General features: G+C 42.4%; 8 protein-coding genes across 13 annotated transcripts; 4 read left to right on the plus strand and 4 right to left on the minus strand.

Moving 5' to 3' along the window:
- The first annotated feature begins 15,809 nt into the window (after nucleotides 1-15,809).
- On the plus strand, nucleotides 15,810-22,601 carry LOC129837393 (mucin-2). Of its 2 annotated transcripts, none has more exons than XM_055903527.1 (8): nucleotides 15,810-15,958; nucleotides 17,259-17,455; nucleotides 17,980-18,047; nucleotides 18,160-18,302; nucleotides 18,448-19,469; nucleotides 19,634-19,759; nucleotides 21,221-21,292; nucleotides 21,655-22,601. In XM_055903527.1, the coding sequence occupies exons 1-7, from the start codon at nucleotides 15,907-15,909 to the stop codon at nucleotides 21,278-21,280; spliced, it is 1,668 nt and encodes a 555-aa protein (XP_055759502.1). In that variant the 5' UTR covers nucleotides 15,810-15,906; the 3' UTR covers nucleotides 21,281-21,292; nucleotides 21,655-22,601. The 2 variants fall into 2 exon arrangements, with proteins under 2 accessions (XP_055759502.1, XP_055759501.1); XM_055903526.1 differs by having other exon boundaries at nucleotides 21,221-21,287.
- A 3,047-nt stretch (nucleotides 22,602-25,648) lies between these two features.
- On the minus strand, nucleotides 25,649-30,101 carry LOC129837394 (nucleoside diphosphate-linked moiety X motif 17-like). Of its 2 annotated transcripts, none has more exons than XM_055903529.1 (8): nucleotides 29,542-30,101; nucleotides 27,810-27,913; nucleotides 27,445-27,628; nucleotides 27,327-27,352; nucleotides 27,063-27,155; nucleotides 26,772-26,870; nucleotides 26,532-26,668; nucleotides 25,649-26,342 (listed from the first exon to the last, which is right to left on the minus strand). In XM_055903529.1, exons 1-8 carry the CDS (start codon nucleotides 29,558-29,560, stop codon nucleotides 26,171-26,173), a joined length of 834 nt encoding a protein of 277 aa, XP_055759504.1. In that variant the 5' UTR covers nucleotides 29,561-30,101; the 3' UTR covers nucleotides 25,649-26,170. The 2 variants fall into 2 exon arrangements, with proteins under 2 accessions (XP_055759504.1, XP_055759503.1); XM_055903528.1 differs by having other exon boundaries at nucleotides 27,810-27,923; nucleotides 29,542-30,099.
- Nucleotides 30,102-36,467: 6,366 nt separating this feature from the next.
- On the minus strand, nucleotides 36,468-40,037 carry si:dkey-7j14.6 (uncharacterized protein LOC556585 homolog). Its single transcript, XM_055903336.1, has 7 exons — nucleotides 39,783-40,037; nucleotides 39,019-39,260; nucleotides 38,686-38,787; nucleotides 38,274-38,330; nucleotides 37,866-38,051; nucleotides 37,247-37,384; nucleotides 36,468-36,810 (listed from the first exon to the last, which is right to left on the minus strand). Exons 2-7 carry the CDS (start codon nucleotides 39,217-39,219, stop codon nucleotides 36,688-36,690), a joined length of 807 nt encoding a protein of 268 aa, XP_055759311.1. The 5' UTR covers nucleotides 39,220-39,260; nucleotides 39,783-40,037; the 3' UTR covers nucleotides 36,468-36,687.
- A 14,357-nt stretch (nucleotides 40,038-54,394) lies between these two features.
- LOC129837360 (disintegrin and metalloproteinase domain-containing protein 15-like) lies at nucleotides 54,395-85,057 on the minus strand. 4 transcript variants are annotated; one of them, XM_055903463.1, is made up of 24 exons: nucleotides 84,278-85,057; nucleotides 82,724-82,827; nucleotides 76,892-76,968; nucleotides 76,564-76,642; nucleotides 76,356-76,432; nucleotides 75,209-75,425; nucleotides 75,002-75,067; nucleotides 74,779-74,850; nucleotides 73,419-73,588; nucleotides 73,179-73,263; nucleotides 72,909-73,057; nucleotides 72,506-72,683; nucleotides 71,801-71,893; nucleotides 71,239-71,434; nucleotides 70,712-70,820; nucleotides 70,359-70,554; nucleotides 70,123-70,200; nucleotides 69,884-69,995; nucleotides 69,534-69,693; nucleotides 68,349-68,463; nucleotides 62,819-62,884; nucleotides 60,347-60,415; nucleotides 58,440-58,597; nucleotides 54,395-58,281 (listed from the first exon to the last, which is right to left on the minus strand). In XM_055903463.1, exons 1-24 carry the CDS (start codon nucleotides 84,510-84,512, stop codon nucleotides 58,215-58,217), a joined length of 2,928 nt encoding a protein of 975 aa, XP_055759438.1. In that variant the 5' UTR covers nucleotides 84,513-85,057; the 3' UTR covers nucleotides 54,395-58,214. The 4 variants fall into 4 exon arrangements, with proteins under 4 accessions (XP_055759438.1, XP_055759439.1, XP_055759440.1 ...); XM_055903464.1 differs by lacking the exon at nucleotides 62,819-62,884; XM_055903465.1 differs by lacking the exons at nucleotides 60,347-60,415; nucleotides 62,819-62,884.
- A 471-nt stretch (nucleotides 85,058-85,528) lies between these two features.
- On the minus strand, nucleotides 85,529-94,473 carry dcst1 (DC-STAMP domain containing 1). Its single transcript, XM_055903075.1, has 15 exons — nucleotides 94,403-94,473; nucleotides 94,174-94,302; nucleotides 93,907-94,046; nucleotides 93,356-93,527; nucleotides 93,094-93,237; nucleotides 92,874-92,995; nucleotides 92,477-92,631; nucleotides 91,990-92,109; nucleotides 91,535-91,544; nucleotides 90,859-90,954; nucleotides 90,526-90,652; nucleotides 90,326-90,442; nucleotides 89,796-89,938; nucleotides 86,354-86,464; nucleotides 85,529-85,836 (listed from the first exon to the last, which is right to left on the minus strand). Exons 1-15 carry the CDS (start codon nucleotides 94,443-94,445, stop codon nucleotides 85,597-85,599), a joined length of 1,869 nt encoding a protein of 622 aa, XP_055759050.1. The 5' UTR covers nucleotides 94,446-94,473; the 3' UTR covers nucleotides 85,529-85,596.
- Nucleotides 94,474-95,225: 752 nt separating this feature from the next.
- Nucleotides 95,226-117,486, plus strand: dcst2 (DC-STAMP domain containing 2; the record flags this gene model as incomplete). The annotated part of the gene is made up of 15 exons (XM_055903076.1): nucleotides 95,226-95,505; nucleotides 97,236-97,406; nucleotides 97,644-97,745; nucleotides 97,881-98,075; nucleotides 102,336-102,401; nucleotides 102,583-102,796; nucleotides 103,128-103,285; nucleotides 103,536-103,700; nucleotides 104,413-104,580; nucleotides 109,421-109,521; nucleotides 115,439-115,569; nucleotides 115,788-115,915; nucleotides 116,447-116,540; nucleotides 116,824-117,054; nucleotides 117,171-117,486. Coding segments are annotated over 15 exons (2,520 nt in total), but the record flags the coding sequence as incomplete, so codon positions are not given.
- Nucleotides 117,487-122,590: 5,104 nt separating this feature from the next.
- trim33l (tripartite motif containing 33, like) lies at nucleotides 122,591-135,032 on the plus strand. Its single transcript, XM_055903418.1, is given in 16 exon segments — nucleotides 122,591-122,729; nucleotides 122,843-123,032; nucleotides 123,883-123,998; nucleotides 124,131-124,266; nucleotides 124,634-124,754; nucleotides 124,998-125,114; nucleotides 128,038-128,152; nucleotides 128,266-128,412; nucleotides 130,539-130,650; nucleotides 131,537-133,137; nucleotides 133,274-133,473; nucleotides 133,606-133,708; nucleotides 134,141-134,209; nucleotides 134,380-134,514; nucleotides 134,659-134,908; nucleotides 134,911-135,032. Coding segments are annotated over 15 exon segments (3,453 nt in total). The 5' UTR covers nucleotides 122,591-122,729; the 3' UTR covers nucleotides 134,952-135,032.
- A 1,805-nt stretch (nucleotides 135,033-136,837) lies between these two features.
- Nucleotides 136,838-139,090, plus strand: zgc:171704 (Ras-related and estrogen-regulated growth inhibitor-like protein). The gene is made up of 4 exons (XM_055904183.1): nucleotides 136,838-137,026; nucleotides 137,307-137,360; nucleotides 137,457-137,533; nucleotides 137,651-139,090. The coding sequence occupies exons 1-4, from the start codon at nucleotides 136,912-136,914 to the stop codon at nucleotides 138,065-138,067; spliced, it is 663 nt and encodes a 220-aa protein (XP_055760158.1). The 5' UTR covers nucleotides 136,838-136,911; the 3' UTR covers nucleotides 138,068-139,090.
- The last annotated feature ends 5,089 nt before the right edge of the window (nucleotides 139,091-144,179 follow it).

Below are 144,179 nucleotides of genomic sequence, written 5' to 3' on the forward strand. Positions count from 1 at the left end.
GCCTGCAAGGTATTATAAGCTGTCATATGTGGCTTGTGAACACATGAGTCATTTAACTGAACATGCACAATGGAAATGTTGTGGTTTACTGTAATACAATAGATTTTTTGGGTGGCCTTGTATTAAGAGCAAACCAAATGGAACATTATTAGAGGTTTTACATTGGAAGAATGTTCAGCTAAATCAAAAACACTGCTTCCAGTCAGATACGTACAACACAATCTTTGGGTTTTGTATACATGGGTACCATGAGAACTGTACCATGACGGGCATACCTGGAATTTCCTGTAAGAAACTGAGGGGGGAGCTAAAGCCAGTTACAGTTGCCTCTGATGCAGTGTAGCGAGAGACTTGCGCTTCGAACACACCGACTGCGTGTTTGCGTTTCGATACACCAGAAGTACATTCATTTCCAATGGAACGCTGCATTTGCCTTGCAGCATTGCGTTGCAGAGGCAGTGGCAGTGCGTTCTGTGTGGTGCATACGTTCGATTTATCGAACGTATGCATCAAATTGTATGAGTGGACTTGACAGAAAGTAGCAAAATATGAATGTAGATTTTTTTGTTGTTGCACACATTCAGTAAAAAATTGGGATTACATAAAAACAGTTTGATTGCATAATTTCTTTACATTTTTTATTTATTTGCCAAGTATATTATTTATTCGACACACGGTAATTTGACCAAATTATCAGGGGTACAGTAGTATCCACCATTTCCATTACTATTTATCTAGCATTCACACTCTTTCAAACATGAACATTTGGTAAAGTTATTAGGGGTAGTAACTAGCATAATTTATTTGACTATTTCTTTCACACACACCTCATTGGCTAGGTTAGCAAGCTAGGTTAGCTAGCTAGCTAACGCTAACTAGCCACATCTAGCACAAGCTCACTACTAAACTGACCTGGCAATCCTACTATCGTGGACACTTGTCTCCAAGCAGCATTTTTTGTGTTTATGTCCCTGTAGCTGTCAGCAGTTGTGTCAAAAAGACACGGTTTTGAGGATACTGCGAAAATGATTCTCTCCTCCATGTGTCCAACCGCATGCGACCATTTGCAAAAGGTACCTGCATCAGTATAGTTGCCTAGTTGCGCAAAATGTTATGCAGCAGTGATGCAATGACGCAGCAGTGATGCAATGACGCAGCCGGTGTGTTCGAAGCGTTTTGGAGTTAGCTAATAAAGCCATATCCCATAAAGGCTGTGTATAGAGAGGTACATGTAAGACAAAAGGCACCAGCCAATAGCCTTAAGAATAGCCTTATCTTCGCACCAGATGTCTTCCAAGATTACACACTGCACAGATTCCTTCATTACTTCCTCCTCATTTGTCAACTTCAGGGCTATAACGTTGGGAGGGTAGCCGAACACCTGCATGGTCTGTGTGGTTAATCATGTGTTAAGCTATGCTGCATTCCTATGTTGAATTTATGGATTATGATTAGAGGTCTGGCCGATTAATTTGTGCCGATTTCAAGTTTTCATAATAATCGGTAATCTGCCTTTTGGATGCCGATTATGGCCGATTACATTGAAATCCACGAGTGCAGCATCAAAGGGACCTTGTGGCTGCAAGGAGCCAAGGTAAATTGCTAGCTAGCATTAAACTTATCTTATAAAAAAACAATTAATCTTCACATAATCACTAGCTAACTACACATGGTTGATGATATTACTAGGTTAACTAGCTTGTTCTGCGTTGCAGATAATCAATGTGGTGCCTGTTAATTTATCATCGAATCACAGCCTACTTCAACTTTGTCAAATGGGTGATGACTTATCAAAAGCGCATTCGCGAAAAAAGCACAATCGTTGCAATAATGTATCTAACCATAAACATCAATGCCTTTCATAAAATCAATACACAAGTATATATTTTTAAACCTACATATGTAGTTAAAAGAAATTAATGTTAGCAGGCAATATTAACTAGGGAAATTGTGTCACTTCTCTTGCGTTCAGTGCAAGCAGAGTCAGGGTATATGCAGCAGTTTCGGCCGGCTGGCTCATTGCAAACTGTTGAAAGGCCATTGATTACTAACAAAGACCGTAATTCATTTGCCAGATTTTTACATAATTATGACATAACATTGAAGGTTGTGCAATGTAATAGTAATATTTAGACTTATAAATACGGAACGGTTCCGTATTTCACTGAAAGAATAAACGTTTTGTTTTCGAAATTATAGTTTCTGGATTTTACCATATTAATGACCAAAGGCTCGTATTTCTGTGTGTTTATTATGTTATAATTAAGTATAGGATTTGATACTTGTTAGAGCAGTCTGACTGAGCAGTGGTAGACAGCAGCATGCTCGTAAGCATTCATTCAAACACCATCTCTTAGCAATGCTTGCAGCACAACGCTGTTTATTTTTTATTTATTTCACCTTTATTTAACCAGGTAGGCAAATTGAGAACACGTTCTCATTTACAATTGCGACCTGGCCAAGATAAAGCAAAGCAGTTCGACACATACAACAACACATAGTTACACATGGAGTAAAAACAAACATATAGTCAATAATACAGTGAAAAAAAATAAGTCTATATACAATGTGAGCAAGTGAGGTGAGATAAGGGAGGTGAAGGCAAACAGATATATGTATAAATAAATAAAAATATAAAAAGGCCATGGAGGCGAAGTGAGTACAACACAGCAAGTAAAATAAAAACAAAAAAAAACACTGGAATGGTTGGTTTGCATTGGAAGAAAGTGCAAAGTAGAGACAGAAATAATGGGGTGCAAAGGAGCAAAATAAATTAATAAATAAATACAGTAGGTAAAGAGGTAGTTGTTTGGGCTAAATTGTAGATGGGTTATGTACAGGTGCAGTAATCTATGAGCTGCTCTGACAGCTGGTGCTTAAAGCTAGTGAGGGAGATAGGTGTTTCCAGTTTCAGAGATTTTTGTAGTTCGTTCCAGTCATTGGCAGCAGAGAACTGGAAGGAGAGGCGTCCAAAGGAAGAATTGGTTTTGGGGGTGACTAGAGAGATATGACTTCAAGCATATCAACTCCCGAGATTAGGCTGGCAATACTAAAGTGCCTATAAGAACATCCAATAGTCAAAGGTATATGAAATACAAATGGTATAAAGAGAAACAGTCCTATAATTCCTATAATAACTACAACCTAAAACTTCTTAACTGTGAATATTGAAGACTCATGTTAAAAGGAACCACCAGCTTTCATATGTTCTCATGTTCTGAGCAAGGAACTTAAACGTTAGCTTTTTTACATGGCACATATTGCACTTTTACTTTCTTCTCCAACACTGTGTTTTTGTATTATTTAAATCAAATTGAACATTTCATTATTTATTTGAGACTAAATTGATTTTATTTATGTATTATATTAAGTTAAAATAAGTGTTCATTGTTCATTCAGTATTGTTGTAATTATCATTTATTACAAATATTTATAGAAACGTCGGCCGATTAATCGCTATCGGCTTTTTTTGGTCCTCCAATAATCGGTATCGGCGTTGAAAAATCATAATCGGTCGACTTCTAATTATGATTGTAATGTTCATAATTCATGATTGACAGGTAATCAATCATATGTTCAAACATTTGGCACCAGTAGTTAGGGGTAGCCTAGATTACAGGTTATAAACTCTCAAGTCCAGATCCTAATAATTACAAACAATTGATTCCCATTCAAAATCCTATTTTCCATAACCCTTAACCCTACCCTTAACCTCAAACCCTAATTGTAACCATAACCCTAAACCTATCCCCTAAGACTAAAATAGCCTTTTTCCTTGTGGGGACAGGCAAAATGTCCCAACTTCTGGTCCCCACAAGGATAATAAAACCAAAAACACTCACACCAGTAGTGGTCGGTGCAGTTTAGGATTAGAGAGGACTGTCATTACTATTCCATTCACACAGCTCAATGTAACATTGATAGGTTTAGGCTACTACATGATACAAAGATGTGCCCTATACCCATCGTTGCTACAACCTAGACTACAAATGAACGTTTATAACGTAGGTGTACAGGCTGAGAGACAAATTGGAGTACTCAAGGTGAAAGACAGTGACACATTCAATACCACCTGGAACAATCTTGGCTGTATCTAGCTGATCTGGGGTTTAATCATTAGTCCAAACAGTTTCTATTTGACAAATTCAGGTAGGTCCATCCCCGTTTCGTTCCGTTTAAGAAACGTTTGGCAACAGAAATCGGTGGAATGAATACACCCCTGTTCACCCGCAGACATGGTTCACTTTCATAGCAGCGCCATACAGCATCATCACTTTGCTCATTGAATAAATCCTTCTCGCATCTACACGGTCTCCTCCTCTCTCCTTTTCCATTCACTTGTGGACTTCAGTGCACAACACAACATCGGTCTGTGACCGACGTCTGTGTCCAGGCCAAAAAAAACTCTACAAGCCAAACCGTCATACCATAATTGCTAACGCTAACCCCTACACAGCCTACATCGTTGTCACCATATCAGTTAACGTCATAGTCAACATAGCTACTAGAACTAACACGTTAGTAAACCCACAATCCAATCCATGTGTACAATCACAGAGTCCAGTGAACAGCAAGCAGTTTAGCAGTTACACCGACAGGCTCGGTGGCAATAAATTAATAAAACCAAAAGCTTACCTTGACTAGGATAGCCTTAGCTAGCTAGCTAACATAAAAATAGCATTCCTCTCTGTTTGAGTCAGGTTGTTGAGTATGCTAAATTAGCTGCATTAAGCTAGCTAGCTAAGTAAGTGAAAGGTATACAAACTAGATTAATTCTCTGATCCTTTGATTGGATAGACAACATGTCAGTTCATGCTGCAAGAGATTTGATAGGTTGGAGAACGTCCTCTGGAAGTCATTATAATTACTGTGTAAGTCTATGAATGTGGGTGAGAACCATGAGCCTAAGGCTTAAATTGAAGTCCATGTACCCAGAGGAGGACAGAAACTATGTGTCCTCCGGCTACACCATGGGGCTAACCTAGAGGGTACTGTTAAGGCTACTGTAGAACTTAATTGCAAAACACTGTTTTAATCAGTTATTTGGTGACATGTGAATATATTTAGTATAGTTTTATCATCTAAAAAGGATAACTTTTTTAAATGTTTCACTATTTGTATTTTTCTGAAATTCACTGAGTAGGATGGTTCTCCCCTTCCTCCTCTGAGTAGCCTTCACTGAGACACACACAAAGGCAGGTAGAGGGAAGGGTTACTGTACTTACAGCTGTTTAACTACACCTGCTTGTTTGCATTGATTGAGGTGAGCTAAATACATTCAATTATCTACATTCTTTTGAGATGTTGCTGTTAGCTAATAACCATTTCTTACATAGGACGCCGCTACAGTAACGGGTCGATAGCGACAGTTTTTTAATTGTCTGAAAGGTTAAGTGTCTGAAAGGGGTATAAGTTAGCCAGATAGCCAGCCGTAGATGTTAATGTAACAATGTTCACCTTGCAATGTAATTACATGGTAACGGCCCATATAACGATAACTATCATGCAAATATACTAATCGTTACCGGTAGTTACGGTGAAATGTTTATTACAAATAGCTAGACAACTAACGTTAAAGTTAATAGATAGCCATGTCAGTGAGATATGTGATGTCCAAGCCAAGGTCATGAGCATTGACATTAGCTTGCAACTGAATATGAAGGCAGCCAAGCTGTGCTATCTTGCAGTGTTGTTATTGCTGGAATTACAGCATAATTGATATTTTACCAATACAATTAAACACTCAGTGTCGACAGACGGCAAATCCCAATCGCCTTCCCAGCAGTACAGCTCAGAGGTTGCAATCTGCGAGGGGGCAGCCATCTTGAAATAATTGAACGACCTTTCACTCGAAAGTGATACCTCTCGTTGCTAATGACAACGTTTACATTTCTTGTCTCGACTCCGTACTCCAAGAACGTTCTGTCTAGACGTTTTTGAAACTAGCCGCCCCGGCCCATTGATAGAGTCCTTTGATATCAAAATCATGTATGATTAACAATATTATGTCTATTACAATAGAACTTTGAACAACATTTGCCATTAGAAATAGAATTCAACGTATGTGCTTTCCCTATGTTTTTGTGGTGCAATATTTATCCGAATGTTGTAAATATTCTATAAACAGTGGTCAAATTGGTCCAACAAACTGTGGTCAACTCTCCAGACTGTCTTTTCCAAATAGGACTTCCAGGACTTTGACCTGGAAAATGCTTCCAGTGTATATGTCAGAATAGATTTAGCAGATGTTCTGAATAAGAATAGTGTGTTTTTTCTTCTAAACCAATACATGGCTTTTTAATATGTGTTTGAGGAATATTAATGCTGGAATTTTTCACTTTAGCAGTTAAAGAGGAATTTGTACTTTTGACATCCGTGGAAAATGAAAGAAACTAATGCAATGGATAATTCATATCTCTATGTGTTCTTAAGAGTGGTAGTGTAACAATAACTTTGAACTCAACCTATCTATTGATAAAGCAGAATATAAATATGAATGAAACTACTGTATAATTTATTTCAAATGCTTCTGTTTTACTTTCTTTCACTCACTAAAGATTAACGCCAACAGGTCTACCTACAATGTAAGCATTGATAGAAGGAGAAGACAGGGAAGAATGATCCACCTAAAAGCAATGTTTTAACCCACCCGACAGAGCTCTTAAACATGGAAATAATCCTGTGTCTGTTTTGCAACAAACAGCTCAGCTGCGCAAAGAGCCCATGCCAGAGAGACATGCACAAGCCATGACATCATCAAACCGAGCAGGAGAAAAGGAGTACCCTCATTCCTATCAGGAGGGGGCAGGAGCCAAAGATCACCATTCCTTCCTTCCTTACAATGGTGTATGGGAACTATAAACTAATAACACAGAATATGAATACTGTATAGATAATACATTAATTATTACCACTTTCAAATAGCTTAAGGTCAAACACCATTTATATTTGGGTAAGAGCGTCTGCTAAAATGATGTAAATCTGTGGGTTTGTGTTGCAACATCACAGAGATGAAAGATGCTCCATCATTTAATTAAGTTATAGAACGCACCGAACTTGTGAGACATTTTGAAATACTAGGAGGCAGAGCATTTGGAGAAAAATGCTTACCATCAAATGGAGCTGTGCTGTTGTACTTGCTGAGCATTATGTGAAACAAACAGGATGTACTATTTATGTTGAAGACGAAAAAGATTCCATCTGTGACCCATTTGTATAGCTGACTATTATCACAAAAATCTCATCAGCATATGACTAGAGAAATTAGTTCACTGCATAAATGAAACTTGTATTTGTCTTTAATGTAATTTACATTTGGCTATTATTTCAACAAGACAAATGGTTTTTAATCACAAAGCTTGTAAAATGACTACACAATCCGACAGCATAAATTCCTTATTCTAAAAGCAAAAATCCTTAAATCATTGACTCAAATAAGTAGATCAGAAAACATACGCGAGAAAGCACAGGAGCATTTTGACAAACTGATGACCCTGAATGAATAAGCACTTTTTTTTATGTTTTTGTAGAAAATTCAATTCACATGTAAGGTCTTACAAGGGCAGCTTTAGCCTACTTATTTTTTAGCTGCGGCTGTAGGAAGGGTCTCACGACCAGCTCCAAACTTCAAACTGTCATACTGCACCTCAGTCAGACCCTGAATGACAAGGAAACACTATCATCATCATCATTACAAATAGTAATAATAGAAAATGTAGTAATAGTATAATCTCAAAAAAATAATACTTATAATAGTATAATACACAAACATTTATAAAAAAGTTATTTTACCTGTGCTCCGTCCTGGTTGTGCTCATAGGGTTGAAATCTTTTCTTTCCTTTGGAAATATTATGATACAATATGTTAAAGATACTATTGATAGCCTATATATTATACTGCTGCTATAGATGTAGTAAAGTTATCAATCATGAATAACTAATCAAATACAAATAGTACTTACGATGGTCGTGTCTCAGTCTGCAGACATACAAGGTGATGATCATCACCACAATAGAAAGAAGGATACACATGCCACCCAAAGAGATGGCCAGAAACATTCCCTGTCTGGACCGCTCCATTCCTAAAAATGCACAATTTGTTTTGACACATAAGAGTTCTACATCCGTTTAAACTTGTGCAGAAAGACATTCTAAACAAATGCAACTCAGAGCACTGTGGCGATCTCTCTCACCCATCCTGCTGACTGTCTTGTTCATCTTCACCCCACTGGTACTCTCCATAACACAGGTCATCTCTTCACCTTCAGCCCAGGTATGGCCAGGTACAGAGATCTGGACTCTGACACTGGCTGGCTTCTCTGACAGAACCTCAGGTAAACGTTCTGAGGACTGAACCTTCCCCTCCACCTCCCAGTACACCCTGGCCTGACTGGGATCCAGTCCAGACACCAGGCACAGGAGTGGGACTGAGGATAAGGAGGCCTCCTGCAAGTCCACGGGCACCAGGACCTCCAGAGTAGTGTCAGAGGTGATAGGGTCTGAAAGACAGAGGACATTACATGACATGGCATAACTACCAAATGTATACCTCCCAGGACTAGAAAATATGAACGCTAATATAAACCATTGAGAAGCATCTGATCTTACCAGAAACTTCCAGCACACTCCCATTGGCCATGTTCAGCATGGCACTGTTAAGCAGGGCACAGTAGAAGATGCCCACATGTCCTGTTGACATTGATGATGTTCAGGAGGCAGGCTGTGTTGGTGTGGACACTGTAGGTTTTTCGAGGCCAGAGTATGAGCTTTCTCATAGGTCCCACTTGCACCCATACGATATAAGAGAATTCCCCTCCCATTTCACTGTTGTCACAGTAAAATGTCACATTGGTACCCTCTGCCACTGTTAGTGACCCTGGGTACTGGTATACCACTGCTCCTGCTGTGGGAGAGCATACACATAGTGTCACGACTTCAACCGAGGCAGGCTCTCCTTCCCGTTCGGGTGGCGCTCGGCGGTTGTCGTCACCGGCCTACTAGCTGCCACTGACTCTTTTTCCTCCCACTCCTTATGTGTTTATTTGTATCACCTGTGTTCAGTTAATTGTTAATTAGTGTGGCTTTATTAGTCAGCCAGCCCGTACGCTTCTTTGTGCGGGATTGTTTCATTGTGGCTTTTGGATTTCGGGAGTGGATGTTATTATTGTGGACTGGGGTTGTTTATCGTGTCGTTGGACCGTTGTGTGTGACACCCAGTACGTCCGTGTTGGACATTGTGTTTGCAAGTTGAGTCTTAAAAGAATCAACATATTGAAGCTCTGCTGTTCCTGCGTCTGACTTCGCACCTCCCGACACTCAGAGCGTTACAGAATCCCGCACCAAAAAATGGAGTCAGCAGGAGCAGCAGCCAACCCTCTCCCATCGATGGAGGAACGGGTTCTCCACCACACCACCGTCCTCCATCGGATCGGATCAGCCATGGACCAGATGATGGAGAGAATGGAGCGATGGGAGAGGAGTGGGCTCCTCTCTCCACCTTCGGCTCCCCTTCCTCAGGACTCTCCATCCCCCGGCTCCAGCGCGCTCCGTCTTACGCTCCCGAGGGATTATGATGGAGCGGTGGCAGGGTGCCACCGGTTCTTACTCCAGCTGGAGCTATACTTGGCCACTGTTCGCCCCACTCCCTCGGGAGCGGAGAGGGTGAGTGTCCTCGTCTCCTGCCTAACGGGTCGTGCTCTGGAGTGGGCCAACGCAGTCTGGAATGGCCCGGACTCAGCGAAGGAGCACTACCCGGAGTTTACCCGGAGTTTTCGTGCCGTGTTTGACCACCCCCCAAAGGGCCGAGCGGCGGGTGAGAGACTATTTCATCTCAGGCAGGAGAAGAGGAGCGCACAGGATTTCGCGCTGGAGTTCCGGACCTTGGCCGCGGGATCAGGGTGGAACGACAGGGCCCTTATTGACCACTACCGGTGTAGTCTCCGGGAGGACGTCCGCAGGGAGCTAGCGTGTCGGGACATCACTCTGTCTTTGGATGAGCTTATCGACATGTCCATCCGACTGGACAATCTGCTGGCTGCCCGCGGGCATTCGGAGAGGGTCCTGTGCGTTCCACCACCCAGCGCCCCGGCTCCCATCCCGATGGAGTTGGGAGGGGCCGCGCCTAGGGGTATCGGAGGAGGAGGCCTCCCCTGCACCAGCTGTGGTCGGAGAGGACACACGGCCGATCGGTGCTGGGGGGGTCTGTCTGGGAGTCGAGATGTCAGGCGGAACGCTTCTCGATCACCCCAGGTGAGTTAGCACCAGACTCACTCAGAACCCCCTGTCGGTCACATGTTTGTCTCAATTTTTTTCCTTGATTTTTTCCCCTCTTCCCAGCATAGGGCACTAGTCGATTCAGGTGCAGCTGGGAACTTTATGGATCGCGGACTCGCCCGAGAGTTGGGCGTTCCGCTTGTGCCGATAGATTCTCCCTTTCCCGTGCACTCCCTAGATAGCCGGCCATTAGGGTCAGGGGTGGTCAGGGAGGCCACAGTTCCCCTGGACATGGTGACGCAGGGGAATCATAGGGAACGTATCAGTCTCTTTATTATTGATTTGCCTGCGTTTCCAGTGGTGCTGGGTATTCCCTGGTTGGCCCGGCACAATCCCAGTATTTCGTGGAGACAGGGGGTTCTCCAGGGGTGGTCAGAGGAGTGTTCTGGAAGGTGTCTGGGAGTTTCCATTGGTGCCACGTTGGTGGAGAGTCCAGACCAGGGTTCCACGGTGCGCATTCCCCCCGAGGATGCCGATTTGGCAATCGCTTTCTGTAAAAAGAAAGCGACGAAATTACCACCACGTCGACCGGGTAGGGATTGTGCGATAGATCTCCAGGTTAACGCTGCGCTTCCCAAGAGTCACGTGTACCCTTTGTCCCAAGAGGAGACGTTGGCTATGGAGACATATGTCGCGGAGTCTCTGGGACAGGGGTACATTCGGCCCTCCATCTCACCCGTCTCCTCGAGTTTCTTTTTTGTGAAGAAGAAGGAGGGAGGTTTGCGTCCGTGTATTGATTATAGAGGTCTAAATGACATCACAGTGGGGTTTAGTTACCCACTACCTCTCATCGCTTCGGCGTTGGAATCATTTCACGGAGCGCAGTTCTTTACAAAACTGGACCTCAGGAGCGCGTACAGTCTGGTGCGTATTCGGAAAGGAGACGAGTGGAAAACCGCATTTAGTACCACATCGGGCCACTATGAGTACTGCGTCATGCCGTATGGGTTAAAGAATGCTCCAGCTGTTTTCCAATCCTTTGTACACGACATTCTAAGGGGGTAGTTGTGTATATCGATGACATTCTGATCTACTCAACTACTCAAGCCGCGCATGTATCTCTGGTGCGCAAAGTGCTTGGCAGACTGCTGGAGCATGACCTATACGTCAAGGCTGAGAAGTGTGTGTTCTCCAAACAAGCCGTCTCCTTCTTGGGTTATCGCATTTCCACCTCAGGGGTGGTGGTGGAGAGTGACCGCATAAAGGCCGTGCGTAATTGGCCGACTCCAACCACGGTGAAAGAGGTGCAGCGGTTTTTGGGTTTTGCCAACTACTACCGGAGATTTATCCGGGGTTTTGGTCAGGTAGCGGCTCCCATTACCTCACTGCTAAAGGGGGGCCCGGTGCGGTTGCGGTGGTCAGCGGCGGCGGACGGAGCTTTCAACAGGTTGAAGGCTCTGTTCACGGATGCTCCCGTGTTGGCGCATCCGGATCCCTCTTTAGCATTCATAGTGGAGGTGGACGCGTCCGAGGCTGGGGTGGGTGCCGTGCTATCACAGCGCTCGTGTACGCCACCAAAACTCCGCCCCTGCGCTTTCTTCTCTAGTAAGCTCAGTGCAGCGGAGCGTAACTATGATGTGGGGGATCGGGAGTTGTTAGCGGTGGTCAGGGCTCTGAAGGTGTGGAGACACTGGCTTGAGGGGGCTAAGCACCCTTTTCTCATCTGGACCGACCACCAGAATCTGGAGTATATTCGGGCAGCTCGGAGACTGAACCCGCGTCAGGCAAGGTGGGCCATGTTTTTCACCCGGTTTAGGTTCACGTTGTCCTACAGACCCGGTTCCCAAAACGTAAAGGCTGACGCACTGTCTCGCCTTTACGACACGGAGGATAGGACCACCGAGCCCACTCCCATCATCCCCGCCTCGAGGCTGATAGCGCCAGTGGTATGGAAGGTGGACTCGGACATCGAGCGGGCGTTACGGGCGGAACCCGCGCCTCCTCAGTGCCCGGCGGGCCGTAAGTACGTACCGCTTGGTGTTCGGGACCGACTGATTCGGTGGGCTCATGTCCTACCCTCCTCGGGTCACCCTGGGGTGACGAGGACCGTGGGGAGCCTTCGGGGAAGGTATTGGTGGCCTACCTTAGCTCGGGACGTTAGGGTTTATGTCTCCTCCTGTTCGGTATGCGCTCAGAGTAAGGCTCCTAGGCACCTTCCTAGAGGGAAGTTGCAACCCCTCCCCGTTCCACAACGGCCATGGTCTCATCTGTCCATGGACTTCCTGACCGATCTTCCCCCCTCTCAGGGAAACACTACGGTTCTGGTAATTGTGGATTGGTTTTCTAAGTCCTGCCGTCTCCTCCCTGCCCGGTATCCCTACTGCCCTACAGACTGCGGAGGCCTTATTCACTCACGTCTTCCGGCACTACGGGGTGCCGGAGGACATCGTTTCTGATCGGGGCCCCCAGTTCACGTCCCGAGTATGGAGGGCGTTCATGGAGCGTCTGGGGGTCACGGTCAGCTTGACTTCCGGTTTTCACCCCGAGAGTAATGTGCAGGTGGAGAGAGTGAACCAGGAGGTGGGTAGGTTTCTGCGGTCCTATTGCCAGGACCGGCCAGGGGAGTGGGCGAGATACATTCCCTGGGACGAGATGGCCCAGAACTCACTACGCCACTCCTCTACTAATGTGTCCCCCTTTCAGTGTGTGTTGGGGTACCAGCCGGTCCTGGCACCATGGCATCTGAGCCAGACCGAGGCTCCTGCGGTGGAGGAGTGGGTACAGCGCTCCAAAGAGACCTGGAGGGCCGTCCAGGAGTCCCTTCAACAAGCCACTAGGAGGCAGAAGAGGAGCGCTGACCGCCACCGCAGTGAGGCTCCCGTGTTTGTACCGGGGGAGAGGGTCTGGCTCTCGACCCGAAACCTACCCCTCCGCTTGCCCTGCCGGAAGCTGAGGCCGCAGTGTGTAGGGCCCTTCAAAGTCCTGAGGAGAATAAACGAGGTGTGTTATCGATTAAAACTCCCTTCCTATTATCGTATTAACCCCTCGTTTCATGTGTCTCTCCTCAGGCCGGTGGTAGCTGGTCCCCTGCAGGACGGTGAGGTGCCGGAGGTCCCTCCCCCCCCTCTGGACATCGAGGGGTCCCCGGCGTACACGATACGGGCCATTCTGGACTCGAGACGCCGGGTGAGGGGCCTGCAGTACCTCGTGGACTGGGAGGGGTACGGTCCGGAGGAGAGGTGCTGGGTACTGGTGGAGGACATTTTGGATCCATCTATGTTAAGGGATTTCCATCGCCTCCATCCGGATCGCCCCGCGCCTCGTCCTCCGGGTCGACCTCGAGGCCGGTGTCGGCGCGCTGCGGGAGCCGCGCGTCAGAGGGGGGGTACTGTCACGACTTCAACCGAGGCAGGCTCTCCTTCCCGTTCGGGTGGCGCTCGGCGGTCGTTGTCACCGGCCTACTAGCTGCCACTGACTCTTTTTCCTCCCCCTCCTTATGTGTTTATTTGTATCACCTGTGTTCAGTTAATTGTTAATTAGTGTGGCTTTATTAGTCAGCCAGCCCGTACGCTTCTTTGTGCGGGATTGTTTCATTGTGGCTTTTGGATTTCGGGAGTGGATGTTATTATTGTGGACTGGGGTTGTTTATCGTGTCGTTGGACCGTTGTGTGTGACACCCAGTACGTCCGTGTTGGACATTGTGTTTGCAAGTTGAGTATTAAAAGACTCAACATATTGAAGCTCTGCTGTTCCTGCGTCTGACTTCGCACCTCCCGACACTCAGAGCATTACACATAGTTAAAAGTCTGACTATAGGGACTAAATCATCTGCAACTTGATATTTAATGTACAGTCATATACAAAAATAGTAGATGTTGTGCATTTCAATAATCTTACCAACAATCAAGTGTGCAAGGAGAAATGTCACCTGCATCCAACTTGAACACATCTTTAGGCTGAGGTGTTGTCACTCAGTAATAATGATGGAGTTGTAGCACACATATCAAGTGCCAAACTGCCGAGATTGCCAAAGAGTGCGGAATATCTATGTACTGGAATAGGTCACCAACTCACACCACTCCTCCATCATTGCAGAAGAGAGCAGCACTGACCCAAGTCATCACATGGCTTAAAATGTGCTTCAAAGTGATGCATGAACAATGTCATTGTTCTACAGTCTGGAGTATCATAAAAACACACACACTTATCTTGTTTCGAAATCAATGGAAATTCCTTCACACAAGTGAAAACACATGTGATATATTACCCCATATTTCTGTTTATCAATTCAGGTTTACTTTCAAAGCCTCAGGATTGAATGCTGCATTACACTTTTTACATCAATGTTGTTGTGAAATAGGGTGTCAGAACAACGTGAGTGGTGAATGTACCAAGAAGTACAAAGAAGGTTAATCCATTTGGCAGTGTTTGTATTATAATTCACCTCCCTGTCCTCAATTTTGCGATACCCTGACATCTACAGTACACCAAACTGCAGCCTACATGTCTCCCACTACGTCACATATTGTTCCTTGATCTTTATATCTGTCAGGTCTATAGGAGAGAGTTTGCGCGCAAACGAGAGAGAGAGAGAGAGAGAGAGCGAGAGAGAGAGTTTGTAGAATGGGGTGTGATTGAGGATAGGGAGAAAGAGAGATGTGTCACAATGTGTCTTTGATTACTGTTATCAGGGAGAAAAAGTATCATTATTGCAGGTAAGTAACAATCGTGCACTTGTAGGAAAGCTTAACTAGCTAGTTTACTTTGCGTAGTTGCTTCAAATGCATTTCGCTTGTGTTTCTGGTCAAATAAAATAGTAAGTAGGCTAATCGCTGCATGTCCTTAATTCAGATACCGCAAAGTCATACCGCAGTTTTCCGAGTAGAAGACAAGGTCCCACATACGGATAAGGGAAGTTGTGAATGATGTGCACAATCTTCCTTACGAAAAAATATTGGAGTCAGACTACAGTATAACTGCAGTTAGAGTGCAGTATAACGGTAGTATGCTGCAAATAACTGCAGTACACTGCAGGTATTCTGCAATATCTGCGTCCAAAATACCACAGTCGACTGCAGTCACTGCACTGTTACTGTAGTTTCAAAACGAACATATATATATTTTTTGCCGTTTTTTCAATAGCCATTTCTATGAATGATACACACCCATTTATTCTGGAAAGATATACATGATTTTAGTACAATTTTTAGCACAAGACGAATCCTATCGTTAATATAAATCAAAAGGTGGATTATGTTTTTGTTGTTATTTTAGTCTTTGCACACATCATGTCGACCTCATTGGCTTTCAGTCCTTGCCATTGCTCCATTTATAAATTTGAGAGTAGTTTCCCTCAGTTTACTAAATAGTGGCTGGGTCAGGCTCTTGATTTTGCCTCGTGCCTTTTTGTGCCTTGCTTTTCTCAAAGGTAGTCTGACAACAAATCCTTCTGGCCGCGGGGTGGCGTCAAACACCACGAATGTCTATATTTGCGTTCTCTTCCAGCGCGCGCACTCTAGGTTCCGCCCCGCGCCATACACCTGTCCTACCTGCACACTTATATGGATGATAAAATAACCGTTTCTTTCAGACATAAATCGTTTCTCATCAAGTAAGCAACCGGCTAATTCCCAACGTCCACTGGGTATATTTGGCTTTTATTTTAAAAACTTTAGTCTACCAGTTTGATACATCATGGAGAAAAGACCAATCAAATTTGGAATTATTCTTACTTTGGCTGTTTCAGGTATGACAGAAAACGTCTATCTATCTATCGATCTATCTATCTACTCTTCCATGCATCTTCATTTATGGATTATACTAAAATATGTAGACTATAACACATTTACACATTACATTTCTTTAGAGACTTCTGTTGTAGGGCAGTGATTCTCAACAAGGGGTACTAGGACCCCTGGGGGTACTAGGCCTATCCACAGAGGGTACTTGAGAAGACTCATGAGACCATAGGCCTACTGGTAAAATGCACATGAGGGGGTACTTCAGGGCTACTCAGGGCAGAGCAAAATTATGTTGGTGAAACAGTAACCCAAAAAGGTTGGGAACCACTGTTGCATGGGAAGCATTGTTGTACTGTAACCTACACTTCTTAGACGTGGGAGTCAGATTGGGGTTTAATTGTTAATGTGGCAATCAACAGGACCGAAAACATATGCTAAACAGGTCTGAAAAAATTATGGCATCTCATGCATTACCTGAAGCCTGCTTTTATTCAGGCTATGATTGTAAACTGAGAATGGTGTCGCATCCCTCCATTAGAGTTCCAGACACTAGTAGAATCTATGCCAAGGTGCATTGAAACTGTCCTGGCTCGTGGTGGCCCAAAACCCTATTAAGACACTTTATGTTGGTTTTTCCTTTATTTTGTCAGTTACCTGTATCTAAGTAAATCATACTTTGAGGTTTACGGAGAGTAAAACCTTATCAGCACACAACCAGAATACCACTTTTTCATGATTCTCTTGTCCCCGGCTGCTCAGGAGCCTTTTTGATGACATTTTTCCCTATTATTTTTTTTAAAACTTTAAATTGCTTCCTCAGGTGCCTCAAGTGATATCAATATACTGGAGTTAAAACCCACATTGAGAATATTTTTAAATCTTAGCCAAACATCTATCATAATTTGTCATAATCTGTCATAATGTATAAAGTGTCTTCAGGGTTATGCAGTAGCAGAATAGTATTATGGATTTATAATCAACCCCACTCAATCAAATATTGGGATAAGACAAAACAACTTCTTTCCCACGCTGAGAAAACACATTTGCAAACTTTGTTTTGGATTAAATTAGTCTAAATAATGCATTGTTGCAGTGATTGGGGTCACAGATGGTGACCCCCCCTTTCAACTCAAAGTGTCTGTTTACAGATAATAATTTCCACAGTACAAGGCATCCTTTATTGGCTGTAATTTGCACTTCAATCAGTCAGTCACTAAGGGTAATGGCAGTAATTTATTACATGGCTGTGTAACAGTATTTCTGCTAATTTCTGAATTTCGGCTTGTTTTCCATTCACCGTTACAGCACTCCTTTTCTTTGATGATGTTGTGCCTGCTTCCCATTTACGGAGGGCAACACCCAGCAGCAATGACAAGACCACCCCAGCTACGCTGTCCGCCTACTACATATGCGTCAGAATCACCAACCGGATTTACACTGAGTCACTCAATAATCAAAGCTCTAAGGAGTACAAACAGCTGAGGAAACAGGTGGAGCAGATGGTAAGAGTGTGTTCTTTTACTGCTCAAGTCAGTCCATAGAGCTTTAACTCATCACTCAGTCTATACCCACAAAATAACTATTTGTCCTGGAGATACTTCATGTTTGCCAACAAAATGGAAATGCTCCATGGCATTTCCATTGTTTTGGTCAAGTTCCATTGACATCTTTACTGCATTTATACCAAGCAACCATTGCGAGTGTACCCATGAGTTTACCAGTCAAATTGCCAGAGTTAGATGTTCCCAAGGCTGTTCTATTCACTATTTTCTTTGTCACCAACATCATCAGCTCTCCAACACCTAGCAGTGAGCACTATTTTAACAGTCAACAACAAAATGAGCCATCACTACTAGCTCACACTCCAGTTGACCCACTCCACTTCACCATAGACAGTGATACTATAGACACCTCCCTTACAACCTGTTACTCAATATTCAAACAAGTAAAGGTGTGAAGACATGCCTTGTAGGCCTGTAGGATAATATTAAAGTGCTCCTCTGATTGCTGTGTCTTTCTTTTTCAGGTGGATGACGTCCACAGCCCTTTGCCAGAGTCTGACAAATATATGGGTGTATTTGATATAATCTTCAGGTGAGCTCTAATGTTGAATTTGAAATTCTGCCATTGAAAAAAAATTGCATTCTTAAGGACATTGACAATTATACGTTAGAATTATTTTTGACTACTGGTCTCACTCTTGCAGTAATGGATCCGTCATTGCAAACTCGACAGTAATGTTTGGGACTACATTCATGATCACTCCAGCTTTGGTTAAAAGTCTATTTTCCACTCATATCCAATCAAATAAATCCAAAACCCTTGACCTGGACCTCACCTATACTGAAGGTAAAGAAGATGGCAACCTTCTCTACTTCTGCTGTGTAGCAGCCTGATTCATTTGTATGTTAAAAAAACTGTATTGTAAATAGCTTAAGAAACTGTTATTAAGTAAAATAAAGCAGGAATCACAAATATGTTCTTTATTCCTTAGGTCAACTTCCAATAAAAGCCACACTACCTCTTGTAGCACGTACCACAGCAACCGCAGCTGCCTTAGTTAGTACCCTCACAAACACCACCACTAGTCATGACAAAAACAATACATTTAGCAACATAACCACCCCTAGTACTGAAGACCATAACAGTACAATTAGCAACATAACCACCCATATTCCTGGAGACCATAACAATACAATTAGCAACATAACCACCCCTAGTCCTGGAGACCATAACACTACAATTAGCAACATAACCACCCCTAGTCCTGGAGACCATAACACTACAATTAGCAACATAACCACCCCTAGTCCTGGAGACCATAACACTACAATTAGCAACATAACCACCCCTAGTCCTGGAGACCATAACACTACAATTAGCAACATAACCACCCGTATTCCTGGAGACCATAACATTACAATTAGCAACATAACCACCCCTAGTCCTGGAGACCATAACACTACAATTAGCAACATAACCACCCGTATTCCTGGAGACCATAACATTACAATTAGCAACATAACCACCCCTAGTCCTGGAGACCATAACACTACAATTAGCAACATAACCACCCGTATTCCTGGAGACCATAACACTACAACTAGCAACATAACCACCCCTTCTCCTGGAGACCATAACATTACAATTAGCAACATAACCACCCCTAGTCCTGGAGACCATAACACTACAATTAGCAACATAACCACCCGTATTCCTGGAGACCATAACACTACAACTAGCAACATAACCACCCCTGCTCCTAGAGACCATAACATAACAATTAGCAACACAGCTAACCCTATTACCCCTAAAAATCCTTCCCAGACCATTAGCACGACTGTCTTTCGTAAAACCTTTGCCCCTACTGAGAGAGCAACAAGCAGGTATAAGACCACAGAGCATGCTGCAGCTGTAGTTGCTGGGGCCGGAGAGGAAGTCCCAGGATGGGGGATCGCTCTATTGGTACTGGCTGCCCTGATCTTGTTAATCCTCCTTATTCTCCTAATACTTCTGGTGAGTACAAAAACAAACAGACACACAGATGCACATTGTTTCTCCCTGAATGCATTGTTGACCTCCATTTTCTCAGAAACAGCCACAACCCTGCTCTAACAGTTACAGTATGTCATGCTAAGGAGGCCATTTTACTATGATTCTTGTCTTTTCTTGACCTTCAGCTAGTGTGGTTGTGCTGTAGGCAGAGATATGGAAGCTTCAGCCCATATAGCCAGATCAACCACGGGGCAGACGTCCAAATGTACTCCACACACAGCCGCTTCAACGTGCCCAACGGCAAGCTTAATGTAAGTCCTATGTATTGGCAGAGAGGCCAGATAGACACACACACACAGGCTCAGATTCTGCATTCAGCAGATTGGCTATGGTTACTAAGACTGGCCGCTATGCCTCAGTGTTAGATAGACGTCTCTTTGTGCCGTTCCGGCTTTGACCAGGGAAACCTGAGGCGTGGGAAACACTAGCCTTCCCCTCTACCCTCTCAGCCGAACTACCCCTGCAGCTTCCAGAGAGGGGTCCCAAGCCATACTCCTCCCCCCAAGCCACCTATATTCATTGATGCACTAAGTTGCTTATCTCCAAAATCAAACCCCCACATAAGCAGATGTTCTTGGTAGACCAGACAACCAATTTAAAGCAATCATCTGTGAGCTGTGAAAGTTTAGAGCTTTAATTCTGCCTTGGGTACGTATGAGGGATGATACCAGAGTTATCGTCCAAGGACCTTCCTGTATGGGGCATGTTACTCATCAATGTCACTTTGAATGACTGGCAACACCATGATTTGACTGAAAAAAGGCAGTGTTTATTCTGGACATCAAAAATATATATTTTCGATTGAGCTATGAAAGGGATGCTAAATACAAATGCCATGGAATCTACCAACGTCAGAGAGAGAGAGATCTCTCCCTTAACACCAAACAAAGAGACCATTGACCGTACTAATGAGACTTGCATGTTCGTCACACTGCAGTGCACACCTCAAGCACACACACACCTGAGAGGAAGGGAAGTGAGGAGGGAATCTACTCAGGCTTTTTCTGGTGTTGATATGTAGCGTCATAGATCTTTTTTTAGTTTTGGAAATGTACAGTTTGAGTTAGATTACACTGTATATTGCTTATATTCAATCTACTGTATAAGGATATTGTTGCGTATATGTGTTTATGCACTTCGTATAATTGTGCTACATTTACGTAGATATATTTTTTAATTCTGTGTTCCTGCTAGCAGTGGTTTGAACATGTTTGTTATGTTGTTTTGGAAAGGGGACAGTGGAAGACATTGGAGGACTATTTGTTCACAGCCTCCAACTCTCCTTGATCAATTTATTGAGCATGGTCGTTCCGTACTAGTCTGCCAACATTTGCTCCAAGACTGACTATCATATAATGAGAAGAGTGCCCCCTCTGTCACCTGTCTCTATGGCAACAGAGCAGCAGACAGACACATTGTAATCCACAACCACTCTGTTCTCTTTACATAGCCTTCTCCCAAAGCCCTTTTAATTGATGAATCACCGGTTTGATTTATTGTTGCAATTAAGCCGAGTGGATGTCTTTCAGGCTTAGTTAACTAAGGCTTTTAAACAGACGAACGTCTGCAAGATAAGCTAACATTGCAGTTCTATACAACAGGTCAAAAACAGACTGCAAAATTCAGTTTTGCCTGATAAATGATATTGTGTGCAGTATCATCTTCACAGACTGTTTTACACCTTTGATGAGCTGATACTTTCTCTGATACAGGACGAAATAGGAGAACCATCGAAAAATCAAACAGGGATGTATGTGGTGAACGAGTACTGACACACAGGTACGGTAGGTGACACACTTTCTATATGTTTATGTACTTCAGTGGTACTGTCAGGTAGACAACAGGGGAAATGCAGTTTCATGTTTTCAATTCCAGGAGACAATCTCCCCTGAATGCTTTCTTTCCTTCCATACATCAGGGGGATGGGGTTCAATGAGAGGTTTGAATAGGTAGACTACTGATTATTGTAGATATAGGTGTGTAGAGACGAGTCAACCTACATATTCATTAAACACATTGAATTCACTTTCTAAGAAAACACATCAATCATGTAATGTTGAAGATACTGTATATATTTAATTCAAGTAATTTACTGTTTTTACGATATTTTTTGTTGTTGTCCCTTCCCTACTTCTCTTTCCTCCAGAAGCTCCAGTCAATTGGGTAAGAAGACCATCTGAAATGGCCTTATGAAGTAATATGCATGGGAGCAATGACAATTCTGTACAAATGGTCCAATTATCTCTGAAGTATCTGAATGAAGACCGTGGCTTTGGCTCACTGATTGTAATTTCAACCTGTATTTATTCAAATCAAATCACATTTATTTATAAAGCCCTTTTTACCTCAGCCGATGTCACAAAGTGATATACAGAAACCCAGCCTAAAACCCCAAACAGCAAGCAATGCAGATGTTCTAATGTTATTTTATTCCTAATGCTTTTACCAGTGGAGGCTGCTGAGGGGAGGATGGCTCATAATAATAGCTGGAATGGAGTCGATGTAATGGTATCAAGCACATCAAACACCTGGTTTCCATGTAGTCGTTACCATTCCATTCTATTATTCTGTACGTAAATCCGAGACACTCCATTTAGTATATGTTACTCCTCCCCGACCATTAAAAGGTATCATATGTCTTGACGTGCTCAGAAATACGTAAAGTATGTTTTGAATGGCTCTGAGGCCAGGCTGGCAATTTTGGCTTCATTGTGGCAATAGTTTGAGTTGTATTTTCAGTCTTTACTGAAGGCAAGCTAAACCTTGGTAAAAAAGAAAGCTGATCCTAGATCAGTAAATGGGGTCAACATATGTATCCTGCAATTAACATGTAAGAAGAATGAGTAAGGGTGCAATACCCAATCAGGTACAGTTAACAAGAAGTTCATTGTTTTCAAAGACTATAAATCCAACCTTTTGACTTGGGCTGAGAGATCCAAATCTAATTCCCTACCGCTGGATAAGACATGTTTTGAGATAGGAGACTAGCATGCCAAAAAGTTAACCATTCCACAAACACAACCCAGTGAGTAAAACACCAATGTTATGTATATTTGACAATCTGATTAAATAAATCCACCATTATTAATCAAATCTGTGAGATGAAACTATCTGTAAACATTTGAAGTGATCGTGCATTGGCGCTTTAAACTTTGCATAAAAAAAAATCAAAATAATTTTTTGATTAAATATTGTAAATAATAAATAAAGTTTGTTAGATTTTTATGGGCAGAAGTGGTTTGAATGCATTCATGGTTTGTAAAAGAGTTGGATGATTCTGTTCATCAGGAGAACTGAAGCTAGGGCAGAACAGACATGCCTCTGTATCTAAGCCTGCCCTCATCCCCTGGCTTTTCTTTCTTTTATTCTTTGTGTGAAAGGAACAAGTAAATAGATATCTAGATAACATGCTTTACAGTTATGCTGGGTGTGGCGGTGTGATAAAGAATAAGGTACTGTATTAAATTATAAATTACTCAAACTTTGTCCATTATATGCAAGTCAGCGTGTATTAAAAAGGCAACACCTCTTTCTGCTATTTGGGCCAATGGGCTAGGTTTAACATAAATATTTGACATATGGATGTCCTGGAAACAGATACATAACATTCATGATAACCAGCTACCAAGTGACATTGCGAATTGAAAGCTTACAGTTTTCAAGGTGTGGAGTACAAATCGCATTCTTATCCAAAATGCATGAGGTGTATATGTCCATTCCTCTCTATATCCCATACCTTTGTAGTCTGTATTAGATATGTCTTTCTACAGTTGCATTGTGTATTTTTCCAGGAAAACATCACAGTGGTTACTGTTACTAATACTGTTCAGCAGGAAGATAATCAATCAGAGAGAAACTTTCAACCAAAACAAATAAGATCAGTTGTCATTGTTTCTGACACACTGAGGTCATTGTTGGATAATGACTTCAGAGACAATATGATTTATCGCTTGGTTGGGCTTAAAAATCTATCAACCAAAAGCGTGAAGTCAGAATGCAATCTTAAGTAATTTGCTAACAGTGTAACCAAACATTATTCAAGCATGTAGATGAACATACTAATAGAACCATACACCCATGCAAGGCTCCTTTAGCCAACAGAGTCAACCTATTCAAATAAACTCAGCAAAAAAAGAAACATCCTCTCACTGTCAACTGCGTTTATTTTCAGCAAACTTAACATGTGTAAATATTTGCATGAACATAAGATTCAACAACTGAGACATACACTGAACAAGTTCCACATACATGTGACTAACAGAAATGGAATAATGTGTCCCTGAACAAAGGGGGGGGGGGGGGGGTCAAAATCAAAAGTAACAGTCAGTATCTGGTGTTGCCACCAGCTGCATTAAGTACTGCAGTGCATCTCATCCTCATGGACTGACCAGATTTTCCAGTTCTTGCTGTGAGATGTTACCCCACTCTTCTAGGCACCTGCAAGTTCCTAGACATTTCTGGGGAGAATGGCCCTAGACCTCCGATCCATGGGATTGAGATCCGGGCTCTTTGCTGGCCATGGCAAAACACCGACATTCCTGTCTTGCAGAAAATCACGTACAGAATGAGCAGTATGGCTGGTGGCATTGTCATGCTGGAGGGTGATGTCAAGATGAACCTGCAGGAAGAGTACTACATGAGGGAGGAGGATGTCTTTCCTGTAACGCACAGCATTGAGATTGCCTGCAATGACAACAAGCTCAGTCCGATGATGCTGTGACACACTGCCCCAGACAATGACAGACCCTCCACCTCCAAATCGATCCCGCTCCAGAGTACAGGCCTCGGTGTAACGCTCATTCCTTCCGATTTTTACAAATTATCTTTGAAAGACAGGGTCCTGAAAAAGGGAAGTTTATTTTTTTGCTGAGTTTAATACCATCAAGAGGATAAGTCAATGTCTTTGCATTTGGGCCAATATGACAAAAGTTGTCTGTCAATTGTCTATGGCAAAAGGTAAAATCCACATATGAAGGTATGCAGACACAAATACCTTAGTGGTAATGAATAAGTCACTGAGTCACTCTCATGTAACTTAAAAACAAATCAGACAAGTGACACACTATGACGATAAGACAAATCTAGAAAATAAAACCTATACAGTGGTATCATGACATCATCAATACAGACAATATGCTGGCAAGGAAATGTGGTATCAAGACTTGATTATACCTTCAATGGCCTGCCACATATTTGCCCACTGATATTGGCACAGAGGGTGTGGTGCTCCTACTAGCAACAGGTCCGATTACCTCTGCATGGTAAAAGCCAAGACAGTTCGGGGAAAATGGGATAGTTCAGGATCTTATGAAGATTATTCTCCAACTCTTTCCACCTGAATGTTATTCCTAGTGACATTAAAATGTAATGACTTATAATGAATTAGAGAAATCCAACCCTTCCAATCTTTTTACTGTGGATTCTGACTTGTTGATGTGAATTGTGTCCCTAAATCAACGCACAAATTGTAGTCACTTTGTTTTCTACAGTAACTAATTAACTACTTTTAAAACTGTTTTACATTTCATTATTACCCCCCCATACCCCTCCCCATTTAACATTCAGTATTTCTCTTTGAAATTGGCCAATTTGTGTTCACATGTCACGCATTGCTTCAGATCAACCATGAGACTGCAACGCTGTAACAGTAGCTGTTAAATCCTACATAAACAGCTGACACACAAAGGCTGCTTTACAAAAACAGCCCAATTTTGATTATTTTTTCCCACTAATTGGTCTTTTGAACAACCAGATCAGCTCTGCTAAAGATATAAAAAATATAAAAATTGGGCTGCCTGTCTAAATGCAGCCAAAGAACAAAGTAAGGATATTTGCCAGTAGCTAATCCATGGGTGAGGTTGCCATGATGTACAGTATATTAATCTGGGTGTTGGTGAGAAAATAGGTTTCGTTATATGACACACACCTTCCACTCATGGCATATAAAAATGTAGTCTTTAAATGTGAATTATTGAATCACTGCAAACATCCAATATTTACTATCTTCAGTTGAAAGTACAACACAATATTTACAATGAAGACATAACCTAACTAACTTGAAACCTAACTTCTGTCTGAGTATAGTAAAAAAATAATAATAGTAAATTGCTGGTTGAGGAAAATAATTACATCTAGAAAAATTCTATATTTTTATACATTTTTATTTAACCAGGCGAGTCAGTTAAGAACACATTCTTATTTACAAGTCAAGATAATTATGTAAACTTAAATCAGAATTCTGATTGTTTCACGCTTGTTTCCAAATGTGAAATCACTGTGTAGGCTATGCATTGCCATCTTGTGGCTTGAAGGCGCAAATGGAATATAATGATCATAAAAGCATCTGCAGTATAAATCCACTTTGTTCATAACATTTCATCACTAACAACACCCTTGCAATAAAAACTGTTCTTACACACAACACAATTGATAGCTCATGCAAAGCCCTCAAACAGCCGTATAAGACTTGTAGGTGTTGCTGTTGATATTAAAGGGATAGTTCACCCAAAGTTCATTATTGGTTAATACGTACAATATTTTTTTGAATGATGATAGTTCACTTTAGGTGACCTTCACCGGTTAAGGCAAACTCCTTGAAGTGATGTCATCCTCCAGGAAGTCACTTCATCACAGGGCTAGACATCCAGGTTTAGTGAAGACAGTTAACACCGGGTACCCTGTCCCTCGAGGTTCTTAAGCCAGAGTACCAGGGCGTATTTGGTACCAGTGCTAACCCGCTCCACATCCTCTCCACTATTCGGGGCCCGGTTACACAAAACAGACAATGGTAAAACTGACTCACTGAGCACACCTTCCGGAGAGACCTCCGATACACTGGAGAACCAACGCCACAGAAACAAAATGGCAACATTGTTAAGAGGAAACCAATTAAATAATTAATGTCAGAGGAAATTAGCCTAGTAAAACTTTTTTTCCCCAAATACTTGTCAGTGGTACAGTATATAATATTTTTTGTAATGTCTGTTTATGTTTTGAGTATATTACTTTGTGGATGTGATGTACCTTATGGTTGGAGCCAGGCCCTCCAGCGGTGTCACAGAACCCTCCTCTCCGTCCACGGCGGACACGATGGCCTTGACCAGCGAGGCGTCCACCCACACACAGCCACTGACCTCAGCGGGCTCGGGGCGCAGAGAGGCCTAGAATAAAGATAGTCTTTAGTGAGACAGAGGCATTCTCTTTGATTTGGCTTTATGTGCCTTTAATGATAACACCAGACAGACAGGACAGTCAGGCAGACACCTGGAGCTGCTGGTGTGTGAGGGAGGTGTTTAAGAGCATGTAGGTGACCACATGGTGCCTCTGTGGCATCCCTCTGCTCAGCATGGGCGGGAAAACTGACTGTGAAGAGAAACAGAACAAACATTTGAGCCAACATGAGCAAACAGGACTGTCCGACAAATCAGAATTGATCAAATGTCTGTGGAATTGTGGCCAGTAGGTTTTTTTAATATATTTACATATGATTATTATTATTTAAAAAACTATTCCCTGGGCCTAGAAATGTGATGTGTAGTGGCAGTGATTTCCCACCTCCCAGAGCCCCAGCAGCTGAGCTGAGACGTCTCCAGGGTCCAGCTTCAGTCCTGTCTCCTCCCTCAGCTCCCTCAGCCCCGCGTCCAGGAGCTGACAAACAAGAGAGATATGAGGCAAACACACACACCAAGCTTGATTGGGCTAAAAGGGAATTGACCCCAGACACCATGAGGGGGGTTGAAACCACAGGCAAAGACACTTATGAGGATTAATCTAATTTATCTTCCACTTTTTAATAGCTATTGCAACTAGAAATGTTACCCTCTCATCCAGTTCCACAAGGCCACCTGAAAAAAAAGGTAAATTGGGTTACTTAAAGTGTCTTCCTATGGAATGCCATTTCATTTTGAAAGGTTACTTCCGCAGAATGATGCCATACCTGGTGGAACCCACACATTGGGGAAAATGCGGAGACTGGACGCCCGTCGAGTTAACAACACCTTCTGATTGGCTGACTGCAGAAGAATAGCAACCCCCACGTCCACTCCGCGGCTCTGAACATCCAATGGGATTGCAGCTGCCTCTGCGACAGACAGATACTTGAAGGGGCAAAAGGTTGCCCTCTGAGAAAAAAAAATATCAACCAAATAAACCCAAACATTTTTCATTATACTTTTTTCAGTCAACCAACAATAATTTCTATGGGATACACAAAACAACTGAGGTATGGAAACGTGGCCACAACTGATAAAACAATTAAACCTATCAGTTTATTAAATTGAATGTGTTTCATTGAGCCATTACCTTCAGCGGAATTCCTCTCCCCTTCTCGCACTCACACAGTGTAAAGCGATTGTTCTCCAAAGAACACTTCACCTCCACCTCATCAAGAGTCTCTGTAAAATGACCTGTTATGCTCTAACAGAAAATGAAGTAGTAAATTATTTTATTTTTTAACTGTTGCACAATTCACCTCATATAACAACCTTTAAAGTATTGGCAACTACAAGAATAAAGGCTAACCATTTAGCTAAATTACTTGATTTCAATGTATTTTGGAAGGGAAAATACTGGGCCTGCTATGGGTCCATTCAGCCATTGTTTTTTTTATCAATATATAAATCCTGATTATGGATGGCAATCTCTGGCCCATAAATTAAGGAAATATACACTATATATACAAAGGTATGTGGACACCCCTTCAAATGAGTGGATTCAACTATTTCAGCCAAACCTGTTGCTGACAGGTGTATAAAATCGAGCACACAGTCATGCAATCTCCATAGAGAAACATTGTCAGTAGAATGGCCTTACTGAAGAGTTCAGTGACTTTCAACGTTGCACCATCATAGGATGCCATCTTTCCAAGTCAGTTCGTCAAATTTCCGCCCTGTTAGAGCTGCCCCAGGCAACTATAAGTGCTGTTATTGTGAAGTAAGAATAACAACGGCTCAGCCGCAAAGTGGTAGGCCACACAAGCTCACAGAATGGGACCGCCGAGTGCGTAAAAATCGTCTGACCTACGTTGCAACACTACCGAGTTCCAAACTGCCAGATGTCAGAATAACTGTTCGCCGGGAGCTTCATGAAGTGGGCTTCCATGGCTGAGCAGCCGCACATACACCTAAAATCACCAAGCATCGGCTGGAGTGGTGTAAAGCTTGCCGCCATTGGACTCGGGAGCAATGGAAGTACATTCTCTGGAGTGATGAATCACGCTTCACCATCTGGCAGTTCGACAGACGAATCTGGGTTTGGCGGATGCCAGATGAACGCTACCTGCCCCAAAGCATAGTGCCAACTGTAAAGTTTGGTGGAGGAGGAATAATGGTCTGGGGCTGTTTTTAAATGGTTGAGGCTAGGCCCCTTGGTTCCAGTGAATGGAAATCTTACCGCTACCGCGTACAATGACATTCCAGGCAATTCTGTGCTTTCAACTGTGGAAACAGTTTGGGGAAGGCCCTTTCCTGTTTCGGCATGACAATGGCCCTGTGCAGAAAGGGAGGTCCATACAGAAATAGTTTGTTGAGATCGGTGTTGAAGAACTTGACTTGCCAGCAGAGCCCTGATTTAAACCTCATCGAACACCTTTGGGATGAATTGGAACGGCGACTGCGAGCCAGGCCTTATCGCCCAACATCAGTGCCTGACCTCACTAATGCTCATGGCTGAATGGAAGCAAGTCCCTGCAGCAATGTTCCAACAGCTAGTGGAAAGCCTTCCTAGAAGAATGGAGGCTGTTATAGCAGCAAAGGGGGCGACAAACTCCATATTAATGCCCATAATTTTGGAATTAGATGTTCAACATGAAGTTGTCCACATACTTTTGGTCACGTAGTGTATATCTACAGTATTGTTTTTTTCTTTAACCTTACATTTAATTTGGGTGACCTACCCCTTTAACATGGTACTACAGTAAAAACCAAACACTGCCATAGCGCCCACGCGCAACTCGTTTTCAAAAATTACACGTGACACTGGCATTTGGCTTGTTGAAGTGAAAACAAAGCTAAAATATAGCACATGCACAACTGACCTGTGCAAAACGGGCACATTGCGGTGCGACATTATTCTTCGACAGATGAACCAGTATTTTCGTGACTTTTTCCATGGTTGCAAATTATTATCCTTATTGATAGATACCGTAGTTTAATGCAGGTGACAGATAGCTAGCAACGTTAGCTAGCCTAATTTTCAAAACAATGTGTAAAATAATCCTGCGAGCGATAACAAATCAGATTTCTGATAGCAATATAAGATTGGCAATGCGTGTTAGCTAGCTAGCTAATATTACCACATTAGACATTTGTTCAAATGAGCACTAGTAGCGCAATTGACATCCCACTACAGTTCACTGAAGTATTGACAACCAAGCTAACTCTATAGCTAGCCGTTATTATTATGATCAATTCCCAAGCTGTTTTTGCTAACTAGCTATCAATCTATCTAGTGGGCTCCTGCCTTGTTAGCTAGGTCGATGGTTCATGCAACAAAATTGTTTCCTGCCCACTGATCTTAGCTTCTATGGCTAGCTGTCATGTCCAAGGAATATAAACACAAATGTACACGTAGCTAACTACCTACATTCATTGGCTACATTGGTATCACATGTGGCTCTTCTTCTTCTTCGGTTTATATATGGCGGTTGGCAACTAACTTTCATGTGCTTTACCGCCACGAACTGGACTGGAGTGTGGACCAGGTCTAAAAAACTCTAAATCCTACCCACTATTCTCGTCTCCTGAAATTTCCACCCAAAAACCATCTTTTGTTATTTTTTTCATTAGTCCATTGTTGATATCAAAAGGTGTTGCATGTCAGCAATAAGGTTTTCAAGATATACAGTATAACTTTCACAATACAGAAATACAGCTGGTATGATGCATTATGAATCATATGATGGAAAAGGCAGCATCATGTGATGCAAAATGCATCCTACCTGCTGTATTTCTGTATTTTGAAGGAATGCTGACAATGTTAAAAAAAATACTAATGAAACGTATACCGAAAGATAGTTAAGGAAACCTTTTTCCTTTAAGGAAACTAAATACATAATTAAATACTACATCCCCTGAAGATTTTCTCAGCTATTAACTTAAGCTTGGCCCTTCATTACCATTGTAGCTCAGTTGGTAGAGCATGGCGCTTGTAATGCCATGGTAGTGGGTTCGATTCCCGGGACCACACATACGTAAAATGTATGCACGAATGACGAAGTTGCTTTGGATAAAAGCATCTGCTAAATGGCATATATTATATATTTGTCCTTAAATCTGATAACAATCCCTCCCATTGTGCTGGCACTGAAATAACTGGTATTCCACTGTCTCCATCTTCTCCTGACAGTGATCACACCCAGTCAGGTGTTTTGTACTGTTGAGCTTTGTGTGTCCCAGAGCCTTGTGATTCCACGTTCCTCCCATCTCTCTCGACCTGAGGACCTCCCTGCCCTCACATTGTCCTGGATCTTACACAGGAGTCTTCCCTTTCCCTCCCTATTCCACAACTCTTGCCATTTGTTTTTGACCACTTCTTATTAACCCATTGGCTTGTGCTTTAATGATAGACAATTCCATTCCATTTAAATGTTATGATGTCTGAGAGCTTGCTTGGCAAGAACATCCACTTCCTCATCAGGCACTGCAAAATCTCATACAATACATCTGGTCTGCTCCGTGACACAAATTAATTAAAGCTCATCAGTGCAGCATATGAGTCAGAGCAGATGATGACCCTATCTGGCCTCACCTCCTCCACTCACTCTGCAGCTAAGAGTATGGCTGCATACTCGAGCCTGGATTACATCTAGCTTTTTTAAAGATGTCTGAGCTGCTGATGCATATGCTACACTACCATAGTCCAGTGATGATCTTAATATCGCTATATATAACGTTTTCAATGCCATTCTATCCACCCCCCCACGTCATTCCTGACAGGCAACGCATCACATTCAATATTTTCTTTCCTTTGATAACTACTCTGTTAATGTGTTCTGCCCATGTCATTCGAGTGTCAGACCAGATCCCCAGAAACCTAAACACTCTCACCCTCTCCAGATTCTTCCCGTACAGCTTCAGGCATATTTCCTCCCCAACCAGTCTGTGTTTTCTCAACTGAGAACTTGAAGCCCCATCTGTAGGACCACTGTTCAACTTCTCTGATCCTTCTTGAACTCTCCTGACTTTATGGGGAATATTTCTCCCTCTCTTCCACAGTGCCCTGTCGTCCGCAAACAAAGACCTCCCAATATCTGTTCTCCCCTGAGAGAATACAAAATCAATTATAATGGAGAACAACAAATGACTAATCACACTTCCCTGGGGGGGTAGCATGATCTACCTCGTAACTTTCTGACATTGAGCTCCCCATATACAGATTTGTATGTAATGAGATGCTAATGTCTCCACCCTAATAATGGGAGTCGTTGTCCCAAAGGCGGGAAGACAGGTGACAAGTTTATGTTTAAATAAACCAATAGAAACGCGTTTGCCTTATTTTGGACAGATTTGAGCAAGAGTGAAACCTTTAGCTTTGCCTCTTCCTCTGTGACTGTGGTTGCACCCATGTGCCGCCCCTTTCAATGTATTATTGATCCAGTAGGTGGCGCTAAAGACCAGTATTATTTTGAAGATGCTCCAGTAAAGTAAATTTGCCTAAAAAAACCAATTAGGAAAAACACAACTAAAGTGTTCAAATCTACTGATACCAACAATGTAAGATATATATCTATGTAAGATCTAATGTATGGGAGAATGAGATATTTTATTTTATTTATGTTCAGCTCCTGAGTGGTGCAGCGGTCTAAGGTACTGCATCTCAGTGAAAGAGGTATCACTACAGTCCCTGGTTTGAATCCAGGCTGTATCACATCAGGCTGTAATTGGCCCAGCACCATCTGAGTTTGGCTGGGGTAGGCCATCATTGTAAATAAGAATTTGTTCTTAACTGACTTGCCTAGTTAAATAAAAATAATACATTCGTGCAAGTAAACAACACAATTTTAGCATAATGTTTCTCAATCCACCATATGTCGCTCTTCCACATCTGCAATGAAAAGTGACAGAGCTAGAGCAGTGTTTGTCAGACCATGAGACATCCCGAATATCAGTCTTCTCACAAGATCATCTGTAGTGTCTGATTTAAAAAATATATAATATGACCCCTCTATGGAAAGATGACACTCTCACGATGACATTTTGCTCTATGACCCCCATAATCTTACTGCCGATCTGCCAACTTCTGTCTGTAGTATCTAAACTGTTTTGGCTACACACTAATATGACCCCTCTGTGGAAAGGTGAGACTCACAAACATGCACGTGTTATTTTGCTTTAGGACGCCCACAGGCCTCACAAGACTCATCTGAAGGTCCCCAGTACCAGTTTAAAAAATTTATGGAAGTATATATGGACACTGTTCAGTGACAAAAATACTGAGTTAAATACATGTACAAATAAATGCAAATAAATGTTCCTGATCTTTGTTATAGCTCTCAGATATAGGACAGACAGTTCAGATCAAACTTCCTTTTGATTTTTTGGGGGGGACTATTTGTTGTTCCATGTAGTGAATTTGTTATTCAATGCATTTGTATGAGCCAAATACAAATTTTCATCAAATATTTGTTTAATATTTTTGGAGATTCTTCAATAGGTCTTAAAATTCAAAATCAAATAGCTAAATGATCCTTGGTATGACCTTCTTAAAATAATTGTATATAGCTTAGTAGAAATCCAGAGCAATTTAACTTAATGCGCTAGCTAGGTAAGACAACCGCATATCACAATCAAATCAAATCAAATTGTTCACATACATATGGTTAGCAGATGTTAATGCGAGTGTAGCGAAATGCTTGTGCTTGTAGTTCTGACAATGCAGTAATATCTAACAAGTAATCTAACAAATTCACAACGACTACCTTATACACACAAATGTAAGGGATGAATAAGATGCATTCATTGTAAGTAAAACTTTCCTCAACAAAGCAACTTTCAGCAGAATCAGTGCTAGTAAGAAAACACAAGTGCAAGTGGCTTAGTGCAAGAAAGGCAAGCATAACAGTAAGGTATTCGCTTTTTCCCCTTTTATTTCTTGCCACTAGGCCAGAGATTTAGCCTTTATCATCATGTCTGATTGTTTCATGGCAGTGCCAACACTGTGGTGACTTCACCCTAAGTGCCAGGGAAGCACAGGTGGTCTGCAGTGCTGCTGGGAACACACAGAGGGGTGTCAGTCTCTTCCTGAGGGACCTGAGCAGGGAGGAGAGAGGGACATATCTAATCTTAGTGAATCTAGTCACCTAATCAGAAAGTGACATCAAGGCTGCGTTTAGACAGGCAGCCCAATTCAGATCTTTTTTCCACTCACATCAGATCTTTTCACATCAGATACTTTTCAGAGCTGATTGGTCAAAAGACCAATTAGTGAAAAAAACATCAAAATTGGGCTGCCTGTGTAAACGCAGCCCAAAAGTAGGTTGTGAGGAGATGGTTCTTACCTCTGGGCCGTCGGTACCCATGGTGCACAGCCCATACAGAATAACGACCACACTGATCAGCATCTCCAGCACCAAGAAACCAATCAGAATGCACAGCATAACGTTGATCAGGAGCGTCACAGGAAGGAAGCCATGCAGAGACACACCACACCAGCGTCATGGTCATGTTAGCAGATTCCTACAACACAGACCAATCTACATCTGGCCTTTGTTTGAATTCAGCAGTATTGAAGAAAATACTTACCACAGTGTCTCCATAGAAATTGGAGTAGTGGTGATCCTCTTTGCAGGGGTATTTGTCCTGTTTGTAGGGTATATGCTTGGACATACAGTGCATTTGGAAAGTTCCTTGGGTCCAGTGTTCCTCCAAAGGAGTCTGTTGTGACAACTGCAAGGTGGGCAAGCCTCTCCTTCACTGGACCCTTACTGACACACACTTAGTCACTCATTCAACCCCATCACTGAACACCTACATTTAAATAAGCTCAGGTCATTAGTCTCATATTTATTATAACTATAATTATATATGTTATAACTCTGATTGTTATGTTCTTGTCTATTACGGTTCTATATTTTGTCACGTATGTTTTATGTGGACACCAGGAAGAGTAGTTTCTGCATGTGCAATAGCTAATAGTGATCCTAATGAACCAAACTATTACATGATCTATCACAAGAAGCTGAACAAAGGTCCAAATCATAAACCCCTTTACTGATCTGTCTATTTTCTCTGTCTGACCAGCTGCGTACAGGTGGATGGATGTGTCGGCAGCCCCTGGGGGAGTGTGACCTCCCAGAGCACTGCACCGGTACCTCTCCCTACTGTCCCCCCAACGTGTTCCTGCAGAACGGCGAGCCCTGCGAAGAAGGCTCCTCCTACTGCTACAGCGGTGTCTGCGCCAGCCTCAACACACAGTGCCATTTGTTGTGGGGACCTAGTGAGTTACACTATTGGTCAAATGTTCTGGACCCAATAACATTGGGATTGATACCACTGTGGGGAGCTGGTGGCTAGTTATTTTGAACTGAAACTTTGAAAAATGTTACTTCACCTGGGGAAACAGAGGCAACATACTCTTAAAGAAAGCACAAATATATTTCCCTTGGTTGACTGATCTTGAACCCAGAACCAAATCAACTAATTGATTTCACGAGTTATAAGGGGTTGACAGCGGTTGGTTGAGTTAAGTGGTTGAACTGGACACCACCCTAGGTGCAAGTCTCTGAACGCCATCTAAACAGCTTTCTCCTACTTACCTAGAAGTACTGTATGTGGGGTTAATGCCAGCATATACAAGAGTAATTCCACTAAAGAGGACCTATGGGATAAATAAACATCCTGAACTTTAGAGACAGATCACATACACAATGTGTGGAAGTATCGTTCAACAATGCAAGTGGCATGAATACATATAGCATAGTTCCAACTTCTTAATTTAACCTAAAAGACAACTGATCAATATATAGCTGACCCATCCAACAATCAACATGACAAAGACATCTCTTTTAAAGAAACTGTTCAGCTGAAAAAGATTCCCAGCCATGGAGACCGATAGCAGCCCAATGATCATCTCAAATCACCACAGAAGTGTGTAGAGACAAAAAAAACAAATAAATGAACCGATTACACATTTATAAGCTACAGGCAGTGCCTCAGAGGATATTGGAGGGGCACAACATTCATGTTGTAGCAAAGTATATAGGCTACTTAGATATAAATTAAACAGGCAATGCATGACATTTGTTGTTGGCATGTTGTTCCTTCATAGTCTTTACAGGATACTTCAAAGCGTGTGATTGTGAATGTTACCAATTCAGTAAACACCGTCATTTGATTTGTCTTAGTTACTCTTAAGGAAAACAAAAGTCACCTCTAATTGAGTAATGTGCTGCTATATTTAATCTCTCAAGCAACATTTTACAATAATGATACAATTTCAGATCCCTGACCGTTGCCTTCTGTTAAAGTAAATGGGATAAGCAGTTTCTTTTTCCAGTAACACACCCAGCAAAGAGTAGTGGTTTGTAGAATGCACTGCACATCACTGGAAAAACAATGGGCAAATTTGTTTTGCATGGTCCGGTCCCCTAGCAGTGTGCTCATTTTCAACCATTCCATTGGTCCTAAAGACAAATCTCCACCCACCCGGGGCACCAGGCCATGCATAAAACTCACCCAATGCAAGAAGACTAGTCGACGACTCCTACTGAGGCTATTAAATCATGGATGGATGAAATTGCCATTAATTAATGTCATTAATTATATTTAGCCGACAGAGCCCCAGCTTTTAGGAGAGCGCATTCTCAGTTGCACTTCAATCAATAATGCAAAAGATGAATGGGTGATTTGAGTGCATGTGATGTCAGGTTGGCATTTCACCTCCAGAAAAGCATTAAACAGAACCAGATGGAAATAGCTATAAGGTTACAGTGATCTGTGTAAACAACCAATGTAGACACTAACACAAGAGGAAATATTAAATTTATTGAATGAAAGAAAGATACTGTCAGAAATCAAGAGCAACTCTCCAGTAATATGAAATAGCAAAGAGAATAGTCCTACTTCATGAATTAGTAAGCACTACATGCATCAGGACACATGACTGTACACATTGATAACAAAACATCAGAAACATTCGCAATGGCGTCACACTTCCTAGGGTGAGGTGTATGCATGGTTCTGCCTCACGGAGAGTATGGTGGAGCCGGGGTGTCAGAGTCTTCAACACTGCCCAGTAAGGCCACGTCACTGTCGCTCAGGGAGGCCTGGCTGGCTCCAGTGGGGTCAGTACCAGTCTCTACCGCCACCTAGACCCAATCACAAGGTGCAGGAGAAGAAAGGAGGATGAAGTCAGGAACTAGCACAGACTGGCATCATCTCAATCTGACCAGTCAACATGACCCATATACACTTCACGATTCTGGGGATTTGAAAGGACTGGATTGGTACGTCTAAGCAATATGGTGTAAACTACCAGAGGACTAGGTGGAGCTATTCAGTTATTGTTGGTAACTAGGAGTTTACAAGAGGGGGAGTCAAGAAGCAACAAGTGTTGGTGAAAGTTAGGAATTGTAGCAATGTTCTGTTAAACAGGCAAAATGGTTCATGCCCTGTAGCATTTGTTTGAGCTACTGTAAGACTGTAGTTTAAAAAAATGATGCATGTACAGCTGCTGCACTTTGCCTGCTCAACAGACTATTAACCTGTTGATGTAAGCGATGACTGCAGCGTTCTCAAGCTTACCATCCCCCGGCCACAGCTCAGGCTGTAGTACCCACGGAGGTGAATGGCTTTCCCAGAGAAGACACAGACAGTGAGAGCCACACAGACCTCCATCACCATCAGGACCAGCAGTAGGCCCTTTACCCCATTCAAGACTGTCTGATGCACACAGAGGTAAAACAGGAGGAATAGGTGTCAACAGTTGGGCTAATGTTTTGCATTGTAACTTTAGAAGGATTTACAAGTTTTGTTCAGGTTTCTCATCCTGGTAAAACAATAGCAACGGTATCTCGTAAATACATAAAACATTTAATAAGCCTGCAAAGATGCATTTCTCTAGCTCCTTGCAGCATTTAATAAACAAACTGTTTGGAAGCACAGAAGACTGCTAAGGGGAGAACAGATCATAGTAATTTCCAGAACGGTGCAAATAGAATGGCATAAAACACACAGAAACAATGTGTGTGATGTATTTGATACTATTCCACTTATTCTGCTCCAGCCATTACTACAAGCCCATCCTCCCCAATTAGGTGCCACCAACCTCATGTGTTTGGAAGGTTACTGAGTTCCCTGAAGTGAGTATAACAAATGCATACAGCAAAATTACATGAACCAGGTCACTTCCATAAATACTTACATATAGTGTCCTAACCATAATTGTGCATTCCTGTATCCTGTTCTGGTCGGAATCGGAAGTATAGTTGTCATCAGTTTCAGTGCAGAAACCATCTTCATGTTTTACAGTCAGCAGCATACAAATATAGGCAACCCCAGCCAGGGCCACAAGAACACTGACAACATTCACAGCCAGAGTCCCTTTAATCTGACAGGGTGAGAAATGGAGAGGGGAAACTGAACCACTATTGCATGACAATGTTAGTTTGTTTAAAAATATATGGACATGGACATCTATTAACTGTTCCAATTGGTTAGATGTTTGGTTTGTGAGTTTGTCTAGGAAAATATATCCTGTTTTACTTCCTAATATCAAAGATTTAATTTCTGAATGAAATGCTATTAACCACAGTCACAGTGAATGACTTACCAGACTCAAACGTGTTCCTTTCCGGGCAGCCACAGTGAGAGATCCAGAGAGGACAAACTGGAGAGAGTGAGCAACACAGGAAAGAAAGACACTTTAGACCATTGACATATGAAGCTAAGGTGATGCTGACCAATCAACTGCCACATCCAATGTCAACTACTGTAGAGGCCTACACTTTATACATAAACACAAGTTCTGCTGCGGTCTCCTGTGGATGTGGGATGCGCTTTGGTCATGAGTGCTGATCTGGAGTCAGTTATCCTGCTTGTTCACCTACCTTTCTGGGTTACAATAGGACTACTGTAAGATAGATGACAGCAGATTCACTCTGAGGAAACATCTAAAAGTGCATGTGTCCGTGTAGCATTTAGTGTGTTGGATATTACTTGCCCCCTTGGGACCCAGAACTTACAGCAACTCCAATGAAGAGCGGGAACTGGTCATACAGGATAGGGGTGAGAAGAGCAGACAGACTCACCACCATGCACACCAATCCAAGGACGAGCTGCACAATCTGAGACAGTCATTCGGGGAACATTGAGTAACAATAGTGGAAATGGTAACTAATAGTGGTTCAGTTTAGCCTAGATGTTGTTTTCTTCTAAATCAAATTGCCCTCAAAGGATGTTAAATATAGATCTCTACAATAGCACAGCCAATGATTGAATCCAATGGCAAATGGATTGAATGAGCACTAAAGACAGTAATATTAAAGACAGTAAAGACAGTAATATTCTGTTCTCACCCCAAGAGATTGTGGCTGAACCTGCAGGAACACCCTAGTCATCTCTGACACTTTACTGGTCAGCATTGGCACAGCGGGGGGCTCACTCTGGATTTGGGGAGTGACATTCAGCAGTGGCAATGAAGACTTGCCACTCTCCGCCAAGGTGAAAACTTGTGTCACTACCACAACTCCATTTGCAGTGGTGATAGAGGTGGACATGGTTGATGATCCTTATGTGGGTGGTTGATTTCAACAAACACCTGCAAATAAAACTACACACTGAAAGCTTGATACTTTAATACAGCTGCAGACATTTTGTCAGTGTTAATTATGGCATTAAAAGATGCCTAAGTCTTCTCTAGGTTGTCCTTGGTTTAGAAATAATATTTCAACACTAGCCTTTTGAAGAATAAAATTGAGGTTTGAAGAGTAAAATGTAGGTGTACTTCAAATGACCAAAAACAGCGGTAACTAGCACAGAATGGGCCTTTCTTAGGTCTCACAAATGAGATTTGATCTCAATGAGACTAACGTCATTGAAAGGTTAAATAAATCAATACAATATTGACAACACTCAATGATTACAATATATGATATTGTTTTTTCAAGACACATTTGAGTTGCACTTGTAAATCTGTGTTCTGTATTTCAATGGAAATTGAATGTAAAACTATGGAAGCTGGCACATGATTACAGTTATTAGGGCTACAACTGTTAACACAAATCGTCTACTCAGCATTAATTTAGCCAACATTTGTAACAATTCAAATTGGACAATTTACCACTTGTCCACTTTTTCCAGGTTCGGGAACAGCTAACGTACAAACGCGGAAGTACTAGGATACTTTTTCAACGTTTACAGAGCCCTGTTGCGTCTGCTCTTTCAATTTATAACATATGCTGCATTCACAACAATTGGAAAATCGGAAATATCCGACTTCAATGCGTTCATGACAACTGGGACTTCTGGGAAAACACGTTTAAACTGTCAATCAACTCGGAATTCAAAGTCGGAAGCTGGAGCATCTTTCTTGAGCTGCAACTTTCCGACTTGAAGATCACTGACGTCATGATTTGACCTAGTTTTTCCGAGTTCCCAGTTGGCTTGAAAGCACCAATATCACAGTTTATAAACTCAAGAGACGCAACATCGCGAGATTTCTGGGAACGCTTGCTTTAACAGACGCACCCTCCCCTCAAATTTAGTCGACACTTCTGTGACGTTTCATAACGTCTGAAGAGATTACACTTGCAGGGTATGGAGGATATAGTTTATCAATCGAGGTTTCGACACCAGGAATAAAGAGTGTATCGAATTCGGGGTGCATTTTCTACCAAGAATGAACATACTCGCCGATGTATCGAATCCCAACGCGGCTGCTGTATTTAGCCTTGAATCGTTTTTAATGCTTTATTTTTTCTTACGGTGACTGAGGGTCTGAGTGAAAAGTATCGGGCTTCATCCGACAATTCTCGTTCCTCTCAGCCTGTAAATATGTCATCATCATCCATAATTTTTTATTATGAAAACCTGTCTCTTTTTGTCAAACCGCTCACCCTCTTCAGGATTCGAATTTATAGAAGGGTAGCCGAAATGTGTTAAGCCTAAACACCACAGGAGTTAAATCTTGTTTATCTCAAATAAGAGAAATGGCTTAATTTATAAATGCAATATCAAGTTCACATCGAAAACGTAATGTTGGCGAAATTGTTTTGATTGTAAATCAAGGAAGTAATTGAAGACACAGAATTGGAGGAAGACGTGAGAATGACAAATATACTCTTAATTGTTTGAAATCAGTGCACAAAGCACACAAGCAGGAACATGAAATAGTTTATACAATGGAGCATTCAAAGACTGACATCAATTGATCAAAATGTAATTAGAGAATTCAGCTTTTGTGCCCTTAGTGAATTAAGGGGAGAATACTTTTGACACCACAGAGGGACAAACAATTGAACACAAATAATTACAATTATATATAATTAACTGAAAATGGAGAGCAACTGATCGCTGGCTCCATCAGAATGCCCAGCCGGTCACAGGTGTGGAGATCATGATCAGAGGCCCAGCCAAGCATGGGTGTGAAGATCATGAACAGAGGCCCAGCCGGGCATGGGTGTGGAGATCATGAACAGAGGCCCAGCTGGGCATGGGTGTGGAGATCATGAACAGAGGCCCAGCCGGTCACAAGTGTGGAGATCATGATCAGAGGCCCAGCCAAGCATGGGTGTGAAGATCATGAACAGAGGCCCAGCCGGGCATGGGTGTGGAGATCATGAACAGAGGCCCAGCCGGGCATGGGTGTGGAGATCATGAACAGAGGCCCAGCAGGGCACAGGTGTCGAGGGCACAGACAGAGAACCAGCTGGTGGTGGAGTAGTCCGTACAGGAGCGGAGGACTGATGCGGTTAGAGGTGTGGAATGAAAAGTCATCTGATTGGCAGCATGGTTTTTTTGCATCACTCTTCATCAATGCCACCAAATACCCAGCATACTACATAGCATTTTCAACAACCTACTTGAAGGTCTGCTTCCTCTAAAGGCTGGACTGCATCTCATGTTGACCCAACAAATGTGCCTTGTTGCCAACTCTGAGCAGTACAGCCCTCCTGGACAAATTTATCTGGAGATATAGCCCTGGTGTACTCTCTTTTAGAACTATGTCTGCTGAAATGGCAAGCATTCTTACTGTCAAATCAAATTTTATTCATCATATATACAGAATATAGTGGGGTGTAAACAGTACAATGAAATGCTTACTTGCAAGCTACCTCTCAACATAGCCCTTATCATACAGTATGTCTTGGGGGTATGATATTTGTGCGTCTTTCTCATTCATCATTATTCACAATTCATCAGGACTATCTGTAACCATGGTAGCATCCACATTAAGGTAGAAGTGTTCAGAAACATTCTATTCTTATTTACAATAAGTGACTCCAAAATGACACAATACATTATTTGTCAGTAATTTCTATTAGGCACAAAATAATCTGAAACACAACCAAAACAAAGAGCAAATATTTGTAGAGTCACAAGCTTGATGTAATCATTGCATGCTAGGAATATGGGACCAAATACTAAACTTTTGACTACTTAAATACACATAAGTGAATTTATCCCAATACTTTTGGTTCCTCTTAAATGGGGGGACTATGTAGGTTGGCCCTCGCTTCATACTCGTCGCCAAACCCACTGGCTACAGGTTATCTACAAGTCTCTGCTAGGTAAAGCCCCGCCTTATCTCAGCTCACTGGTCACCATAGCAGCACCCACTCGTAGCACGCGCACCAGCAGGTATATCTCACTGGTCACCCCCAAAGGCAATTCCTCCTTTGGTCGTCTTTCCTTCCAGTTCTCTGCTGCCAATGACTGGAACAAACTGCAAAATTCTCTGAAGCTGGAGACTCATATCTCCCTCAATAGCTTTCAGCACCAGCTGTCAGAGCAGCTCACAGATCACTGCACATATACATACCCCATCTGTAAACAGCCCATCTATCTACCTACCTCATCCCCATACTGTATTTATTTATTTATCTTGCTCCTTTGCACCCCAGTATCTCTACTTGCACATTCATCTTCTGCACATCTACCATTCCAGTGTTTAATTTCTATATTGTAATTACTTCGCCACCATGGCCTATTTATTGCCTTAACTTCCTTATCTTACCTCATTTGCACTCACTGTATATAGACTTTTTGTTTTCTTTGTTCTACTGTATTATTGACTGTATGTTTTATTTATTCCATGTGTAACTCTGTGTTGTTGTATGTGTCGAATTGCTATGCTTTATCTTGGCCAGGTCGCAGTTGCAAATGAGAACTTGTTCTCAACTAGCCTACCTGGTTAATCAAAGGTGAAATAAAAATAATAAACAAATGTAGAAAAGGTGTTGTAATAAAAAGTGCTGTAATATGGATGAAAATACCTTCAAATTAAAGCTGACAGCCAAAGCCAATTCACACTTTAAAAATAAAATGTATGGTCCATGGACTAAGGAGTAACATTAGCCCGAACAGGAATGTAGGACAGGGAACTGACGAGCACAAGTGTGGAGGATAGAGGCCCAGGGGGTGGAGTAGCCCATACAGGAGTGGAGGACAGGGGACTGACTGATGCAGCTGTGGACTGGATGCTGGTAGGGGGGGTGGGAGTAGGATGAAAGGTGCCAACAAGAGGCAGGGCTGTCTCCAGCACTGGAACTGTCAGGTCCTGAAATTCCACAAGCTCGACAAAGCCCTCATCATCCTCCCCTTGGACATCAGGATCACCTGTCTCCAGTTCCGCAATGGCAGCCTTATAATCCTGCAGCACCAAACCAGTTAGATCGAAGAGGTACTCCAAATTAGTTCTCCCAAAGAAAAAAAAAACATAAATATATGAGAATATAGCCCGGACTGAGAATGGAATAATTCTATAATAACATTTCACAATGAGAAATGTGTTGCTGTTTGTATTAAATATAAAAGCTGCATTAGATTATTAATTACATTAAAAGTATATTGCCATTACCAGTGTATTTGCGTGGAAAAGTGTAAGGAACCATATGTTCCAACTGATGACCTTCCTACTGCACAGAATGTGGGCAATACAGCTTTACCTGCCAGAGCTTCCTGGATATCCAGAGCAGCAGATGATGGGCAAAGTACCTCTCCATCTCTACTGAGCTGCAGGTGGAGGACGGTCCAGCCACATTTTGTCAACCCTGGCAAAGTCCATCTCTGGAATCCCATTCCCCAACCACCTGAACAATGCCTTGGACACCCACTTATGGTTCACATCAGGCAAAATGCGTTGCCATCCCCTGGGAAGGCATACATCTCTCCCTGAAATCAAAAGACAGCATCCCCACACGAGAAATAATGTATTGATGATACATTCCCCAAAGAATAGGTCATCATATCACATGAGACATACTGTGAAGGCCTGGTATATAATTTAAAATGCAAGTCAGCACTATAAATACTTCAAATACTGTCTGGAAGGGCTGAAAAGTAGAACTTTTAATTTAATTTAGATCAATAGATTAAACACCATCAAAAGACGATTATTTGTTTTACTTATCTATTATCTCCATAAACTAAACAATATCATTAATTAAAATAATAACTCCAGATTAGTATGAAAATAGTGGGGTTAACAGACTATTTTGATGGTCAGAGTAATCGGACGTTAAACTAGCTAACGTTTGAAAATAAAGGAGAGCGCGCACTCTAAGAACTCAGATGCAAAAATGTAATGTCCAACGTTTCGACAGGCAAGCTGGCTTGTGAAGAAAAATCTTATTGCAAGAACTGTGAGCTCTTTCAATTTGAGGTGTCCAAATACCTTAGAAAATATGGTAGTAATCTTGCTGAGACCAGAAGAGCTGAGGAGGAAAAGGTGATCATTAAGATAACTTCCCTTTTTCAGAGGTCCCCAGCCGGCCTCTCGGGGGAGGAGAGATGGAACTAAGTGAGTTACAAAATAAACTGGATAATATATATAGATTAAAAGCAGAAGGAGCCTTTATTAGACTAGGAAAAAATGGATTGAGGAGGGAGAACAGAATTCATCCTATTTCTTTAGACTTGAGAAATTTTACTCTAAAAATAACACTATCCATAAATTAAACATTGATGGTGTTATTACAGATGACCAAAAATGAATTGCTAAATATTGTAGCAATTTTTACAGAAACTTGTATAGCTCTACATACTGTCAGGAATCCACAGATATGTTTTTTTAACTCACTGAATAATGTTCACTCTATCAGTGATATAGAATCTAAACAGTGTGATGAACCCATCAAAGTTGAAGAGATTTTAGAGTCTATCAAACATCTAAAGAACAATAAATCACCAGGTGTTGATGGAATTACATCAGAATTTTACAAATTATTTTCTGAACAAATAGCTCCCTTCCTATTTGAAGTCTTTTTAGAGAGTATTGAAAACAATGTTCTCCCTCCTACAATGAGTCAGGGGTTAATAACACTGATACCTAAGACTAAAAAAGAAGTGCTGCTCATCGATAACTGGCGTCCAATTTGTCTTCTTAATAATGACTATAAGATATTAGCCTTACTACTTGCAAAAATAATTAAAGAAGTCCTGGATGCAATCATTGATGAAACACAGTCTGGCTTCATGAGGATCAGACATATTTCTAACAATGTCAGACTAGTATTAGACATACTTGACTACTCAGACCTAATAACTGAGGATAGCTTCATATTATTTTTAGATTTTTATAAAGCATTTGACACAGTAGAGCATCAGTTTCTCTTCCACTCCCTTGAGAGACTTGGCTTTGGGGATTTTTTTCTGTAAGGCTATTAAGACTCTCTATGTAAATGGTAACAGCTCTATCAAATTGAAATATATCACCTAGATTTGAGTTAAATAGAGGAATTAGTCAAGTTTGTCCTATCTCCCCGTACCTGTTTTTATTAATCACCCAACTTCTTGCAAATTCTTTAAATAATAGTCCTGTACAAGGTATTTACATAGCTGGTAAAGAAATTATTATAAGCCAGCTGGCTGATGATACTACACTTTTTCTGAAAGACGCTAACCAAATTCCCATATCGATCAATGTGATACAATCCTTTTCCAAAGCATCTGGTCTATACCTTAACATTAATAAATGTGAACTGATAGCTGTCAAAGATTGTGTGACACCTTCATATTATGGTATTCCAGTAAAAGAAGAACTTACATATTTAGGCATAACCATTACAAAGGATCAGAAGTCTAGAGGCTTACTAAATTTGAACCCTCTTATTAAAAATACCCAGAAGAAGCTAAATCAATGGCTACAGAGGGACTTATCTTTAAAAGGTAGAGTCCTAATAACCAAGGCTGAAGGTATCTCTAGACTAACATATGGCGCTCTATCTTTATATCTTGACAGTAAAATAAGCAAGGAGATAGACCAGATGCTTTTCAACTTTCTTTGGAGAAACCATACCCATTACATTAGGAAAACGGTTGTAATGAACACTTTTGAGAATGGTGGACTGAATTTTCTGGACTTTACTACTTTAAATAATACTTTTAAGATCAATTGGATAAAACAATTCCTAAGACCCACCCAATTCAACAACAGAACGATACGAACCTTGTTTCAGCAGGATGTTGTATCTATATCTTAAGTCATGCCTTATTGGAATGGATTTATTGATAATATCTGTTGGAAAAAAGTTTGGATGTTGCCACACACATACCTACTTGTTAACAAAATTAAGGAAGTTTCCTTTAAAATTATTCATAAATATTAGCCTGCCAACCACTATATGAATAAGTTTACGGAAAATATCAACTCAAATTGCTCCTTTTGTAATGACCACCCAGAAACAGTGTTGCATCTTTTTCGGCATTGTATTCATGTAAGAAAACTGTGGCAAGACATCAGTAGGTTTATAATTGAACACATTTATGAAGATTTTACACTATTGTGGAGAGATGTACTGCTTGGATTCTTTACATACGATAGAAATAAGCTGAAACATTTTTATGTAATTAATTTCATTATTCTTTTGGCCAAATTTCATATACATAAATGTAAATTTACAAACAAAAAAACAAATTTTCTTACCCTACAAAAAGAAATTGAACTGTATTTTAAGACCATTAAATACTCTACTAACCAAAAAGCTGTTAGAATTATAAGTGTATGTATGTCCCTTAAGGTCTTTGTGTAATGTAATACTGTACCCCCTAGCTCAATTGTCCATTGTATATAATCTATATATACTTGTGTTCCCTCATGTACTCTCTGTATTGATTTGTTGTTAATAATATAACTTTTTTTTTTTTACTTAAAAAATATATATTTCAGCTACCGGTAGCTTGTGGGTGCTTTATATGCGGTTGCATGTCTACTTATATCAACTATATAATTATTATTATAAACTGGAAGGTTCGAGCCCTGAATGCTGATTGACTGACAGCTATGGTATATCAGACTGTATACCACGGGTATGTTAAACATTTATTTTTACTGCTCTAATTACGTTGGTAACCAGTTTATAATAGTAATAACGCTTCGAACACACCGACTGTGTTATTGCGTTTTGTTACACCAGAAGTACATTAATTTCCAATGGAACGCTGCGTGTGTCTTGCAGCATTGCGTTGCAGAGGCAGTTGCAGTGCGTTCTGTGTGGTGCATACGTTGGATTTATCGAATGAATGCATCAAATTGTATGCGTTAACTTTTCATGGCTGCAGGGGCAGTATTGAGTAGCTTGGATGAAAAGGTGCCCATTGTAAACGGCCAGCTCCTCAGTCTCAGTTGCTAATATATGCATATTATTATTAGTATTGGTTAGAAAACACTCTACAGTTTCCAAAACTGTCAAAATATTGTCTGTCAGTATAACAGAATTGATATTGCAGGCGAAACCCTGAGGAAAATCCAAACAGGAAGTGGCTTCTATTTTGAAAACTCCATGTTCCATAGCCTCCCTTTGCTGGATTTAAAGGCATATGAACCAGATTCCTTTTCCTATCGCTTCCTCAAGGTGTTAACAGTCTTCAGACATAGTTTCAGGCTTTTATTTTGAAAAAATGAGCCAGAACGATAACATCTCGTCAAGTGGTCACATGAGTTTTGCTCGCGCAACAGAGTTTGGACAGCCATTGTTTTTCCCTCTCTTACTGTGAAAGACATTTGCGGTTGATATATATCGATTATATATTTTAAAAACAATCTGAGGATTGATTATAAAAAATGTTTGACATGTTTCTGTGGACATTATGGAAACTATTTGAAATTTTTGTCTGCGTAGTCGTGACTGCTCTTTCCTGTGGATTTCTGAACATAACGCGCCAAACAAACGGAGGTATTTTGGATATAAAAATAATCTTTATGGAACAAAAGGAACATTTGTTGTCTAACTGGGAGTCTCGTGAGTGAAAACATCCGAAGATCATCAAAGGTAAACGATTAATTTGATTGCTTTTCTGATTTTCGTGACCGAGCTACTTGATGCTAAGTGTACTTAATGTTTTGTCGAGCGATCGATAAACTTACACAAGCGCTTGGATTGCTTTCGCTGTAAAGCATCATTTCAAAATCTGACACGACAGGTGTATTAACAAAAGGCTAAACTGTGTTTTCCTATATTGCACTTGTGATTTCATGAATATAAATATTTTTAGTAATATTTATTGAATGTAGCGCTATGCTATTCAGCGGTTGTTGATGACACTTATCCCGTTAACGGGATTGCAGCCATAACAGCTTAACCTAATTCCGACTAAAACTACACACATCATCAGATTATAATTTTATGATTCTAATCAATTTCATACAGTTATAAGGTTTCAGAGTTGGATTATTTCATCATTATCTTTCACATATACATTATTTTATCAATCCACACTTAATGACTAAATAATACACACTGATATATCAACCACTATATGGAAACATAAACATAAACATAAATACAACACCTGTTGTATTTGGCGCACGTCACAAATAAACTTTGATTTGATTTGTTTGTACAGATGAACGTGGTACCTTCAGGCATTGGAAATTGCTCCCAAGGATGAACCAGATTTGTGGAGGTCTACAATTTTTTTCTGAGGTCTTGGCTGATTTTCTTTTGATTTTCCCATGATGTCAAGCAAAGAGGCACTGAGTTTGAAGGTAGGCCTTGAATTATATCCACAGGTACACCTCCAATTGACTCAAATGATGTCAATTAAGCCTATCAGAAGCTTCTAAAGCCATGACATAATTTTCTGGAATTTTCCAGGCTGTTTTAAGATACAGTCAACTTAGTGTATTGTAAACTTCTGACCCACTGGAATTGAGATAAAGTGAATAATAAGTGAAATAATCTGTCTGTAAACAATTGTTGGAAAAATGACTTGTGTCGTGCACAGTAGATGTCCAAACCGACTTGCCAAAACTAAAGTTTGTGGAGTGGTTGAAAAACTAGTTTTAATGACTGCGACCTAAGTGTATGTAAACTTTCAACTTCAACTGTATGTATCCAAACAAAAACTCAGACTCTATGTGTTCTCACTTTTGAACATGTAGCGCTGTGCAGTTTAATTTTAGATTGAGTTGTTTGCCCTTTGAATCTAGCGACATCTCTGATTGTGGTCATTGACTTTCTGGTAAAACTGTATGCAGGAAAATGAGTACACCACAAGAGCAAAAAAAAGTGTCCAAATATTGTACTGTAGCTAAAGGAGAAAGAGAGGATATAATGGACCATTGTATTGATTGGGTTAAAGCTTGAGGGGAAAAGTAAATGTAAGAATCTTGGATGCCCCAAGTAGCATAAACCAACCACAACTGTCACCTGACCTAAACATGTATTATCAGGCAGTCTGTGCTTGTACTGTATGTGAGTGTGTCTGTCCATACAGTCTGTCTGTGGCCTAGGTCAGTGGTTCCCAATCTGTAGGGTGCAGGGGGGGGGGGGGGGGGGGGGGGGTCCAGCTTTCAACTTACTCTTGAAAGTTGTAATAGTAGAATGCACAAGGTTACATCTCGAAATTGGGTAGTGCAAAAAAATCAATTTTCCACGTCATGTCTGTCATTGCTATTTATAACTTGTCAGAAATGTCCAGATCAACTAGCTCATGTCAGCTAAATTGTTTTAGCTAGGTTTCTTAGCCCAGAGATTCTGTTGGAATGTTTGCGTCACTCAAATGTCACATGAATACTCATTAGACATGGCAAAATCTATGGAATTGCAAGAATATTTGCTTTAAAAATGCAACATTTTCTCTTCACCCCATGACAAATGGGTTAACATTGCAGGAAATAAGCTTTAAACCTGCTAAATGTTCTCTCCACCAACAAAAGAGGTGTGTGTCATGAACAGTGTTTGTGCCCATAGAAATAGACGTGGTGGGAGCGCGTGCAGAGCGGGATGTTCCCAAATGCTGGAAGGAGGGCCTGAGTGAAAAGGTTTGGGAACCCCTGGCCTAGGTTATGTGCCTTGATGTCTATCGTGCCATCGTGTTTCCTTAAGATTTAGAGGAAGAGGCACAAACTGAAACTCAAGTGACGTGCATACAGCCACAAGCAATGCCTAGTTGGAAAATGTCTCAGCAGTTCAACATGAGAAAGTGTTTTGGTCATATTATATCCTGACAAATTATATATTTACATGAAATAAACTTGAAATAATATCTGACTTGCCTGAATGCTGCATCTTTGCAAGATTAACATACACATGCAAATACATAAAGATGGAAATGACAAAACAATAAAGAATCAGATGTTCTACTAACCGAGGGGGAAGGAGATCCGTGGAGGTTCCAACCCTAGTGAAGGGGTCAGGAGAAGCCCCAGTAGAGCAGAGAGATACCAGGCCAGGCTCCCATGTGCCATGATGGGGGTGCTCCTCTCAACAGATGGAGATTGAGGCGGAGGATGTGGAAGGATCTGTTGTTGAAGAGGACTTCCTCATAAGAGCACAGTGTGCGTATTAAATGTGTGTGAGTCTGACTGTGCTGAGAGCTTTGTTACACACTTGTGAAAAAGGTGTTGCAATGCTGTGGCCTGCATCGTATTTCTTCCTCTCGTCATCACCCTTACTTGGGTCGATCCACAAAAAGAGTGCCTTTTGCACCCCTTTGATATTTTAAGTAGAAATTGTGCACCAATATTGCATTTTGAAAGACTGTTATAATAAATAAAGTGCCCCGTTAATATGGACAATATGGAGAATTCAATGAATCTGATATTTTTATATGAATAAAGACTTGCAACCTCGGACTTCTAGGAAGATTTTAACCCACTTAACCCCAACATTTTTCCAAGTTTTCACCGTCATTGTAAAGCCATAGTTATTTTGTTGCTTTGACAAAGCTGTTTCTGAATATTATTATTCATTGCGATTAGTGATTACTTTACCTCGGTCCCTCATTTTAAGGTCAACCCTGTTACATGAAACTAACTCTCGATGTAATATGGTAACACTACTCTGTTTTAAATATTTTTTTCAAAAGAAACTTTGAACATTTAACCTAGTCAATTTCCGCAGCCCCGTGGAAATCAAATTAGCATAATATCCCTTATGGTCCAACTGCGACTTCATCTCTCAGAGCAGTCATCTCTCAGGGTCTATGCTGCCACCTACTGATATGTCATCTCTCAGTGCAGTGCACCTCTCAAGAAAAGTAGGGGTGTCGAAAGGAGTGGGCGTTTCGAAATGAACCATATAAGGAGAAGTGGGGCTTTCGAAAAGAGTCTTACATGCTGACCACACCGCCCGCATTATGTGCAGGAAGGAGCTTTGCAAAATAAATAAATCATTTCATCCAAACTACTTGCGCGCTTGGTCCTACTTTTGACACGCTGCAAGTCCCGCCTCTCCCATCTCCTCATTGGTTTTTAGTAGCACATACCCACGTGGGTGAATGAAAGATGAACTGAGGTCCACACTCCAGTTCAGTTGGTGGTGGTAATGCAGTTGGTTGCCAGATGACATATAACACAGAAGAAGAAGAAGCCTGAAGGAGGAGAGATTACTAGAAACTAACTAGGTTTCCCCTTTTATCTGTGGATTAATTATCGGAGTAGAGAACACACAATTTGTGTGACTCAAAGGGGTCAAAATTTTACAAAGATCCAGAAAAAAGGACCTTGTGTATTTCAAGTAAAATAACAACCCAATGTTTATATCCCAGGACACATCAGCTGGCAATGTTTCATGTGTTTCGACCTGTCCACAAATGAATAGTTGGTTCAGAGTTCTTTTGATATTTCAACCTGCGTGTCCTGATCGCGTCAGGTGTGGATGGACAAAATCAACATTCGTGCGATTGCCCGGTCTAGTCAGCATGTTAATACTAGAAGTGATGGAATTCCATAACTACTAGAACCGCCATGACTTGATATTTTAATTATTATTTCAAATATTCAGTAATAAATAACAAACAAATATTTGTAATAAATACCATTTAAAATAACACAAGCATATTGCTATTACATTGTTATAACTAACTTCTTTCTAAGCAGGGTTTCTCACACACCCAGAGACAGATGGCTGACACAGAACATTCCTAAACACTGATAAGAAAAGGGTGCAGACACACACACATACTCAAGGACGGAGGGCTGACTACGCACACACAAAATCTCCTGCTTAGCTGAACATTTGATAACAAAGAACTTTTGCTATAAGACTCAGAAGGATGACGCCCAGCTCATCAGGACCAATCTGAGAAGACAACAACCTGTCCAGAACCAACCAAAGGACCAGAACTTCCAGACTCAACCTACTTTCTGTGTTGTATAAAATGTCTATGCATTCTGTTATCTGGGCTTTTTCTGGAGGTTCTCTATGAGCCGAAGGAACGAGACCGTATACGCTTGTACCAGATATCTTTACTCATAATTAAACTGTCGCTTGTCATACAATTTATCACCTTGTCTGAATCGATCCTTGACCGGCTCGCCCTTCTCCATATCCAATTATCAACATAACACACTAAATAACACACTGTAAAATTAATGCAGTTTTTATGTTAAGGTAGCTAACGTTAGCTAGCATTTACATTTATGAAAAAGTTAACGTTACGTACATGGCTATTGATAGGTAATGTTCAAAAACACAGCTCTCAGTGAGTGAAGACTTTTTTTTGCATAACTGAAATTCCTTACTGTCATCTCTGCAGACCTTGACTAACGTCTGATAACCCAAACGACATCTTCCGTGGCACCTTTTGAAACCCCACTTCTCCTTATATGGTTCCTGTCGAAACGTCCACTTCTTTCGAAAACTCAAATTTTCCTGAGAGATGCACTGCACTGAGAGATGACATATCACAGTAGGTGGAAGCATACTGTAAAGACCCTGACGGATGACTGCTCTGAGAGATGATGTTGCAGCTGGACCCCTCTCCTAAAATCTGTCAATTTAAGCTAGATAGCTGTTTTTTGTTGCATTGGATGCGTCTCAATCTATCACAACTGCCGTTCGCACTTCCGCATCTGCGGCGAAAGGTGACAGAGCTAGAGCGGTGTTTGTCAGGCCATGAAACATCCCAAAAATCGGTCTTCACACAAAATCGTCTGTAGTGTCTGAACGGTTTGGCCTACTATGACCGCTCTATGGAAAGATGAGATTCTCACGATGGTGTTCTCCGCTTTGCTCTACAACCCCCACAAACATCTTGGGACTCGTCGGAAGTTGGTACAGCCAATCTGCCAACATCTTTCTGTAGCATCTGAACAGTTTGGGCTACACACTAATATAACCCCTCTGTGGAACGGTGAGAGTCTCAAACACTTTTGCTCCAGGATGCCCACATGCCTCACAAGACTCATCTGAAAGTTCCCCAGTACAAGTTCAAAAAGGAATGGAAGTACAGTATATACAGTGCATTTGGAAAGTATTCAGACCCCTTGACTTAACGTAACGTTTCGTTTACGTCTGGTAAATGACGTAAACGAAAACGGAGCGCGTCAATTGGTTAGGAGCATGTCATCCTCTTCGGCACCATCTTAACATGTGCTCTTTATGACACAATGTAAAATTAGGTGAAATCATTTTTTGACAAAGTTACACTTGTGGTTACTGTCAATGTCATTGGGAAGTAGGACGGGGTACAGGGGACGGATGGAGTAGGCTGAAATGTGGACCAAGACAACCAATCACCTCACCTCTGTGGGAGGAAGTGCATTGGGCAGAGGTTGGCAGACCTATATTTTCTAAATAAGATTGTCAAAATATTCCTGCATTAACACTAGAAGCACAGAGGCAGTCATTTTAACTATTTATTCATTTAAAATGTAAATATCTCTGCCATTTTTAAGGTAAGTCCCCCCCTCTGTCTGACTATTCCTAAATAAGTAGTTCACACGTTGTTAGCATTTCGATATCATGAACAGAATGTGTTATAAGCAGTTTAAAGAGGAAAAACTAATTTCCGTATTCTAACGTTACCCAAGGCCTTCATAAACACAAATTCGAATTTTTCCGATAGCATATATTTATTACACTGCAGTCAAAATGACCCCTCATTGGCTCAAAGTGGGGTCCCTCGAGGCCTGTTTTTTCTAGTGTTAAGGACACAAGCATAGGTTTTGAACAACACACTTTCTACAACTCTGTGCAAGGAAGGGTGAATGGTGCGTAGTGCAGTCTTGACATTTCATCAAAACCTACACTTATGGATCCAAAAGGGTTGACACGAGCAACAACAGAGATGAAGAATACTGTAGGCAAGCATTTCAATGTATTAGATCAAATTGGCATGCAAGCTATTATCCTCATCATCATCCAGTGAACCCCTTCCTCCTTCCCAAGCACCCTGTCTTGTTTCAACTTAGTTGCACACCCAGTGCTGTGATATCCCTGTGTGGAAGGGTAAGTCAGCACAAAAGGTTAATACAAAAGAGGAACATTAAGCAGCCAACAAACCCAGTCACCTTTCCACAGTCTGTTTTATTTCCCTCAGCAGAAGTGAACGTCTCAATTGAGATAGTAGGAAAACTGCAGACAGAGGTCAAAGTAGAACAGTCTCCTGAAAAGACAATCCCATAATTGCATTGAGCAAAATTCGTAACAATTCATGTTACATCTGAGTGTTCTCATACTGATAATCAGACGTATTAGACATGTAAGACATATGAATAGAACCAAAGGGAAAGTGTGTTCAGAACATTGGAACAGATCATTGTCAGTAGAAGGTCAAAAAAGGACATTTACAAATTCTAAATCAAATGGACCGACGGAAGGCATAATGACATGTGCATCCCTGTGCAATTAGAGGTTTTCATAAATCAACCTTGAAAACTTTAGTAATTCATCAAAAATAATTAACAGTCAAATGATCTGAAATACTTGTAATGTACACTGCTCAAAAAAATAAAGGGAACACTTAAACAACACAATGTAACTCCAAGTCAATCACACTTCTGTGAAATCAAACTGTCCACTTAGGAAGCAACACTGATTGACAATAAATTTCACATGCTGTTGTGCAAATGGAATAGACAACAGGTGCAAATTATAGACAATTAGCAAGACACCCCCAATAAAGGAGTGGTTCTGCAGGTGGTGACCACAGACCACTTCTCAGTTCCTATGCTTCCTGGCTGATGTTTTGGTCACTTTTGAATGCTGGCGGTGCTTTCACTCTAGTGGTAGCATGAGACGGAGTCTACAACCCACACAAGTGGCTCAGGTAGTGCAGCTCATCCAGGATGGCACATCAATGCGAGCTGTGGCAAGAAGGTTTGCTGTGTCTGTCAGCGTAGTGTCCAAAGCATGGAGGCGCTACCAGGAGACAGGCCAGTACATCAGGAGACGTGAAGGAGGCCGTAGGAGGGCAACAACCCAGCAGCAGGACCGCTACCTCCGCCTTTGTGCAAAGAGGAGCAGGAGGAGCACTGCCAGAGCCCTGCAAAATGACCTCCAGCAGGCCACAAATGTGCATGTGTCTGCTCAAACGGTCAGAAACAGACTCCATGAGGGTGGTATGAGGGCCCGACGTCCACAGGTGGGGGTTGTGCTTACAGCCCAACACCGTGCAGGACGTTTGGCATTTGCCAGAGAACACCAAGGTTGGCAAATTCGCCACTGGCGCCCTGTGCTCTTCACAGATGAAAGCAGGTTCACACTGATCACATGTGACAGACGTGACAGTCTGGAGACGCAGTGGAGAACGTTCTGCTGCCTGCAACATCCTCCAGCATGACCGGTTTGGCGGTGGGTCAGTCATGGTGTGGGGTGGCATTTCTTTGGGGGGCTGCACAGCCCTCCATGGGCTCGCCAGAGGTAGCCTGACTGCCATTAGGTACCGAGATGAGATCCTCAGACCACTTGTGAGACCATATGCTGGTGCGGTTGGCCCTGGGTTCCTCCTAATGCAAGACAATGCTAGACCTCATGTGGCTGGAGTGTGTCAGCAGTTCCTGAAAGAGTAAGGCATTGATGCTATGGACCGCCCGTTCCCCAGACCTGAATCCAATTGAGCACATCTGGGACATCATGTCTTGCTCCATCCACCAACGCCACGTTGCACCACAGACTGTCCAGGAGTTGGCGGATGCTTTAGTCCAGGTCTGGGAGGAGATCCCTCAGGAGACCATCCGCCACCTCATCAGGAGCATGCCCAGGCGTTGTAGGGAAGTCATACAGTACATACACACTACTGAGCCTCATTTTGACTTGTTTTAAGGACATTACATCAAAGTTGGATCAGCCTGTAGTGTGGTTTTCCACTTTAATTTTGAGTGTGATTCCAAATCCAGACCTCCATGGGTTGATACATTTGATTTCCATTGATAATTTTTGTGTGATTTTGTTGTCAGCACATTCAACTATGTAAAGAAAAAAGTATTTAATAAGAATACTTCATTCATTCAGATCTAGGATGTGTTATTTTAGTGTTCCCTTTATTTTTTTGAGCAGTGTATATTGCATACCAGTACTCATTTATCCAAATGACCAAGAAGTATTGGAAGATTTCAAATCAGGATGAAGAGTATCAGTTACCAATTCTAATTATCATACCTGCTAGCCATTCTCTTTGACTAAATAAGCCATCATTGATACACAAAAACATCTATTTGCTGTATAAACACAGTTAGCCATGTTGCCGTTGGGGTGCTTTCAAATTCAACCACTTGGTCTTCATAAGAGTATGTTATTAACCCAAAACTCATAAGGCTTGGAATTCATCACTTTAACCAATATTAAATAGAAGACAAACATTTACGTTTTGACATAGAAAACAACAATCATTCACTAGAAATGAAATACACTTTCATGACATGCAGGCAAAAGCAATACTGTTGCCTGTTGACGTACAGCCCCTGTAAAGGTGGCCCACCACCTGTAATACTTATATTGTATAAGTAATACTTATATTGTGGTTTATTTCAAACCATCATAACACTTTATATTAAGTTGCCCTTATTCCATGTAGTTACTCAAACTGCAGAGAAGGAACATAACAATGCTTGAATTGCACTAAAAGGATAAGTGACAAAAAATGTTTGACATTAATTACCAATCTAGTTACATGAAATAAGACAGAGAAAATTATATTTGGTGTAACTACATGGCATTGCTGTGACTTAATGTAAAGTGTGAGCCTATAGTTTTTTTCGTACATTCAGTCTGTGCGTTTCCCCAGTTTAAGAAGTGAATCCCATGGCTTGGTTTTAATTCACCTGAATATGTAAAGACATTCTAGGAGTGCACTTAACTCATTTCGGCCAAAACTGGTGCGGCACAACTGATCACCAAAGGTACAAAAAAGGCAACCGATCTGTCAGAACGTAGGTCAGTCTTCGAGAAGTGGCCTCGCGTTTCACAAAGTTCAATCTACTTCCCCCCTCACTTCTCCAGAGATCCATCTCTTCGGCTTTTAAATAGTCGTTATTGTAGAATTAAAACTAGTAGGCAAGTTCCAATTCTATGGTATTTACAGTTGTACAGCTCTGCTATCAAGAACTAAAGTTTCTGTGACACTATTCTCATTTCATCTCAAGGGTTAGTCAGAGGGTTGCATGCAAGGTCCTCCCCCTCAATGACACCATTGTGATGGAGATCAAAGAAATCATTGCGGTGAATGAAAGTGTTGATATGCTTCTGTATTCCAGAAAGAGACCAAGAGGTGGTCAGGACTTGTTTCCTGAGGCCTGCATTAGCCAAGTCACTTAAAATAAAATACTGAAAAATGGTGGCCACAGTCAGATTGGGAGGATGACTTGGGCTTCAACCTATAATTTGAAGAGTAATAAGCTATTCTGAAGCATCACGGAGCATATTCAAATGTGCTAGTGCCATAAAACCAGTACTGGGCCTACCTTTAATCTTCATTGAGCTTATCCTCTGTGTAGACATCCGTCTTTGTAATTGTCAGTTAATGTCAAAAGCCACACAGTTTTCAGGAAGTGTTACATCTTTGACGGATACTTAACTACATCCATTCAGTTTCTCAATGGCCAACGGATCAACCCGACTAAACATTCCAGACCTTCTCTGCTTTGCTCGGAGCCCCAGTCTGTCCCAACATGGCAGGTAACCAACCAAGGAACCTGTCAGTCTCTCAGTAGGAAGACAACAGGAAATAGTTAAGGGGGGCAGGGAGAGTGAAACGCAGCCTTCGTTTGGAGACTTCTGGGTTCTGAGCCGTCCTATAAGGGTCCTCATAATAAAACTCCTGGCTGAATCAGTGCAATTCGTGTTGTCCGGTTTAAGATAATCCTAGTGGTTTTGTGGGTCTTTGGTGGTTAAATCGGAGGTGTCGAGTTAGGTTTTCTGGGTTGTGACGTCCGTACTGGAGGTAAAGGGGCACGTCTATGTGAGAGAGAGAGGGATATAGAAAGATAGAAAAGAAGGTCACCTCCAGCTTTTGTTACAATACTGTACAACACCAACTGTATGTCTCTATCTGCCCATTCATCTGACATCTATACATTCATCAACTTAGCCGAACAATACAGCCACTGAAGTACCTGGAAGGGATGGCTGCAACAGGAGGAACTGAAGTTATACTAGCTCCATGTTGCACAGGGGCACCAGATGCAGTGTACCCAGGATGGGTGGGATGTGACGGGGGGTCCGAAGGCAAGGACTTCCTGGAGGCTGGTGGTTTTTTGGGTGGTACAAGGGCCTGAGGAAAATACAATAGAAACATATAATACAATCCAGGTGTGACACAGGATGATTTTTGTTGATTATAGCCGTCTCGTCACATAGAGTTTAGGTAACAGAGACAAGACAATTGAAGATTGAGGGCTCTAGACCAACTTCAGTCCTTGGGGGCCTGATTACTGTCACTTTTGCCCCAGCCACAGCTAACACACGACTCCAATGATCTTCAGTTTAAAAACGCAATTAGTTTAAATCAGCGGTGTTTGCTAGGGATGAGGAACTAGTGTGACCACTATGGCCCCCGAGGACTGGAGTTGCCCATCCCTGCTCTAGACCAAAAGTAGATTTAATTGATTAACTTTTGGTTTAGTTAACTGTTCTGCCAATAGTACTAGAAATAATTTATGAGACTTGCTGATATTGATGTGTTGAAGGTTGCCTGATTGTACATGGACGATGCAAACTACACTCACCGGCCAGTTTATTAGGTACACACATCTAGTAGAGGGTCGGACCCCCCTTTGCCTCCAGAAGAACCTGAAGTATTCTGGGCATTCCACAAGGAGTCAGAAACGTTCCACAAGGGGGAGGTTGGTCCATGCTGACGCGATGGCATCATGCAGTTGCTGCTTATTGGACGGTGGTATATTCATGCTGCGAACAGCCTGTTCGATCTCATCCCGAAAATGCACTATTGGGTTAAGGTCTGGGACTGCGCAGGTCACGCCAGGCAATGTTTTTTCACTCTTTGATTGTCCAGTGTTGGTGATAGCGTGCCCACTGGAGCCGCTTCTTGCTATTTTTAGCTGATAGGAGTGGAACCCGGTGTGGTCGTCTGCTGCAATAGCCCATCCGTGACAAGGACCGACGAGTTTTGCATTCCGAGATGCTATTCTACACACCACTGTTGTACTGTGCCATTTGTCTGTTTGTGGCCCACCTGTTAGCTTGCACGATTCTTGCCACTCTCCTTCGACCTCTCTCATCAAAAAGCTTTTTTTGCCCACATGACTGCCGCAGACTGGATGTTTTGTTTGTCACAACATTTTCAGTAAACCCTAGACACTAAAAGCCCAGGAAGGCATCCGTTTCTAAGATACTGGATCCGGTGCGTCTGGCACCGACGATCATACCATGCTCAAAGTTGCTTAGGCCACTTATTTTGTCCATTCTAACCTTCAATCAAACAGTAACTGAATGTCTCGATGCCTGTTTTATATGGAAAGCCACAGCCACGTGACTCACTGTCTGTAGAAGCGATCCCTTTTCGTGAACGGGGTGCTGTACCAGTGAGTGTATTTACACTACACCAATATATTAAGCATGGTTTAATATGCAAATTAAGTATCAACATCAATAAAATGCAGTTAAAAATGCAAATTTCACCTAAATATTTTTTTATTTTCAAATAGTTACTAACATTGCCATTAGCTATAGCCATAGATTAGCTGTGCATTCTTTTGTAACCAACTTCTGTCTTAGGGAGTGAATATGAAGTACTTTTTTTATCTGCATTTGCACATAACTGTAAATTTAGCAATACAATACAATTCTGAACTAAAGCTTGATTAGTGTGATTAGATTCATTGTCTCAAATAATTAAATCCATCGAATCAACCAATCAACTACACTCATCAATTAACCACACAATCAACCATTACATCCCTCCACAATCAATTAACCAACCCACCCCACTTATCACATAAATAAACCAATCAGACCCAATGCAATGCCCACATGCAGCCATGTCTACATGCTACTCTGGTACCTGGCTGCCTGTTAGCACAGGGTCAGGGGGTAGAGGCTTGGTGGGAGGAGCCGGCCGACTCAACGATGGCTAGAATAACGGACAGAAAACAGAAGGAATAGATGGAGAGAATGAGAGAGAGGGGTGAAGAGACCAACCAAAGGAAAGGGACTATTCAGCTATTCTAACTGAATGAGACTCCAGAGTAGTCACAATACTCAAACATTCGCTTTTTGTACGATAAAAACAACAAACGTCAAATGAATTCTCATGCAATGAGATGTCAAACACACAAATCATTTCTATTAGCAAACCACAGAGATGAGACAGCTACCTCTATTCATTCGCCATCATGCTCACTTCCATGCAGGTAACAAATGCACTCTAAAGTAATGGAATAGTATCCATTACGTTACTATTGACAAGACAGATTCCAATCATGGAAGTAGATGATAAGAGGGAAAGATGATCGACACCAGTGCTACTCAATGCCATACAGATAAGATTAATTTACCCACACTGACCAAACGTTAGAAATCAGCAACTTGACCAATGACTATAAGATACTTTTTTGAGGAAGAGTGGTAGGGAATATACACTGAGTGTACAAAACATTAGGAACACCTGCTCTTTCCATGACAGATTGACCTGGTGCATCTAGGTGAAAACTATGATCCCTTATTGATGTCACCTGTTAAATCCACATACAGTAGATGAAGGGGAGGCGACAGGTTAAAGAAGGATTTTTAAGCCTTGGGACATGAACTGTTTATGTGTGTCATTCAGCGGGTGAATGGGCAAGACAAAATATTTAAGTGCCTTTGAACAGGGTAGTAGGTGCCAGGCACACCAGTTTGAGTGGGTCGATAACTGCAACACTGCTGAGTTTTTCACGCTCAACAGTTTCCTGAGAGTATGAAGAATGGTCCACCACCCACTCAAGCCAACTTGACACAACTGCAGGAAGCATTGGAGTCAACATTGGTCAACAACCCTGTGGAACACTTTCAACACCTTGGAGAGTCTATGCCCCGACGATTCAAGGCTGTTCTGAGGGCAAAAAGGGTTACAACTCAAAATTAGGAAGTTGTTCCTAATGTTTTGTATACTCAGTGTACATTGATTCTAGAGCGTCAGCTAATTAACTATGTAGCTCAAGATTTGAATGTTATGTAATAATGCCTACCGTGTTTTGTAGGCATCATCACAGAAGATTCGACACACAATTTACAAAAGTGATTGTAAATAAAGAGATTAACAACTCTGGTGTGTGGAGCCACAGTCTTTGTCAACTAGTTCAATCATTGTGTCTCAGCACATAGGCTACTCTTCCAGATCTAAGCTGGGGATTGAGTTCGCTCATGTGGAGTTTTTTTTTGCTAAATGACAGATTTACACATCTAAACAGGAGAGTTAATCTTGTCCAAATTAAACCCCTGTTAAGCATTAGACACTGTGGCTACTGTTGGCGCTTACTAGGAGGAACATGCTCCCCCCCATATGCCAGTAAGTAATGCTAAATAATCAAAGTAATGCTGTGGTTGGTTTTCAACATCAATTTTTAAGTCACCCTGTACATGCAGGTTTCCATTCAGACTGACATGTCATATCCTCATAGAATATATATTTTTTAATGTTTGTTTTTTTTACCCCAATTTCGTGATATCCCATTGGTAGTTAGTCTTGTCCCATTGCTGCAACTCCCGTACGGACACGGGAGAGGCGAAGGTCGAGAGCCATGCGTCCTCCGAAACACTACCCTGCCAAGCCACACTGCTTCTTGACACACTGCTCCCTTAACTCGGAAGCCAGCCACACCAAATTTGTTGGAAAAAACACAGTACTGGCGACTGAAGTCAGCGTGCCACAAGAGCATGATGGGACAAATAGATCCTGGCTGGCTAAACCCTCCCCTAACGATCCTGGGCCAATTGTTTTCCGCCTCATGGGTCTCCCGGTCGCGGCCGGCTGCGACACAGCCTGGGATCAAACCCGGGTCTGTAGTAACGCCTCAAGCACTTTGATGCAGTGCCTTAGACCACTGCGCCACTCAGGGGGCCCCCTCATAGAATAATTTTAAAGAAACAGTGTGATGGCATGGCCCTCTAAACAGATACAAAAAGCTCTGAACAAAAACACAGCTCTGAACAAAAACAACTACAACTATTACTACATATGGACGAAGACCTCGTCATTAATGGCAACCTCTGACTGTACCTGGTTGTTAGGGGGGCTGGGGTCGGGGGGCAGGGGCTTGGCGGGGGCTTGCCGTTTCCTTCTTATCTAATGATGAATATTTGGAAAAAGTAGAGGAACAAACACGACTTCGCTATAATACTGCAACTACACATACATAAAGACAGAATGTTAGTTCTAGAAAACATGAGAATTCTTATAGATAAATAATGATAAGTTAGAGATTTCATCTCATTGCATTGCACACACTAGCATTTTTCAAGCTACCCATCACCTCACAGGCCTAGGCCAGGTTACCTGGGCTTGTTTTAAGACAGGGTCAGGAGGAAGTGGCTTAGTAGGCGGAGCAGGTCTGTCCTGAACCTGATAGGAGAAAACAGGAGGCAAAGGGTTTTGACAGCCAATGGAAACATGCATTGGGGGGTAAATTAGTTATTAGAATTAAGCAGAACATATACAACTCAGATTGAGAAAATATGAATTGGTTTCTTGAACATATGCTGAACAAAAATATAAACACAACACGTAAAGTGTTGGTCCCATGTTTCATGAGCCGAAATAAAAGATCCCAGAAATATTCCATACACACAAAAAGCTTATTTCTCTAAAATGTTGTGCACAAATTTGTTTACAACAACTGCATTTTATCGATGGCTATTTGAATGCACAGAGATACCGTGACAAGATCCTGAGGCCCATTGTCATGCCATTCATCCGCTGACATCACCTCATCTTTCAGCATGATAATGCACGGCTCCACGTCGCAAGGATCGGTAAACAATTCCTGGAAGCTGAAAATGTCCCAGTTCCTCCATGGCCTGCATACTCAGACACATCACCCACTGAGCATGTTTGGGATGCTCTGGATAGACTTGTACGACACTGTGTTTCAGTTCCTGACAATATCCAGCAACATCGCACAGCCATTGAAGAGCGGAACAGGCTACAATCAACAGCCTGATCAACTCTATGCGAAGGAGATGTGATGCGCTGCATGAGGCAAATGGTAGTCATACCAGAAACTGACTGGTTTTCTGATCAATGCTCCTACCTTAAAAAAAAAAATATATATATATATATATATATATATATATATATATATATATATATATATATATATATATATATATATATATATATATATATATATATATATATATATATATATATATATATATTCTGTGACCAACAGATGTATATCTGTATTCCAAGTCATATGAAATCCATAGACTAAATAAATGTATTAAATGTACTGATTTCCTTATATAAACTTTAACTCAGTAAAATCTTTGAAACTGTTGCATGTTGTGTTCATATTTTTGGTCAGTGTAGACCTTGTTAATGTGTTAGATGCGTTTTAAAATGTTCTTTATGCTCCCCTTATTCAGGCAAATCTTACATAGCTCCCCACATGAAAAAAATACAATAGTATACAGTGCCTTCGGAAAGTATTCAGACCCATTGACTTTTTCCACATTTGTTACATTACAGCCTTATTCTACAGTGGATTAAATTAAAATAAATCCTCAGCAATCTACACACAATAGCCCACAATGACAAAGCATCAAGAATGGTCCATCATCCAAAGGATATCAAGCCAACTTGACAACTATGGGAAGCATTGGAGCCAACAAAAATACAAACCAGAAATACCTAATTTACATAAGTATTCAGACCCATTGCCACGAGACTCGAAATTGAGCTCAAGTGCATCCTGTTTCCATTGATCATCCTTGAGATGTTTCTACAACTTGATTAGAGTCCACCTGTGGTAAAAAGCTATTGATTGGACATGATTTGGAAAGGCACACACCTGTCTATATAAGGTCCCACAGTTGACCGTGCATGTCAGTGCAAAAACCAAGCCATGAGGTCGAAGGAATTGTCCATAGAGCTCCGAGACAGGATTGTGTTGAGGCACAGATCTGTGGAAGGGTACCAAAACATTCTGCAGCATTGAAGGTCCCTAAGAACACAGTGGCCTCCATCATCCTTAAATGGAAGAAGTTTGGAACCACCAAGACTCTGAGCTGGCCGCCCGGCCAAACTGAGGAATCGGGGGAGAAGGGCCTTGGTCAGGGAGGTGACCAAAAACCCGATGGTCACTCTGACAGCGCTCCAGAGTTCCTCTGTCGAAATGGAAGAACCTTCTAGAAGGACAAACATTTATACAGCCCTCCACCAATCAGGCCTTTATGGTAGAGTGGCCAGACGGAAGTCACTCCTCAGTAAAAAGGCACATGACAGCCAGCTTGGAGTTTGCCAAAAGGCACCTAAAGGATTCTGAGATCACGAGAAACAAATTGGTCTGATGAAACCAAGATTGAACTCTTTGGCCTGAATGCCAAGTGTCACATCTGGAGGAAACCTGGCATCATCCCTACGGTGAAGCATGGTGGTGGCAGCATCATGCTGTGGGTATGTTTTTCCGTGGCAAAGACTGGGAGACTAGTCAGGATCGAGGCTAAGATGAAGGGAGCAAAGTACAGAGGGCCACCCGAGTGGTGCAATGGTCTAAGGCATTGCATCGCAGTTGCTAGCTGTGCCACTAGAGATCCTGGTTCAAGTCCGGGTTAGGGGAGGGTTTGGCCGGCAGGGATATCCTTGTCCCTCTAGTGACTCCTGTGGCGGGCCGGGCGTGTGGACACTGACACGATCTCAAGGTGTACAGTGTTTTCTCCAACACGTTGGTGTGGCTGTCTTCCAGGTTAAGCTGGCATTGTGTCAAGAAGCAGTGCCAAGCTTGTAGCTTAAACGATTCCCAAAAAGTCTTGAGGCTGTAATCGCTGCCAAAGGTGCTTCAACAAAGTACTGAGTAAAGGGTCTGAATACTTAAGTAAATATGATATTTCAGTTTATTTTAAAAATGAGCAAAAATGTAATTATGGGGTGTATGTGTGTAGATTGATGACGGAAAGAAACAATTTCATACATTTTAGAATAAGGCTGTAACCTAACAAAATGTGGAAAAAGTCAAGGAGTCTGAATACTTTCTGAAGGCACTGTAAATACTGTAGTATTACTATATTTATATACTATTGTATTCACTGTAGTGTTTTTTGACTTTACTGTACACTGTAGTGTTTTTGTGGACATGACTGTAGTATTTACAATTTACTATAGTATAAATGCAGTAGTATTTCTATAGTTAGAACTTCCACTTCGGCGGTATCCAGATTGTCATACCGACCTTGTGCCATCCCGGGATATTCTGTAATACCGGCACTGAACAGAAGGGGTGCTATTTTCAAACTCCATTGAGCCTCTTTAATCCGAAGGTTAGCAATACTGATTTTGCAAGAAGCTAGATAACCAGCCAGCCAGAAAATTCTACCCGCTGACTTACAGCTGCACTAGGTTCAGACAGCATTCCTGTGTATATTAAGACACCACGGAGTCAGTGCAAGATATGGCTCAGAAAACGTACCTCAATCCAGGGATGAGAAATGCGTTGTACTCCGAATTGTCCCATTATCCCAACTGTTACACCGTGAAGACAATGGGACAATTAGGGGTACAATACATTTCTCATCCCTGGATTGAGGTACATTTTAATCTACACAGGAATACTGTTTGACCCTAGTGCAGCTATAAGCAAGCGGCTTGGATCTGCTGGCTAATAGATAACTAGCTACTAAATTAGCAAACCAAATGCCCAACTACAGACTATTGAGCATATTTTAGACAGTTAACTTATAACTATTAAGTTATCTAGCTGTCAAACATTTAGTTATGAATTCCATACTGTAACTAGATCACCTGGCGTGTGCCGCGCAACAGTGTGTGACTCACAAGGTTCCGGTCTCTAGTCATTGTGTGCTTGTAAACAAACACAATGTGATTAGGGACTACCAGTAAACTTCATAATGAAAAATAATGTGACAGGTGAAATGAAGAACGCAATCTTCTTTATCTCCTAACGTATTACACAAGCTGACTGCAGGTACCTTACTTAAAAATTAGCTACAAATATTCAAATGTATAAAAAAAATTCAAATAAATAGTTTCAAAGATATTGACAGTATTGAAAAACCATCCTGTGGCTATTTCCAAATACCCCAGTATACGGTATACTGCCCAAGCCTAAAATACTATAGTATTTACTATAGTGTTTTAGTTTATTCTCTTTGACATAGAATTGGTGGCTTTGTCCTTAAGGAATCCTACTGGACAAATACTAAAACATTTCCATAACCTGTAGGTAGAAATTCTATAGTAACTACTACACATGATTATGGTATACTACAGTGTGTAGTATAGTATTCTACAGTACACTACAGAATTATCTAGTAAGCACTACACAATCAAGGGGAATACCAGTGTGTAGTACAGTATTCTACAGCATACTACAAAATTATATAGTAAACACTACACGATCGAGGGATACTACAGTGTGTAACATAGTATTCAACAGTAGGGATTCATATTTTCCATACAAGTTTCAATACTGTGAATAATTCATATTTATACTGAACGTTCTGGTAAATAGCACAAAACTCAGATGTGCCCTTTTAAAGAGTTTAAAACCAAGATATGGTCACTATGCCAGGGTTCTCCACAAATAAGAGAGTAAAGATTTCAGAGAAAATTAAACTGATATTTAGTAATGATAGAGTAACTGTCTTTGATCGCCAATGACATTGTTGTGAATTGCGAAACAGGCCGTTCATCAATTCTGAGCCTTACGTTCCTCAATTAATTCAGCAAATTTCATCAGTAAGCCATCTAGACACAGAGCGCGCCCAGAGTATAGAGTTGATGAATCATTCAAACTTTGTAACGACAGTCAAACAAAAGTCAAATGACCAAAGTTGCTAAGCTTGCTAGAAAACCTTCAACGAATGACAGAATATCTCCTCTTTTTGGCAAAAATCGAGTTAATGATCATACGGATAGCAGATCAGCTCAAGAATAACAGGGAGATGAAGAGTGGAAATAGTTGAAATATCAAAGAGACAGCGCAGAGAAGATGTTATAGCGGTATTTTGACATGCATAGGCGAGAGACATGCTTTGATAATACAACCTATGGATTACAGAATAAAGTTAGGAATGTTCATGTAAGACAGGAGTCAGGGTTTTGGATTAGAAAATAGCCTAGGCTTTAGGACAGGAGAATATAAAATTTCCCCTCATCCCTACCCATAGACTTCATGCCTGTGACAGAGATGACTATGTAATAAATTGTGCCTATCAAATTTGTGACTGTCTGAAGAGTCACTGAAGAGTCAATGACAGCTCAAAGAGGCACATGTTTTATAGGCTATACTGTAGGGTTTTTCTGTAGGGTTCATTAACTGCATTTGGGTCACGTGTGCATTCCAGCAGTGGCAATTACGAGTGTACTTTGAATTTATGGCAACTTTGTGTGAAGAAAATACGCTAGACTAAAGGCTACCATGCTACAACCTGTTTGGATAATGCGCAATTAAATATTTTGCTAATCTGATGCTGCGCATGTTGTGTATTTTGTGGAATTGCATTAGTGCCGACATTGGGGAGCATTTTTGTAATTTTCCAGGTGTTGTCATTTCGGGCAATGTGTATTCATGGGTCAGTCAAGGGATCTCGATTACCCATGTTAATCCCTATTCTACAGTTTACTACAGAATTCTATAGTATGTACTATAGTATTCTATAGTAAACTGTAGTATTTTTTGATGTGGGTCAACTCAGAGAGATTGACGTCTGCTAAATGGCTAATATTATTACAACAAAGTCAGTGTTATCGATTCCATGTACCTGTAATAAGGGCACATAGGAACAGTGTAGGTGGAAAAACTATTTGAGTGACAGTCAGGAAAGGCCAGGCTGGGTCATCGTGGTACCTTGTTAGAAGGCAGCGACGGGGTCATTTGGATGTCACTCTGGCGGCTCCAGTGGTACCTCAGAGGTTGGACCTGTTCCCCGTTACGAGCATCCACTCGCTCGGTGGCCGGGGTCCTGGGAGACAGCACACACTCACACATTAACACACTAACATATTACCATAAAGGTCATACCACAATTTCAATAATGGGGGTGCTGAAGCGTTACAAATAGTAAGCTGAGCACTGTCATAAGAGTTAAGAATTATGTTTCTCTATAACACTGGTCCAGCCCTCAAAGAATGGGTGTTTGATTACAATACACTGGTTAATATACATGATATTACAACCTTGGGGAATAATCAGTTCTGAAGAGTCAGAGGTCATTGCAGTGGTACAACCTAGAAATGAGGTTGACATAAGTAACACTCAAAATAAGCTTATAGAACTGAGACTCTACAGAATGGTCACCATCACTATCCACGAAACCGGCTCTAAAGGAGTCTTATCTAAAACATTGAAGAAATGGGGAACTAAACTGGGGTGAGTTTCCCAAAGTCTTCGTAGCATTTAGTTGGTCGTTACATCCTACTTAAAGTGCATCGCTAGTATCTGAGCTGTTTACTCAAAAAACATATGTTGAACTAAAACTGATCAATCAAATTCTCTCTCTCTTTAGATTATAGTGAGTTATTTTAATATGGACCAACATTCACAGATATTTTTGCAAACTAGAGACACTCTTGGGTGTTATATGGAACACTAAGCATTAAAGTTGCACTTCAGTAACGATTCGTCGTAAAGACACAGCCCAGAACTGAGCAGCTAGAAACTAATTCCATGGCTTTACTCTACCCTTAACATTTAGTACCTTTTAGCCTGTTCCACGGCAAACACCAAGCCCCAACTCTCACTATGGGCCACACTGACCCCACTGAATTATGAGTAGTGAAAAACACAGTTAACTCTGACCTCCATTGATTGATGAAGTGCAAGATAATTGGACACGCACAAGGTTTCAAACTTGCACATACTCTAGTTGGCTATAGCCCCTTTCATTCCATTATAGCTATTAAAAAAACACTATGGCCGAAATTCTGTCCATACTAATAGCGGTTTTCTGCACTGCGCAAACATATACATACTATATAAACATTGTAACTAATATGTGAACACAGCTGGTGTCCCCTGGGTCAGGACTCTCACCGGCTCTGTTGGCGTCCGGTGCCCTTGTGGAAGGGGCTGGTAGTGCCCAGGCAGGGCAGGTTGCGGTGACAGCGGGGGAAACGCAGGGCGAGGAAGAGGAGAACCACTGGCAGGATGAAGAGGAAGATGACCAGCAAGGCCACACGTGCCGGGTCAGATCCTGGAGATACAGAAAAAATGTAGGTCTTGGTTATCACATGGCAGACATAGAATTAAAGCTGGGTGCATGTTACTAATTTCATCCTAGTTTTATTGATACGGTCCCAATTTCTCAAGGATTTGATTAAGATAAGGAGTTTATATCTATGAGTGCAGTCAAGTTGTGCATTAACGGAGGAACGGTGAGGTACCTCTAGGTGCTCTTGCAGGGCCACTGTCCACACTGCCTCCATGGCCCGTGTACCTACAGTCTGGAGGAGCCCAGCCCACGTCACAGTGGCAGTTCTTATTGCTGTTGCACACCTGGCAATGTCAGAGAGAGGATATTGAGCCATATTATTAATTTAACATCAACAACAGTATGGGCCAGTCCATTGTGAGCTATACAATATAACTTATATAAGGGGAGACAGGCAGCTGGCTTGCTCACCCCGTGTCCATTGCATTTGCTCTGACACTCGTCGACGCCGAACAAAGACACATCCTGACACCGCTGGTTCCAACAGGCCTGAACCACAACATGGTTAGTAATATCAATCAACATTTTAGATATGCATGTAAGCTTAGATAACACAGCAAACCTCTCTATTCCAAAGGGTCAAATGACCCGTTCCACAAAAACAGAAGTATTTTGCATTGTATTTCTATAGTTGTGGAGATGCCCACCTTGCCAAGACCACACGCGGTGCCCTGTGCCACCATGGCAGGGTCGGAGACGTCGTCGCCAAGGTGGAAGTAGGTTCCCCGGCAGACAAAATCGCTGTAGTTAAATTTTACTTTGGTGGTCAGGATCTCAGCGCTGGTGCCTAGCAACGGACGGTCGTTGCCTCCCTGGCACTGGAGCCTCCCACAATGCACATCTCTGAAAAGTCAGACACAGTCAGAGCAACAGTCAGACATATGGAAGAAAAAGGACTGAATCAGGGCGGGACTACAAGAACTTACCAATAAAATATGCTAATTTGTAATCTGTTGCAAAACATTTTGCTACGATGTTCCTTAATGAACGTGGTACCTACTTGCTAGGGCAGGGGATGTAGGTTCCGTTCGCCATCTGGCCACAGTTGCCATATTTGTTGCCCTGTTTGTTGACGGAGGAAAAGCAGACAGGCGGAGCCCTGGTGGAATCTGAAAAGAAAAGGGAGTTTAAACAATCCTAATTGTCTCAAAGATTCTACAGTAAAAGTGTCTGAACAACACTGCCTCCTGAGTTTATGAGCCATTCTTAATTCTCCATCTCTGCAACATATGGCAAATGAAGATTTGATATGATGTAATAACTTGCCAAAACAGTTTCTTCAATCAAACACTAGTGGTGACATTATATATAGGAATCCTTTGTCCAGGGAAGTATTCTCTGTTGCTTTTAAAAGTTCCAGTTCCGCTGACCAGTCAGTCCAGAACTCTTGAGTTCAGATCTCTTGAGGTTCTACAGTACTTGGTAAAAGTACTGAAACAAGTCAAAATAACGAGCCACCAGCTCCCCACAGTGGTATCAATCCCAATGTTATTGGGTCCAGAACATTTGACCAATAGTGTAACTCACTAGGTCCCCACAACATCTGGCACTGTGTGTTGAAGCTGGCGCAGACACCGCTGTAGCAGTAGGAGGAGCCTTCCTCGCAGGGCTCGCCGTTCTGCAGGAACACGTTGGGGGGACAGTAGGGAGAGGTACCGGTGCAGTGCTCTGGGAGGTCACACTCCCCCAGGGGCTGCCGACACATCCATCCACCTGTACGCAGCTGGTCAGACAGAGAAAATAGACAGATCAGTAAAGGGGTTTATGATTTGGACCTTTGTTCAGCTTCTTGTGATAGATCATGTAATAGTTTAGTTCATTAGGATCACTATTAGCTATTACACATGCAGAAACTACTCTTCCTGGTGTCCACATAAAACATACACATACGTGACAAAATATAGAACCGTAATAGACAAGAACATAATCAGAGTTATAACATATATAATTATAGTTATAATAAATATGAGACTAATGATCTAAGCTGATTTAAATGTAGGTGTTCAGTAGCGTGTTCAGTGCTGGGGTTGAATGAGTGACTGTCAGTAAGAGTCCAGTGAAGGAGACAGAGGGAGAGAGGCTTGCCCACCCTGCAGTTGTCACAACAGATGCCATCGGAGGAACACTGGGCCCCAGGAACCAGTTTACAGGTGGTGGCGTTGCAGCAGGGATCGTTACACTCCTTGACATCCAGAGAGACAGAGACACTTAATAATTCATCCTAAACCCTAAGTTAGGGCTCTTCAACCTTTTCTTTCGCAGAGATCCCCTTCCAGGCAAACTGGTGACCCTGGGACCCCCATCATACGTTAGTAATATAAACATTGAAATAACAAAATAAAATGTGAAATTTTATATATATATTTTCACGGGCCCCCTGATTGAATACCCCTGACCTAAATCATAAAGTCTGTTAATGGAATTATCGTCTATGGTGGCAGGTTGGTGATGAATTTTGTCATTGGGATGAATCTTGTCCAGGAGGCAGCTCTGCACAGTGGTCAGTAGCTGGCACATCCACAAAGTCATAAAATCAGATTTTAAACCTAACCCGAACCTTAACCCTAACCACACTGCTAACCTTATGCCTAACCTTAAATTAAGACCAAAAAGCACATTTTTGTTTTCATTAATTTTGTATGATATAGACAATTTTGACTTAACAGCTGGCCCATCTAGAGAAAACCACTCAGTGCTGCTTCCAGGGCAAGATTCATCCAAATAAACTTCAACCTGCATCTATGGTAAGCTATGCTGTCCTCGCTAAAAATATCAAATTTACTGTTCAACATACATCCAGCAGGCCGCAGTCACACTCCTCTCCATTCTCCACGTAGAGGTTTCCACAGCGTGGCCCCCCCAGCAGTTTCTCAGGCTGGGGCACGTTGAAGAGGCACATCCCCCCACCATGGAGCAGGCTGAGGGACAGGTCTCTGGCACTGCAGCTGCTGAACAGCTGGCCTGGCATGAACCTGGAACAGAGGGGTAAAGAGAACAAGACATTTAGTGGATGCTCAAATCCAGAGCTTCTTACAAGTGCATTAAAATTAAGTGCCTAAAAATTAACATAATACAAGGCAAGTGAGGATCACAGCTGCACATAACTGACCCTTTGTTTTGTATCATTGACTTTGCATGGCCTGGTGCTTCTGTAATGCACGTCAAACCTCGCCCACCATAGCCCCCTAGCCCCTCACCCAGTAGATGGCTCCATGATGCAGCCTCCCAGGCGTGGTTCATTCTGACAATGGCAGCGCCGGTCGGCCGTGTCGTGATTCATGCCCAGATTGTGCCCGAGCTCGTGGGCAATGGTGGACGCCACCCCCAGTACACTGACCAGGTGATCCTACCCACAGAGAGGGAGAGAGAGACACACAGAGTCAGTCAACTACCAGACTCATACTGTCACTGTGGGGCAGTTACCCCTCTACTCCACTGATAAACCTATCTGAAGCTAACTAACTCACCACATTGACTCCTCCTGACCGGTCCTTGGAGCACATGGAAGACTGAGATGCCATTCCCACTGTAGTTCCATCAAATGAGCCCCCCCTGGAACAGATCAAACACATACAGTTATAGTTAGTCTATTTTCACAGAGGTCATCCACTGGTATATACACATGTATTTGGGATGAATCTGCTTCCATAATGTACAGGTGTGAGAAAGGCACCGATTACTTCAACCAAGTCCACTTGACTACTCACATAATGAGCTGAGCATTGTCGTGACGCAGGCGGGGCAGCAGCTCTCTGGTGCGCCACTCCAGGAAGCGGTTGAGAGTGTCTGAGGGACTCTTGTCAACCTGGATCTTATCCTGGTCACTCCAGATCTCCACCCCAGTTAGAGCCACACGCACACTCAGCGGCCGGTAGAACTAGAGGGGTAGATGAGGACCACCATGACAAACCAATACAAATATACAGTGGCCAGTTTAGGATTCCCTTTGGCTCCAGAAAAGCTTGAATTATTTGGGGCATGGAAACGTTGCTCAATATGTATCAAGGGACCTAATGTGTGCCAGGAAAACATTCCCCACACCATTACACCACTGCCACCAGCCTGTACTGTTGACACCAGGCAGGACGGTGCCATGGATTCATGCTACCTACGCCAAATACTGACTCTGCCGTCAGCATGACGCAACAGGAACCAGGTTAAGTTGGACCCGGCAATGTTTTTCCACTCCTCAATTGTCCAGTGTTGGTGATAGCGTGCCCACTGGAGCCGCTTCTTCTTGTTTTTAGCTGATAGGAGTTGTTGTAGTCTGCTGCAATAGCCCATCCGTGACAAGGATTGACGAGTTGTGTGTGAGATGGCGTCCTGCGCCATTATATGCCTGTTTGTGGCCTGCCTGTTTGCCTGCACGATTCTTGTCATTCTCCTTTAACCGCTCATCGAGCTGTTTTCACCCACAGGACTGCTGCTGACTGGATGTTTTTTGTCTGTGGCATCATTCTCTTTAAATCCTACACACTGTCGTGTGTGAAAAACCCAGGAGGCCAGCCATTTATGAGATACTGGATCCAACGCGCCTGGCACTGACAATCACACCACGCTCAAGGTCACTAAGTTCGCTCTTTTTGCCCCTTCTAACGTTCAACCGAACAGTAACTGAATGCCTTGATGCCAGTCTGCCTGCTTTATACAGCAAGCCACAGCCACGTGACACTGTCTGTAGGAGCGAACCATTTTCATGAACGGGATGCTGTACCTAATAAACTGGGTGTAAGACATCCTCAAGCAATTTAATTTAACTTTTGAAAAGCGATATCCCAAGTATAAATAGAGTAAAGTACACACACTAAAGGGTGAAAAACATTTGTTTTTCGCAAGATAATGTTTTTTAGACACCTGCAAACTTCAAGGAGTAGGGCATTCAAGGACTTGGTCTGTTGGGAATACGTGATATCGTCGGCCTCCTGCTTGCTTGAGGAACAATAGAGAAGCAGTAGACGATAGAAGAGGAAGACTTACCTGGACCACATACTGAGATGTGGCTTTTGTCAAGTAAATCAGGTGTTAAATGAGGTGAAAATGAGACAACTTTAATATTAGGTTACATACCCAGTCTACTTGGTTGGCCACATCCAGCATTCGATAGATGATAGTCTTGTTGATTTTCTGGTAGTTACGGTACTGTAAACAATAACAGTTATTGGTTAGGACAATAGAGGCAGAACATGATGGGATTGGTCTAAATGTACTGGGGTCTCTTCAAAGTGCAGCTATGTCAGTGCCTCGCTTACACTAGGCGGCATTGTCGTACATTAGCCTTATGGTACATTACCTCTTTGTGATCAGCTACTAGCACAAGCTCTATGTACTTGGTCTCTGAGAGAATGTCCCTCTTACTCTGCAAAAAAGCAAAGTGTAAACAAAAGATATTCGGGCCAATGTACACTACGATTTCGACAATTTCCAGCAGTGGCAAAAACGTCAGTAGTTCCAATCCCAGGATAAACAAACATTTGATTGTGCTTCCAGCCCCTCTCACCCTGTGTGGGACTTGTGGTGGGATGTGGATTGGGGGTACAGGTTTATGGGACACCCCACAGCCCCCAACACTACCCCTCTCCAGAGGTCTGGTGGAGTAGAGCAGGTGCATCCCCTCCTCCTCCTCCCCTCCACTCTCCTCTGCCCCCTCCTCGTCCTCATGTTCTTCCTCAGGCTGCAACTCAAAGCTCAGGGTGGAGTTGATGGCCACCACACCCCTGAGAGAGAGGGGAATAAACAGGGACTCACTCAACAGGGACAAAAAATGGCGTCCAAGTTCAAAGTAAATACAGTTACTTCAGTTGAGGACATTGTGCAAGGCTCTGCTAGCAACCATATTACGTTCGCTACATAAACATGACCCTAAACCGAGTATATGGCCACATGGTCTGCCCACCAGTAAAGAGCTCTAAATAACTCCAACTCTAAATAAAGGTCAAGAGGATTTTCCATGGATTTCCGCCAAGTTCATTTGGATATCCCTTAAGTATCCAAGCCAGCGGAAGGGACCCCAGATTAAAAATGGCGCTCTCTCAAATCGGGTGATTAGTATGCTTGAGGAGGTCAGAGTTCTTTCAGATTAATCTGGATTGGATTTAAGCCACCTCACGGTCGATCACTCCGCCCCACTCACATAACCATGGCGTTGTCCGTACTGCAGGCAAAGGTGAAGTGCCCTTAGTAAAGACTTCCCCTTTATAATAATAGGTTTACCATATAGTGCACCACAAAGGGTTTAACTGAGGTGGGTGATAAAGTGGGATAAGGCTGACCCCTGTTTAGATCACTTTACTGGTTTTAAATGCATTAACCATTACATAATAGAGAATGAAATGCATATGCTTAAGGTCATAAGGTCATGCGGGTAAACTTATTGAGCTGTTAGGCTCTATTTCTTAATGGAAAACCTAAAAGGCATGACACAGTATGAATTTGTATGATCTCACTTCCATGGACACCATTCTCAAATCAAGAATGTTGACTGGGTACATCTACAGGGAACATTGTTCGCATGCTGTTGCTTTGCTTGTGAAGTCTTGTGAAAATGTACATTCCTTTGGATAGTGACAGAGGGGAAAGTATCCTAATTTTGACAGGCCGCATACCATCCTGTAGTTTTGACAGAGAGTTAAAGTTGATATTATTACCTGAGTCCAGAGCAGGTACTGAGAGCCACCCTGGACTGTGGGAAGCCCCTCACTGAGCCGTGGTAGTAGCAGTGAGTCTAGGAGATAACAACCAGGGAGATAGTAGTCAACATAATATAATGACAACATTATTATCCAAGCTCATATGAACTAACTTACCGTTAACTATCCCTATAACAAATCAGAACATTTACAACACATTACTTACCACTGTGCTCTCCTCTAAAGAAACCCCAGTGCCATTAGGGAGGTAGTAGAAGATATTGGGGGGCTTGGGCAAGAGATCACTGCAGGGAGAGGACAGGGTTACTGTACATTCATTCAGACTACTTCCTCTGAAGATTTGTCTGAAGTCCGAATTTATTAATTGCTAATGATAAACCCCTTTATGAAACTATGAAGTCTTAACTCAACAATGGCAAAGGTTGGGGCATTTCAGCATCACATTTCCCCATTCAAATAGCTAAGGCCTAATATTGAAATATATGTCATTTTCTGATATTTCAAAAGGGAGTATATTATGTTAGTGAGCTTACTGGTTTTTCTCCAGGTCCAAAAGATAGATGCTGCCTCCAAATTGAAGACCACACTGTAGCTTGTCTGGGTGACCGTTCTGTGAAAGGAAAAGAAACATACACCTGGTAATATGTACTGTGATTTTTATCCTCATAAGTCAGTGGATTTAACTAACAATTTAACTAACTGTAATGCAAAAACCCGGTTGGACACTTCCCCCTAACAACTGTTGTGCTAAAGGTGAACAAGGACTTTGTGTGGCCAAATTAACTCATCGTCCAACAAAAATGACTTTGTTTGCTATTGTTGTTATTGTAATCGCTCAATGTTCCAACATGGTGTATTCATGATTAGCATGGGATGGGTGTCTTAATGAGCGAATGTAGCCAAGAGCAGCTTGAAGTGGCAAACGGGGCAAAGGGACAATCTTCTTAGTGAAACAGCAGTAATATCCAGTGCCACCATGTGGTCTTTCCTATTAACCCTGCGAAGGTTAAAGGATTGAGGCTTAGGAAGTCCTGTATAGTTCATAAAGAACAGGTTATGTACACTATGACCTATATCCTTTAGAGGCTGATGGACAACATTTCAGATGTAGTAGACAGCTATGGAGCGCTCATCCTTTCTCCGCACTAAAGTTCCATTATTACACAATGCTCAGATTGGATAATACTATATACTTTGAATCACTTCAGCCAATCAATACTCATCCCATCAAACCAGTCAGCGGACATGAAATGAGATGGTGCGATTAACGTTATACTTTGTCTATGGCTGCAGCCGCCCCTGAGCACTATCTGTCAACTCTTACACCTACATGCTCTCTAAAATAGACCCAGTCTCTAAACGTGTGCAGCACCCAGTCCTTGATTGGCACTGGCACCTAAGCACAATACTAGAGCCCAAATGGGCTGAATCAGACTGTCAGCCAGGGTTACCCCTCATAGGCACTAAGGACCAGGCTATAAATGGACTTCCTTTACCTGCTGCACATTTCTCTCACCAAACGCAAAGGCAGCGCAGCGGTGGATAAATTACGTCCTATCCCTCTTTTCATGTCCGTTTCCCCTGCGCTTCCATCTCATTCCAGTCATTCCCCCCAGCGGGAACTAACCTGTCTCTCTTCCTGCCAATCAGTCGCTTTCTAGCGCGTTTAGCGGCTCCACCTTTGAAGACAGTGAGTAAGTGAAACCCTTCCTGTTGGCGCTTCCCTCCTTCCCCACCGCAGAGTGCTGCTTCCTCGCTTTCTCCTCTCCAGCTAACTGACAGGAATTGGAAATGGGTTGGAAATGGGACTAGAACTATGAGTACTGGCAGTAAGGTAATGGGTGGTGACAATATGCCAGAGAGGTTTGTTCAGTTCCAAGTAGCGGTTAGTGACTATGAGGAACCAAAAAGTCTACCTTCTCTGTGGACCGGCGAAATCATGCTGGATAATGTCATTGCCGGGTACCCAAATCCAACAACAACTTACACCCAATTCACTCAGAAGTATTCTACTGTCCACAGTCACAGAAATATTGTAACATCATCATGGTTCATATGACACAACTATGTCCCTTTACCATAGGCTCTAAGAGGCTATTAGTAATAACATAACATTTCACACTGGAACCCGGTCATTGGATATGTACAAAATATAACTGGTTCGACATCCAAGAATATCATAATCCAAGAAGAATCCCAGAAGTAGATGCTAATAATTGAGGTGGATTTCCAATACATTTGAAAGAAAACACAACTCTGGTCTATTTCTAGTTTCTATAGTCTTTATTATAATCAGAGGGCTTTGGTGAGGTCATTCACCAAACTATGTAAGGAGAGTGTGACCGACTTATGTTGGGTGGGTCTGTGTTTTTGTTCTGCCAGGGCAACAGCCAAGTGAATTAATGTACAATGGGCAACATGAGGTAGAGGAGTGTCACATTCAACTCCAGTCCCAAAGGGAAAGTGGTGGTTGCTGGCTCTGCTCCTCTTCCCTAGCACTTGACTGATACATATTGATGGACCATATTGATGGGTAACCAACAAAGACTCCAGGAACAATGGTGGAGATCTGGCTACAAACTACAAGGCAAAAAACAAACTAGAGTAATGTCAGTTATGCAACCAAAGAGAAGAAAGAATAAGGGAGAGAAAGAGATGGGAAGACATACAGTACGTGTACACACTCAAACATCTGCAGCTTTTGGCAAACTGCCTTGGATTGTGGTTTTGGGGTGAGAGGTCAGAGTAGAAACAGGGCTCCTTCCAGAGCAGAGCAGAGCTACATCTGTTCAGGGCTCTAGTGGAGGATCACACCCAAATATCTGGAGCTCAGCCAAGAAACACCCACCCTCTCCACACTTTGTTTGTCATTGCCTCACTTCTACCTTTCTCACCCTCTCCTTTGAGCATTACAATTTATCTTACATTTCTCTCCTTGTCTCTACCTTCTCTTCTCTCCCCCTGCTGAACCCTTACCTCACACTCGCAACAGGTCTCGTTTCACTCTCACTGGCTTCTTACACCTCTCTGTCACTCTTCATCTTATCGACAACCATGTCCACTCCATCTCTGCTGCCATTACCTCTCCTTCCCCCACTCTCTCTACCTTCACCCTCTCCTCCTCTTATTTCCCCCCTCTCCTTCTCTCCCTCAGTGAGGTAAATGTCCCAGGCCGATCTCCTGCTAGTAACAAGATGAGCTCACCGCCACATGAATGCTGGGTGGGGTCCATTCAGACCCAGAGCTGCTTGTGACCCACAGCAGAAGAAATAAACCAGGGAGGAGAGGGGAACATGGGCGGAGGGGGTGTAACGGAGGAAGGGAGAGAGGGAGGGACAGGGCGAGTCGTGATTCCTATCCAGCTCTTTCAGCTCAGCGAAAGAGTGCAAGGGAGGGAAATACAATCAGTCAGCTCCTGGGATGTCTGTCTTCCTCAGTCCCTGTAGTGCTTCTCTGTTATTTAGTCTGACCCAGAGCAGCCCTGGATCCTGTTTTTGGATCAAGTCTGGACATGTCAATGGAGTGTGCCTGTCCACTATCTGGGGGAAATCTCTGGGTTAGTTCATGACTTGTGTATCCCTTTGCATTACAATAACAGCCAAGTGAATTAATGTTCAATGGGCAACATGAGGTAGAGGAGTGTCACATTCAACTCCAGTCCCAAAGGGAAAGTGGTGGTTGCTGGCTCTGCTCCTCTTCCCTAGCACTTGACTGATACATATTGATGGACCAGAGAGTGAACACTTCCTGTTTATATATGTTCAACAGATTGTGATATGAAGGCAAGAGTGAAAACCATTTCACTGGAACTCATGTCTGCCTCTGACTGTTTCTTTACTGCTGTGCATGGATATCCAGAACTAACCTCACCAATAGGAAAAGAGATTCATTCCCATTTAACTAGTAGTCAGCCTGCCTACTGGCATTACCTTCACTTGGGCTCAGAGAAGTACTCAATGATTTGAATTACTTTTGGGGTATAATGAATGATCTGGTTATATAAACACGACCCCGGTTGGGGATTAACTCAAGACCATTCTTTAACTGGCTCAATACACCACACACCCTAGTGAAACACTTTCCCTACAGACACTTTCTTAAGTAGATAAGAGCCCCCCCCCCCCCCCCTCACGTAAAGTATCAGTCTTACCATGCTTGGGTGTAAAACAATAATGCCCCCACCTCACACACACGGCCGTCTTAATGGTAGGGTAAAGGGTCGGGGTGGCAGAAATGCTTACTGTCAACACAGAGCGATCGGGCTCTGAATTAGCTGAAATCCCCTTCTTAAGCTGTATTAAGGTGAAGCTCCCTGCTGCACGCCTTACACACCAGAGCTCCCTGTGTGTGTGGTGTCACAAATCCATTCATAACCAAGTTGATGTGGAGGCTAATAATAGCAGGCACCAGAGAGGTGAGCACTGAGCAGCAGAACAACTCAACTACAGAGTGTTACCTGCAAACTGATAACATGTCATACATGTCTGTATTTTCTTCTTAAAACATTCCTTTCAACATCAATGTGGCAACTGTCTGAAAGTTTGTCTGACAAAGTAGATATTTTCATGGTTCAACTTTGACAGAAGCTATTCAGGTCAAGTCAATTCCTCTCCCAAGAGGACACAAGTCACCTGCTCCACCATAAGAAATTAAACTAACACTGTGGTGACTGGCATGTTTTCTTCTTTAATATCTCACTCACGTATAATCAATCTGAGATCCTAATGGGGCTGGGAGCTACACGCATTTCATCAAAACAAACTCGTAGTTCCTTTGAACTAACTAAAATAATAATCTGTATTTGTAGCATGGTAGTGATATGCAAAGAATATACACTCAGATATTTTTGCCTCGAGAGAACATTTACGATCATCTTATCTATAGCTAATCATGCTTTGTTAGACAAATAAAGATCTACATTTAACGTGATGAAGTTGCACACTATCATGGTGATTACATTCAAGTAAGTGCACTCAGTTTGAGTGGTGAATTGAAATACTTTAATTAGTGCTATTTAGAGTACAAGTGGTGGCTCTAACTTCTAAGGTCACACTTGACTCAGGTTGGAGTGATCTTTATCACTTGAATACCCTGGACTGGGAAATGGAACGTTACAGGAATTACATTGTTCAGGGGATGGGTGGGTGTTGATGAGGGTGGACGGACAAAGTTTGAATCACAGACACACCCCTCTCATATGGCTTCATCCCCCACCTTTCTTCTCATTTCTGACAAACAATCTAAAAACAGGTCCCGGTTACCATGGTTACACGTTGCATGTATTTTGAGTGAGTATGTGAATCACTGGTGTTATGTTCGTCAGTATGAGCAGTAGGCTGTGGGTGCAGTAACCTCATGACAAGTGAAAAACGGCTACTCATTCATCAATGACTGCAGTGATTCAGAGGATAAACCACACAATAATGTGGGAATTAGGAGTGACTCTCCACTGAGTCTTAGCCAATGAGGCCCACTCAACTGTTATTTTGTGACATTGCAGTGCCCTGGTTGGTTTTGAAACCAGTAAACAAACGTCTGGGTGCCTGATGGAGACTGCTTTGCCAATGGGATTCAACCTTTTGAAAGTTAACATTCCGATCCAGTAGCTAGCTTAAAAAGTGATGTGCAAAAATGTAGCTCTGTCATGCTCTTATTCTCTACTTTCCTCTGTGTGTGTGTGTGTGTGTGTGTGTGTGTGTGTGTGTGTGTGTGTGTGTGTGTGTGTGTGTGTGTGTGTGTGTGTGTGTGTGTGTGTGTGTGTGTGTGTGTGTGTGTGGAAAGGAGGGGGGGGGGGGGGTCTGCTGTCTGGCTTCCTTTTTTGTGCTAATATAACAGAGGAAGGAAGTAGGTGCCTTGACATATTTTCAGGGAGCTTCCTGAATAAAAACTATGATCTGAAGAAGGTGGGGGGGACTGGTGCACTTTAAGAGGACGGACACTTCCTGTGCAGCTGACAGGAGGTCTGAAATCATATCCTGAAGAATTCCCCCATATCACACACTCCACCCAGAGAGGAGAACATCATAACACTGACTACCTTCGAATGGAAAAAAACATGAGCCACACAATTGGAATAACCAGGTGTGGGTTTGATGTTAGTTTGAGATATAAAACTACAGTTTAAAATTAGGAGTTCCTATGGGACCTGTAAAATTAGAATGGTTATTAACCTCTGACACTATCTAAAAAAATAAAAGCCACTTTATAAAAGTGCTCTGGGATCACTGAATGAAGAATGGTAACATGTACGCATGGAAATAGAAAGCAGGTAGTGGAAGTAGGACCAGAGTAATAGTGTGTATGTGTATGGCTCTGTGTAGAACGATACTCTCACACACACATTCTCTTGATGTCTGTAGTCTCACCTGCAAGGCCTCACTCAGACTTCTCTTGTGTCCATCCACTACCACAAAGGGCCTGGTCCTCTCCAGTGGCTTGCCGTGCCTACTACCTTGGTGGTGCTCTGGACCTGGGGACAGGGAGAGATGGGATTCATAGGAAAATATTGTCTTATGTCCCTTGAGGCGCTATATTCTGATGAATAAATATCCGTTTGATACTCTAACATCAGGGGATGGAGAAACTATTTTGTTAGTGCTAGTATTGACCCTAAAATCTAAATTCTCAGCTAATGGCAACCTATTATCCAGCCCTAGTAGTCAGTGAACCCCCTTCCCCATGGGGCAATGCTAATTCTAAGATCAAGTCAGCCACATCTCAGATGGATATCCCTTAGTAGTAAGGACAAACTAATGTGGTATACAGGCTTGGGGTAGGATGCAGGAAATCTACAATTTTCATTAAATGGTTTCAATATGCCAGGAAAAAAACTCAGCATCACAATCTAAACATGTACAATTCAAGATAATTGCACAAACCAATCAGTGATGCCGGATGTGCTTATAATAGCTCATGCTCTCTCTTTCTCAGCCGGCATATCTTCTGACTCCTTTCTTCACACACACATAAAACAGACACAGCTGCATTAACTTCAGTACAAGAGGCTCTGTGTCCCCTGTCCGTTCCTAGTACAGCTGTTGTCCAGAGCCTGTATTAGGCTTGTTATAGATGACGGGCTGGCTGGCAGGTGTCTCGAGGACCAAAAAGTAGCAGACCACCTCCCAGTGCTCATTTTACAATAGCCTACCTATGTACACTTAACAAAAATATAAATGCAACATGTTTTCATGATATGAAATAAAAGATTGCAGACATTTTCCATACACACAAAAAACATTTCTCTTAAATGTTGTGCACAAGTTTGTTAACATCCTTGTAGTGAGCATTTCTCCTTTGCCATGATATCAAGAAGCCGATTAAAACCGCTTGATCATTACACAGGTGCACCTTGTGCTGGGGGCAATAAAAGGTCCCTCTAAAATGTGCAGTTGTGTCACACAACGCCACAGATGTCTCAAGTTGAGGGAGCGTGCAATTGGCATGCTGACTGCAGGAATGTCCACCAGAGCCGTTGCCAGAGAATTGAATGTTTATTTCTCTACCATAAGCCACCTCCAACATCATTTTACAGAATCTTCCCCAACGGGACTTGAACATGTGTCTTGCGACTGTCAAGCCAACAACTTTAAAGTTAAGCGAAAAGGTCTGAACCTCTTCACTAGGCGTTGGGTTTGACAGTCACTGAGCCAGGGTCCTGGTCGGGCCTACACCCGAATTCACTAGAAACATGTTATTATAAGTGTTTAGAAAGTAAAGGTATCAGATAAATATGAATTGTAATTGGCATAGTGTTACATGCTAGGCTCCAGTATAGAGAGGTTTAACTGACTGTAGGATAGGCCTAAAATGTAAGGTAATTTTGGATGAATTTGAGAGTGCCCAGGCAAGGACTGAAATCACATTTTAATGAGTTCCTTTGAAGTTGCCTGGGCTAAACCAGGGTTACTACAAATACCTACTTGTAAGTGTGGAGTTAGACGATACTGTTGTTGCGTTCAAAGGAGACAGCTTCTCTTGTGGCTTCTCCATCTCTGTTTTATTCGAGTTCAAATGACTTTCCGCCAGCAGATATTCCTGCAAATCGTTATCGTCCAGTAATCCTAAACGGCTACTAAGTAATGTATTTGATTGAGTACCGCGAAATGTAACAGTCTCGAGTAGCACCAATGTTACCAGAGCTCCAGACAGAAACATTGTTGCTCGTGTCCATCAATTAATCCACCTAAAGGGTGTAAAACAAGGCATTCAGAAACGGAGAAAGGCAACAGGTTCTGTCGGAAGCAACTATATGGCTACCTCAATTTGCCTACAAGGGCAAATGTCAAGCGAAAGTCCATGATAGGCATCCACAAAGGCACGCGCAGAGCAGAAGTGTTGCATGGGCCAGTCAATCGAACGTGTAACTTTATTTCAAGAGGCTGCATTCACCTGCGCGATTAGCCCACACCATAAAGTCCTGTAACAAGCCTCTAAACAAGACCGGCCCGCTGTCCGTAGCCTCTGGCTGCAGTTATCGCAGGGTCATATTTCCAGTACCGTTACCTTCACACACAGAGCTACTACAATATATGTCCCTTCCGTAGCGGAGATGAACCCACTGTGATCTTGTTTAACTCCCAAAGTGCTATCCAGAATATCTTAATTCTTGAAAGGCAGACAGTTTCGCACATGCCAGACATTCGGGCAAAAGACTGAGAGAGTGTTTACAGCGATGGTGTAATCGCATTTCAACCCCCGTACAGGGCGGGATTTTCTCTTGTGCTTTAACTCTTTACTGCCTGAATCTTTCTGTGTGGTCACATTATAGACCGCCGCGTATTCTAACAAACTTTACACAACATTTCTATATAGCAAATCCCCCCCCCCCCCCCCAAAATACAAAAATCGATTTATAAAATCCTGCATTTAATATAATTAAGTGTGACTAAATTATGCAAATGTTTACCTTACACGGACATAGGCTATTTAATCTGATAATATGTCATCCTATTGTCTGAACATCCCAAATAATTCGCTGGATCTCCAGTTTTGTCAATTGTCAGCATTGCTAAATAAATAAAACCTCTGGAGAAACAGATGCTATTGTTATACTTGTCTGGTCGATTTAACTATTACTTAGTCACAGGAAATAGAACTTTGGACAGGGATTCAAGGAATGAAACAATTTCAAATGCAAGTTTGCTTTTATTGCTATTGAAGAAGATTGAGGACCAAAACCTGTAATGGGCTAATATGCTAAATATCTTTACTGTGTCTGCATGTGATTTAGGTGGTCGCCCTAATGGACATAGTACATGTCTGTATCTGAACAGCTTTCTACTGGATCCCAGTTACTAGTGGGGACACAGGCGTAACAGATCCTGCCCAGGTCCCTCCAGCACTGGGGACAGTAGGCCGCCTGGCAGCCTGGGACTGTGCACTCCATGGCCCGGTCACCCCTCTGCCTCTCCCCACACACACAGCACCACCGCAGCCTGCAGCCCAGCCTCTCCAGTCTAGACAACACACCAAACAACACCTGAGCGGGAGAGAGTGGAGGTGAAGGGGAGAGAGACAGCAGAAAAGTGGGAGGAACAGAGAAAGTGGGATGTGGAGAGTACAGGAGGTAGAAGGGCCAGTGTTAAATAACAGTACAATTCAATGAAAGTAACATATTTTCCCTAATTAGATTATTGGGGGTCACAGGGCATGGAATGAAAAGCATTAGTGAAGAAGACAGAACAGAGGATAATACAACAGCATGTAAGACAGGATGGAGAGAGAAGGGCCCAGGAAGGAGAGTGGGAGGGAGGCTGCATCCCAAAGAGTTTATCTGTGTTTGTTTAGATTTGTCTTGGACATCATTCCTGGAAAAGAGTGAGCCCATTTGACTTCAAAATTAAAGGCACTGTCATTCTGTCATGAGTTCTCAGAGGTCATCCAAGAACCATCCCATCAACTAAATCAGGAAATAGAAGGGTTCAAAGACCTTTAGGAAAATAAAGATGTTTAAACTCTGTTTAATGAGAGAGTAGTTAAATACACACAGTACGCACTGTTTTCTCTCCTGTTCCTAGCTGCATGAGTCGTGTCCGTTGCCTTTTGGTGTATGAGATGCGCCTCTGGATCTGCAGGTTATAAAGGAACAGAGCGCGCCTCTTCTCCCGCTAACAGACAGGCAGCCACAGCAGAGGGTGGAGAGACAGAGAAATGGGGCAGTCAGATAAATGACAATGAGCTAATATAGTGTGTAGAACAGTAGGGCCACAGACGGGCAAGATATAGAAAAGTCGAGACATGGAAAGATAATATTTTTTTTTCTGTTGAATTAGATACTTGAAATCCCCCTGAACATGGGTACTAGACTTCACCACTGCTGTATGAACACTCAATACTGTCCAGCATGAGGAGGCTTCTGGAGCGCTGAACACCCGAGGCCAGTTGGATTAGTCTGTGGGCTGCACACTTTCACCATGTTGCACTTCTCTCCCACATGCTGAATGTGCAGCAGCTTAATTTTGCTTGATTTGTGAAACTAATCCCCTTCAGAGAGCATAAGGGGAGGACTAATAACAGTAATGACAATTCAGCTGATTTAGTGCTAAGTGAAACACACAGAGGGCAATCCCTCAATCTATCTACTACGCCAGTCTCTCCCCTCGCTGTAGTTTCTCTATAGGTGCTTTCATACTGGCATTTTCAACCCTTAGTCAACCCAGGCAGCTATTCAATTATGATCCTGGAATGGCGAACCACTTCTGGTTTTTGTTCCTACTTGATCTATCATTGCACTCACCTCATCTGGTGTCCCAGGTCCCTGATTAGAGAAGAATGAAAACCAGAAGTGTATTGGACCTCAAGGGCCAGATTTCACACATGCATTTTCAACCCGGGCCAGAATTTGAAATGCTCAAAATGCCTTTGAAACGCTCTCCCTGTTGTGGAAATGCCAGCATGAAAAATGTCTGTATCCCACTTTCCCTCCGTTAATCTCTTACTCCCACTAATTTTTAGTTTCTCTGCATACAGTATATACTCCTTCTTCGCCCCTTTGCCCCTCTGTGCAGTACTGTAGGTAGGGCTTCGGTATGAGCAGAATACGTAGTGTCTAATGCTATTACAATAAGCTGCTCTCAGGTAAGCACTGCTTTACTCGACACACACGAGCCAGTGCATTTCTTACAGGATTGGGGGAAAAGGGCCACATTCACTCTGTGTACACATTGTGCTAAAGCCTATTGAATTATAAACTGGGAGGCTCGAGCCCTGAATGCTGATTGGCTGACAAACCCGTATACCACGGGTATGACAAAACATTTATTTTTACTGCTCCAATTACGTTGGTAACCAGTTTATAATAGCAATAAGGCACCTCTGGGGTTTGTGATATATTGCCAATATACCATGGCAAAGGGTTGTGTCCAGGCACTCCGCGATGCGTCTTGCCTAAGAACAGCCCTTAGCCGTGGTATATTGGCCATATACCGCACCACCTTGTGCCTTTTTGTTTAAATATACCTCAACCAGCAATGTTGCACAAGTTTGCATGAACGGTTATATCTATTACGTCTGGATTAGACGAGGTTTCTTCTTTAAGTCACGTTCCTATATGCATATGTGCATGTTTATGGAGAACGTGCATCTTATAAGCCTAGAGGTTCCTGGACTTCCTTTGTGTTCATTTCATTAAACCCATTGCTTCATTTGGAACAATTAAGGGAAATTTGAGGGAAAAAAACAGTGTGCACAACTGGCCTTAACGAGGTAGCTCAGCTTATATGTTGAATTTCACACAAATAGTGAATTATGTAAATGAAGGCCAAGCTTTCTCCTGAACAATGATTTGTTTTATTTCCATTTATACTCAGCAGGCGACCCAGTAGCTGCTCCAATTTCCGGGGAGATATCTGTAAACCATCTATAAGAACTCCGGGGAAATCCACCCTTTATGATATCCAGATCGACTGTAAATACTAACAGTATAACGAGCGCTTCTACTTTGTGCGACATTGTATTCTTTGTTTATTTGTAGGTGAACTGACAGGACCCTACTGTTTGTTCAAACCTTTCCTGTGCCAATTCCACTAGGGATAAAAAAAAGGGGGGAATAATAAATGTTAGTCTGCCTATTTAAAACGTTACATAGGCTGGACCCAATGCCAACATGTCTATGTGCATGTTGTGTAGAGGCTCCCAGAGTTTAAATGTATCTACTACTGATGTTTTCATCACAGTGGGTGTCGTCACCTGTCTTGATACATTGCATGCATTATATTATGACCTTATAAATCTATTTTTTCCCCCCCTCTTCTTTTTAATTACTATACTGAGCAAAAATATAAATGCAACATGTAAAGTGTTGATCCCATTTTTCATGAGCTGAAATAAAAGATCCCTGAAATTTTCCATATGCACAAGAAGGCATATTCTCTTAAATTGAGCACAAATTTGTTTACGTCCCTGTTAGTGAGCATTTCTCCTTTGCCAAGATAAGCCATCCACCTGAAAGGTGTGGCATATCAAGAAGCTGATTAAACAGCATGATCATTACACAGGTGCACCTTGTGCTGGGGACAATAAAAGGCTGTTTTAAAAATGTGCAGTTTTGTCATAACACAATGCCTCAGATGTCTCAGGTTTTGAGGGAGTGTACCATTGAAATGGTGACTGCAGGAATGTCCCACAGAGCTGTTGCCAGAAAATGTCATGTTTATTTCTCTACCATAAGCCGTCTCCAATGTCGTTTTAAAGATTTGGCAGTACGTCCAACCGGCCTCACAACCTCAGACCACATGTAACCACACCAGCCCAGGACATCCACATCCAGCTTCTTCACCTGCAGGATTGTCTGAGGGGGTGCTGACTAAAGCCCTTTTGTGGAGAAAAACTCATTCTGATTGGCTATGCCCGGCTATGCCCTCCCAGGCCCACCCACGTCTGCGCCCTTTTCCAGTCATGTGAAATCCATAGATTAGGGTGTAATTTATCTATTTCAATTGACGGATTTCCTTATATGAACTGTAACTCAGTAAAATCTTTGAAATTGGTACGTATATATACACACACACACCTTTCTTTCGACCCATTGAAAGACAGTTGAAACTTCAGAGAAACCATCCAAGTGGGTATATCAATCAGAGCAATCAATCAGCACCTTGATGCACATACACTGTAGTGTAGGCTCTTAACAAGAGAATGTTCAATTATCAGATTTAAGAGCAGAGATTACCTTTAGAGGATTTAAGAGCAGAGATTACCTTCAGATGATTTAAGAGCAGAGATCACCTTTAGGGGATTTAAGATCAACATGTATGACTGGGACAAGGTGTTAATGTGAGAACTATAATTAACACAAATACTACAGATTACATACAGGCAAGCCTAACGTGCCGTGAATACGTTATACATTGTGTCATACATCCGAGTTACAGTATGCAGAGGTTTCGTTCAACCAAGAGGATGGTAGGTGTGGTTGAGAGTGGGTGTGTGTGGCCTCACCTTGGGGAAGTAGAAGGCAGCGATGACCCTGCGCAGGCGGTTGCTGTACACCTGCAGGCAGCACATCAGCGCCATCATCAAGAGGGGCACGAAACTCCACAGGTAGTCCTCTATAGTGAGAGCCCTCGGCTGGGGAAGACAGTCTGAGAGAGAATAAAAAGAGAAAGGGGGATTGTTGTTGATCTTGTGAATGTTGCCACGATTTGACTAATCTGTGGTCTCACTTAATCCTGATTATTAGCAAATACTATGAGAATGGCCATTTTATTGTGCATGGATAACTCCTAGTTGTCATCCTGCATATGGACAAACATGTGATGCTAGAGTATATGTGTGTTCTATGCCTCTTGACAACACTGTCTAAACTATCTAGCCAAGACAAGGTTGTACACCACTAGACCAGATTAGTGTTGTAGCCAGTCAGACAGGGACAGGTCAACTGGTCAACATTAGCTAGCCACAACACACACGTCTGGCACATCAGTCTTTGGCACATTGAGCAGTGAGAGAACAGCAGAGAGGCCACCTACGCTGGTTACTAGACTGCATATCCAGGTTAGAGGAGGTGTTGAAGGCCCCGATAGTCTTCCTCAGGAGCTTGGCCATCATGGACTGTCCTCCCACGTTGATGTCTATGTGGTGGCTACCTGTGGAACACAGTGGCATGAGTTACCACAATCACACTGTGACAATGATATGGTACAGGAGAAAGTGTGTGTGTGTGACTCACTGGTGAGGGAGAACTCTGTGAAAGTGTGTCTGCGGATGATGTCAAAGATGTGGTGGAGGACCATGTCGACAGCCAGTAGCACACAGACAAACACAGCCAGAGAGACTACCTGCAGCAGGCCCGCCATCTGTGGCCCAATGACACAGATCTGGGATTAGACTTGACTCCCTTTTGTGATTGTAAAAAGACTTGGACAAGTATTTTGATCAATCACAAGATTGTTCTTCAGTCTATACAACCCTAAAGTCAGCAAGGAGTGGAAAGATAGTAATGAACAAGTCATTGGAGAAAATGATTGGATTGAAATACACCCAGGAGAGATAAGCAACGCACCACTAATTTAAGCTCACTGGGATGTATGGACAGGCTGCAAGGGTTGATGAAAAGGCCTCGCTCAGCTTTCTTCAAAGGTAACAGATAACGTTTGTCCTGAAATGTCAAATGTACATATCAGCTTCCAAACGTTATACACTCCCATACGTATGTATTTGGACAGTGAAGCTAAAACAATTAATTTGGCTCTATACTCCAGCATTTTGGATTTGAGATCAAGTGTTTTACATGAGGCGACAGTACAGAATGTCACCATTGATTTGAGGGTATTTTCATACACTCATTTGCTGTTTAGAAATGAAAGCATTTTATGTACAGTATTTAGTCTCCCCATTTGAAGATATAAGTATTTGGAAAAATTCACTTATAGTGTATTCAATTTTGTCAAAAATGTACTATTTGGTCCCATATTCCATGCAAAGAATACATCAAGCGTGTGACTGCAAACTTGTTGGATGCATTTGGTTTGTTTTGGTTGATTCAGATTATGTAGTGCCCAATAGAAATGAATGGTAAATAATGTATTCTGTCATTTTGGAGTCACTTTTATTGTAAATAAGAATGTTCCTGAACACTTCTACATTATGCCACCATGATTATGGATAATCATGAAGGAATCGTGAATAATGATGAGTGAGAAAGTTAGACACACAAATATCACCCACCCCACACAAACGCTCGCCTCCCTGTTATCAGTAATGGTAAGAGGTTAGCATGTTTTGGGGAGCATGATCTTTGTGCAACTTACGCACAATTCATTCATGATTACCCATAATCATGGTAGCATCCACATTAATGTAAAATTGTTCAGAAACTATACGTAAAAGTGACTCCAAAAATGATACATTATTTACCATTACTTTCTATTGGACATAACAAAACAAACTGCAAATGCATCCAACAAGTTTGTAGAGAGTCAGAAGCTTTATGTAGTCTTTGCATGCTAGGAATATGGGACCTGTGACACCTTTAAATGGGGGGACTAGATGCATAAAGTGCATTCATTTCTAAACAGTAAAACAGATATGTATTAAAATATCCTCAAATAAAAGGTGACATTTGATCTCAAATCCAAAATGCTGGAGAATAGAGCCAAATTAAACATTTTAGCTTCACTGACCAAAAATATACGTTATCTTTTGTTTGCTTACTGCTCTCTTTCTCCTGGCATCAATCTGTCTGAAGTAGGTGGTGATGTAGATGTTGTCAAAGCGAATGTCTTGTGTATACTGCCTCGCATATCCAAACGCCCTTCACAGGAAGGCAGAGAGCGAAGAGAGGCACACATGCACTGATTACATTAGAAACTGTATAAACACTTTATAGAAATAAACGACATCATGGTACTGCAGTGAGTCCAATGCAGGGGTGCATGCCTTTAGTCCTCGAGGCCTGCAGTAGGTTGGCTTTCAACCTTGACTGATTCAGACCTGGGAAACTGGATTTATGGACTATGGCCAATCACTGACAAAATAAAAGGACACTGCCACTTTGGAAAACTAAAATAGCCAGCTTCTCAAAAAGCAGAACATCTAACACACCCCTACATTAGATAGCATAAATACACATGTCATTCCATCATATCTAACTGAGTTGCTGTGTGGTTGAGTAGGCTCACGAGGTGAAGATGGTGATGAAGGTGCAGGAGAGGAGGAGCTGGATGAGGCCCAGAAACTGGTCCAGAATGACCTTGGTCTCCTCGAAGGCTTTACTCAGACCCTCTGTGAAATCCTGTAGGGCTGACACACCAAACACAGACTGCTGCTCCTCCTCCTACACACTCTCTCGCACACACACACACACAAGAGGGAAAGGTGGAAGCTCAGGAACTGTAAATAACATCCAATTAAAGTATTGTAAAAAGTGCACCTTCAACAGAGTAAGGTATAATACATGTATTTCGAGTAGAGAAAACCTGCAAATGACCTAATTATGTGTAAACTACAGTCTTGTATTTCTTTCATTACTTAACTGTCTTGGTTTCAGTGAGAGCAGACAGAGGAGTTGGGCTGTACCTGCAGCACCACGTTAGTGCTGAATTCTCTGGACAGTGCGTCAATGGAGAAGTTGAGCTTGTCGAATGTTTGCCCAAAGTTCCCTTCCACTGGGATATCCTCCCTGCACCAGGGCTTCATGACTGACAGGAAAAGCAACCAAGCAAACATCATTGTAATCAAAAAGTATATCATCCCACTTGACTAAACACCTGGGCTACCAATGAAGTTGAACCCCTACCTCTCATGATGTCACAGAGGAAGTGGAATCTCATAGACACACACAGGATGTGGTTGATGACTGGGGCTTTGATGGCATCCATGCAGTCCTGCCACTTGACCTCAAACCACTCCCGACAGCGCTCTATCCCCTGCTCCACCACATCTGTCCCACAATGCAGAAAAATAGGTGAGTAATGTTAATACATTCACAACTAATTATCGACCAATAACAACCAACTTCAATCTGCTGAATAGTTTTTTAAATGCAAACCAACACTCACTGTCACATCGCATCATCGTCTTTGCTGCATACAAATCCTGGGTGCTGTTGCCAGCAGCAACAGGGCCCTGTTCCATGGAGTCATAGCCATACTGCCCCATGACCTCATCCCTGATGCTCTGAAACTTCCTGCTCACACTCTTAGCCTCGTCCTGGAACTCCCCATTATCCTCCTGACCCAGTAAACAAAGGAATGAAGGAAACGTTGAGGGCATATCCAAGAAACATCAGTTGATAATGTGAAACAAACCTACTGAACTAATACAATAGTGAACTGTGTCGCATTAGTGGATACTCAGACTGCTCTTAGGGCAGGTCTACCGGTTTTGACTAGCAGAAGTGACTTTTCGTAGCAGGTTAGGATAATTAACGTGGCAGGTTAGGATAATTAACGTGGCAGGTTAGGATAATTAGGTTTAGGAAAAGGGTTAGCCAAAATTCTCGTCGCAAATATATCTAGCTAGAACCAGGCCGGCTCTGAGAACAGTTTTGGTTTCCACTAATGCTATTCTGCCAATAGTGGTCCACTGACCATGATAATGTGTAACTTACCACAATACCCTGCACCACCTGCATGAAGGGCTCCATCCCCACCCTCCACATGACCTTGCTGTGTTTGATCTGGAGCTCGATGTTGCACCCCATAGAGAAGGCCACATCCTGGACATTACGGTGGATGTTAGCGATTGGGCCTGACAGGATGAGAGAACAGGATGATCAGAGGATTGCCGGTTTACACCACCGCGAAGCCATACTGCTAGCAATCTATTTGGCAAGTATCAAGGCAATACATTTTTTCCAGAGCTATTTTCAGTTTACCTCTATACAGGCCGTAGAGGACAAACAGCATGAGGTACGCCCTGCCACGAGAGCCGAGCATGCTGGGAAAGATCAGGAGGACCGAGCAGCGAAAGTAGGAGGAAAACGCCCCACCCAGAATACATACAGCTGAAAAACACACACAGAGCAAGACTAATATGTTTCCAATTTGTTCACTTTACTGATTGACTCCAAACAGTGTTCAATTGCAGTACCATAATCTACTCACCTACAAAAGCATATCCTGCTAAGAGCCTGTTTACACTGGTCATTGAGACATTGTGGAAGAGACCCAGAAATAAACCTGGAGGGGAGAATTCACAATGAGTTGGCCAAATTATAAACCGAAACTTTGTAGCATTGTGGAATCAGTCGACCCTACCTGCACCACTGAGAGCACCAAATAATGCTCCTAGGAAGAAACGAGCAACTGGGAAGTCCTGTGACTGACTAAAGAGGAACCGGTGGGCAAAATCTGGCAGAACCCACCTACTGATCCTCTCCAAGGCTGTGACAAAACACACACAAACACGGTAAGTATGGTACATTGAAGTTGTCTATGTCTATCAAATTGATCATCAGTGGCACAAACACCAACTCATTATCTGGAATCTACTAACTGGAATGTGGTGCTTTTTTGAGTCTTCGGAGTTCACTCAATTTAACCATCATCACTGCCATTAAATAATTAGCTCGTTTTATAATTTTGCATCCACTCGTTTAGAACATCCTGAAAGAGGGAATAATTCCAGAAGAGGGAAGAACTCCATCTTGGTGACCTCATAATGCAACTTAGTTCTGTGGAGGCCTGCAACAATAATGATTCTCTAGTGACAGACTTAGAAATAAGAAAACAAATCTTATGTCTATGGGGACAGCATAGCATACATGGTCTTTTTCAAAGGTTCGTGCAAAGTGGCCAAGCCGCGATGGAGTGTTTGAGGGGGGTCCTCAAGCGGTAAGGAAATAAATTGTCAAATTGATATTATTGAGATGCATAGGCTTACTACATAATGTTGTCATTGGTAAGTTTAGCCTAAATATCTAACCTTTTTGACAGGGCTCCCAGATTCCCAAGGCGAAGCCCACGAAGCAAGACCATACCTTTCCGTGATCCTCGTCTCGGTGGGCTTGTGCGTAGTTTGGGCGGGTTCTTGTTTGGCCTATTCCTTGCCTCTGTGTACGGAATGACTGCACTGTTCATACAGAACCAAGGACTGTGGTATTGCGTGTATACCACGATCGCCATAGCTTTCCTCTCAGCATTTGGTATGGGCCTCTCCATCCGTGTGCGAGCGAATGTTATGCTAATGATGCCAATGCTGTGTTCAAGTGAGTAGCCTACATATGAAGATTGTTTTAACCATACCACAAAACAAATGGTATATGTGCTGTGCGTTGAAATGTACCCAGTCAAATCAACACTGGCAATATTTAGACAGGTAGCCCAATTATGATATTTTTCCCCCCCACTAATTGGTATTTTTAACAATCAGATTAGCTGTGAAAAAGATCTGCTGTGATTTATGTAAACACCAATTAGTGTGAAAAAATATCAGAATTGTGCATCCTTTCAAACAGAGAGACTGAAACGGGATTGCTGCAAACTGGATATAATGTTTCCCAGGCTGGTGTAGGCACTTACAGTAGAAGGGAAAGACCGCCATTTTCTACGAAACAGGTGGAGGTGCGTCCTCGCCATTGCCTACCTGCAAACAAATGATTAATTCAAACGGACCAATAAGCTCACAGTTTCAAAATCACATGGTTACCGTGGTGTTATGATGCTGATGACTCGTCTTCCACAGATTGTTTGTTTACATTTCTTCCATTCTGGCTTGATGGGGGGATAGTGTCGGGGACAACAATTGTTGACAACTAGCATTGTAGCTAAGCCTAACCCTTACCATTTTCCTAACCTGTTACATTAATTCACCTAACCTGCCATGTTAGTTATCATAACCTACTATGTAAACCATATGTGGCGACAAATAATCAGTATTACCACACATGGAATGGTCCACCAGAATACCCCACAGGAGAAGAACATAATAGAGGCACAGGCACCTCCAACCTGTTTACATTTTTCCCACTTTGAAAAGAAACATTTACTAAAAATATAGCATTATGTAGGCTATCTTTCAGAGAGGAGTCGTGAGCAGCTGGCGACGTTTCCTAGTAGCTCACCCACTAGCACAATCTCTTTAGGACAGTCAGTTCGGAGATGCCAGGAAGGCTGGTCCATATTCTTTCTAATTGGCCTGTCTAACTTTTTTTGTGCAAAATTATCATGATCTGGCTTATAATGAGAGTCTCAACTGAAAAAATGGGCCGTTGTGGGAGCCTTGAGGGAAACAAATAGGCTAGTGTGTTAGAAATGCCAGCACCGATTTCTGCCCCTGAGTTGACAAAAGCAGTGCAGAGGTGGAAGATGTGTAGGTAACTGCTGTTAACTTGACAGGAAAATAAACTCAAGTTTTTAATCCCGGTGCTGAGCTAGTGTGTAGCAGCTAATTGCTGTAGGCTATTTCATGTGTTTGTTCTAGAATGTTATGCATGTCCCTTATCGATGGGCGAATAAAGCTAAATCAGCCAAGGTGATAATGGCTGGAGTCATTTTTGCTTGTTTTTGCTTAGCCAAAGAACCCGACTATACGCTCATTCAGGGGTTAAAGTTTTCCATTAGTGTGACGGATTTCCATCATATGGATTCTAAGGTCATTTTTGAGATCAGTGTAGATCCTCAATAACTTGAATATAGATTCATATGGATCATTTCAAATGAATGTATTTGAATAAATTAGGGCAGATACAAATTAACAGTTGAAACAGTTATTCAATGCATTGCATAGTAGTTAAGCCAATTTTCTATGCTATTTGTGATCCAGTTTGCTGATTTCCCATGGTCAGCCATCATAATTGGTTCTTGGCCCCCCCTTGGCCACCCCAGAAAAAAATCTGAGAAACGCCCCTGGGTGGAAGGAATGACCTACAATGCAATACTCAGTAGACCAACTTGTTCTGGGTACCACTAACGCACCTTTTAATGAATTTCCTCACAGTGAAGGGCAAGAACTTCCTCCTGTTCCTCATCTTCTCCATGTTGGTCCAGGGCCCCATGACCAACACCCTGGAAAACTTTGACCGTGCAGCGGACAGCGTGGTGTGTGGGGCCGAACTTGCCATGAACCAGACCCAGCAGCTGATGGAGCGAGCGGCTACACCTCTTCTCTGTGAGTCCAGCTGTTCCATAAAATCACACCACACAGCTGTAATTACACCCATTATACATGGTGTCTCAAATAGTTCACACTAGCTTTGTTTTCTCCATGGTCACTGAACTGGAAGGACATTGCAGGTGAAGACAATATGGTGGATGACTCCTTTTACAATACAATTTCTACACAATGTATCTGAGTGCTCTGCAATGTCACACACCCTTATAAGCTCCTAATGTCCACTTGTTGCAGCTGTGCTGGGCAAGATAAAAGTGATCACCAAAAATGTCCACTCCGTGGCTGGGAGGGTACAGAACTTAATCAAGGCCCTGACTGAGTCTGTCCGCCATGTAGGTATGTCTGTGGGCCATGCTTATACGAGCACTGTCATTACTTGAAGACATTGTTAGGACAGTTACTGTATCTAACAATGTAACTCTCCAAATGAAGCCTTCCATTGATTTCTGTGCCCTCTACCTCCTGTTACAGCTCGTTCCCTGAGAAACGTGTTACACTTCCTGGTTGGCATTGACGAGGTGTGTAATGACAAACTGGGCACCCCCTATAAGAAGTGTAACAAGCTGTTTGATGATGCCCGTGATGACTGCATGGAGCTCCTGTCTGTGTTCAACTTCCTTTGTCACATTGTGGATGGGTTTCGCCCCCTCTGTGGTCTCGCTCGAGGTTGGTTGACATGTTGTTCCATCATACAGTAGAATCACTATCCTCACTCACCCTTACTTCCGTCAGCTGTCAGTAGTAGAGGAAGGGTAGCTGTTTGTCATAGTGTCAGAGGGATAAATTATTGTCCACAAAGAAGCAGGATCAAATCGCAAGAGTAGGAACCTGAGAGGCTTTAGCACATATACAGCTGTATCAATAGAGCAAAGGAAATGTGAAAATGACATCAATCACTGTGGAAGGTGTCTGTTGTTTAAAAATAAGAAAATCTATGGTAGTGTTATAATTAGGTTGTCGTATATGTCTTGTCATTGTCTCAGTCTTAGCTCAATGTTTCTCTTAAAGAGCCATTTTGATGAACAACTTTGTTAGGGCCTTGCCTCCTAACCATTACATATTTTATCTGAGATGTTTGTTCTCTGTTTTTAAGTAATTCCCAGCTAGCAAATTTGGTTCCTTAGCAGTTTTGAGAAAGTACGTTTTTGGTTTCCCATTGGTTGTGGGAACATAGCCATAAGTTTCCTTAGTGTTAAGGCTTTTCTAAAAGTTTTCTAAAAGTTTTCAAAAAATTTCACCTGTTCTGGGAACATACATTTTCAGGTTGCAGGGAGGTTCTGAGAAAGTTTTCCTATTGTTTCCTGAAAGTTTTCCTGAGAGGTTTTATTAACGAATGGAAATGATGTTATTTTAAGGTAATTAAATAACATTCGGAGAATGTTTCAATAAGACTTTTAATAACACTGCTAGCTTAGGTTTACTGTTTTGAACTCCATGCATAGATAGGACACATGGAAATTAATTTGCTTCGGCATTAATCATGCAAGCACATTTGATTTTTATTGTGGCATGGTGTCAGTGAGATTCAAACCTATGATCTTCTGCTCTCTATTCATGGAATTAGTCCACTGCGTCACGAGGATGGAACTAGCATGCCAGGTTTTTTAACTAATGCAAAGCTGTTAATTTCTGTCAATTCAAACAGACCCTATTTTAAAGGAAACAAGCACTCATTAAGATCAGGTGTGGCCAACACACCTGAAAACACTGAACAAGATAGAGGATAGAGAGAGTTTTGTTGTTGCTGAGAATGGAATGTTTATGTTCTTTAAACGTTAATGTTTTCTTGTAGTTTTTATGGAAAGTTTTCTTAATGTCCTGAGAATGTTCTTAATGTTTAAATAGAACCATGAGGAAACCTGCAAAAAACATTATGCTGAAGTACTGGAATTGCCACAGAAGAACTTTGTTTCCTAACATTCTCTGAACATTCTGAGACAAATATTTTAAATAGAACCACGAGGAAACCTGCAGAAAACATTATGCTGAAGTTCTTGAATTCACATAGAGGAACGTTGTTTCTTAACTTCTACTTGCACACAATCCTGGATCCGGGAGCACCCTCATCAGTAAAAAAGATGACTAGCATAGCCTAGCATAGCGCCACAAGTAAATACTAGCATCTAAATATCATGAAATCACAAGTCCAAGACACCAGATGAAAGATACACATCTTGTGAATCCAGCCATCATTTCTGATTTTTAAAATGTTTTACAGGGAAGACACAATATGTATTTCTATTAGCTAACCACGATAGCAAAAGACAACTTTTTTTCTCCACCATTTTTTTCCTGCATAGGTAGCTATCACAATTTCGACCAAATAAAGATATAAATAGCCACTAACCAAGAAACAACTTCATCAGATGACAGTCTGATAACATATTTATTGTATAGCATATGTTTTGTTAGAAAAATTTGCATATTTCAGGTATAAATCATAGTTTTACATTGCAGCCACCATCACAACTCTCACCAAAGCAACTAGAATAACTACAGAGACCAACGTGAATGACCTAAATACTCATCATAAAACATTTATGAAAAATACACAGCGTACAGCAAATGAAAGACAAAGATCTTGTGAATCCAGCCAATATTTCAGATTTTTTAAGTGTTTTACAGCGAAAACACAATATAGCATTATATTAGCTTACTACAATAGCCAACCACACAACAGCATTGATTCAAGCCAACAATAGCGATAACGAATAAACCAGCAAAAGATATTAATTTTTTCACTAACCTTCTCAAACTTCTTCAGATGACAGTCCTATAACATCATATTACACAATACATATAGAGTTTGTTCGAAAATGTGCATATTTAGCGGCACAAATCGTGGTTATACAATGAGAATAGTAGCCAAGCTGCCAACAAAATGTCGGGAGAAATCTTGGGAGAGGCACCTAATCTAATCATTAACTAATCATAAACTTAACTAAAAAATACAGGTTGGACAGCAAATGAAAGATACATTAGTTCTTAATGCAACCGCTGTGTTAGATTTTTAAAATTAACGTTACTACGACATACAGCGTGCGTTAAAGCGAGACCGCACCGAAATTAATGGCGGAATAGGAGTCTTACATTTTTCAACAGAACAACGAATTAACATCATAAATAGTTCTTACTTTTTGATGAGCTTTCATCAGAATCTTGGGCAAGTTGTCCTTTGTCCAAAAGAATTGTTGCTCGGTTGTAGATTGTCGCCTTCAACTTTGGAATTAGCAGTAAACATTAGCCATGTGGCGAAGACGTGCCCAACTCACTATAACGCAGCACTAAGAAAATTCCGAAAATCGCAATAAACTGATATAAAATGATATAACTCGGTTTAAAATAACTACATTATGACGTTCTTAACACCTATATCGAATAAAATCAGAGCCGGATATATCTAAGGCCTATAACGAGAGCTTTCCAGAACGCCATCCTGAGGTCTGTCTTGCGTCATGGCGAATGTTGAAAAGAGTGTACCCCACGTACCAAGACCATTTATATGGCCTCAGATCTGCCTAGCAACTCCATTCCAATTCTCACTGCTTGCTGACATCTAGGAGCAGGCCTATGCAGTGCATGTCGACCAATAGAAGACATGCAAATTAATAAACTGACCCTAGAACAGACTGCCTGATTTCAGATTTCTCACTTCCTGACAGGAAGTTTGCTCCAACTTGAGTTCTGTTTTACTCACAGATATAATTCAAACGGTTTTAGAAACTAGAGAGTGTTTTCTATCCAATAGTAATAATAATATGCATATTGTACGAGCAAGAATTGAGTACGAGGCAGTTTAATTTGGGAATGAAATTTTTACAAAGTGAAAACAGCACCCCCTATTGAGAAAAGGTTTTAATGTTCTCTGAACATTCGGAGAACATGACTTTAAATAGAACCATGAGGAAACCTGTAGAAAACCGTATGCTAAAATTACTCTGAACAATTTGAGAACATTACTTTAAGTAGAACCATGAAGAAACCTATAGGAATTGTTATGGGAAGGTTGTATGCAAAATAACCATAGGATAACCACGCTCTCACCAAGCTCTAAGCAATATATTAAGGTTCTCAGAACATTATGTGCTAGCTGGGTTGTCAGTGGTTTAAAATCTTTTGAAACTCAGTTAAAATGTTCCCTTTTTTCGCACCCAAGCCTGTTTTTTTTTTTTTTTTCTGTGAAAAAGTGCTGACTATAAATATGTTAGCTCATGGAAAAATAGATCACCCATTGTTGTGAGGTTGACATCAGTGTAGAGGTTCAGCACAGCCCTCCTCTCTAGCAGCTCTGCGGTGCGCTGTGTTATTCTTTAGCCTAGGAGGGCAGTGTAACTTAGGGGCCAAGGCCTTTTTAAAACCCTCCAGCCCCACGCCGCTCTCAGGTTTCCTCTCACATTTCCCATGAGGAGCGCAGCCGTGAGTCACCCTTCGTCCCTCTGCCTCTCCCTCCATCCATCTGCCTCCCCCCTCCGTCCGTCTGCCTCCCCCCTCCATCCATCTGCCTCCCATGTTTTCTTTTCACATGAATTATTGTTTCATATCCACCGCTGCTCTCGGGCCAGCCAGGAGCCAGCCGGGCACTGGTGACTTTTTAATCCAAACATGACCCGAGGGCCAGAGACAGGAGGAAGAGAAAGAAAAGATAAAACACACTTCCTGGCCCTTGGGAGATCTAGAATGCTGCTCTCAGCATAAAGTGAATGGTGGCATTTCACTTTCTAAACTATGGGTCATAAATCCTATATAGTGCTGTCTTATAAACCTGACATGACACTTGGGTTTACTTTTAATGACCGTTCACAATGGTTTTATGAGACAATGAATAGAGCCTGTGATGCAGAGATGCATTTGTCACGTAAATCAGCTAGAGGTTATGTCATTGTAGGTATGAGGACAGTAATTCTCAATACATTCCTCTCATTTCAGTTGGTCAGCTGTTTTGCATCATCCCTTCTTACATTGTTGGCCACATGAAGACAAAGATTGCTGCCCGTAAGTAAAGTGCAGAGGTACAAAAACCTTGCCCTCATAATAGTTTCAACTACTTCTCTATTCAAAGGTAGAACATTCTTTAATACCATCATTCTACTGTAACTCCTTTTTGATGGCCATTCTAAACAGTCACAAATGCTCAGTGGCACATTCTGGTGCATGTCTCTTTGCTCTCTTCTAGCAACCATAGCAGCTTTCGAGAAGATGAAGAAGGAGTTTGAGTTCAACATATCGGCCTCTATGCACTTTGACATGAATGTGAACAGCAGTCAGTCGCTGCAGCAGGTGTCACAGGATATGATGGAGGAAGTGTCGGTGGAGCTGGGACGTTTCCAGGAAGTGATGGGGCTAGTAGCCTACATAGGCCTCTTCCTTCTGCTGCTAATGTACCTACAGTGAGTCTATATTCATTCACATGGGTCATGCAAACAAAGTTTGACAAGGAGCGATATACTCTATACCAGGGTTTCCCCCCTCTGGTCCTGGGGCCCCCTCAGCTGTATAGTGCAATAAACAAAACTTGCACCCGGGGGGACCCCAGGACCGATTTTGGGAAACCCTGCTCTATACTGTGTGTGTGTGTGTGTGTGTGTGTGTGTGTGTGTGTGTGTGTGTGTGTGTGTGTGTGTGTGTGTGTGTGTGTGTGTGTGTGTGTGTGTGTGTGTGTGTGTGTGTGTGTGTGTGTGTGTGTGTGTGTGTGTGTGTGTGTGTGTGTGTGTTTTAAAGGGCTGTCCTGTACAAACACAAGTACCTGCACCAGGATGACTTTGACAACACTTACATCACAGAGCAGTTTGAGGAGCTCGACCAGAGATTGGCTAGTGAGGGAAAAAACCCTGTCCTACCGCTCAGCCAGAGAGAGGCCCGCACCTACATCAGACCATGTGAGTGGAGCAGGAAGAGAGGGAATGCACAGGAAAGAGGATAAGATAAGATAAATGGATTGTAGGGAGGAAGCAGTGTGGGTGTTGAGAGAAAAGGTATGAAGCGAAAGGATATAGAGAAGTTAGAAAATGAGAGAGAACAACAACAACATAAATGTCTAGAAAGGTGAAAGAGAAAGTCAGTGTAACATTGATGTCATGGCAGTGAAAACACCCACCTAACCTCCCCTTTCCCATTTCTGTCCTCTAGTGTCAGTGTACCTGACGGCCAGCGAGCGGCAGACGGCTGCCCTCAGCGCAGTGTCCATTCTCAGGCACATAGCCATGGGATGCCTGGTGGTGGCGCTGGACCTGGTGGTCTTCTGGATGTTTGACCTGGTGCACCACCAAGCCCAGGGGGACATCGTAGCCAGAGGTGAAACAGTCTGGCTCCAGGGAAATAAATAGATGATGTTCAGTTCAACGTTATTTACTGTAATAAATACATTGGAAATCTTACTAGCCACCCCACCCATCAGTGTACTCACAGGTGCATGGTTAAAAACAGAAATAGACGAGAGGTTTAATGTCTGCATTCGTTATTGCTTCCAAAAATGATGTTTACCTGAATGAAACCAGAAACACTGCAAACAAACCAAGACTTAAGCTATTTTATTTGTACACATTTTGTTTGGGCTGATATTTTGGACTTAGTTTTTTTAGACATAATGAACAGTTTATTTTATGAGAGAAAGTGGTTGTTTACCGGGAGGAAATACTTGATAACAAATTTTGCCTGTTTTTGAATGTGTTCAATCCAAAAAGTATTTCTAATTTTCTTTTAATCTGTTTACTTTTTCAATTAATTGTTTGTTATATGTACATTTTGTATTTTCTGAGTACACTGATGGGTGGGGTGGCTAGTAAGATTTCCAATGTACAAGGTCATTTAACCTTGCCTGAAACCTGAGACTTGTCCTGAACATCACTTTACTCCATTCTATTTAGTACAATCAAGGAATTAAACTGGACATCAGTTTCCAATGAAATACTATAGTACACATTATTCTAATGAATTTGTATATCAAACCATATTTGGAACGAACAACATCATCCAAGACATTGTTCTCTCTTTGTGCTCTCTCTAGCACCCATCGTAGTGGCGGTGGAAGTAAATGGCACAGGCTATGCCTCGGACATCTTCAAGGACATAGTGGCTGCCTTCGCCATTCTACAGAAGGGCAACATCACTGTTCTCAGCAAGAAGTGTCTGATGGAGCCTTCAGAGCCAGACCTCTCAGGATATATGCTCATAGGTAACACCTAGACTAGTATTATTTAGTATTTACTAGGATCCCCAGCTGCTACCAAGGCACTTGACCATATGACTGGGCAGTAGTCCAGGTGTGATAAAACTAGGGCCTGTAGGACTTGTTTTGTTGATAATGATGTCCGAAATCAGAGCAGCGCTTTATCCGACATCTCCCCATCTAAGTTACCGTTGCATCAATATGTTTTGACCTATTCAGTTTACAATCTAGGGTTAGACCAAGCAGTTTAGTCTCCTCAACTTGCTCAATTGTTCATTAAAAGATTTAGATTAGGTTTAGGGTTTAGCGCAGGGGTTCCCAAACCTGAAAATGCTGGTGACCCCAACCCATGTGAAAAAATGTATACAATTTGCTAAGGCAGTGAAATGAAAAACATTCTAACAGTTTTTCTGATTGTCTTCTCAACTCACCATCACATACTTTTAATGTAGAGCAGTCAGTTGCAAATTAGTCTGACATAATGTCCCATTTCTCACCACCACTAATGAGATGGGTGTGCTTGATTCATGTTACATCGGAGCTTCTCAAAGTCAGGGGGCGTGGTCGACCTGGATCGATATTTGGTTTTAATGCAGAAGAGAGCACTGAATCCAGCTTCACACAGATATAAACTGGCGAAGGGTAGCCTACCATGAGTTTTATGGTGCTTTCAAGACAACTGGGAACTCTGAAAAATACAAGTTAAAATCATGACGACAGTGATCTTCAGGACAGAAAGTCAGAGGTCTAGAAAGAGGCCTGAGTTCCTTAGTTGGAATTCTGAGTTGGATGACCGTTCAAAACTATTTTTCCCAGTCTGAGCTAATTTCTTTCCGAGTTCCCAGTTGCCTTGAGCGCACGGAAGTCAGAGATTTCTGAGTTCCCAGTTGTTTTGAACGCGGCATTAATGCTCAGAGGGAGACAGCAGGGTATTGCCTTTGAGTCAAGAACCAAAACTCCTCCGTAGTGACCCGTGAATGCATTGTCTGCAGTATTTGGTCACATGACAGCTATGTCAGCTGTTCAATTTCACTTACCAGCATGTCAACTGAGCCAGGATCACATTCAAATGCATTGGGAAGTAGGTCCGTCCCAAAGTGCTCATCCAAGCGTTGGAGGTGAGTAGTTATCACTTGTGTGGGACACTTACTGATGATGCCGTTTTCTGTTATTTTCTTTTCATTACACAGAAAGTCAACCAAGTCTGTTTTTTTTGTTTTTATATCCATTGTGAATGACAACAGTTCCTCTCTCAATGCACATTTTTTCCCCCAACACCCCTTGATAACCACCAAGCCTCGATGTGAAACATTGCCATGCTCTGATCACATATCTCCACATAGTTTTGCTAACAGGCGTGGGCTCAGTGGATGTGGTTTGATGTAGTTAACCATTTATGTTACCTGCTGCAGTATATCTCGAGTTCTATACTCAGCTCTTTTGCCACCAGTTGCTCTCAGTGTATCATACAATGCATCCATATTGCAGAGGGAGACACATTCATAACTAGAGTGCAGAGGCCTGCCCGCTGTCCCGTGATAGATGGAGCTATATCTCTGTAAAAGTCCACCATTCGATCCCATATAGAATCTGTTCGTCATCAATATAGCCACGCAGCACACTCAATATCCCATATGCCGTTTCATACTTGGGAATCGTGAGACAGAACAATATGTTCTTGTAAATAGCATCCCCCTACATGTATAGCAAACAAAAGTCAATGCATAGGCATCTCGGCCCTAACAGCTGACATCCATTTGGAGAGGATAAGCTTGGAAGTTTTTGAGTCATTCAGTCAGTTTCCTCTTGATTGCTAGCAATAGCATACATTCTTTGTTTAACAGTGTTATCTGACAAAGGTATTGAAGTGAGTTTCTGTGCCTCTGCCTCCCAACACATTGTTTTCACCATATCAATTGCAGCCACTAATATCAAAGTTTCTCCTAGCCATTCACCATGGGAATGATTCAAGTGCACCGGTCAAGTGCGGCCTTTTCCCATGATCTAAGAGCGCTCTCTGGTTTCATTTTATATATTTGAATAATTTATATATAAAGGTAAATATTTAGATTTTGAGGGGATTTTGGAAATTATCCCGCAACCCCATTTTCATATCAGGCGACCCCTACTTTGGGAACCACTGTTTTGGCAAATTATTTGTTCCAAGTATGAATTATTGAATTATTATTATTATTGAATTATTAATGAATTATTTGTTCCAAGCTTTTAGGTTTTGATATATTTAGATATATTTGATATATTTAGGACTAGCTTATTACTAGCCACCAATTCTAAAACTGACTTCAGATCTTTATAAGTTGTAGTGATTTCACTTGCCCTGGTAGTTGACGTGTATAATGTTCAGTCAACAGTGTACATGGATGCACTGACTTTATTAAGGCTAGTGGTAGGTCATTAGTAAAAATATAAAAAGTAAGGGGCCAACACAGCTACCTTGGGGTATGCCTAAATCTACTTGGTATTCAACCAGGCCTGCTGTTTTCAACTCTCTAGAGACAGCAGGAGAGTTAGAGAAACTCTGAATGATCGGCCATGAAAAGCCAACTGATATTTACTACCGAGGTGCTGACCTGTTGCACCCTCTACAACCACTGTGATTATTATTATTTGACCCTGCTGGTCATCTATGAACATTTGAACATCTTGGCCTTGTTCTGTTATAATCTCCACCCGGCACAGCTAGAAGAGGACTGGCCACCCCTCATAGCCTGGTTCCTCTCTTGGTTTCTTCCTAGGTTCTGGCCTTTCTAAGGAGGTTTTCCTAGCCACCGTGCTTCTACACCTGCATTGCTTGTTGTTTGGGGTTTTAGGCTGGGTTTCTGTACAGCACTTTGTGACATCAGCTGATGTAAGAAGGGCTTAATAAATGCATTTTATTGATTGATTGGTTTAAGTTAGAGAAGCATCCATTAAAGAACACCTTCTGCGTTCTGTTAGGTATGTAACTCTCAATCCACAATATGGCAGAGGATGTAAACCCATAAAACATATGTTTTTGCAGCAGACTATGATCGACAATGTCTAAAGCTGCACTGAAGTCTAACAAAACAGCTCCCACAATCTTCTTATTATCAATTTCTTTCAGCCAATCATCAGCCATTTGTGTCAGTGCCGTACATGTTGAGTGCCCTTCCCTATAAGCGTGCTGAAAGTCAGTTGTTAATTTGTTTACTGTGAAAAAGCATTGTATCTGGTCAAATACTATTTTTTTTCCAAAGGTTTACTAAGGGTCAGTAGCAGGATTGGTTGGCTGTTTGAATCAGTAAAGGGTGCTTTGCTATTCTTAGGTAGTGGAATGAATTTTGCTTCCCTCCAGGCCTGAGGGCACACTTTCCTGCAGGCTTAGATTGAAGAGATGGCAAGTAGGAGTGGCAATATAGTCAACTACCATTTTACTGAGTTACAGTTCATATAAGTAAATCAGTCAATTGAAATAAATGTATTAGGCCCTAATCTATGGATTTCACATGACTGGGCAGGGGTGGGCCTGAGAGGGCATAGGCCCACCTACTTCGGAGCCAGGCCCACCCAATGGGGATCCAGGCCCAGCCAATCAAAATGAGTTTTTCCCCACAAAAGGGCTATATTATAGGCAGAAATACTCCTCAGTATCATCAGCTCTCCGGGTGACTGATCTCAGAAAATCCCGCAGGTGAAGAAGCCGGATGTGGAGGTCGTGGACTGGCGTTGTTACACGTAGTTTGCGGTTGTGAGGCCGGTTGGATGTACTGCCAAATTCTCTAAAACGACATTGGAGGCGGCTTATGGTAGAGAAATTAACATTCAATTATCTGGCAACGGCTCTGGGAAACATTCCAGCAGTCAGCATTTCAATTGTATGCTCCCTCAACTTGAGACATCTATGGCATTGTGTTGTGTGACAAAACTCCACATCTTAGAGTGTCCTTTTATTGTGCCCAGCACAAGATGCACCTGTGTAATGATCATGCTGTTTAATCAGCTTCTTGATATGCCACACCTGTCAGGTGGATGGATTATCTTGGCAAAGGAGAAATTCTCACTAACAGGTATTTAAACAAATGTGTGCATAAAATGTGAGAGAAATCATTTTTTTGTGCATATGGAAAATATCTGGGATCTTTTATTTCAGCTCATGAAACATGGCACAAACACTTTACATTTTGCGTTTATATTTTTGTTCAGTAAATATATTTTTGGGGGACTTTTAACCTTAAAATATCTGGTAGAACTTGCCCCTAACATTAACTGCCTTAAATAATGGAAACGCTTGAGTAAATGGGGGATACAAAGTATATTGAAAGCAGATGCTTAAGCAATTAATGTTAAGCAATTAACATCCCATCATGCTTAGGGTCATGTATAAAATTATTTTGGCCATTATTTTTGCTACCATGGCTATGATCCCATAGGATGACAATGCTCCCATCCACAGGGCGATAGTGGTCACAAGATCTTAACCCAATTGAACCCTCATGGAAGTGATTCTGGAGCGGTGCCTGAGAACGCGTTTTCTATTATCAATAAAACACCAAATGATGGAATTTCTCGTGGAAGAATGGTGTCTCATCCCTCTGATAGCGCTCCAGACACAACAATCTATGCAAAGGTGCATTGAAGCTGTTCTGGCTCGTGGTGGCCCAACTCCCTATTAAGAGGCTTTATGTTGGTGTTTCCTTTATTTTGGCAGTTATCTATATCTAGCTCTTGGCCTAGGGATATGGAGTAAATTCTACAGGGTCTCTGTAATGGACAATTGTTGTGAAAGGAAATATATATTTTTGCTAAGACACTGACACCCAGTGGCCAAAATAACCTGTTCGCTTTGCTTCCTCTCTTATCACAGGATTCCTCTATGGACTCTCCTTGTTCATTGTGTTCGCTGGAAGCTACGTCAAGCGGTTAAGGAGGCTCGTGTGTGCCAGGTACCACCCGAAACGAGAACGGGTACGTTATTACTCAGTCACACCTCTCTCCTTATCTGTCCAGTCCCAAACCCCCTCCTCTAGTCCTTACCACTTCTGTGTTTGCTGATCTGAGGGAACCAGGTAGGTGTAGTAATAGATGGATACCTTTCTAGTGGACTTAGCTGTTTCTTCCATCTATCCATTTTCTTTAGATCTGTAAACACTGGCGAGTTAGGGGCTGTCAGTTACATAAAAACTACACTGAAATAAAAAGATCCACAGACAGATTTGTTCACAATAGCCACTTCAGGTTGTGGTTTTTGGGCAGGCACAATAGAACTTGTTCTGCAGTAGTCTGCTGGTCTGGGAGTCTAAGAGGAATGTGAACCATGCATAGAATTGAAACAATGCCAAGACTTCAGGGGAACAGGCAGGTCAGCACTGCACTGCAATACAGATGTGCTTATCTTGATTCTAGGACAAAAGAACAGACATAAATTGAATGCTGGTCTTATATAGTGGCGGTCTTTGTCATTGTTTGTATACCAGTAGTGGCACGGTTAGCATCACACTCAGCCATGATCTATTACAAACTGGTGTGACAGGTAAGGTGTTGCATCATTCTACAGTTTTTCTCAGTCGCTTTGGTGCATTTTTCACATCATCCCTAACATGTGCAAAATAATAAGTGCATTTCTCAGAACAATTTGTACAAACTGCAATATACAATAGATATGTTTATAAAGCTAGTCAGTCACTAAAAATCCTCAGTACATCTCTCAAAAGTAAATATTCATGCCAATGATCATGTCAGTGTCATCAGAATGTTAAGTCATTGAGTCATTGTTCACGAACAAGGTCGTCAAAATGTTGAGGCATGTTGTCAATGTAACTGTGTACTTTGACAATATTACCTGATGTAAACTTAGGCTACAGTTTGGATGACAGTTACTGTATTGAAAATGCACAAGGCTGCACTTCTATGGCATATATCAATTTCAACAGTACTATTTACATATTACTGTATTGAAAGAGACTGGACAACCCAAGGGGCACAAAGGAAAAAAAAAAAAATTTGAAAGAAAAACAGGAAACCACCCCTAAGGCACAACTTTGCCCGCAGCACTGTTGTGCTGTCTCTACACATCCAGACGTTCCTGTCTGTCGACCCACATATTCTCATCCACATCACACCGGATATTTTCCCTTCCAATGCAACGTGGAAAGAATCTTTTGGAATGCCTTATCCATCCTCTGCAGGCGTCTACTGTGATGTCCTCACATGCTGCATCCATTGCAGCCAGCAGGGTCATCTGTATGTGTGGCTGACAATCGTACACCTTCCACCTCCATGCTGAAAATAACTCCTCAATTGGCTTAAGGAATGGTGAATAAGGTGGGAGGAATTCTATGAGCATCCTCGGGTGGGTCACAAACCATTGCCTTATGATGTTTGATCAATAGAAACTCACATTATCACAAATGACCACATACTTTGGCAAATCCTCTCTAAACAGACCCCTCTCATCATCAGGGATGAGAGCCCTGTAGAGAGTCTCTAAAAAGTTGAGTAGATGCTGGGTGTTGTATGGCCCTATAAGGCGGATATGGGTTACGACACCATGCTCCGAAATAGCAGCACACATGCTGATATTTCCTCCCCGTTGGCCTGGCAAATCCACAGTAGCTCTGTGACCGATGATATTCCGACCCCGCCTTCTGCATTTGGTCAGGTTGAAGCCAGCCTTATACACGTATACAAAGTTGTGAGGGTTCACTTGATTCCAACTCCATTATACGCTATATCCCAGAACACAGTTGAATTTGTTTTGGTAAGGAAGAGTGACATAAAATGTACATATATTGCATGTTCCTTCCACAGCAATGGAAATGTGTGCAGTTTATGCTTACTGTACTATGTATCACTATAACATGTTGCTGTAAAGTAGTTACATAGATATATGTTTTACCTGTACATACTGGTACCGTAGCTCCTTAACTCTGTCCTCATTCTTTTGGAATGGTACACGGTACAGCTGTTTCATACTCATCTGGTTTCTATGCAGCACCCTGTCGATGGTTGAGATGCTAACCGTATGGATGTTTTCAAAGACATCCTTGTCTTCTATAATGGTCCTTTGTATTTCCCTGAGTCTCATGGCATTGTTTGCTCGGACCATGGTAGAAATAGCCTCCTCCTGTTGAGGTGTGAAAAGGCGTCCTCTGCCACCGGTTTGAGGTAATCTTGCAGTCCTATGTGGGGAAAAATGCAGTGATGCATCGCACACTTTCACATAGACAAAAACTATGCGAACACACATTTTACTGTAAAACATACAGGTGGGTGCATGTAAGGTGCAGTATGTATCTGTATAGAGTATATTTCTGTATGCTGTGAAATACAAGTGGACTACTGTAATATGAAGCATTGTAGGAAGTATACAGTATACTGCTTATATACAGTAACAGTGCACTGTACATTGGTGGACATACCTGTTCTCTCTTCGAAACGTTTGAACTATTGAGGACACGGTTGATCTCCCAATATTCGGCTGCACCCTTCGACCCGCCTCAGCCATTGTAAGGCCATGATTGACAACATGGTCTACAATAGTGGCCCTTATGTCATCAGATATGCGCCTATGTCCTCTTCTGCCTCTTCCTCTGTTTTGCCTTTCACCACACATCCTTGCTCCTCTTCTTCCTCCTCTTGGCTGTTGACCCTGTTCGTTTCCTGGTCCATCCATTATTGGAAAATTGCAACTCTGTGTTGTGGTCTGTCTATATATGCTTGCCAATTGATTCTTCATGAGATGCACCTTTGAGCAATTTAGACAACTGGTTGATTGTTGGTTGAACTAACACTTTACATTCCTTCATTAGTGAGGGTCAATTTCACCTGCGCGATTCATCAATTCACGTTTTTGTACAAAAGGTCTAATAGAAATGTGTAAAACTATGCTTGAAAGTTTATGACAAATAGTTCAACAATTTTGCATGTAATGGCTTATGCAAGGAACTAATGCCTAGATGTTTTGAGGGGTAAGACTATTCAACAGAGAACCATCTACTATATTTTGATCAACATGACATGAGCAATTGATAATGTGGAAAAAAGCTGACACTTGTACATTATCAATTGCAATTTGTTCAAAGGAATAAGAAATTGCTTTAATGATGTGCACAAGTGACTAGATGATTTGGAATTTGTACAAGTAGTATCAAGAATTGCACTTTTGATCTAAGAAATGCACCAAAGCGACTGAGAAAAACTGTAATGCCAGTGTTCATACACTTTGCCAGCAGCTTCAGGTTTAGTGTCACTATATTTTATACTTGACTGTTGGATCAGATGGAATTGAAACCATGTACAGAATGTTGAGCATCGACACCGGGTCTGCGTAACGTAACTTAGTCTGTGTGCACACAACTCGATCTACAGGTAACTGCCAAAATAAAGGAAACACCAACATAAAGTGTCTTAATAGGGCGCGAGGCCACCACAAGCCACCAGAACAGCTTCAATGCACCTTGGCATAGATTCTACAAGTGTCTGGAACTCTATCTTTTGGAGGGATGCGACAACATTTTTCCATGAGAAATTCCATAATTTGGGGTTTTGTTAAAACTTCTTAGTGATACGGTCTAGTTTCCTGAATTTCCGCCTGACGGGCATGCCCAAAGTAAACTGCCTGTTACTCAGGTCCAGAAGCCAGGATATGCATATAATTGGTAGCATTGGATAGAAAACACTTTGAAGTTTCAAAAACTGTTAAAATAATATCCGAGACTATAACAGAATTGATATGGCAGGCGAAAATCCGAAGAAAAACCAACCAGATTTTTTTTTAGGTCCCAGGCTCTTACGATGGAAGCTATGGGTCCTATGTAATTCCGGCTCCCAGATTGCAATTCTTATGGCTTCCAGTAGATGTCAACAGTCTTTATTCAAGGTTTCAGGCTTGTTTTTTGAAAAACTAGCAAGAATTTGGAGTTTTGGTGAAGAGCGCACCAGAACAATATCAGTCTTTCGGCGTGTTAGGAAGAGGGCGCGCGCTTACTAATTTTAATTTCCTATTGAACATATTACATTCCGTAGGAAATATTATAGTTTATTTACATTTTAGAGCACCTGACGATTAAATAGAAATGTCGTTTGACTTGTTTAGACGAAGTTTAGCGATAGCTTTTTGGACTCCTTTGTCTGCATGTTGAACGAGTGGATTACTGAAATTGATGGCGCCAACTAAACAGACTTTTTGAGATATAAAGAATGATTTTATCTAACGAAACGACCATTCATGTTGTAGCTGGGACCCTTGGGATTGCAAACAGAGAAAGATCTTCAAAAGTAAGTGATTTATTTAATCGCTATTTGTGATTTTATGAAGCCTGTGCTGGTTGAAAAATATGTTGTGGGGTGCCATCCTCAGACAATCGCATGGTATGCTTTCGCTGTAAAGCCTATTGTAAATCGGACAACGATTTAGTTAGATTAACAAGAATTAGATTAACAAGAATTTACGCTTTTAAATTATATTAGATACTTGTAAGTTCATGAATGTTTAATATTACGATTATTTATTTGAATTGCACGCCCTCCAATTTCTCCAGATGTTGTCGACTGGTGTACCACTAGCGGAATGCCTATCCCTAAGATTAATGGTGGTGGGAAACGCTGTCTTTAAGCCTCGTTCACATTACCCATAAGCACTCCGTTACGTTGCGCCGGATGTCATGCATTTCAATGGAGACGTCCACAACGGTGTGCAAATGCAATGCCCCCTTGCGGTTGAAGGCTCCATTGCAGGACGGACAACGCACACTTTGAAATGTTTGCATACTTTGACAATTTTCAAATTTTGCATCATCTTCAGTCCAGCCAGAGTCCGTCGAAGAACACGAAGTTGCCAGACCACAGAAGATAATGTTGTTTTCGGTAATGGTTTTATGGGATAGCTAGCAACTTCCTATAAGTGAATATTTTAATAGTAATGTTAAATAATTTACATAGGCTGTTAACTGTTGCCTCACTTTTTTAAGTTCATTGTGATGGTAAGAACGTTTGTTTTTTATAATTATTAGGTGGAGGTCGCTAGCTACAATGGTATCGTCAACCTAGCACTAGCTTTTAGCTAGCTGTTCTGCAGTGCAATCTAGCTTGACTTGCTATAAAGTTATAGAAACAAGTTGAGGAAAAAGTAACAAAACATGTTTTATTATCAGCTGTAACAATATATTTATCCTGTCTTGAATGAAAAGGTCACATTTTGTAATCTCACTAAATAAATGCAATCTCTGACGAGACAGGCTCTCCTCCATCTTGCATTGCAAACACTACACTTGTCCGTTTCGTAGCTAGGCAAGACTCCGTGAAGATGACGCACGGTGTAATGAAATACGTCACGTTATAAACAGGGCGCCGTAAACATGCGCTACTACAGATTCTCCGATAAGTGTTCAATTGGATTGAGAATTGAGTTTTGGTGACTGAGACACACACACACCCTTTAAACACCCTATACTGCTTTGAGACCTCTCTTTCAAAGTCACTGAGAACTCTTCTTCTAGCCATGGTAGCCAAAATAATGGGCAACTGGGCATTTTTATACATGACCCTAAGCATGATGGGATGTTAATTGCTTAATTCAGGAACCACACCTGTGTGGAAGCACCTGCTTTCAAAATACTTTGTATCCCTCATTTACTCAAGTGTTTCCTTTATTTTGGCAATTACCTGTATTTGTCTATTGTCAGCCGATGGGTATTTATTGTCTTGCCCTGGTGACAATCTAATTTCCTCTCTGAGATTGACAAACATGATCAGGAAATTCTATAGATTATCAACTGGGCCAGGCTGCAGATGAATTCTATTTGTCCAGCACCTTTTCCAGATCCAGACACTTTTAACATAACATAGAGCAGGTAATGGTGTTTCTCGTTCCTCTGTGGGGCAGGAGCGGGTGCAGCTCCTCCGCAGGAGGATCCAGAGCCAGCGTACGTCTCTAGGTAAAGCCCTGCTGAGGTCTGTAGCCAGGAGCAGGGCAGACAGAGAGGGGACCAGATTCCTCCAGACACTCACAACCTGGTAAAATGAATGTCAATTTCACCTAAATCTCCCATTCTTGAAGCCATTTTGCATTTTTCACCATATTAGTATTTTAACTAGTGCATTTTCTTTGCCCATGCAAATCAAGAGTAGTCCAGGAATGTAACACATGACACATATTTATAGTGGATGTGTGTACAGATAACTTTAACACATCACTAATGTTATTACAGCTAATGATGTGTTCTTTAATCTAGCCTCCCAGGTGGGTCCTACCTGGCTGAAATTCTGGGGGTGTCCTCTGTCTCTTGCATGGCCTGTGGAAGGGGAGGAGAGGGACAGAGCGACCCCAGCATGGTCACATGCATCACCCCTCAGTGTAAAGGTACAGCAGCCGAACTCAGAACTTTTAAGGTTGTCTTTGTTTGGGGATTTTGTTTTTGTTTATAGGACCCCCCTGAAAAGTAGATCTGTTTCCTTTAAAAACTCTACAAGCTCATAAATGTTACCTGCCTTTCATGTACCGCTTTTCTTTGAGTGTCATAAAATCTTTCCTTTTTCCTTGTAAAATGAAATGGAGTTTGACCTTACTGTGTGTACAGTGAGGGAGTTGACCCTGTTAAACTGTTGACTCACCCTAGAAGGATAAGAAATCAGCTAACACCTTTGGTGAAGCACCACGAGGAGTGTTTCTCAAAACCCCTTTCAAAACTCTTTGAAACCGCTTAGGGATTACTTGTTGTTTCAGAATGTTAACCCAGATTTGCGAGCCATATCTTTGATATTATTTTGTGACATTGCCCCTGGTCTTGATGAGTTTTATGTTCCCCTTGGCAATCTGACTTTTCTGTTCCATTCAACTGCTCCACTGTGGTTTGTTGCACTCTAACCCATCTGCTGTTTTAACATTACACAGGGGTATACTGTAAGCAGTGCTTCCAGAGTATGGGCCAGGTGTGTGCAGTTTGCATGGGACCCCTGACCTTTCAGGAGGACTGTGAGGAAGAGCTGTGAGTCTTCCACAGGGACACATTACTCATGATGACCACCTGTTAGACTGTTAAACCTGTTAGACTCTAGCTGACCACCTAACTATCATGTTACACTTTGTTTGGTTACACTTAAGATACAGTAAATTTCTCACTTGCCCCAATTGCATTTTGTCACTAGAAACCATTTGTCACATAGTAACTAAACATATAACTAATGTGGAATAAAAATTAATTAATGAACTAGAATGTGCCCCCTAGTCATACAGAATAGCAGTTGTGTGGTATAACCTGTATGTTCCAGAGACTCCAGTGATGATGAGCAGCTGGGCCTGTGGACCGCCGCCCTAACTTCCCCCCACATCACCCACAGGGGCACCAGGAGACTGATGAAGAGGAGGATCTCCATGGCAACCCGGCGGCGGCCCTCAGAGAGCAGGGTGCAGCGTGGAGCCTACAGCAGTATAGGGCTGGTGGAAGGAGACAGTGGGGACAGTAGTGGTCATATCAGTCCCCCCAGTGACTCTGAACACAGGTAATGGAGATGTGACTCTTCATATTTATGATTATGATCACTACTGTCATTACCATCAGAATTAACATGATCTGACATTTAAATGAGCATTCATTATCTCTGCCTGTCATCCCCAGTGAGCCAGATATGACTTACCAAGACTACTCAGAACAGGACCACCCTGAGCCTAGTGACGATGACTATAACCACAACCCCAACCCAACATTGTCCCTCTCGGCCATCTGTGTGAGCGGGGGGCTGGAGACCCAAGGGTGCGAGAGTGACACTTCAGACAGTGACGCCTCGTTTCACTCTGTCACCTCTGGCCGGATTGACCACTCTCAGTATGGATCCCTGAGAACGGTCACAGTCCACAGCCTTGACCACAACCGCAACTTTCTCAGGGATGACCACCTTAACCAACCAGCTCCACTGACATTCAGAAGGAACTAATTGGGCTCAGCTCAGAACACTGCAGTCTGTGACAAAGAGGCTACAGATGCTAATAGGGATGAGCAAATTACTTTCTAAATGATTTCAATTTCATTTAGTATTAAAATAAAAAATGTCCATGTTATCAAAGCATTAGCCCATTTATTTTCCATATGTAAGTGCGATTAAAAATAGGGCAACTTCATAGTGAACTAGTAGATGCATTTGAAGTGTTCTCCAAATCTAGAATGTAAATGAGCTTTGGTTTTGGTTAAATTCCCACCATTTATGCTTTAGTGCCAGTGGAATGCACTGCATGAATCACCTGCACTCCAGCGCTTCATTTATAATCAAACTGATGATAACCTTAGATGCTATAGGGTCAATGACCTTAAATAGTTTTTTTGAAGGATGAATAGTACAAGCTGATGTCATGGATTGTGGATTGACCATTTTAGGACCATTTTAAGAGAATAAATACATTATTTAAGATGTACATTTTATAATGTTAGTCAAAGACTGTTTTGTGATATTCATATTTGTATGTCTCTGTGGAAAGTTGGAAACAGATAAGGACACTATGACTTTGTAAATGGAGTTGTAAACGCCCACAAAGTTGGAATTAAAAAGTACAATAAATAAGTAAACTGAATAACAACACACACGTCTCATGTTTCCACCCTCAGTTCGTTATACAGGCCCAGTGTTAAATGTCGGTGTTTCTCCTCCCCATTCCTTGTCTGATGCGGGGGTGGAATCCAGTTTTTTTTGTGGGAGGATACGAGATTCCAGCCAGGATGGCAATGGAACGCTGACAAGAAAAGTTTAGTCCGTTTCCTTTTGACTGGACAGACCAAAACGGACTCAATGGCGACGAAGGTATGATATATCACCTTGTAAGACTTATTTTCTTGCCATTAATAATATTTAAGTAATTAATTATCTGTTTATTATTTTGATATCCATAATTTGTGATTCAAACGCACTGTCATGTTATAAGCTAGGGCGCCGGCTCTCACCTATAGGACTTTATTGTGTTATATTCTCCTGACATCAGCGCATGATGTACGATAAAGTACTAACATGTTAGAGCGCAACAAATCGAAACCAATTTTGGGATTCAACCAGAGTATATCATTAGCCTACATTATGCTCACTGGCCTTGTGGATTTCATTTGTACACGGAATGCGCAATCTGGGTGCCCGTTATTTTGGAGCAGTTGAATGCCCTGTGCCTCGACTGTCGGCGCAGAGTAATAGAAAGCACGGGGAATCAATCAGGTTCACGCATCCCTTCCCACGGAAACGTTGGAATGGAATCCATTGCATGCACAGTTTCGATAGACGTTCCTTCTTAACAAAAAAGTGTATCATTTTGCTTGGCTATTTGAATAATATCTGAATTTCTTGCATTGAAAATTGGTTTCCAGCCACCATTGATAGTAAAAGTAGAAGCCTCACACATAGAATAGGTGCAGTACAGTGGGATTTAATGAGCCCAAAGTTCAGCGCATGGATATGCAATGTATGGCAAAAGGCTACCCGAGATGAAAAGGAGTAACGTTCTGCAGCTTTGGCCAACACCCAGAAGGTAAATCTGTGAGAGCTGCCATTGCAGACTGACGGGGTTCCACAAAGCTTGAGTGAGATTGATTCATTCATTCTCTAATTTAACAGTCAGTCAATCATTAGTTTAATAAAATTCTGCTGAAATACACACTAAGTGTACAAAACATTAGGAGCATCCCTTTTGCACTCAGAACAGCCTCAATTCATCGGGGCATGGGCTATACACTGTCGAAAGCGTTCCACAGGGATGCTGGCCCATACTGACTCCAATTCTTCCCACAGTTGTGTCACAGTTATGTCAAGTTCGCTGGATGTCCTTTTGTTTGGTGGATCATTCTTGATGCACACGGGAAACTGTTGAGTGTGAAAAACCCAGCAGCATTGTAGTTATTGGCACACTCAAACCTGTACGCCTGGCACCTACTACATACCCTGTTCAAAGGCACTTAAATATTTTGAATTTCCTGTTCACCCTCTAAATTGCACACATACACAATCAATGTCTCAAGGCTTTAAAATCCTTGTGTAACCTGTCTCCTCCCCTTCATATACACTAATTCAAGTAGATTTAAAACCTCTACAGGATAGCTGTCTACAGGATAGGTATTTTTTTCCCATGATGATGCAGATATTGTGGCAGGTAAATCAACATTTGCTGAAATGTCAAATAAATTAGGAAATGTCACAATCTGTCTGCTGTGTAATAGCGGTTTCATTAATTACAACTGGGGAATTCCATTAAAATGCTTCAAAAGTACATGTCAGTTTATCATAAGGGTGTGTCAAGCGACAAGCCTTAAACAATGTTCATGACTAGCCCTGAGGCTTAACACATTGTGGTATTGTTCTTGGGTAAACATTAGCCTAACAGGAGTGTGCGTGACGCATATATTTTTTACTACCAGGTGTGCACTATGCAGGATACGGATCATAATGTGATTGCAAATGAGTAACTTACACTCATGATTATGTTGTGTTATGCATAGTACAATTTATTTGTCATACACTATTAAAAAAGTGGATACTCCCTTCAAATCTGCTCTTAATCTTTATGTGTTATTCTCTCTCACACACCACAAGTACTCAGATCTGGAGTTGGCGTTGAACGCCCTGGTAAGTGAGTTCCATGGTGCTGCAGCCAACAATGCCCCCACACTAACCACAGAGGAGTTCCAGACCCTGGTCTCCACACAGCTACCCACCCTTGACAAGGTAATATGAACCCACACAGTAAAGTATGACTCTGTTCCAATATTTCCAATTTGTTCCTTCCTTGCGGTAATCACTGATCTGACATCAGGAAATTCAGGAAATCTGTGTAGTTTAACCCTGGCTTAAACCTGTCCAGCCATGTTATATACATTTTTATCCCAAGGAAAGGGTGAAGGAAGAATGCATTTGAAGTATTGGGCCAGGGAGAGGTCCCTCATTTTGCATGATAGATTCTTCCCTTCCATGGCAACCTCTGTGAACAAATATAAATGCAATCGCAAAATGATCCCTAAACAGTCTAATCTCTCCCTTCTGGCTGTGTGTTGCCTCCCCCTTGTGGATCTGAGAGGATTGGAATTAGGTTGTGGCTCCACCTACTGTAGTTCAACTGTAGTTCAACACGCTAACATCTATCTAGCCATTACTGATTCATGGAGGGTGAATTGATGTGGTGGGGTAGAGCTGTTTGGATGGCTCTCTTTAAATATGGACCATAAATTATGTTGATGTTATATTTTTCAACACTTTTTTCCCCCAATATATAATTTTTTAAAACATAACATACACATACAAATGACAACATCACACAAACATCAACTACATCACACCTGCTCAGACCCACATGCTCACACCCCGATCTCCAGCGCCCGCATCACTCTCTGCCACATGGCCTCAAACTGTACCATTTTGTTTCTCTGTCACCCACAAACTTTCAACATTGTGTTAACGACAAAGGATTGGTTGATTTACAGTTTAAGTGTACATTTTTTCAAGATGATTGACAAGAAAAGTATCGTGTCTTGAAATATGCAGCCAGACGGATTAAAAGTACATTTATATTGTAATACTTCTGACAGCCAACTTTCTAACTCCACCCATAACTTTTGGACTTTATAACTCTTATCTTTCTAATAGACAGCAGGAGATGAACAAGGCTTGAGCCAGCTGCTGCAGCAGATTGGAGTGAAGGATGGAAGAGGGGTCTCCTTTGAGAACTTTTGGAACTTAGTCCAGACACTGGCCACCATTCAATACGGACAGAGGAGCCAGGAGAAGACAATCAAGTGTAACTGCATTCTACAGTGAGGAGCTTGGGAAACCTACCACTTAAGGGAACAGTTTACACCACCCAGAAAATCACACTTTAACCTGGGCCCCTCCCAACCACCCCATCCTAGTATTCTAACTCGCTAACTCCTCCTCCCTGGCTGTTCACACCTGGTTGTTATGTGTCTGCCGTAGAGGGGGTTAATAAAGTTGTAGGCCTATTGGATGGTTAAATGAAAGGTTTATTTTATAGTCTTCTATTCCATCTGCAATTACCCAACATTATTATTTCAACTGCATTGTTATGTCAGTTCTTATGGATAATAGCATGCTATTTATGTTGTCATTATTTACATAAAACCAACATGTCAAATGCTAAAATGACTAGAAACGAAACATAGTATGCATGTTATGTTCATGATAATTGTATTACTTGTTGAATAACACTTTTAATTTTGTTACATGTTTTGTGTTATTCATGCTTTTTTTCCTATCATAAGTGTAGGCTAGGTTTATATCATGGAAGCTACCAACACTAGAATACACAACACTAGAATACACAACACCTTTATGTAGGTCTGACTCCACCTACTGACTCTGGATCTGATAATATGTCATTCCTAGAGATAATGTGAGAATTAGAGGTAGAGTAATCTGATCCTAGATCTGTGGTTATGCGGCAATGTCTCGCTCAAAACAACATTGAACAAGAGAGTTTCTAAACACAGAGGTGCAACATTGCGAGACTTCAAGGAACGCTTGCTAAACAGACCAAGCAGACTAGGCCTGGACTTTGGGTTCGAGAAGGCAATGGCCTTGCTCAATAGGATCAAAACTGTAACGTATCATGGGTAAATTGACTGATCTACAAATAATAAAGAGTAGTTATTTATGATGGAAGGTGATTTGTAAATCAGTCAGTCGGCAGTCGCTTGCACTGTCTGATGCAACTTCGAATTCCAATGAGAAGTAAAACATTCTTCCCTAGCTGTTAATTTTCTCGAAATCTAAAGGCATACCTAAATTCGAGCTAATGTCTTAAGTAGTTGAACATGTTATAACTCCAACCTCGTGAAAGTGTCAAACTGTCACATTTTCGTCAAAAACAAATGTATGTGGAACCAGTGCCTGCACATGCGCAGTTCGGCGAAAGACCACGGTTAGACCAGATTACGTGTTTCTGCGCATGAGTTTAGCTAGCCAACGTCGCCATGGACCTCGCCTACTGCAACCGTCGTGATCGGGAGAAGCAGTTTCTGGCTAGCTGGACTATCTTTGACTACCGGTATGCTCAAACGTCTTCCGTTCCATATTTTTTTTCAGTCTGAAAGAATATCCGGAGTAGCCTTTCGCTGGTTTAGAACCTGCGCAAGGTAAATGCAAAAACAGTTAAACGGTTTTTATTCTCATTTGCGTGCGAACGATCATCAATAGAGGTACGTTTCGCCTTAAATATGCATACATGATGATTATTAAGATTATTAGTAGTAATGCAAGGCTCGTTTTTCTCATAAAAAAATATTTATCCCGGAATGACTCTTCCACACAGATGTACCATGGCGGGCAAAGCGGCGGTGGCTTTCCGTTTGGGCCGAACGTAGTAAATGAATCGGGAACCTTTGGAAATTGTGTCCTCTGTGGGTTAACTTTAAACCATGAGCGATATCCCCAACTTCTTCCCTGTTTGCACTCTATTTGTCAAGCATGCCTGCCCCCAGTCAATCCAGGGTTGCAGAAAGGTATGCAGCACTTTTGTTGAACACAACTGGGTTTGGTGAATTTACTGTATCGAGCTTTTGGAATAAGGACTGTTCTATCTGACATTTTGGTCAAAAATGAGTTATTCACATAGCCAGTTAGAGTTGCTCTGGGACTCTCCCAATCTCAAAACTATACATTTTGATTAAACCAATAGTTCCATGTCCTTGATTATTCATATCATGGGTTCTGACGCTTTTTTGCATTTATTTCGATTTTTTTCAGCACTTTTGTTGAATAATGCCTGGCCAACACTTCTGCTCTTTATGGCAAAAATAATTAAATACAGGTATCTTGGAGCATGTTAAAGGCCCATTAGAGAGGCATCCCTGTTTTTATCTTGTTCTATATAGATATTGAAGGAGAATTTCACTGATAATACAAACTTACCAGATTCCATGGATAACTAGAAAGTAGTTTGCTTGCTCTGGGCATCGAAGACCAGACAAATATATCAGTTTACTCATCCAGAGCTAAGCTTTAGCTAGTTCTCCATGGTGCATTTGTAATTTTGTGGTTTGGAGGATGGAGGGGATACTCTTTATTTAACGATTACATGGCTTTACTTTTCTTTTGAAATTAAATGAATCTTATGATTCAGTATCAGAAACTTTTTACGCAACCCAGATCCACATATGAGAATGCTCAATATCTCATAACTAGACTTTTGGCAGATAGAACCTTATAATTCCAAAGTCACAGTATCATTATCTAGGGGAGAGGCCAAAGACTTCAGAGACTCCCACAAGACAATCAGTGTTTTAGACACAAAACATTGAGAAGGGAAACGTTACAACATTACAACAATAGTCTATTTCTCTCTCTCTCCAGATCTCTCTATCTCTCCAGCATGTCCGTCCTGTGACATGCCATTTACTATTCTGGAAGTCAAAGATAATCTCTTTATTAAGAACTCTTCCAACAATCTCTGGACTGGTAATGTCCAGGTGAGACACTTTGGAGGTTAATATGAATAACTCCATCAATAATATTAACTCAGTCAATGATAGTGCTGTTCCCATAGCCTGTGAATGCCTTTATAAATTCTGTGTATTCCATCATCACGTCTGTGACTGCAGTGTACCTGTTGTGAGGGGTTCGTGGCGAGTGGCTGGTGTGTGGAGTGTGGAGAGGCGCTGTGTTCAGAGTGTGTATCTGCACACAGAAGAGTGAAGGTCACGAAGGACCACACTATCCGGCTCCAACCCCCAACAGGTCTGCCCTATATACCCTCAATACCATGTTATTGAGCACTATGGCTATTCTTTTCAGAGACTTCTACTCATGTAGAATTTGATTAAATTATCCACAGACATCTTTTCTGCTAAAATATTTTTTCAAACATCATACCATCTTATGCAAACACCTTGTAATATTCAAGTTATATTTCATTATCTGGTCACTACACACGCACATACGCACACACACACACACACACACAAAAAAACATGGGCCTCCCAAACATTGACCAAGAGGTCAGACTGAGCCAGACACAGCCATCAAACACTTGTTGATAATACCAGGACACTGAAATAGCATGTTCATATACTAGAATGTATCATATTTTTCTATTCCCCTGCAGGAGTCTCCGCTCCCACAGTGTTTTGTCCCACACACAAACATGAGCCAATCAAGCTCTTCTGTTTGACCTGCGATCAGCTGACCTGTCGAGACTGCCAACTAATGGATCACAGGAACCACAGGTAAGTTTCCTTGCATATTGTAAATACAGTCACAATATCATGGAAAGTTCAAATACTGTAGAAGAAGCATCCTTACCTCCCTTGGAGTAATCGCTAAAACACAATTCGATAGGTAAAAAATAAGGTAAAGTCACGTGATTACTTCAAGGAAGAGAGGAGGACAAGATGGATTCTTTAAGCATTTGAACAGGGTCGAAGTCTCTTCTCCTGTTCTCCTGAGTCTCCTCTTCCATTCCCATGCAGTTTCCAGTTCCTCCATGAGGCGATGGCCAGCCAGAAAGATCAGCTCCAGTCCCTGGTGCAGAGAGTGAGGCAGCAGAGAGTTGCAGTGAAGCAGAGCCTCCTGGACATGGACGGCAGGTAATAACTAGTCAATTACACTGGAATGAAAGTACAGTATTGGAACAGGAGTTTCTTGTCACGGCATGAACTTCATGTCACAGGAGTAAATCTTATATCTGCTGTATTCTTTACAACTGCGTCCTCTGCATCTTAGTTGGAACAGAAACTTTTAGCTGAATATAGTAGGATGTTTTTGGTTCGTTTCTAAAGACTGCAGCTGCATATTGAAGCTGTCAGTGTAAGCAAATACAGCTAAGATCGAGCATCTGTGCAGGTCTATTCAATTATATGGTTGTTTAGGGTTAGTGTTTACCTTCAATACCTAGATAAAAGTGCTATATCCTACCCACAAATGTTGTATTGAGGCAATGTTTTTAGCGGAATCTAGACAATAGATGTAATGAAATGTAGCTTGAATTAGACAAACTTTGATGTGGATGATCCACTAGACATTTTATTACATGGGACGTTCCACCAATTCGGTGCCTTTTGAGAAGTGTAACTTGATCAAAAAAAGTTTGATTTCACCTAATTTTACTGTTCAGTCATAAACAGTTTATGTTCAACTTCATAAAAAACAAGTTTTCCCAACTCAAGAGATTAAATAAAGGAATATGACTATAGTAAGTGCCTATTAAGTTTCAAATAAATAAGGGTTGACGATTTCATCATAAATCCAATTGTGACGGGGGAATGGAAGCCTGTTGTGTGCAACAGGGAGGGGCAATTGAATGCAAGCTTAATTTTTTGTTGTTGAAATTAAAACATTTCTGGCCTGTCTATCCATGGGTAACAGGTTGACGTGTTATGCTCGTCCCACTCAGTTTTCTATCACAAAACACCAGAAAATAGCCAAAAATAGTACAACCAGCTCACCTGCGTTTACACTATAATTTGACAATTAAATGTTCAATGTTTCTTTTAAAAAAAGATTTCAAAAGGAATTGTTTCTCCATATTAAAATGAGAGTACAGTAACATGGATGACCTTAAAATGAGGGACAGACGTAAATTAATCTCTAATGACATGAAATAAATAATAATCTTCAGAAATGACTTTGTCAAGGCAACAAAATAACTAGGTCTTTACAATGATGGTGAGAACGTTGAGAAATGTTGGAGTTAAATAGGTTAAACTCTTCCTAGAATTCACAGAGGGTGCACGGAGGGGCATGTCAAAATGCAGAATTTTGGTACTTTAGCAAGTCTTTATTCATAATGAAAATATGATTTATTTAATTCAACTTGTGGTCTATATTAAAGGGCACTTCATTTAATATAACAGGTTTCTGGTGCACAAGTTCTACTTACAGTACCAGTCAAACGTTTGGACACACCTACTCATTCAAGGTTTTTCTTTATTTTTACACTTTTATACATTGTAGAATAATAGTGAAGAAATCAAAACTATGAAATAACACATATGGAATCATGTAGTAACCAAAAAAGTGTTAAACAAATCAAAATATATTTTATATTTAGATTCTTCAAAGTAGCCACTCTTTGCCCTGATGACAGCTTTGCAAACTCTTGGCATTCTCTCAACCAGTTTCACCTGAACTGCTTTTCCAACAGTCTTGAAGGAGTTCCCACATATGCTGAGCACTTGTTGGCTGCTTTTCCTTCACTCTGCGGGCCAACTCATCCCAAACCATCTCAATTGGGTTGAGGTCGGTTGATTGTGGAGGCCAGGTCATCTGAGGCAGCACTCCATTATTCTCCTTGGTCAAATCGCCTTTACACAGCCTGGAGGTGTGTTGGGTCATTGTCCTGTTGAAAAACAAATGATAGTCCCACTAAGCACAAACCAGATGGGATGGCGTATATGCTGTGGTAGCCATGCTGGTTAAGTGTGCCCTTGTATTCTAAATAAATCACTGACAGTGTCACCACCACACTATCACTCCTCCTCCATGCTCCCCGTTGGGAACCACACATGCAGAGATCATCCGTTTACCTACTCTGCGTTTCACAAAGACACGGCGGTTGGAACCAAAAATCTCAAATTTGGACTCATCAGACCAAAGGACAAATTTCCACCAGTCTAATGCCCATTGGTTGTGTTTCTTGGCCCAAGCAAGTGTCTTCTTATTATTGGTGTCCTTTAGTAGTGGTTTCTTTGCAGCAATTCGACCTTGAAGGCCTGATTCACGCAGTCTCCTCTGAACAGTTGTATGTTGAGATGTGTCTCTTACTTGAACTGTGTGAAGCATTTATTTGGGCTAACATTTCTGAGGCTGGTAACTCTAAGGAACTTATCTTCTGCAGCAGAGGTAACTCTGGGTCTTCCTTTCCTGTGGTGGTCCTCATGAGAGCCAAGTTCATCATAGTGCTTGATGGTTTTTGCAACTGCACTTGAAGATACTAAAAGTTCTTGACATTTTCTGGGTTGACTGACCTTCATGTCCTAATATAATGGTTGACTGTTGTTTCTCTTGACTTATTTGAGCTCTTCTTGACATAATTTTGACTTGGTCTTTCATCAAATAGGGCAATCTTCTGTATACCACCCCTACCGTGTGACAACACAACTGATTGGCTCAAACGCATTAATAAGGAAAGAAATTCCACAAATTAACTTTTAAAAAGGCACACCTTTTAATTGAAATGCATTCCAGGTAACTACCTCATGAAGCTGGTTGAGAGAAAGCCAAAGGTGTGCAAAGCTGTCATCAAGGCAAAGGGTGGCTACTTTGAAGAATATAAAATATAAAATATATTTTGATTTGTTTAACACATTTTTGGTTACTATGTAATTCCATATGTGTTATTTTCTAGTTTTGATGTCTTCGCTATTATTCTACAATGTAGAAAATAGTACAAATAAAGAAAAACCCTTGAATGAGTATGTGTGTCCAAACTTTTGACTGGTACTGTATATAAAAGGAACACAAAAGGCATTCATTTTGTGGAAATACCCATATGTTCTCTCCCACTCGCAGATTGCTAGACATAACACAACTAAAGTCAAAGCTGAGGGAGAGTCTGAAGAGAATGCTTTTTGCTACTGTTCAACTCTTGAAATCGAGAGCCACGTCGCTCTACAACAACATAGAGGTATTTCAGCTATCCAAGACTAACACAATCCATGAAAGCTAAAGAAAGTGTGTGTGTTCATGTAATTTTGCTCTCAGTTTGAGTCGATAAAATGCTTGCTCATGTCCACCCAGACTATGTGTAATGCCGAGGTGGCAGGGATCGAGACGAGACGGAGTGCACTAAACAAACTGGGGCAGAGACAGGACTATGTTGCTGACTTTGCTGAGAAAGCCCTGAATGTGGAGGACTTCTTTGCCCTGCTCTCCTGCAAAGGGCAGGTACGAACCCACTTGTTCTGCCTGTACAAAGCTACTTACACATTTCTTTGTTTTTCTTTTGGCTTATATGAGAGTACCTTATCCCCCATCTTCCCCAAAGACACGTCATTGTGAATTGAGTTGCGAATTTCTCTTTAATTTAAATTATTGAATTGGAATTTAACTTGAATTGGCCACACCCCACATGAAGCAGAATTTGAATTGAATTTGAATGAAAGGAAGTAAAATTGAATTCAATGAAATTCAAATGGATTTTTTTTTTTCAACCAATCACCATAGAAATGTTTATGGTTACTACCGGTAATACCATGTAGCATAAGGTTGAACATTTTCATTTTTAAAAGTCATTCTCCTAAAACCATTTAAAATAATTACAGTGGTCTGGAAATATTTTAAGATCCTGTTGTGGGTTTTCTATAATAATTCATCATTCCCTTAATGTTTTTAGATTTCAGAATACATTTCCCAGAATGCATTAGGTCAAAAACTGCAGTATGGAAGGGAATAATCTAACATCTCATGACAAAGAAAATTACATCTTTGAGTTATAATCAAACTAATATTTGAAATCGTATGTGGGTATTCTTTGCATTAATAAGTGGCATATCATTTTTGATAAAATATTTGTCAAATGAATGATACTTTCATGTCTTAGTTCAATTGGTTTGAATTAGAGGTCGACCGATTAACCGGCATGGCCGATTATAATTAGGACCGATTTCAAGTTTTCATAACAATCGGTAATCAGCATTTTTGGATGCCGATTATGGCCGATTACATTGCAAACCATAAGGAGACTGCATGGCAGTCTGACCACCTGATATGGGAGTACAGCAAGGAGCCAAGGTAAGTTGCTAGCTAGCATTAAACTTAACTTATAAAAAACAATCAATTTTAACAACATCACTAGTTAACTACACATGGTTGATGATATTACTAGTTTAACTAGCTTGTCCTGCGTTGCATATAGTCAATGCGCTGCCTATTAATTTATCATTTGAATCACAGCCTACTTCACCAAATAGGTGATTTAACAAAAGCGCAACTGTGTGAAAACCATTTCTTCCTAACAAAGACCATAATTAATTTGCCAGAATTTTACATAATTATGATATAACATTGAAGGCTGTGCAATGTAACAGCAATATTTAGACTTAGGGTTGCCACCCGTTTGATAAAATACGGAATATTTCACTGAAAGAATAAACGTTTTGTTTTCGAAATGATAGTTTCCGGATTTGACCATATTAATGACCTAAGTCTCGTATTTCTGTGTGTTTATTATATTATAATTAAGTCTATGATTTGATATTTGATAGAGCAGTCTGACTAAGCGGTGGTAGGCAGCAGCAGGCTCGTAAGCATTCATTCAAACAGCACTTTACTGCGTTTGCCAGCAGTTTTTCACAATGCTTGAAACACAGCGCTGTTTATGACTTCAAGCCTATCAACTCCCGAGATTAGGCTGGCAATACTATAGTGCCTATAAGAACATCCAATAGTCAAAGGTATATGAAATACAAATGGTATAGAGAGAAACAGTCCTGGAATTCCTATAATAACTACAACCTAAAATTTTAAAAGGAACCAACAGCTTTCGTATGTTCTCATGTTCTGAGCAAGGAACTTAAATGTTAGCTTTTTTACATGGCATATATTGCACTTTTACTTTCTTCTCCAACACTGTGTTTTTGCATTATTTAAACCAAATTGAACATGTTTCATTATTTATTTGAGACTAAATTGATTTTATTTATGTATTATATTAAGTTTAAATGAAAGTGTTCGTTCAGTATTGTTGTAATTGTCATTATTACAAATAATTATTTTAAAATCGGCCGATTTAACCAGTATCTGCATTTTTTGGTCCTCCAATTATCTGTATTGGCGTTGAAAAATCATAATCGCCGACATCTAGTTTGAATTAAATGTTACTTCCTTCAATTCAAATTCAATTCAAATGTTGCTTTCTGTGGGGTGTGGCCAATTCAAATTCAATTCAAATTTATTGTTCGAAATTGAATTAAATTCAGAAATTACAAATCGTCCCCAATCCTGCATCACAAACATTACCACATCAACACACATGTGCAACCCTATCCACACATGCTCCTCTCACTCCACAGATTGGATCCCAGTTACAGCATCTCTTGACTCAGAGTACTGAGCCCCCGGGGACCATGCTTAAGTTACAGCTGGTGATTACTGATGACTTCAAGAAACAAATAGCTTGCTTTGGTAAGTCAAGATACTCAATCTCCTATTCATGTAGGCTGTTGTCAGGGTAGGTTCCTTGTTCCTTGTCAATCATTGGCTTATTGGTGAAATCAGCAGTCAGACAATATCTTCTTTAAGTAAATCAATCAAACTTTTATTAATGCAATAGCAGACAGAAGTTAACAATGGAAACACAGCATGTATGTCTGAGAGTAAGTTCTGCGACCAAGCAAAGGGCGCAACTGATTATATACCTGTGATCACTCCCTGGTGGTGTGATCACCTTCGTCAATGTATATGTCCAATGAGTTGAGGTTACCTTAATGCAAATACCTAGAACTGTAGCTTCTCTAAATTATAAGTATCATCAGCATTTTCCACTGTTGCATGAGATCAAAAGTGGCCAACCTAGACAGTGTTTACTTCTCAACTCTTTACCTAGTTCCGGTCTCTCGCCTAGCCTGCAGGCACGTTCTTGCAACAGCTAGGTCTTAACCACAATGACTAATATAGATAGCTTATGCAAAGTATAGTGGCAGAGTTCAGACACATAGCAACAGTATAATAGTGAGACCTGCTATTATAAGGCCTGTAGCAAGCATATGAGTCTTAAGGTCCCCTTAATCAATAATGGGGAGGGTCTTTGGTACACTGTGCTGGCTTGGATCTTAACAAAATTCTTAGATTAAATCAAGAAAAAAAGGTTTTAGCATTGATTGCCACATAATGATGTGGTGGTCCAGTATTGCCCATTTAGTGTTGTTAAAATAACATGCCAAAATCAACCCAAGGAAATTTGTCATTGGGAATGTGGACCCCAGGACACAAGCTTGAGACCGCCTGGTCTTGACCATCTCGTTTATATCATTGCTCCTACAATAGTATTATTTTTCTTCCTTTTTTCCAGGTAAACTTTTGGGCGATATTGTTCCCTTTGCCCAATCACATGTTAGTCAAGACAAACCCCTGGAAAACCAAGAAAGACCCAATGCTCCCTCTGGCCAGACCTCTTCCTGTGCTCCTAACATGTCCATCCATTCTGTTCCCCCTCCACATAACCCTGTCTTCCAGCCCCCACGCCCCTCTTACACTGCCCCATCCAACCCCCACAGTCAGCCCTCCACCTCCCGTGAGCCTCCTCCTTATCGCTCCCTGCCTGTCCACACCCCTTCAAGCCTTCCATTGAGCCATCCTGTGACACCCCAGCCCTGCACATCTACACTAGCCCCATCTCACCCCTCCCTGAATATACATAATCCACCATTCTGTCTTCCATCAAACCCTGTCCAGCCATCACTTGTCCCTGCACTTCATGTCCAGTCACCGTTGGTCCCCACAAACCATGCCCAGCTATCCCCTGTTCAGCCTCCAACCTCCCCATCTCTCCAACCACTGATCGAGGCCACACCTAGACTTTATGGTATGTTCAAGGCAACTCCTCCACCTGGACCTGGACGATCTCGGAGAGGTAAGGATGGAAAGTCCTGGACGTTCCACTCATACTCACCCGGAGAGATCTGCCACCCACCTTCTGGCTCCTCCTCTCCTGCAGCCGTAGCTCAGCGTCAGAAAAGGAACTTTCCAAAATCGCAGCTACTGTGGATCCTCCATCAGCCTCCCTCTGTAAACCCTATCCCTGTCCTCCCGGTGAAAGCCCTAGCAGACTCCCCCTGTGATAGAAGCCTGCCTCCTACTGGTCTGGCAGACCCTGACCCAAACTCTCAGGCCAGGGAGAACGAGCCCACCTCTACTGTCACTGAGTTGGAGACTGACCCAGAGGCAGACAGTGCTATGGAGTTGGAGGTCCCGTCAGCCTGGGGTGATAGAAAGGCAGCTGCCTGCTCGGACAGTACTTCTTCAGATCTGCAGTTCACAGGGACTTTGTCTACTGAGAGGACCTCTAATCATCTCTCTTACAGTGTCTTAACCCACACCCACCACCGCAAAGAAGAAACTGACACGGACCCTAACAGTAAACCCTATTCTGTGGGTAGGACCCATACTGCCCCCCACAACAATAAAAAGATAGCTTATGACCAACAACATGAGGATGCTAAGGCTATCAGGTCACTTCATCGGCGTGTGAATAACTGGAGAACTGAGCTGCCAACACGCATTAGAGTGCTACTGGAGGGTCCCTCTCCACTCCCCACCAGGACAGGTTCGGTGGAGGGTCCCTCACCACTCTCCACCAGGACAGGTTCGGTGGAAGGTCCCTCTCCACTCCCCACCAGGACAGGTTCGGTGGAGGGTCCCTCTCCACTCCCCACCAGGACAGGTTCGGTGGTGGCCACTGAAATGCCAACCAGGCAACCCAACACCACCCAGCCACCGAGCTTGACCAATGGCAACAATGTTAACAACTCAAGGTCCTGGCAGCCCAGGGTCTTGATTTTTCGGCTACCCATCTCCACCCCCACTCCTGGATGCGCTCTTCCTCAGTTCCTGCTTGTCCAAGGGGCCAGCAAAGATGAGATTATTCTGCAAGAGATTGCAGAAGAACACCAGGTAAGCACGTTGCTGCGCTACATGTTTTGTTCCTGATTTAAAGTCTGGTTTAAGGTTAGTGATAAAGCACTTTACATTGTCCTTTTTAGCTTAGTAAGATAGTGATGATGATCTATCCCCTCTGCTGTTGTTGCAGTCCCATGGCGATGACATCACAACACCAGAGTCAGACAGCCTCCTCTGGACTAAGGCCCTGTCCTCCCCAGAGAGTCCCCCACTGCTCCAGTATGTGACATGTGTGGCCTGTCACACTGTTGGCGGTTCGCTATTCTGTGTAGAGTGTGGGAGGGGCTACCACCAAGATTGTCATATCCCACCCATTGGTCCTTCCTTCTGGTAATCTCCCTAAAGATTTAAAGTAGTAGTTTCTGTGTAAAGTTCCAGTTTGGTGGAGTTGATATTGATGGAATACTCTAGTCTGAGTTCCTTGTGTTAAAGCTGTGTGCTGTCTGTTTCCCCCTCTGGTAGGGAGGAGTGGAAGTGTTCACTTTGTCAGGACCTGGCTGACACCACAGACCCCTACAGTGATGACAGGCACAGGACTATGTGCCTCAGCCTAGCAGACCAGCGGGTAAGATTCACCCATTGTGTATTTGAATTCGGATCCTCCTGCTGAGTCGGATTGTCACGCCCTGACTAGGGGGTGTTCTAGTATTGTTATTTCTATGTTGGTGTATTTTGTATGGTTCCCAATTAGAGGCAGCTGATTATCGTTGTCTCTGATTGGGGATCATACTTAAGTTGTCCTTTGTTCCCACCTGCGTTGTGGGATATTGTTTGTGTTAGTGTTTTGAGCACTACGGCTTTCACGTTGGTGTTATGTTTATAGTTTTTTGTAGTTTTACGGTGTAATAAAGTATGTGGAACTCAACTCACGCTGCGCCTTGGTCCGTTCCTATCGACGATCGTGACATGGATAGCATTTAAATTGACCTTTTGGACCTGTAACGTCTTAGATTCAATGCTGGCATTAACCAGATCTTGTTATTTTCTTTGCTAACAGAAATGTGAGCATCTCCTACTTTTTCTAAGGTGTGAGAATGACAGAAACATCCTTTGCAGCACGGCTGAGGTGTGTATGAAAATATATATTAAAAACATGTTATTTATTTATGATTACTCTGTCCTGACCAAAATGGCTTATTGTAACTCAATGGCATTAGTGATATTTGTAAATCATCTTATCTGTTGCTATTATTTAGCACATTTATAATGAGAGCTCTCATACTTTTGTCTCTTCAGCCCCCCTCAGATTCAATATGTCTTGACTCCATACATGGAAGGCTGCTACAACATCGATCACCCCCTTACCGTACCCCCTCCGAATTTGTCTCTGACGTCTGGGTCCTTTTCGAAGCCATGTTGATGAACTCAAAGGTTGTCACATCTTCTAAAAGTTATTATTATATAGTAAAAAAATCACTACTGAAGGCATTTGCTAAACTACCAAATTACCTGAGAATTTACAGACAAAAATAACAGGCAAATTACATTGAATGTGTATTTTTTATTATCTCAAAGGACCAGGAGTTGGTTGTCAAGCTACGGGGCAGATTTCAGAGGAAGTTAGGGGAAGTGTTTGGGACAGCTCTCCACCCCTCCCTCCTCAGCCACCCTAACAGCAGCTGGACTGAGACGGGGGAACCTAAGGAACCAACGGCTGCAGAGTCTCTGAAGAGTATGAGGAAGTTGCTGAATAGGATCAAAGTGCCAAAAGCTAAGAAACATCACTCCCAGGTCAGAGTTGAAACAGATGAAAATGAAACTAATATGAAAAAAATGAAAAAGGATGCAGACTGAATAATGGCCATTGAAGTGGACACTCAGAAATGCTATGTTAGTCAATTATATACAACTGATATTGTACTTTGTTTTATTAAATTAAATACAAAAGGGATTGTGTTTGACTTTGTTTTTGCACATTTGTAAAAACTATGCAATATACTATGCATTACTGTAGCCTTTGTACTGTACGCTAGTAAACTCAGCAGAAAAAGAAACGTCCTCTCACTATCAACTGCGTTTTATTTTCAGCAAACTTAACATGTGTAAATATTTGCATGAACATAACAAGATTCAACAACTGAGACATACACTGAACAAGTTCCATAGACATGTGACTAACAAATTGAATAATGAGTCCCTGAACAAAGAGGGTGGTCAAAATCAAAAGTAACAGTCAGTATCTGGTGTGAGGAGGAGGATGTCTTCCCTGTAATGCACAGCGTTGAGATTGCCAGCAATGACAACAAGCTCAGTCCGATGATGCTGTGACACACCGCCCCAGACCATGACGGACCCTCCACCTCCAAATTGGTCCTGCTCCAGAGTACAGGCCTCGGTGTAATGCTCATTCCTTCGACAATAAACGTAAATCTGACCATCACCCCTGGTGGGAAAAAACTGCGACTCGTCAGTGAAGAGCACTTTTTGCCAGTCCTGTCTGATCCAGCGACGGTGGGTTTGTGCCCATAGGTGACGTTGTTGCCGGTGATGTCTGGTGAGGACTTACCTTACAACCGGCCTACAAGCCATCTGTCCAGCCTCTCTCAGCCTATTGCGGACAGTCTGAGCACTGATGGAGGGATGGTGCGTTTCTGGTGTAACTCGGGCAGATTTTGTTGGCAACCTGTACCTGTTCTGCCAGTGTGATGTTCGGATGTACCAATCCTGTGCAGGTGTTACACGTGGTCTGCCACTGCGAGGACGATCAGCTGTCCGCGCTGTCTTAGGCGTCTCGCAGTACGGACATTGCGAATTATTGCCCAGGCCACATCTGCAGTCCTCATGCCTCCTTGCAGCATGCCTAAGGCACATTCATGCAGATGAGCAGGGACCCTGGGATTCTTTATTTTTGTGTTTTTCATTCAGTAGAAAGGCCTCTTTAGTGTCCTAAGTTTTCATAACTGTGACCTTATTTGCCTACCGTCTGTAAGCTGTTAGTGTCTTAACGTCCGTTCCACAGGTGCATGTTCATTAATTGTTTATGGTTCATTGAACAAGCATGGGAAACTGTTTAAACCCTTTACAATGAAGATCTGTGAAGTTATTTGGATTTTTACAAATTATCTTTGAAAGGCAGTATGCCTGTATTTCGAACGTACTTAAATTGGCCCTAGATGAAAGGTGCACTGCATGAGCATAAGGGAGCCAAAGATTAAACCAGTGGTCTTGGCGATGCTGATACAACGCCACCAGATGGCGCCAGAGTAAAAGCACACTGATCAGGGGTGAACAACTTCTGGCTGTCCTCGAGGGCTGCATTCTTGATGGTTTTTGATTTTCCCTTAACTGATCACTTAAAATCACTGATTCCCCAGGGTGTGTACTAACTGTCAACGGTGTGTGCAGTGCACACATTTGCCCCCCCAGAGTTAAAGCAGTCTAAAATGATCAAAATGTTTATAAAATGATTTGGTTAGTGATTTACATTTCTCTGACATGTTCATATATTCAGTAGGTTTGTATAGAGGGGATTTACCAATAGATCAAAGTAATGAAAAATGTTGAATGTAAGATTTAAACCAACCTGAAACATTTATTTCAATTATCACAAGAAAACTAGCCATCATGATCACATAACAGCCCTATCAAATTAAGTGGGCTGAGTTGTGACGCAGCCCACTTAAACAGGCTATCTTCTCATTGGTTCATAAATGGCTCCACCTATTCTACAGCTCTTGCAAACTGTATATATATATACTTGTCACTGTACAGTACCCTACATCAAAACAGGGTAATTAAAAGAGCTTTTTGAAGCATAATCCATTCCAAATGGTTGTCCAGGTCAAACCTAGCTCGCATCACTGCAGCAAGACAATTGAGGGAACTCAGCAAAAAGTGGAAGCTAATATCTTATTACTTGGGGCTGAAAATGTAGGGAAATCAGGTAAGAATGTGTTTTTGTCTTTGTGTTTAATATGCACCTTGCAATGTTCACACATGTATTTTCAACAGTTAACGAGTTATCATGTGCTTTGCCATCCTTCACTCAACGGGCATTCACTGTGAAGCATGAGTAGGAATCTGGAGTATCTGATCTGACGGAAGGCCTATCTACCAATTGCGTATTAGGGAATTTATTTTCAGTGACAATCTACACTCAAAGTTTGTACAAGCCATTAAAATATATTTTGATTAAACTGTACACAACTTTTTGTATTTTCCAGCGCTCACCGTCAGATTTATTACCAGAAGATTTATTGGCGAATACGGTGATATAGGTAAGCCGGCCAAATGAGTACATACATATTGTGCGTAATGCTGACTATTTAACACATTATGATGTTTTTGATTTAATTAATATATTTCTCCGTCAGAATCAATTTACAGTCACATTGACACAGTTGACGGGAGGGAAATATCCTTCAACATATGGGACTCGCTCTACCCACAGGTAAACACTCTTGGACTACCCAAATGTCGCCATTCATCATTACGCATTTGCCATTGGCAAATGTTTGTTATCTAGCCATAGTGACCACTCATATGTCATGTTTTTATGTGTTTTTAGGACAGTGCAATAACTGAGTCGATAAGTGAGAAACAGCTTCAATGGGCAGACGGCGTGATACTGGTATACAGCATATGCGACCGCTCCAGCTTCGAGGTAGTGCGTCAACAAGTGCAGCGCATCCGCCATGCCAGTAGGAAGATGTCTGCAACAGCGCCCATCATCATTGTTGGAAACAAACGCGATTTGCAGCACCGACGGACAGTCTCAAGTGAGGAGGGCCGACTCCTTGCTCTCTCGGAAGACTGCGTATTTTTCGAGATATCCGCAGCTGAAACATACCACGGTGTTTTGCTGGTGTTCCATGGACTGATAGATCTTATCAAAGAGTCGAGAGCTCTGCGGAAAGGTGCCGCGGGTATTAAAAGTATAGTGAGAAGCATGTCAGCTGTATTCGGGAAGAAACGTGCAGAGTAATCTACCACAGGATAGTCTACATTATGCGCAATGGGATTTGGATAGTCAGAACATGTCGTAGGTATGCTACGCGGTTGGCCAATGCAGACTTGGAGGCGCAATTGAGAAAAATGGTCTATGGCAGGTTGTAGTCCAACAGCAGGTGCGTTCTAACAACTTCAACAGGTTTTGATAGGGAACTTCATTGGGACGGTTTTCAGAAAGGAGAAATTGGTTATCTTGTAGAGTTACACAAAAGTTTGAATTGCAGATGGAAGCAATCAATCAATAATTTATTCTACTTTTTGAAGTTGAAAAGTAGGTATACAGTACTGTAGATAAACTGTATGAGAAATCATGTGCGGTTCCATCCTTCACTCAATAGGTATTCAATGTGAAGCATGAGCAGGAATCTGGAGTAGCTGACATCTGACAATACTGTTGATCTGATGGAAGTCCTACCCATTGTCAATTGTTAGGGAATTTATTTTCAGTGACAATGTACACTCGAAGTTTGTAAAATGTTGAAGGCTTGATGTGTGTATAATCAGCAATGCAAAACAGCAAACAATTGCATTTCAGTATTATACTTTATCTGAAAACGAACGTTAAACTTAGGAATTCTATGTTACAAGTTCTAGCAGACTTGATGCTTATATGTGCTGTGCACACGTTTGTTTGAGAATTGTAAATAATTGAATATATTGAAATGTGGATAAAAGTATTTCATTTCTGTGTAATAAATCTTGGGGAAAAGTTATGTTGTAATTTTAATGTTTATACAATGCATGAAACCGGAATGGGTTAATCTGGGAAAGTACATGTATGAGCTGAATACTGTACTGTAGATGGGGAAATTAAACTTTATTTCACTCTTCATAACCTCAATACATTTCACATCAGCAATACAAATGTTATTTATTTCTTGAATACAACCAATGTTATGTTGATGTATACTGTCGGACAATCTAAACGTGTCATGTATTATATGTTTTGAAATATTAAATGTTATGACATTGTAATAAAGACACATTTTCTACTGTCTATTCGATGCTCATTCCTCAACACATTCAACTTCCTTTCATCATCCATATTTAGGCCAATCATCCAGACTTTACCTTTAATCATGACAAGCTTTGTTTCTCACGGCTACTTTGGGAAACAGAAAACAGAATATGACATCAGGTTAGCACGTCATATAAGAATAGTTAGGTCTAATATATAATGGGGTACAAGGTGTATAATGTCACATGATGCTCAGTTAGGAAACCAAAACAAATTTGGGTTGGCGTCTGTACATGAAGTAGAGCGCCTGAATCTTTCAATCACATACATTGACACATTTTGTATTACAATGGATTTATCACAGATTATGTCTGCTGAACTATGGTCCTCTAATGTGTACCCACAAACTAAAATCAACTAATAAGTCTTACACCTGGGCCTTCAAAGGGGGCCCATTTCTAGGACACTGGTGACTTCTTAGTGATCTGTGGCCTCCACCGCGGGTATTTCGGCCTCTTCTATATCGGCCTTTTCTGAGTGCCCAGGGTTCAGGTACTGCAGAATGGGGTCTAGGAGGACCTCGACAGCCCAGGAGCGGCGACGCACGGCGCTGGTGTCCAACTCCTCCAGGTTGTCCTGCATCTGGCTGCCCTGGAGGCCATTGTGTGTGTTGTCCGGGGTTAGCCGGGGGGCTGGGGCGTTGCCTCCACTGGATGAGCTCCTGTGGGAGCGGATTGACAGGCTTTTGCATCTGAGTGGGCTGCCGTCTCCTTCGTCAGAATAATACTCAGTGGTCTCCACCTCAGGCACAACAGCACTGGACGAGCTCCTGCGGAAGCGGGGAGACAAGCTCTGGCGTCTGGGTGTGCTCTCATCTCTTAACTGTGCATTCTTCTCTGTGGTCTCCACCTCGGGTATTACGGTCTCGTCTGAGGATGGTTCAGAGCTCAGGTACTGGAGGATGGAACCTAGGAGGACCTCGGCAGCCGAGGAGGGGCGACGCACGGTGCTTGTAGAAGGGAGCTCCAGGGGGTCCAGTTCCAGAGAGAGAGGCCGGTCATCTGGCTTCTGGCTGCCCCGACGAGAGAGAGACTGGTATCCCGGGTTACCAGCACTTGATGAGCTTCTGTGGGAGCCAGCAGACAGGCTGTTGCGTCTGAATGGGCTCACGTCTCTTGCATCTGAGTAGTACTCAGTGCTCTCCCCCTCGAGTGCAATGGCCTCATCTGAGACTTTCTCAGGACTCTGGTCCTCAGTGGTCTCCACCTCGGGTGCAACGGCACTGTACGAGCTCCAGCGGGAGCGAGCAGATAGGCTCTTGCGTCTTGGTGGGCTCCTGTCTCTGGCTTCTGTTTGGTTCTCGGTGGTCTCCACCTTGGGTATAATGGTCTCGTCTGAGAGTGGCTCAGAGCTCAGGTACTGGAGGATGGGGCCAAGGAGGACCTCGGCAGCTAAGGATCGGCCGCGCAAAGCACTGGTAGAAGAGATGTCCAGGATGTCGAACTCCACAGAGAGAGGCTGGTCATTCCTCATCTGGCTGTCCTGGCGGACGTTGGATGGGTTGCCAGCCCTTGATGAGCTTCTGCGGGATTGGACAGACAGGCTCTTGCATCTGGGTGGGCTCTCGTCTCTGACTTCTGTGTTCTCGGTGGACTCCACCTCGGGTACAACAGGCTCCTCTAAGGGTGGCTCAGAGCTAATGTACTGGAGGATGGAACCTAGAAGGACCTCAGCAGCAGAGGAGGAGCGACGCACGGTGCTGGTAGAAAGAAGCTCTAGGGGGTCCAGCTCCAGAGAGAGAGGCTGGTCATCTGGCTTCTGGTTGCCCCGGCGAGAGAGAGGCTGATCATCCGAGTTGCCAGCACTTGATGAGCTTTTGCGGGAGTGGGCAGATAGGCTCTTGTGTCTGGAAGGGCTCTCGTCTCTTGCATCTGAGTAGTACTCAGTGCTCTCCACCTCAAGTGCAATGACCTCATCTGAGACTTCCTCAGGTCTCAGGCCCTCAGATGTCTCCACCTCGGGTGCAACAGCCCTGTACGAGCTCCGACGGGACCGGGCAGACAGGCTCTTGCGTCTGGGTGGGCTCATGTCTCTTGTGTCTGAGTAGTACTCAATGCCCACCTCAAGTGTAATGGCCTCATCTGAGCCTTGCTCAGGGCTCAGGTCCTCAGTGGTCTCCACCACAGGTGCAACGGCACTGGACAAGCTCCAGTGGGAGCTGGAAGACAGGCTCTTGCGTCTGGGTAGGCTCTCGTCTCTGGCTTTAATTTGGTTCTCGGTGGACTCCACCTCGGGTACAACGGGCTCGTCTGAGGATGGCTCAGAGTTAATGTACTGGAGGATAGAACCTACGAGGACCTCGGCAGCCGAGGAGGGGCGACACACGATGCTGGTAGAAGGAAGCTCTAGGGGGTCCAGCTCCAGAGAGAGAGGTTGGTCGTCCTGCTCCTGGCTGCCCCGGCGAGAGAGAGGCTGGTCATCCGAGTTGCCAGCACTTGATGAGCTTTTGCGGGAGTGGGCAGATAGGCTCTTGTGTCTGGGTGGGCTCTCGTCTCTGGTTTCTGTGTGGTTCTCGGTGGTCTCCACCTCGGGTATAATGGACTCGTCTGAGGGTGGCTCAGAGCTCAGGTACTGAAGGATGGAACCTAGGAGGACCTCGGCAGCCGAGGAGGGGCGACGCACGGTGCTTATAGAAGGGAGCTCCAGGGGGTCCAGCTCCAGAGAGAGAGGTTGGTCGTCTGGCTTCTGGCTGCCCCGACGAGAGAGAGACTGGTATCCCAGGTTACCAGCACTTGATGAGCTTCTGTTGGAGCCAGCAGACAGGCTCTTGTGTCTGGAAGGGCTCACGTCTCTTGCATCTGAGTAGTACTCAGTGCTCTCCACCTCAAGTGCAATGACCTCATCTGAGACTTCCTCAGGTCTCAGGCCCTCAGATGTCTCCACCTCGGGTGCAACAGCCCTGTACGAGCTCCGACGGGACCGGGCAGACAGGCTCTTGCGTCTGGGTGGGCTCATGTCTCTTGTGTCTGAGTAGTACTCAATGCCCACCTCAAGTATAATGGCCTCATCTGAGCCTTGCTCAGGGCTCAGGTCCTCAGTGGTCTCCACCACAGGTGCAACGGCAGTGGACAAGCTCCAGTGGGAGCTGGAAGACAGGCTCTTGCGTCTGGGTAGGCTCTCGTCTTTGGCTTTAATGTGGTTCTCGGTGGTCTCCACCTCGGGTACAACGGGCTCGTCTGAGGATGGCTCAGAGTTAATGTATTGGAGGATAGAACCTACGAGGACCTCGGCAGCCGAGGAAGGGCGACACACGATGCTGGTAGAAGGAAGCTCTAGGGGGTCCAGCTCCAGAGAGAGAGGTTGGTCGTCAGGTTTCTGGCTGCTCCGGCGAGAGAGAGGCTGGTCATCCGAGTTGTCAGCACTTGATGAGCTTTTGCGGGAGTGGGCAGATAGGCTCTTGTGTCTGGGTGGGCTCTCGTCTCTGGTTTCTGTGTGGTTCTCGGTGGTCTCCACCTCGGGTATAATGGTCTCGTCTGAGGGTGGCTCAGAGCTCAGGTACTGGAGGATGGAACCTAGGAGGACCTCGGCAGCCGAGGAGGGGCGACGCACGGTGCTTGTAGAAGGGAGCTCCAGGGGGTCCAGTTCCAGAGAGAGAGGCCGGTCGTCTGGCTTCTGGCTGCCCCGACGAGAGAGAGACTGGTATCCCGGGTTACCAGCACTTGATGAGCTTCTGTTGGAGCCAGCAGACAGGCTCTTGTGTCTGGAAGGGCTCACGTCTCTTGCATCTGAGTAGTACTCAGTGCTCTCCACCTCAAGTGCAATGACCTCATCTGAGACTTCCTCAGGTCTCAGGCCCTCAGATGTCTCCACCTCGGGTGCAACAGCCCTGTACGAGCTCCGACGGGACCGGGCAGACAGGCTCTTGCGTCTGGGTGGGCTCATGTCTCTTGTGTCTGAGTAGTACTCAATGCCCACCTCAAGTGTAATGGCCTCATCTGAGCCTTGCTCAGGGCTCAGGTCCTCAGTGGTCTCCACCACAGGTGCAACGGCAGTGGACAAGCTCCAGTGGGAGCTGGAAGACAGGCTCTTGCGTCTGGGTAGGCTCTCGTCTCTGGCTTTAATGTGGTTCTCGGTGGTCTCCACCTCGGGTACAACGGGCTCGTCTGAGGATGGCTCAGAGTTAATGTACTGGAGGACAGAACCTACGAGGACCTCGGCAGCCGAGGAGGGGCGACACACGATGCTGGTAGAAGGAAGCTCTAGGGGGTCCAGCTCCAGAGAGAGAGGTTGGTCGTCCTGCTTCTGGCTGCCCCGGCGAGAGAAAGACTGGTCATCCGGGATGCCAGCACTTGATGAGCTTCTTTGGGAGCGGGCAGACAGGCTCTTGTGTCTGGGTAGGCTCTCGTCTCTTGTGTCTGGATGGAACTTGGTGGTCTCCACCTCAGGTATAACAGTCTCATCTGACAGTTGCCCAGGGCTCAGGTACTGAATGATGGGGGCTAAGAGGAACTCGATGGCTGAGGAGCGGCGACACACAGTGCTGTCCAGCTCCACAAAGAGAGGCTGGTCTTCCTGCTTTTGGCTGCCCCGGCGAGAGAGAGGCTGGTCGTCAGGCTTCTGGCTGCCCTGGCGAGAAAGAGGCTGGTCATCAGGCTTCTGGCTGCCCTGGCGAGAGAGAGACTGGTCATCGTCGTTGGCTGGGTTGGCAGGGGCTGGGCTGGGGACTGGGCTGGGGTCTGGGGGATTGATGCCGCTGGATGAGCCCCTGCGTACTGAAGAGCGACAACACACAGCGATGGTGGAAGGGAGATCCAGGTTCTTGAGCTCCAGAGAGAGAGTCTGGTCATCCTGCTTCTGGCTGCCACAGCTGCCGTTTGGCGATTTGGCTGAGGCTGGACTGGGGGCACTAGTTGAGCCCGTTTGGGAGAGGGTATACGAGCTCTTGCGTTTGTGTGGGAGGCCGTCCATGGCCTTGAGAAAGAGGCTACTGGCAGAACTGCGGTGAGTGGTGTCAGAGGACATGGATTCCTGCTGGTTGAGGAAGTCCTCCACATCCTGATCACTTGGCTGCTGGAGCTGAGACAGAGACAGAGATAGAGAGAGAAAGAGAGACAGAGAAAGAAAGAGA

Source organism: Salvelinus fontinalis, chromosome 38, assembly GCF_029448725.1.
Source record: "Salvelinus fontinalis isolate EN_2023a chromosome 38, ASM2944872v1, whole genome shotgun sequence".
Classification (NCBI taxonomy): domain Eukaryota; kingdom Metazoa; phylum Chordata; class Actinopteri; order Salmoniformes; family Salmonidae; genus Salvelinus; species Salvelinus fontinalis.

Coding starts and splice junctions, on each gene's coding strand:
- LOC129837393 (XM_055903527.1), top strand. CDS start 15,907: ATGGAGAAAAGACCAATCAAATTTGGAATTATTCTTACTTTGGCTGTT. Junction 18,048..18,159: donor GTATTTGATATAATCTTCAG/GTGAGCTCTAAT, acceptor TCACTCTTGCAG/TAATGGATCCGTCATTGCAA. Junction 18,303..18,447: donor GGACCTCACCTATACTGAAG/GTAAAGAAGATG, acceptor TTTATTCCTTAG/GTCAACTTCCAATAAAAGCC.
- LOC129837394 (XM_055903528.1), bottom strand. CDS start 29,616: ATGGAAAAAGTCACGAAAATACTGGTTCATCTGTCGAAGAATAATGTC. Junction 27,924..29,541: donor AATGTGCCCGTTTTGCACAG/GTCAGTTGTGCA, acceptor ATTTTCTGTTAG/AGCATAACAGGTCATTTTAC. Junction 27,156..27,326: donor TTGTGGAACTGGATGAGAGG/GTAACATTTCTA, acceptor CTTGTTTGTCAG/CTCCTGGACGCGGGGCTGAG.
- si:dkey-7j14.6 (XM_055903336.1), bottom strand. CDS start 39,219: ATGTCCACCTCTATCACCACTGCAAATGGAGTTGTGGTAGTGACACAA. Junction 38,331..38,685: donor CGCTCTTCATTGGAGTTGCT/GTAAGTTCTGGG, acceptor CACTCTCTCCAG/TTTGTCCTCTCTGGATCTCT. Junction 38,052..38,273: donor AAGGAACACGTTTGAGTCTG/GTAAGTCATTCA, acceptor TCACCCTGTCAG/ATTAAAGGGACTCTGGCTGT.
- LOC129837360 (XM_055903463.1), bottom strand. CDS start 84,512: ATGTTTCTGTCTGGAGCTCTGGTAACATTGGTGCTACTCGAGACTGTT. Junction 74,851..75,001: donor TAGTAGCTGATCACAAAGAG/GTAATGTACCAT, acceptor TATTGTTTACAG/TACCGTAACTACCAGAAAAT. Junction 71,435..71,800: donor TCTGTTGTGACAACTGCAGG/GTGGGCAAGCCT, acceptor CTGTCTGACCAG/CTGCGTACAGGTGGATGGAT.
- dcst1 (XM_055903075.1), bottom strand. CDS start 94,445: ATGACCAGTGTAAACAGGCTCTTAGCAGGATATGCTTTTGTAG. Junction 92,110..92,476: donor TTCATCACCATCTTCACCTC/GTGAGCCTACTC, acceptor CTTCCTGTGAAG/GGCGTTTGGATATGCGAGGC. Junction 86,465..89,795: donor CTGCCTTCTACTTCCCCAAG/GTGAGGCCACAC, acceptor CCTGTCTGTTAG/CGGGAGAAGAGGCGCGCTCT.
- zgc:171704 (XM_055904183.1), top strand. CDS start 136,912: ATGGTTGTCCAGGTCAAACCTAGCTCGCATCACTGCAGCAAGACAATT. Junction 137,027..137,306: donor TGAAAATGTAGGGAAATCAG/GTAAGAATGTGT, acceptor TGTATTTTCCAG/CGCTCACCGTCAGATTTATT. Junction 137,361..137,456: donor TGGCGAATACGGTGATATAG/GTAAGCCGGCCA, acceptor TTTCTCCGTCAG/AATCAATTTACAGTCACATT.